Source organism: Natrix helvetica, assembly GCF_964273705.1.
Source record: "Natrix helvetica genome assembly, chromosome: Z".
NCBI lineage: Eukaryota > Metazoa > Chordata > Lepidosauria > Squamata > Natricidae > Natrix > Natrix helvetica.
Window position 1 is genome coordinate 40,481,922 of NC_138554.1, and position 112,423 is coordinate 40,594,344.

Below are 112,423 nucleotides of genomic sequence, written 5' to 3' on the forward strand. Positions count from 1 at the left end.
CAGAGCTTCAGCCCCTCCCTCCTTTGTTTCTTGTGTAACATCCCCCATGTCACCTAAGAGAGCACTGTGTTTTTTAGTGAAAGCCTCTGCTTCCACAACTGTGTTGATTCTAATTCTACTGCCCTCCCAAAAAATCAACATGCCTTCTGGTAACAGCCACCTAAACCAGACCCCATTATTGTATAATTTGTTTGCTAAGAAGGAATATTTCCTTCTCTTATCTCTTACTTTCTTTGGGATCTGTTTAAGAATAGTTATTTCTTTATCCTTATATTTTAATGGTCCTCCCCTTTGAGCTCCTAGAACCTAATCTCTTGTGGTTTTTCTAAGAAATTTAACATGAACCTCCCTTGGAACATTGTGTGTTCTTGCATAGGCTGAATTAATCCTATAAATCAGGTCAATATCCCACCAAAGCTGTTGTTTATCTCTATTAATATATTCTGCTAATATTGTGGTCATAATCTCCTTAAGATCTTCATTCTCAACTTCTGGCAGGTTTTGGAACCTAAGGAAAAAAGACATCCTTTCAAATTCCATTTTTATCACATGATTCTCAAATTCTACATTCCCCCTTTGGATTGTCTTCAGGTCGTCTCTCATCCCAACTGCACCCTCCTCCAGTACACCTATCCTCTGTTCATTCTGTATGGTTTGTTGTTTTGTCTCTCTGAGCTGATCATTTAAGTCCTGCAGTTGTTTTTTCATTTCGTCCTGTCCCTTTAAGAAGGATTGAAGCATCTGATGAATGGACAAATCCTTTGAACTCTCTTCAGGGGCTTTAGGTTGTAAAAAAGATCCCAGTTGTGACTGGTGAGCAATAGGGCTGGACGTAGAAGATGTCGGGGCCTATGAGGCCTTTCCAGGCAGTAACTTCTTTGGACCCATCATAAAGCTCAGAGATAGTTATTGTTCTGTACAAAGAAATTGTGTCTGTGGGAAAGCACAGCCAGTAGGGATCACCAGGCAAACAAGTCCAAAGGAGAATAAATCGTCTAATACAAAACTAGAGCAGATAGGTGGATCAAAATATTCTAAATCCAGGGGAAAAACATATTTGAAGAGGCTCCTGGAGGTCTCTGGGGTGGAAATTAGTTCAAAGCCATAAAGTTTTCCAAGGGAGGAGTCTCATTCATAAAGACAAAGAAGAAGGAGGAAGTTGGCCATATTGGGTCAGCCAGTACAAGTGGTCAGGAAACAACAAAATCAAAGTTCCCATGCATAGTTTAGAGAAGAATCAGTTCAACCATCCTTTCTCTTGCAGTTGTGGTCAAAAGAGAAAAAAAATTTCCCCCATTATTTAAGGGAAGTGAAAGTAAATTTTAAACTTTCTCTCTCTCCCATACAAGGGAGAGATTTTCCAAGTGCCGCTTTTCCAAGGGGGGTGGAAATTTTCCCCCCCTCCAATCTTAACTCCTCCAAGGGTTGAAACAAAGTCCCCCCCCCAAAAAAAACTGCAGAACAGTCAATAGAGTAAAGACAGTAAAAGACCTGGGGAGACCCCCCACCTCACCGCACTTCAGCTGTTTCATTCAAATTGATCATTTCCTTCCAGGCTGCATTTGGCGAAGCGTGCAGTGGCCTTCTGCGCGCTCCCTATGCTTTCCGGCTCCTGGGGCAAAGCTGGAGACCACCCCCCACAGCTGCCGCCACCCCAGGGGGTCCCAGCAAGCCGCCCCTATGGCAGGGCGCCCCTCCAAGGCACCCTGTGCTCCCCCTAGGATTCAGGGGAGCCCACCAAAACAGCGAGAAGGTGGATGCACGCGACCGTCGCCTTCGGCTGCCAGAAGTCATCCGCAAGCTAATTTCTTGCTGACCTGAAACTTTGAGTTCAAGATGATATCACAAAGATACATTCTATAAAAATAGTTAGTAAGGAAATAGTTGGCAGGAAAAGGAATTGAGTTCTTACAGGTAGTCCTTGATTTACAACCAGAATTGGGACTAGAACTTCCATTGCTAAACTATGTAGTCATTAAGGGAGTTGTGCTTCATTTTACAATCTTTTTTTGCCATGGTCATTAAGCGAATCACCATGGTTGTTAAATAAATCTGGCTTTCCCCATTGACCTTGCTTGTTGGAAGCCCCCTAGGAAGATCATTAATGTTAATGTGACCCAGGATGCTGCAACTGTCATAAATGCATTCCAAGGGCCCAAATTGTGATCATATAATCCAGAAACACTGCAACAGTCATAAGTGTGAGGACCAGTTGTAAGTTATTTTTTCAGCATCACAATCACTTCAAACAGTTGTTAAACAAAAGGTCATAAGTCAAGGACTACCTGCATTGCTAGAGTGGAAACAGGGACAAGAGCTCTTTCACTGCATCTTCCTATTTGCTTGAAAGGCAATATTAATTGCCAGGTTAGATATGACAAAACTAGGATCTTTGCACTGAACACGCAGGTTTTTAAAAATTAAAATAGCAACTTGATGGTCTGTATAATTTATAGAGACAGAGTATAATTTGAGAGTAAAGGAAATACTTTTTGCCTTTGTCTTACAGATTTTATGGCCAGAGCAATTGATCTAACTTTTAGATTTTAAAATCTCAATATTAATTCCCTGATTTTTGCCTAACCTGAATTTTTTCTTAAAAAATACAACACTGCTCATAGTTATAAACTATTACTAATTATTTTATTTATTATTATTTTATTATTAAACATATACCTTGACTTCCGGTTTATCTTTATATAGTCAATTATTCTAGTTCATATTCTCTCTATGCTGTCTGATTGGGTGAAAACAAAACAAAATAATTAGATGGTTAAAATAAAGTTTAAAGGAAACACACCAGGTAAAATTCTCATTTAGTTCAAAAGATTTGGCAATGAGACAATGGAATTTATTCCTTTCCCAACTGTGTTTTTGCAGATTTTTCATAGTTGTAATGTTATCAAGCTGAAGGTAGCAACTTGCTTTGAAGAACAAATACAATATAAAAGGCACAACATAAATGTTATTTTTCATTTATCTCCATCCATATATGCTTTATTCTGACATTTCATTCTTATGTATCTCTGCAAGTACTTCACACAGGGACTGTGCAATGAAGCAAGATCGAAGTAAATACTGCTTGCTTTAGGAATCCAAGATTTACTGCTGTTCCAGTTCCATAGTTGCACTATGCAGTTGTCTTGTGAAAAGAGTGTTTTGCTGATGGGCAAATCAACAATCTTCTGCAAGCAGTAAAAATCCAATCAGACCAGTATGGAATGTCTTTGTTGCATTAGTAGTAGAGCTGAAGTGGCCTCTAGTGGATCAGAAAATGCAAACAAGAGGATTTTTATAAAAGAAAATATAGTCTAATCAAGCGATGATGTGCTGGGTTAACTAAGATCATGAAATCCATAGTAATCTCTATTTCCAAGACTTGCAAGGGACAAAACAGATCCTGGGATGAATGGGTTGGCAACTTGGAATATGATCAAGTCTCCAGATTGAGTGGGACACAGGGATTTAGGGCATCCTTGAGCTAATCTTTGGATCAGGCCCTACCTGGTTTCAACTAATCAACATACTAAAAGAGAAGCTCTATTTTGACAATCAAGGATATCTGTTCTTAAAAATGTGGAAAAATTCTCTACATCATGACTTGAAGTGCCAGGCTGATTGCAGTGGTTAAGGTGATGAACTAGAAGCAGAAGATCCAGACTGAAGTCCAACCTTAGTTACTCTATCTCAAGCCTACCTCACAGGATTATTACTATGTGGGAAAATAAGAGAGAGTTTCTCATAAAGCAAAGGTGAGATTTAAATCAAATAAAACTATCATGGCCTTGAATCAGCCTGGAGGAACCATTATCAGGCAGAGAGTGCAGTACAGGAAGGGGCTTATTTTTCATCACTGCAGCAAAAGTGGTGCAATTGCTAGATTTTCAGATTTGGGTGGAGAATGAAAGTCTTTTTCATCTGGGCATGCAGCAATGAAAGCATGTGCTTCATCATACTTCAGCCTACATTTATCTCTTCTAGGGAATTGTCTGGGGCAGTCATGGATTGACATGATTCCTGCACTTTGACAATGCTTTCTGTGGACACAGCCATAATAATTTATAAATGACTTCATGTCCCATGTAAATCCAGCCATTCTGCATTATTCCCAAAAATATATTTAAGATAAATAATAGTTTAGCATATTTTGTGAGCCTAACCCATCAGCTGGAAATGGAATTTAAAGATAAAATGTCTGGAATGTATCAGGCTGCCTACATCTGATATTTTAGAAAATCTTTTCTGTCCATAAACATGATCTACAATTTAAATTTATTTTTAAAATGGCATTAGAGTTTCCGGCCAGTACCTTTCCCAAGCACTAACAAATTTTCTTTCTAGCCCTCCATTGCCTGCATTCCAAGTCTAGGTTATTGGGACTCTTAACCTTACCTTTCACTTCAGCCATCCCCAATGGATTTCTAACTCTTTTGGCTCTAATTCCCCAGTGCTGGTCGAATAATTTCCATTTCTCTACATCTCACAGCTTGGATTAACTGCTGGTGGTATCCAGAGCAATCTTTTGACATTCTCTTGGCTTCTGTTTAAGAAATTCAGCGACCTTAACTGGATCGATCCTTCCAGGATCGATAAACCCAAAGTCTTTTAATAAGGAGTTAACAAGATGTCCTCTATATGCCAACTTTCGAATGTGGAGTTACTATACTCTGCAGACAAAGAAAATTGTAAGGAGAGGCCAGAGATACTACGTATATTACACAAAGACTCTACATGGGATTGGTAATATCCACCAAATGAACTTGGTTTGAGGGTTTTATTTTGTCTCAGCTTGCTTGTCTCAAAAACAGCTGATTAGCAGTCTTGCAGCTCTACTGAAAAAACCTCCCTTTGCACTCGAGACAGATTCACTAGGAAGATATCTGCTATCCTCTAACACTCCACTTATTTGGCGTAATACCTACCATATGTTCTAGCAAAGCCCCATCAAGTCTGACCAGCTCAGTGCTAAACAAGTGTCGTTTTGAAGTGCCAACCACAAACACAGTTGGTCATGCAAAGCAAGGGGATTATGCACTTTCAATAAATCTTGGATCTCCAGCCAAGTAGCCCTCCAGCCTCTCCTGGGGAACTTTAAAAAGAAATGCTTCAATCATATGAGGATGTTTGTCCTGCATGAAATGACATCACATTGATATGCATTATCCAAAATTAATGTCTTCTCAGTCTGCTGTCTGCATGGATTATAAAAAATACAATTTTGCTTTTCATTTGCTGATTATATTTAAAGTGGGAATACAAAAAACATAAATGTCATATTCAAGCCCAAATGACTACCCATGCAATCTCTGCCCTTCCAAAAAAAAACATTTTTTGTAACTCCCCAAACCCCATATAATAGGGTCATACAAGTTATAGGATATGACTACCCCAAAAAACACCATTAACATGACATTCTATTTCTTTAACATAGGGAATATGTAAAAATTGCAACAATGTCCAAAAATAAGCTCAAAGCACTTTTTTAAAAATTAAGAGTTTTGGAAAAAGCAATGATTCTTCCCCACCATCTGTATGCTGTGACTCTGCTCTATTATAAGTCCACTCAAAATAATATTTGCATGTCATACAATATTAAATCTAATCCCCAAACACACACACACATACACACTATGCACTGACAGTTGCATAGTACCTCCTCCAATGGAAGAGATGTTTCAAACAACTGTTGCCATGTAAGAAAAAGGAAGTCGGGTAAATAATGGGGCATGACTCATTCAGTCTGTCAAATCCAATGATTCAGCCTCATTCTGGCATATCAGATCAAGATCCTATAGCAATGGTCCATCCATAGTAGACTGCCCTATCCAGATGGACAACTCTATTGAAAGTGAATGCTGTAGCCAAACTATAGGAAATCCGCCAATATGGGAACCCAATGACAGTGCAAGACATTTTAAAAACCTATGCTCAACTAAAATCAGAAAAAGGCCCAGGCAAAGACTTAATCCTTCTAGGGGTCATTAAAAACAATTGAACTTCAAGTTCCCTACTCTGGCTTCACTCTTTACCTATATCAATCTATTAACACCTCATTATCCCTATATATTAAAAAAATGGGGAAAAGAAGATCCTGCTAATTATAGACTGATCAATCTCCTCAAGACAATTAGCAAACTCTACACAACTGCACCTGCAATGGAAATTCCAGAAATATCTGGAACAAGAAAATACATTTGCACAGAAACTGGCTTTATGGAAGGCTGATCTACTATTCATCAGTGTCTAATTCTCCATCAACTCATTAAAAATGCTCCACACACAAAAACATCTTCTCTTTGTGCCACTTTCACATATCCTGAGCTAAATTGTGGGAAAAGCTGGAGGACTGCTTTGACTGACCAATTATTTCATTTAATACATATGCTACATAAAGGGACCTCCCCAGACCCTGGGGAGGGGCAGTGTTAAGAATGCGGTACTGCAGGACTAACTCACTGCTCATTCCAGGAGTTCAATCTTGAGTGGTGCAGCCTTCCATCCTTCTGAAGTTGGTAAAATCTAAAGCATGTGCATGTGTGCTATTGCGCACACTTGTGTGCCCACTCCCATAATTTAATGCACACCCACGCTGTGCCCCTGCACATGTGTGCATGACCTCCCCCTCGCTGCCCCGTACACAGCTTTCTTGAAGCTTGGGGAGGGCAAAAACGGCCTCCCCTGCCCCCCCAGGCCAGAAATGGTCCGTTTTCCGACTTCTGGTGAGCCCACTAGGTCCATTTTTCACCCTCCCCAGGTTCCAGAGGCTTTCTAAGAGCCTGGGGAGGGCAAAAACCAAACCAAACCAACCAAAAGTTCAGTTGCCCGTTGGCCCCTTTTTCTCCGTTCAGAGGCTTCAGGAGACTTCCCTGTATTTCTGGTTTACACGCTGAGTGATTTTTGCCCTCCAGAGGCTTCAGGAGGCTTCCCTGAAGCCTCAGGAGGGCAAAAAACTATGAAAACTGGAAGTCCATTCACGAACTTCCAGTTTGCGCATTGGCCAGTTTTTCACTCTTGAAAAACTGTCCAATGCTCACGAAAAATGGCCGAAAATCAAGGCCGAAAATCAGCTGGCCAATGCACTGGAGCTGACAGAACAACACCTTGTGTGACCCAGAAACGGCTGCACCATAGGTTCACCATCATGGATCTAGATTGTTGGGAGTGATATGCCGACGATGTAAACCTCTTAGAGAAGGCTGTAAAGCACTATGAAGTGGTATATAAGTCTATGTGCTATTCAGTGGTGGGTTTCAAATTTCTTGAGAACCTCTTCTGTAGGTGTGGACTGCTTTGTGGGAGTGGCTTGCCAGCCATGTGACAGGGTGGGAGTGGCTTGCCAGCCATGTGACCGAGTGGGAGTGGCTTGGCAGTCATGTGATTGGGTGGGCGTGGCCAACTTGTAAAATGTGGTGAAACTCACTTAACAATGCTCTTGCTTAGCAACCAAAATGTTGGCTCAGAAACTCTGGCATTTGAAGCACGCAAGTCTTAAAGCTGTCAAGTTGCAAGACCCTCGCACCCCTAACCCTTTAGAAAAAAAACCCCAGGGGTGTTCAAACTTGACAGCTTTAAGATTTGTGGACTTCAACTCCCAGAATTCCTCCTCCAGTCATGTTGGCTCAGGAACTCTGGCATTGAAGTGTGCAAATCTTAAAGCTGTCAAGTTACAAGACCCTTGCACCTCTAACCCCTTAGAAAAAAACCCCAGGGGTGTTCAAACTTAACAGCTTTAAGACTTTAAGATTTAGATAGGACTCTTAGAGGTGGGGGGGTGATTGGTGAGCCAGCCAATCAGTGAGCAGTGGGAGGGGCAAGCGTGGTGTGGACGGGCAGGGGAGGGAGCTGGAACCAGTTCTAAACGGCACAGTAGATTTGTGAACCTCTTCTATAGAAGAGGTTAGAACTGGCAGGAACCCACCCCTGGTGCTATTGCTATTTCTATCTCCCCATCCCCATTGGATGGCATCAAGCAGGGCTGAATATTTGCCTCACTCTTATTGAATTTCTATATCAACACCATGGTGGGCCACCTGCTCAATACAAACTTTCACCTGCCCCCCCTCCCAAAAATATTGCTGAAAGCAATATATTTGTTCTGCTTTATGGAGACAATGCAGCAATACTTTCAACAGCACTGACAGCACTAAGTCAGTAATAAAAGGAAGACCAGCTAAAACTCAATTATCAGAAAACGAAAATCATGGCAATTGCCAAAAGGCTCAAGAACCACTGGAGGTTGGATGGCCACAAGATTGAACAGATGTCCTGTTTCCTTTATCTTCTGTCAATAGGAAAGCTCATGGGGACTATATTGCTGAAAACACACAGAGGAGTTCATCTGCCCTTCTTAGATTTCTTAAGACAAAAGGTGTCTATTCCTGCAGCACTTAAATTATTCAAAGCCAAGCCAATAGTACAGCTTCTTTATAGAGCCCAATCGGGCCCCTTCTCCAATTTTACACTATTACAACGTGTCCAAATTTCTAAGATTGGCACTCTAAATTTCAAAATGTGTCTCTAATGCCTTCCTGAGCCTTAGCCTCCGCTTTCACAAGACAGGCCTCGTTAAAGTAGAGACTAGAATGTAGGTCATCATACTCAATTATTGGCTCAGATTAACTGTATTTCCCTATGGCCTAATTAACTATGAGTGATAACTTTCAGTCCACCTGGAAGCAGGCAATGGAAACTAAAATCTTATCTTTGGGCTTCTCTCCAGGTCTTCTACTCAGCATAGAATAAAATCAGGCCAAAGCACTCATTAAACAATATGTAGGAGACATACAGGGCTAATCGGATCCAGCCAAGTCCTCAACCTTTAATGCTAATGAATCCATCAGATACTGTGCCTCCCTATGGCACGTTTATCTAATCTTAAAGTATCCAGCCATCTGAGAGCCTTTACTCTGGCACAATGCCATATCCTCCCCTCAGCTGCCCTTGAAGGCCAATAGAGAAAGATTTCTTGCAGACAATGCCCCTTTAACTCTGAACATACAATAACAACAGATTGTGTGCTTCTCCATTGCCCATATTACAGAGACATCCATATTAGTCTCATTTCACTACTACTGCAGAGGGCAATTTTACACTGCTTTCAGATATCAACCCTGCCACTGCATATTATGCTGCCAGGTTCTATGCAGCAGCGCTTAAATCAGATCATGACTTATGCCATAAAGTAGACTAAATGAGCATCTAGTTCACCATACTTGAGTACTCTGTAATTTGATATAGTCTGCCATAGTACTAACTTTTATGTTCCCTTACAACCATCTAATACTCTTATTCCTTTTAGATTATTTTTTAGATTATTTACTTTTGTTTTTATACTCTGTTTTATATTTTATAACTCTTTAAAAATGTTTATTTTAAATTTCGATGTACCTTTTATACTTTTTAATTGACTCCACCCCACTCTCTTTGTGTTGTTCCATGACCATAATAAAGGTTTGATTGACTGAAGTACATAAAAACATCTGGGGACAATTTGAAGAACTCTGAGCATGCATCAAAAGGTAACCTGGTACAGACATATCTTTAGGCAGTATCCCACCAACAAGATTTTCTGCAAACTGCTGTTATTTGGAGGAGAAACAGTCCACTCCACATCCTGTAATTTGTCACCAAGCTCTCATTCATTTAAAAAAAACACTAATATATTTAATGTATCAGGGTATTTTGTACCTTGATAAGTGAGGCAAAAGATTTTGAATAAGAGTTATGTATCATACTTTACAATGGAGAATATTCAATTGAAGGATTCTTTGCTTGTTTAGTAAATTTGTAGGGCCACCTACCTTATAAATGGGTGATTCTGGATGGTATACAACCATTAAAAAATTATTTTAAAAACTATTATTAAAAACAGTCATTTAAAGGTTTCTCTTATACTTGAAGGTATCATGTATTTCACAGATGGGTAAGTTATATTCCTTGGACCATATATGGCTTTTCAGTTAATGTTGTGACTTCCAGCTTGTTCAGAGTTTTGCTACCTACCATTTCCTGGAATTTCCACCTTGAAAGGAAGAAAAGAGGAAATCTAAAAAGATGATCATCAGAAAGGGTGAAATTGTCCCACCCATTTTTTTTTACCCCAACTTCATTTAGGACTTATTTCAGCCTTCATCTCCAAAATAGTTTATGAGATATCATGAGCCTCAGTAGAAAAGGATTGCCTGCTGTTCCCCCAGTCTATTTTTGTAATTGAAAAATAACTATCAGAAGATAGAATTGGGGCTTTGAAGTCTTCCATTTTCGTATCATCTCCTGAACCTATTGAAATGTTTCTCACTATAGAAAAATGTACTGTATCTCTTCACTTATTTGAACTAGCATATATTCAAGTACGTACAATTTTTACACAAATCTAACATTCTTTCTTCCCCTTTTGTATTATTCCTTTCCTCATAATTTCCCAAAATGTCTAGGAGGCAGAAGAAATAAATGATTGATAGGCATTTCTAAAAACATAAAGAACACATAAAATCTGAAGCCACAAATAGCATGTAAAAATAGGTACAACAACATTTTTCAGATATGAAGGAATGCCAATCCTCAGTTTAAGTATTTTACTGAGAACATTGTCTTGTAATCCCATGCTTGACCACAATACATGCTGTCGGCATTCTCGAGTCAATCCATCACATATTAAAGCTTATCACCCACAGGAATCCATTAAAAGGGGAGTGGGCATTATTAAAATAAAAGAATATTCTAGAGATCACAGTTAGAACAGTTCCTGTCCAAGGGCTCAGCTTTTCCTCCTCCTTTTCATAGTCCTCAAAACCCAAGTCTCCCCAGGTTTACATATTCCCAAACCACCGTGGCCTCCTCACATGAAGACAGGGTGCTTATTAACTGCTGGGGGATATCACAGCGGCAGAACTAAATTGCAGCTTTTGAGGTAATGGCAGTCTGTCATTTACTTTCTTCGGGCAGAGCAGAGTGCAGCTCAGACGTGACTTCACAAACCTTTTCCCAGTCAGCTCTTCCTACAAAATTTGACCAAGCAACGTTTAAGTTGACTCCAAGATGCTAGACACCCCTGAACTTAAGCTTTCAAAGGTCACTGATGGAGATGAGACGGTGTATTTGCAATATGGGATAACCATAAAAAGCATCCAAATAATACCAGCTCCCAGATCAACCCTGACTGTTCTTTAGAGGGCCAAATCCTGAAGATGAAACTCAAATACTTTGGCCACCTAATGAGAAGGAAGGACTCACTGGAGAAGAGCCTCATGCTGGGAAAGACTGAGGGCAAAAGATGAAAGGGCAACACAGAATGAGGTGGATGGATGGAGTCACTGAAGCAGTAGGCATGAACTTAAATCGACTCCAGATGACGCTAGAGGACAGGAAGGCCTGCAGGAACGTTGTCCATGGGGTTGCGATGGGTCAGACATGACTTCGCAGCTAATAACAACAACAAAAGTGAAAAAGCAAGAATCTAGCAGCAATTTTTCTATTTATTAATAGGCAATAGGTTTTCTCAATTTTTTTAGAGAAGCTAAAAATTCTAAAAAATGTGATAACATGAACCACAACTCATGAAAAGTTATGACTTTTTATAAAATGTGTTAATCAGAAAAAGTGCTAGCTAAGACCTCCGCCTGGTTTTTGACTACAATGTACCCTTTCAGATGCTTTGGACACCTTCATCAGCCCAGCAAGCATGACTGGTCACATGATGGAATTTGTTGGCCAATAAAATGGTGGGCACCAGTTCTTTGCTGCTAGGTCAGTGGTGGCGAACCTTTTTCTTATGCATGCCAAAATCATGTGTGCATGTGCTATCGTGCACACACGAGTGCCCACACCAATTCAATCCTCCCTGCCCACCTGTGCATGCACAAACATACACCCAGTTGGTCCATTGGGCCTGTTTTTTACCCTCTCCAGTCTTTAGAGGCTTTCCTGAAGCTTGGGGAGGGTAAAAACAGCCTTTGGCAGCCCTTCGGGAGGCTGAAAATCAGCTGGCAGATGCGCATGCAGGCTGGAGCTGACAACTGGCATGCCAGCAATATATGGCTCTGCATGCCCCTTGTGGCATGTGTGCCATAGGTTCACCATCAAGGTCCTAAGTTATATCTTAATTTTTCCTCAGAGAGCTTCAAGTTCTGCTGTTGACTGTCTCTGATCTCTGGTTTGTGGAATAAGTGCCTCAAGATTATCTCACTCCAGCGCTGCAGATATGGCTACATATTGAATGATGACTTCCCTCACTGATGCCTTCTTGATTAATGTTCACACATGATCTGTATGGAACATCGTGACCAGTGGCAGTTCTAAGATAAACTGTTGAATTATTAATGCCTCTGCTACAAATTTATTAGGTATATGGATATTCATTTGCATGACAGAGCAAATGGCCACTATATCAACTAATTATGCTTCATATAAATGGTTGCCTGTTGGGCCCTACTGATAAGATGAAAATTATTATCAACAACATGGCACATCTGTTCATATCAAATACCCCCTAAAATCTATTGCTATACATTTTTAAAGCATCTTACATGGTTGCATACAACTTTGAAATCTCACATGAGAAAGGATAGTATAGACATATCTTGCATTAAGTAATTACCCAATCAATAACAAAAACATATTTAGTTTCCGATATAGCAATATAAATAATAGTAAATGTATGGTCAGAGTGCTATTAAATATTAGTGCAATTAATATAGCGCAAAGCCCTTCAAAATTAAAAATATTAATGTCTTATTGGACAAATGAGAGCAGGTCAATATGTAAAGTTCCCCAGGAAAAGATCAGTGCTCCACTATTCCCACCATAATAAGAGAGGTGGGTTGCTCCCGGTTTGGCCGAACTGGTAGCGGCAACGGGAGGCTCTACCCACCTACTCAGATGCTTCTGCTCATGCGCATATGTGGCATGCGTGGGGGGGGGAGCACACATGAAGCGGTATTTTAAAATTGGCAATCCACTACTGCATAAATTCAATGCCCTTCTTGGAGTTTCTGATTTATTATTTCAAATTCAGAGATATGGAGCAAGATTCATTCATTCATTCATTCATGCTGCACACCACTCAACACCCACCAATTCTGGACAGTTCACAAATATAAAGACAGAAACAATAAAATAATGCAATAATAAAAGAAGGGAACCCAAGAGGGCAAAAACCAGATAAGAACAAGAAGCAAACATGGGGCTTCAATCACCCCCAAAAAAGTCTGGGCAAAGAGCCAAATCTTAAAGTCTCTCCCAACACCAGCAAACTGAGGGCTACTGGGATGTGACTTTGTCCCAAGAGGAACAGAGATGACTTAGAATTTTATGCTTTAAAAGTAAGATTCAGAACTTGTTTCTCAATGGCCATGAAAGGCTATCTTCCCAAGCAGAGGCAGTCAGCCTTTTTTAGTGAATATTCTTTTCTTTGCCAATATTTCTAATACAAAAACTCAAGTCAGAGCATGTCACACAGGATCAACACCACAACCATGCTGACAAGTTTGAGCTGACCTGTTTCTGAGCATGGTGAGAAAAGAAATGCAAAGAAACACACAAGCAAGGACAGGAAGCAGGACAGATGATTTTGGAGCTCATTGCTTGCCTTGGGTACATCTACAATAAGGCTTGCAACAAACCACTCAGAGTCACTTTGTAGGAAATATAGGCAGCATTAAAATTAAACAAACAAACAAGCAAACTGATTTCCAGGATGACATTATAGAGACCCTGAAATAAATTGTGATGCCATAGTCAGTATTGTATGGCCTGGCAATTCAATTACATCTGTTCCACATTGTCCAAATAGTGAATCAATTCAACAAGAGTTTTCTTGCTTCTATCATCACCTCCACCTCCTTCCATCCATGGTTACATCTTAAAGCCATGTTGAATGTTTCTTCTCTACTGTTGTTAGATCTCATTATTTTGTTACTGTGCACCATTTTATATTTATATCCCCCACCCAAGGTTTAGCAATATTCTTATTCTTTCAAGTAAAGGATTAACAACATTCACACTTTATTATTTGATAATTTCAGGTGGAACAATCAAAATTTTACCCAAAGGTCTATTCTTAACTTTGTCATATTTGATATTGTTTCATTTTGGATACATTATTTAAAAAATGAAGCTATATTTTAATGGAATCATTTTTTTTAATAATATTATGTAAGCCCTTTAAAATTAATGTAGAATACAGTAGAATATTTTAAAAAATAATAATGTGGAAGATTTCCGTTCTTTGCCACAAAACTAAAAGAACTGGAGAAAGCATTCACACTTCATAAAAATATTCCCAGATGTGAATAAGCTATGACTGAAGTCAACAGATACATAAGGATGGTAAGTATATACTGCACATAGTATCAAGGATTCGACTTACCAAATGTACGGTATATTGGAAAAAGTGAAAATAGGCTGTCTGCCATTCCAATATTGAAATCCTGTACAATAAGTATGAATATATTTCAGGGGTTTCTATCTTGGATAGGAAACTCTTCCCAGGATTATGCTTAATATTTTTGGGGAGAACAAAGGTGTGGTAGATGAAGCTATGATGCAAATAGGCAGGGCTGTGCCAAGCATTTGGTTAAGACTAAGATTATCTCTATTTTCTTGAGTTCAGGAGGGAGAATTTGAAATTGGATTGTTTTAGTTATGTTAAGTGGAATGTAGGATATGCACTGTGCATTTCCTCCTTGAAAATCCTTTTTATCTCTTCAATCTTCAACTACCATTGCTGAAGGGCGGGTTACAAAGATTGGATTGGATCCAAGGTTGCATGTCATTTTAGGGTCTCCAATGGCTCACCCTTAGTGATGAGTGATGTGGTGGTTTATACACATCATGAATCTGACAATAGTTTGGTTACCATCGCAATCTAATATCAATTTAGGAAACTAAATTGACTGGAAGGCTGTTTTCCCCATTGTGGAGAAAAGGATTTTAAGTATATATATATATATATATATATATATATATATATATATATATATGTATGTATGTATGTATGTATGTATGTATGTATGTATGTATGTATGTATGTATGTATGTATGTATGTATGTATGTATGTATGTATGTATACATACATACATACATACATACATACATACATATATATATATATATATATATATATATTTAAGTAAATGTATGTAAAGTATTTCTAAATATAGGAAAGATTCCCAACATCTCTGGCTATATAGTTAACAAAGGAAATAATCCAGGAGGCAATTTTCATACATAAGCGATTCAGAAATAAGCACGGCATTATTTTGATCTACCTCTTATTCATTTCATTGTGCATGTCCTCATTTCAATGCATTTCTTGAATGGATTGTCATCATGTTACCTCACAGTGGAGTTTTTGTCTGTCAGATTCCAGCTTCCCAAATCATATGCTTAAAAATAACTCTCTGTGTTGAAAGCATATTCATGCATTACTCCCTTACTTATCTTTCTTCTTTTCCACATTTTTCTTCCCAGCTTGTCTTTCTTCAAATTCTTCCTTTTTTTTCTTTCCTCTCCCCCCCCCCTCACTCCCCGCTTCTCTCTCACACATACACCCAGAGCTGGACTGCAGCCATGTGGGCCCGTCTGAGGCCTAGCAGGAGACAGAACAGGGCGAGACCCATCTTGAAGCTGCTCCTCTTCACAGACCTGCAGGCACCTTATGCAAACCACAAAACGGTAACCAAATAAACAACCAACCAACCCGGGTGCCTTCGACTCACTCCACCCCCACATAGCATTCTTCCTCCCGCCCCTTGCTGTCCTTTCCCCCGGCTCTTGGCAATCTGCCATAGAGCCGCCAAGCTGCTGATGGAGCGTTCTGGTGCCAGGCCTTGGAAATGATGGAAGCTGAGTCTCTGGAGGCCTGCGAGCAAGGGAAGAAGCAGGCTGGCTGGCTGGCTGGCTGGCTGGCAGGCTGTTGGATCCTGCCCTCCTCGGAGCCGTGCTTTTAGGCTTCTGGGCATGTTCTTCAAAGCTGCAAAGATCAGACAGGCAGGAGTTTCCATTCTGCACCCCTAGCTGCCCCCAAAGGCACCCCTGGCTTTAACATCAAGGTAAGGGCAGGCAACAGTTTAACAGCTGTTCTTTTTCCCCTCTGCCTCCCTATCCCTTGCAGAGGCTGCAGGACTTCTGAGGGAGATGCAACTGTTGAAGGTGTCAGGCCTAAAAGGAGAAAATAAGAGGCATGATTTGGCCTCCCAGTTGTTTCTCACATCTATTGCATAGCTTTCCTGTGGTATTGCTACATAAATTGAAAGAAGCATGTTACAAAAAAATTGTCACACACAAAAAGCTAGTCAGACAGCAATTCTCTGTTGCATTGGCTCGCCTTGAGTCTCCGGATATGTGATTAGACTTATTGAGTAGTGAGGAAAAAGTTCTCTGTACATGCCCAGAACCATCTTAATGACTGCCAGCTAGAAAATAAACCACACTAAATGCAGCATAACAACATGCACAATGCAGTTTTATATGTAGTCAATAAAGCTGCAATTTTATGCACGTTTACCTGGAATTAAGCCTTCCTGAATAAAATTATATATAGAAGATTAGTTCTGGAAAGAACCTCTGGAGAACATATCATGCAAACCTGGATGTGCAATTACACCAGGTATAGTAATACCCTCCAGATTTTTGGACCACCACAGCAGATGTTATTCCCTGTCATCATTTTGCTGGGATTAATAGTCATTGGCAGTCTTCCTTCGTTCTGAAATTTAACTGAGTCCATCCAGGCTTTATCATTTCTATTCATTATTATACTTGAATAAGAACTGCAAAGCTTTTTCCCATGGCAAACATTGCCAGGTATCTAAACTATGGACTGGCAAAAAGTTGCTTGTTTGTTTATCTAATTATAGAACTGTCATCTCACAAGCAAGTGTCTCCAAGCAATATATAAGTAGTTCAGAATCTATTTGGTAAAAATGGTAAGTGAGCACCTGTCTACCCTAGACGAGTTCAAATCACCAGGACCGGATGGATTACACCCCAGGGTTCTGAAGGAACTAGCAGATGAGATCTCAGAACCACTGAATTATATCTTTCAGAGATCCTGGAACACCGGGGAACTACCAGAGGACTGGAAAAGAGCTGATGTGGTTCCCATCTTCAAAAAAGGGAAAAAATTAGATCCAGGAAACTACAGACCTATCAGCCTGACCTCAATACCAGGAAAGATTCTGGAAAAAATAATCAAGCAACGAATTTGCGAACACCTAGAAGCAAACAAAGTAATAAGCAAAAGCCAACATGGATTTGTCAAAAACAGATCATGCCAGACTAATCTTATTGCATTCTTTGATAATGTGACAAAATTAGTGGACCAGAGGAATGCCGTCGATATAGTTTACTTGGACTTCAGTAAGGCTTTTGATAAGGTAGACCATAACCTACTACTAGATAAAGTAGAAGAATGTGGGTTAGACAGCATTACCACCAGATGGATTCGTAACTGGCTGACCAACCGCACTCAATGTGTAGTCCTCAATGGAACTGTATCTACATGGAGGGAAGTATGCAGTGGAGTACCCCAAGGCTCTGTTTTTGGCCCAGTACTCTTCAACATCTTCATCAATGATTTGGATGAGGAATAAATGGGGAACTCATCAAATTTGCAGATGACACCAAGCTGGCAGGAATAGCCAACACTCCAGAAGATAGGCTTAAGATACAGAAGGATCTTGACAAACTTGAACATTGGGCACTATCTAATAAAATGAAATTCAATGGTGAAAAGAGTAAGGTTCTACATTTAGGCAACAAAAATGGAATGCACAGGTACAGTATAGGTGGTACCTTGCTCAGTAGTAGTAACTGTGAAAGGGATCTTGGAGTCCTAGTGGACAACCATTTAAATATGAGCCAGCAGTGTGCAGCAGCTGCCAAAAAAGCCAACACAGTCCTAGGCTGCATCAACAGAGGGATAGAATCAAGATCACGTGAAGTGTTAATACCACTTTATAATGCCTTGGTAAGGCCACACTTGGAATACTGCATTCAGTTTTGGTCGCCACGATGTAAAAAAGATGTGGAGATTCTAGAAAGAGTGCAGAGAAGAGCAACAAAGATGATTAGGGGACTGGAGACTAAAACATATGAAGAACGGTTGCAGGAACTGGGTATGTTTAGCTTAAGAGAAAGAAGGACCAGGGGAGACATGATAGCATTGTTCCAATATCTCAGGGGTTGCCACAAAAAAGAGGGAGTCAAACTATTCTCCAAGGCACCTGAGGGTAGAACAAGAAGCAATGGGTGGAAACTAATCAAGGAGAGAAGCAACTTAGAACTGAGGAGAAATTTCCGGACAGTTAGAACAATTAATCAGTGGAACTGCTTGCCTACAGAAGTTGTGAATGCCCCAACACTGGAAGTCTTTAAGAAGATTTTGGATAGCCATTTGTCTGAAATGGTATAGGGTTTCCTGCCTAGGCAGGGGGTTGGACTAGAAGACCTTCAAGGTCCCTTCCAACTCTACTATTGTATTGTATTGTATTTGGAGATTTCTGAATGTTTATTATACAACTTTAAAACCAATTCTCCCTGTGATAAGTTGATGAAAAAGAAGGGTAGGGAGGCTATGAATAAATGTTAAAGAAAGGTTTGAAAATAACTCAGTACAATCACAAATTCTGAATTAATTAAATTCTTATCTACTTATACCCTTTTTCCTCTGGTTCAGATTTCAGGAATCTAGCAACAATTTTTAAAAGTTTCCACAAGCCTGAATGTTTCCTTAATATTGCGCTGAAAAATGCAGCAACTTAACTGCTAATATTGCATTGAATATCTGTTTTACTTTTGTCAATAATTTTAATTGTTTTCAACAATTAAAGTGGCCATTTCAGAAATCTCAAGAAAAAAAAGATCTATTCCAGGAATACAAAGTTTCTGCTGTTTGATACAGCATTTGCTAATTGAAAATGAAAGCTGTTATATTAATACTGCACATCTTATATTCTGCCTTTCCAATCTTACTATCAGACCCAAAGATAGTATTAGAATAGGTTCCCTGTTTGGACTTAACACTTAATCTCAAAAGCTGCAAATCAAATGGAAAAGGCCTTTTTTATGTCAGCAAGACATACCAGTAGGTACAGAAAATATTCTTCAGATAAGAAATGAGTTGTGGGGAATATGAAAACAAACCCACGGTTCATCTTGCTTCTTCACCTCCCTTCTCGACTCCTACCTTCCCATCATCCATCCCTCAGGGCAGACTGCACTCTATGGTATGTGTGTGGCTACTGGCGACAGTGCTGGGTGGTAAGAGAACATCAAAGGGACTGGGGAGTACCAGGGAGCTAAAAAGGGTGTAATTAAAAAGCCTGGGTTGTACTATTTTGTGCAGATGTTTGAAGTAGCTCAGAGCAGAGAAGCATCAAAGCCTTGAGAGCGAACTGGAAGTGTGTATGTGGAGGGGGGGGGGACTAGAGACAGAAAACCAGGAGTCTCATCATAGTGGAACAAATTGGCTCAGGACCTGCACCTGCTGATGCAGAGAACCTTTGATGATCACAGACTGGAAAGAGAGCTGAAAGGGCAAATAGATCTGGTAGTCCAGTTCCCTCATTCAGGTAGCAGAGTATAACACTGAAGTCACATATTTGCAAGATAGGCCAGAAGCTGAGTTTGGACCAAAAAAAGTAGAAGAGGGGGGGGGGGGCATCCTTTCCCTGAAATTCTAACTTCAAGACAGATTTCTAGGATTGATCACTTCCAGCTTTTATAGGATATGACAGAGATGTTTTTACTCTGGAGAAATTTGAGGTGACTGATAAAATTGCAACATATGACTCTATATATTTTCTCCCCCAACCCTTATACTTTTGCCTTCACATTATACTGATTGCTGGATATTCTTCAATTTCATCTCCATGCTTTTTTGTGGCCCTTTATAGATTAGAAAGTCCTCATAATCTTTTTTTTTAAATAAAAAGAACAGTTAGCAATGATTCACACAAACTATGCAAAACAAAAACCAAATGGCCTTACTCACATACAGCAGAGGATATCTCCCCAAATTTCTCAATCTTCTCCAATAAGGGGTAAGATTTATTTTCATAATTATACAGTATGTAGGATGAAAATTGTAAATCCTCAGTGTGAGTTAAATACAGTCATGAAGACTTCTCATAAGAGATTCTGGTCAGTTTATTTCTAAACCAGCTACAATATAGATCCTTTTAAAAACTCAAATGCCTTGCTTGAATCAGAGCAAGACATTCACTGCATTTATATCTTATTTCCACATTAGTTAACCAGATTTCAATAGATAGTGTACATGTATGATAAAACTCCAATAATCACTCTTTGTTTTATTTCAAAACATTAGGCCAATTAAATAAAGATTAAATAATTCTTCAAAATTGTGGTTCATTTTAATATAGTAAGAGAGGTAATGTACCCTGCCCCAGCAATTCTGCTTGGGTCCTCCTATGTATTGGTAAATTAATAAATTAAGTAATCTCAGCTAATTTATTATTGTTATAATCAAAGAGAGATTTCTGGATTGTTGTTTATAACAAGCAGAATTTAAATTTGGGATCTATCTTTTGAGCAGTATGTGATCAAAATATATAATCATAACACTTGATTAAAGAATCAAAACTATCCATTTCTGTAGTTGAAATCCAATCAAATGTTCTAAAAGAGTTTGACCAAAGCTAATTGTCAAAATGCTTCAGAAAGAACATGATCATCTACTGTATACGTAATAGAATAGAATAGAATTCTTTATTGGCCAAGTGTGATTGGAAACACAAAGAAATTGTCTAGGTGCACATGCTCTCAGTGTACATAAAAAAGACAAGATACATTCATCAAGAATCATAAGGTACAACACTTAATGATAGTCCTAGGATACAAATAAGCAATTGGGAAACAATCAATATCAATATAAATCGTAAGGGAGTTCCGGTTCCGGCGGCGGCGGCGACGGGCAGCTCTTTGCCCGCTCCGGCTCCCCGGTGGGCTTCCCCACTCCTTGGGGGGCACAGGACACCCCGCAGAGGGGTCCTGCCGGAGGGGCGGCATCGCGGAGGTCTCCTGCAGCGGCGGCAGCCGGCGGGGGCTCTCTCGCGCGCCCAAGGCACCGGGGAGCAAGCTCGGAGGGCGCATCGCGTTTCCACGCCTCGCGCCTCGCTACAAGCCGACTGGAGAATGCTACAATTGAAGGAAGCAGCTGCGGTGCGGTGAGGTTGCCTCTCTCTTCATCCCTTACTTTGCATGAAGATTTGATTCAGCTTTTAAAACTTTAAAACAACTTTCGGAGCATTTTGGAGGTGCGGCTGGAGGGAGGGGGGTTTCCCCCCCCCCCTTGGACAAGCGGCAAGAAACAATTTTGCTCTCAGCCCCCGGGGAAGGAGGAGGGGGGAGAGCCAACGAATGAAGCCTCACTTAGGCTGAGATGATTTTCTTTTCAATTTAATTTTACATATTACAATGATTTGAGGACTTTTGGAACTTTCTAAAACTTTGTTACGCCTCTGTGCCCAAAACTGGCAGGGCAAGATGGCACACTTCCGTTGTCTTTATGAACTCTGAAACCTGACTCCACCTTTAAAATTCAGGCTTCCGGTCTTTGTCTCCGTGTCTCCCAGAGGAACCTCTTGTGGATTGGTATTTTTTTAACCTTCTAGGGGAAATTTTCTATCTATTGCCAGACTTATTGGAGAGATTCTCTTCTGCCTGGTTATTCTGCTCCCGGATTCACCTGGCTACCCTTCTTTTCTAATTGCTTACTTCATATTTGGACTGAACTTTTAACGTTATAAAGGATGGCATCTAAAAGACCCCCTCCTGGAAAACCTGGCTTTGCCACTTCTGCTCCAACATCCGCAACATCCAGTCCAGCCACACAGTCAAAGATAACAGAACTGATGCACCATAAGACTACAGAGATGGACTTTCAACAAATGCTTCAACAAATTCTACAGGGCCAGGAGGAAATCAAGAAACAGTTAAGGGAAATGAAAGATGAAATTAAAGAAAATCAAGCCCAAATATATAAGAACTCACAAAGACTGAATCTTGTGGAAGGGGGGGTGGAGGAGGTGAGGGGGGGGGTGGAAGCCGTGCAGAAAGGGAACAAAGATCTTGACATCCAACAGATGAAATTAGAATTTGAGAGAATGTCCTATTATCTTAGATTTCAAAATGTTATAGAAGAAGATGGGGAAAATATAAGGGACATCATGACAAACATTCTGGCTGACTATACACACAAAGAAAAACAACAGATGGGGTGGGATATAGATCTGGTTTATAGAGTGAACTCAGCTTATGCTAGAACATACAATTTACCCAGGGAGGTTCACATTAAATTCCTTAGAAAAACCACAAGAGATGAAATTCTGGGTGTACAAAGGGGGCAAGCATTGACATATCATGATATGGAGATAACCATTCTGAAGCAGATCCCTAAGAAGATTAGAGAAAAAAGAAAAAATTATTCGCAATTAGCGAATAAATTATACCAGAAAGGGGTGTGGTTTAGATGGTTGATGCCTGAAGGTATGCTGATATTCTGGGAGGAGACAAGAATCAGAATTAATTCACCCATAGAGGCGCAGGCCTTTATGGAAAAAAATAAAACACTCCTAGAGAAACCACCAGACACTACAACGGACACGCAGGACACGGGAGGGGCCAGAGCTCTGCCAGTGGAGGGAGATGGGGCAATAGCAAGAAGACTCAGATCACAGAAATAAATATGAAAATCATATTATTATAAATTGACCGAAAGTGAAAATGGAATTATATTTGGATTTTATATTGTAATGTTTAATTTGATTGAATTTAATAATAGAACTAATATGCTGATTATAATCAATTATATACTAATGCATTATATATAAATGTACGCTATGGGTATGGAGGGAGGGGGGCCTCACACACTTTGCAACTGCCAAAATTTGTATACCTGTCCATTTACCCTTTTCCCTATAAATTTTGAAAAACCAATAAAATTTTATTACAAAAAAAAAAAAATATAAATCGTAAGGATACAAGCAACAAAGCTGCAGTCCTGCAGTCATAAGCAGGAGGAGATGGGTGATAGGAACGATGAGAAGACTAATAGTAATAGTAATGCAGCCTTAGTGAATTGTTTGACAGTGGTGGTGAGATTATTTGTTTAACAGAGTGATGGTGTTCAGGAAAAAATGTTTTTGTGTCTAGTTGTCTTGGTGTGCAGTGCTCTTTAGCATCGTTTTGAGGGTAGGAGTTGAAACAATTTATGACCAGGATGCGAGGCGTCTGTAAATATTTTCACGGCCCTCTTTTTGACTCGTACAGTGTGCAGGTCCTCAATAGAAGGCAGTCGTTTTTTCTGTAGTTCTAATTATCTCTGAAGTCTGTGTCTGTCTTGTTGGGTTGCAGAACCAAACCAGACAGTTATAGAGGTGTAGATAACAGACTCAATAATTCCCCTGTAGAACTATAGTAGCAGCTCCTTGGGCAGTTTGAACTTCCTGAGTTGGTGCAGAAAGAGCATTCTTTTTTGTGCTTTTTTGATGACGTTTTTGATGTTAGGTGTCCATTTTAGGTCTTGAGATATGATAGAACCTAGAAATTTGAAGATCTCTACTGTTGATACTGTGTTGTCTAGTATTATAAGAGGTGGTAGTATGGGAGGGTTTCTCCTAAAGTCTATCACCATTTCTACGATTTTGAGTGTTCAGTTCCAGGTTGTTCCAGTCGCACCACGAGGCCAGTTGTTCAATCTCCCGTTTGTATGTGGTTTCATTGTTGTATCAAATGAGACCAATCACTGTTGTATCAAATGCAAACTTCAGTAGTTTAACAGATGGATCATTTGAGATGCAGTCATTAGTATAGAGAGGGAAGAGAAGTGGAGAGAGCACACAGCCCTGGGGGGCTCTTGTGCTAATTGTACAAGTATCTGATGTGATTTTGCCTACCTTCACCTGCTGCTTCCTGTCCGTTAGGAAGCTTATGATCCACTTACAAGTGTGTTCAGGTACCGCTAGTTGATTTAGTTTAGAGCAAATTGATCCAGCTCTAATACCACAAGAATAGAATGACATAAAAATACATTACTTGATCATTTCTGCCTGAGGTTTAGTTCACTTGTTTGAATTTTCTATTCTGTAAAATTATGATTTGGTCCAGACAATATTACCCATAGTATAAGCTGTATGAAATACAGCTGGAAAGCTTAATGTAAGGCTGGGAAGTAAATTGCATGTTCTTATTAGAAGAAGGTAAAAATCTGGGTCCAATAAGTTTATCTCAATCTTTGTTTCCAACCTGATGTGCTTCGTATAATTTGGATAATTGTTTTCAACAGCAAATCCTATGCTAGAGTTTCTTATATATTTTCAAGTGCTATAAGTCTTTTGATATAAGCAATGTGGCATGCCAGCAAGCTAGGAATCCCAGCAAGCTATCCCATAACGAGGTACCTGGCATCTACTTATTGCCACAAGCCCTTATTCTCTTCCATTCTATTAGACCTTTCCAAATCTAGCTGTCTGGACATTGATGATCCATTTTTCTCTCTCTCTTGGAAAGCCTGTTCATCTGGTGCCTCCTAACAGCAGCATTCATAGAAGTGGGAAAATTCCCAGGTTGTAAACAGCGTCATGATTGCAATCTGCTTGACTCAGGGAGAAAAGTCAAATTGTCCAGGACTGTATTTAAGAAATGTTAGACTCTGGATTTAATGATTTAGTGGTGGTAGGGACAGCTCTTGTAAAAATATGGTATATTTGATACCCTATCTGAAAGAGCACTAAACTTCTGGTCCACAGTTCTCCCATTATGAGGGAAACGACTACGACATAATAAATATCAATGCTTCTTGCAGGAAGAAACAGTACTTTTGCAACTGGGTGTTTTGCCATATATTGTATTCTGGCTTTCCCTAGGTGTTAACATTTTCCCATTAGTACAGATTAATCAGTGTAAATCTTACATATACTTTGCCATCTTCTGTATCAAACCACAGGATAGGTGTGTATTCACAGATCATGCTTCAGTCTGAAAATTGAAGCAATTTTGGAACGATGCATATTAGTCGTCTTGCAAATGCATCTCTCTTTGTTTTTCTTTGTGGTTGCTTTTCCAATAAACGAGTCACACTGATTGCTAAATAAAGTAGGGGGTATGTACTTCACCCATAAATATGACTAAGTGAAACCCAAAGACATCATTCATCAGTGACATCATCACTGGGGAAAATAAGCAAGGCAGATTGCAGCAACAGTACAAACGCTTTTCAAATAACTTGTTAGTAAAATTAGACAGTACAGTTACAATTTAAAGACTCAACTGGTAGATAGAAATATAAAATAAATGCAATATTTCTTTAAAAAATAAAAGTGGGTGATTGTGTAGAGGAATGGAAATATTAAGAAATTGGATGAAAGACTTCATATTCAAGCATGAAGAATTTTTGGTCATTATTTCACTTAGGAATGCATTACTGAGCTCATAACCAGGTCCCTGCAGTCCAGGATCCTCAAAAGACCAGCAATGTCTGGAGCATTTATATTTCTTTTTCAACAACAGAAAATTGAATTCACTTTAGCAATGACTAACTTGTCTTGTTGCTATCAGTAGGTTTAAATTAAATATACTAACTGACTTTGTCCAGGCTACTTTGATTAGTGTGTTGGAAGCCATACTCCAAAAATGTATAAAAATAATAAAGATGAGATTTTAAAAAGTATTGTACAAAGCTAGCACGAAAATATATATAATACATTTATATTTAATTAAAATGAAATGCACTTACTAAAATTATTTTATAGCCATGTATTTATTAATGGTCTCTTTTTGCATATAAGATTTCAATTTGTTAACAACTTTTGAAGTTTGATAATAACCTAGCCCAACATTAAGAATTAAGTACAGATAGTCCTTGACTTATTACTACAATTGGGAGCAGAATTTCCATTGATAAGGAAGGTGGTTGTTAAATGAATCAAGCCCAATTTTATTATCTTTTTTGCCATCATTGTTTAGTAAATCACTGCAATTGTTAAGTGAATCATATGGCTGTAAAACAAATCCGGTTTCTCCCATGCACTTTGCTTTTCAGAAGCTGGCTGGAAAGATCATAGATGGCAGTCAAATTACTGTGGGACAGTACAACGACTGTAAATATTTGTCATTGCTAAACAACCAAATTTTGATCACATGGTTAAGGAGATGCTATTATGGATATAAGTACAAGAACCAATCATAAATTACTTTTTCAGTGCCATTGTAACTTTGAACAGCCATTAAACCAGTAGTAAGTTGTGAAGTAATCTTAGATATGAACTTTTATAACAGAGATGAAATACATGTCTTCTAAATGTTGCTGAGCTATAGTCCAGCAACTGCTCCAACTAGCAGAGAAAAATCAGTTTTAAGAAGCACTGAAAATTATAGCTGAATAATATTAGTAGGGTCACTTTTACCCATTCAAGGTAATTTTTGCTTAGGGACAGGGGCAGAGATTCCACACAAATACATCTAAAGTGTCCTTCAAGGAAAACTTGACGTATTGTGCCAAAATCATGGATATATCCATAAAGGTTTCTTGAAATATAGAGGTGTGCCATACTTTCTTCAGGGATTTTTTTTAAAATTCCCAATCAAGTTTATGGCCCTAATATTTCTAGTGATCTTTCATCCATATGCTAATCAGGTAAGTTCAGCTGCTAGTTATGATAATAAATGTATCACTTATTGCTGCTGTGCCCTTTCAAAGAACAAATAATTGATTTTGCTATATATTGTCTAAATCAAACTGTTGTATCCGGAGATTAACCCATCCTCAATCAGATTCCATGAACAATCAGCCAAACCAGGCTAATATTTGTCCTAGAAGCAAATTTAGTGGACTGCGTTCAGGAGAGGTCCCAATGGAATTACATGCCCCGTTGTTTAGAAGTAATTGTTTAGTTATATGTCCCTGTGCAGGAATAAATCTATCAAACACATTTTCTGATGTAGTTGCTTGTTAAAGGAGTTCCTTCTGAGGAGGGTATAACTTGCGATGTTGTTTCTGAGTAAGCACCTCTATATATTACAAGAGCACCCTGGACTGGAAAAAGAAATAATATTCTCCCTACTGCAACAAGCAATGCACACTCCCAGGGTCAGCAAAGAGTAGAAAACAAAGAGGCAAGAAAAGGAGCCAAATAAAATATATTTTATCACCATTTGGCCTTCAACAGCAAATCAGAAATGCAATTCCATTTGCCCATATACTGTAGCAAGGTTCCATTTTAGATTATGCTATGCTCATGAAATATGGAATTATTGAGCAATGACAAAATACTGGTAGTATTTCTGTAAATGCATATGGATATTTGGAACACACACAGTGATGAATCTACAAAAATCACAGGTTTTAAGTACAATAAAGCTCTAAGTAGTAAATTTATTCCTGGAAATAATTTACCCATGTTTATTCTTTCTAGTGGTTAGAAAGGCTTTTCAAGCCTTTCTTTTTTTTTTTTAATTGTCCTTTGAAAGCTACAGAGGACACCATTTAATAAACTGGACCCCTGAGTGGGCAAAATATTTTTAAAATGTATGTTATGACTAAGTACAACTTGACTGATTGATTGTGTGCCTTGTGTGTCAATAAGTATCAGCTCTAGAAATAGTTTTTTTTTTTCAGAAAAGAAAAATTATTGTTAAAACAATTGAATTGTGACCTGTGGTACTAACCATCACTGACTAGATCAATTAATTCATAGAGTAGAATCATTTAGATTTAAAAAACCAACCTGAACCCAGGATTTAAATTAGTTGTGATTAACTCAGACCTTGACTCATTTTAATTGATCTGCTCTGGATATGAAAAATCTGAGTCAAAGTGAACAATTAGTAACACCTATAAAGTCTTGAAGTTCCCAAATTCTATCATATTATAATTTCTATTTCTCTACAAACATGGCTTATTCTCAGGAAGAAGTCCTGAAAATCAAAAGGATTGCAAAATTGGATCATATCAAAACTTGGACCAGATCCCATAAAGGAACGATCCTCCAATATATGAATGGCTATTAGGAAATATGCTTACGAGGTTAGATAAAACTGATACCAAAACAGACAGGAAATTTGTGCTGAATTCAGATTGGTTTTCTAAGATATTTCTAGAAAGCAGAGTTCAGTATGGCCTAAATTAGAAAAAAAGTCCTACCTAAGTGTCAACAATTTTTGTAGTAAATTTGGGGGAGGGAGAGCTCTCCAAGGTCCTGCAATATTTGGCTGCCATAAATAAGTTCTCCTATTGATCCTTATAGATACAGATTAACAGAGTTGGAAGGGACCTTGTAGGTCATCTAGTCCAACCCCCACCCAAGCAGATCCTATACCATTTCTGAAAGATGGCAGGCCAGTCTCTTCTTGAAAGCTTCCAGTGATGAAGCTCCCACAACTTCTGAAGGCAATTGGTTGATTGCTCTCACTGTCAGAAAATTTCTCCTTATTTCTGAGTTGAATCTCTCCTTGATCAGTTTCCATTCATTACTCTTTGTCTGGCCTTTAGATGCTTTGGAAAATAGCTTGACTTCCTCATTTCTATGGCAGCCCCTCAAGTATTGGAACACAGCTATCATGTGGCCCTGGTCCTTCTCTTCACTAGACTATGTACAGTTCCTGCAACCATTCATTGTATGTTTTAGCCTCCAGTCCCCTAATCATCTTGGTTGTTCTTCTTTACACTCTTTCTAGAGTCTCAATATCTTTTTTATAGTGTGGTGACCAAAATTGGATGCAGTATTCTAGGTGTGGCCTTACTAAGGCTTTATAGAGTGGTATTAGTACCTCACTTGACTTTGATTGTATCCCTCTGTTAACACAACTAGGATTGCATTGGCTTTTTTTGCTGCTACCACACACTGTTGGCTCATATTTAATTGGTTGTCCACTAAGACTCCAAGTTCCCTCTCACAGTTACTGCTATTAAGCCTGATTTCATCCAGTCTATATGTGTACATTTGGTTTTTCTTGCCTAAGTGTAAGACTTTACTTTTCTCTACATTGAATTTCATTTTGTTAGATAAGGCCCAGTGTTGTAAATTCTCATTCTTCATTAGAACAAGATAATAAATTCCTCACCAAAATATCAGAACTTATCTTGTTCTCAGAGGTATTTCTTAAGAATGAGGCACTTGAACTTCAAATATTTTATGCCACTTTAATTATTCACATATGTATATTAATTGTTCATTGTTATGAATCACTGATATCATATCATTATTATGATCATAATTTTCAAGTATAACAAAGTAATCCTAACAATGAAGGTTGGGTGGGAACTTTATAGAGGTAGAGGAGCTTTTCCCATGTGCCAAGAAAGTCATCAGTACCTAATTAATTCCAAAATAAGCAAGAAGCATAATTTTGGCTCATAACTAATGGTCAAGATTACACACAACATTACAATGTGAAGGTTTTTTTAAAAAAGTATAAATATTGAAAACAATATTTTAATTATAATGCCAGGAAACTTTGAAGAGAAAATGGATCGTTTCCTCTCTTGGGCAATAATTGTCCAAATTTTACCATTGTACCAAATAATCCCTGTTGGATCATCTGCCCCAAGTCCTCAAGTATCTCAGCAGAAAACTGTTTCAGCAAAGTCATCCCCATAAAAACAGAACACTCCTAAAAATAAAGGTATCTCCAATTCAACAACAAAAGACTTTTTTTCCTCAGCAGATCCTAACTTATGAGCCTCCAGATACATTGAGACTTCAGCTCCCAGGAGGCCAAGCAGGATGAGAATTTGAAATACCTTCATATTTTGAGAAACCCAGATTGAGGAAGGCTGCTCTATTTTACCCTTGCATAATGAAGATAAGTTTGAAAGTGTGTTGTATTTCAAAATGTACTTATTCCATTGACAAAACCTCTCTGGCTCCATGAAACCTCAAAGGTTCTAGTAAAGGAAAATTAACCCAGATTAAACACACAAAAATAACAGAAGACAAAGAATGAAGACACATCTATAAGGCCAGATGGATATTTTGTGTTTAAATTGTCCCCTGAAGATACATTGCAGAACAACTATGCTCTGAATATTTTGCCTAATAATTCTCCTTCCGAGTCAAATTAATGGCCAGTTGTACCAGACCAGCCTAAGTTGTACCAGACCAGCCTAAGCCTGAAAGCAACAAAGACCCTCACCAAATCTCATGATCTCTAGGAAAGGCAAAGGAAAATATCCCTAGGGAGATCTGCTGGCATATTTTTTCCCTTTACCTCATACACTTCATCTTGAACATTTCTACTGCTGGGCGGTAGAGATGCCACAACATGCCTGTGCCTGAAAACCCTGGAAAAAGAAGAGAAGGGGAGACTGTGGTGAGCCGGCTGTGTTGCCTTCCGCCCACCCACTGGCTCCATACAGACAGAACTTCGGTCCTTCTTTGGGCTTTGCTAAATCCCCTTCTCTCCAAACCACAAGATACTACCTAGCAGAGAGAGATAACAGAGGGTTATGTGCTTAGAAGAGGCTGAGGTGGACGTTTGTGTGTGGGGGGGTTGTTCTCTGGTAAGACACCCTACACAAACATCATCCCCTCAACAAAAGACAGACAGGGAACCTGCAATTTGTGGGGACAGAGACTCCAAGATGGGGGGGGGGGCGTATAGAGTACTTCCACCCTCTTCCTCCAATGTCTGCTGCCAAAGCCTCAGGGCTACTTTCTTGGGAGGTCTTCCGACCAACACTGATGATGATCTGATGAGATGTCAAAATATGAACACTTGCAAAGGCCGAAAAGTTAGTGAAATAAATGTTAGTGAAATAAATATGACCTAAGGGCAATTTTCTAGATCTATACTTGGGTTTCCAATTCGTGCTATACATTTTCTCTATTACCTTGGACAACGTGATAAGCTATTCCATTTGTAACATGGGAATAAAGGACTGGAATAAGATCAACATTGGGGGAGGTATATTTCTTCTGAAAGTGCTGTAGAAATAATCAGTACCATCACTTTTAATAAATGACTTGCTCTGCATACTTAAGTATGAGTTTATATCATAAAAATTTTGTAAATACATGATATACACATGCACACGTACACACATACTTTTGTCCATTTATGTATGTTTTGTTACTTTTCTAGAACACTAGAAGAAGGCACAGCATACAAGAATCACGTGGAAGTGAAGTAGGTCTTTATCTCGATTGGCTATCTTGAAATGTATAGCATGAACTTCCTTAATGCTGTCAGATTCCAGATAATGTCAATGGAAGGCACCAAGCTGGGAAATTTGTATAGTTAATCCTTGATGAGATAATGGGCTTGGAAGTCCATGATCACCACCCTCTGTTCCATTGTAGAAGAATATAATTAATATATAAATAGAGCATTTAACTAAACATTGCAATATGTAGTGCTCCCATTCTATTTAGCCCAGTTCAATTTTTATGCAACATTCACTCAATATTTTAAAATCATTGAACATTCTTAATCTTTTATGGATTGTTTTTTAAATGCATTAAATGTAGTGAGTATCATTAATTCAGGATCTTCAAATCAATATCAACAGCAAATTATTGTACTCTTAGACATACTGGTGACAACATATGACCACAACTGAGCCCAATATATCCATTGCTAACCAACACGGTTATTAAGTGAGTTTTGCTCCATTTTATGACTTTTCCTGCCACAGTTGTTAAATGAATCATTGCAATTAGTAACATGGTTGTTAAATAAATCTGGCTTCCGCATTGTCAGAAGGTAATCACATGATCCAGAAACACTGCAACCATTGTAAATACATGCCAGTTGCCAAGCATCCAGATTTTGAATATTTGACCATGGGGAGCATGCAACAGTTTTAAGTGTGAAAAATGATCAAAAGCCACTTTTTTCAAACAGACACTAAACAAATGGTTGTAAGTCAAGGACTACCTGTATTTGTTTATATAACTTTATATGAAGCTAGATAGAATTATTTGAATTGTACGTTCATCCCATCTTTAAATTCCAAATTGGAGAAATGCTTATGTGAGAAATGTCTACTCTCAATTTGAATCTATACATATGTAGCTTTGTATGCTTTTTAGAAGCCAGTCATCATAACAAAATTATCAGAAGTCACTGCAAAAGTGACTAGCCCCAGGATTTAGCATTGGATCATAGACAAGTTTATAGTTTACTGTAACTCGAGAATAAACCTGTACAGGAGCCAGAGAAATAGAAGAGGTATACCATGGGCAGAGCTGGTATTGTATTCTAGGTAACAGTATTTTTTTCTACCTTCTTTATAAGAATGCTAAGCTTCTTAGGACTTCTCTATAGTTTTTCTGTATTTTTTTACCTCAAAATGGCAGGAAATTGAAATACCAATGATTGGCAATTAACCTGTTTAAGTTGGGGATACAATACAAAAAGAAAAGAAAACGATGGCAGCCATATTCCAAAGATTGAATAAGCAAACCCAATTTAGGATTTCTTCCAGTTGCTTACATAGATACAAAGCTTTGCTAATTCACAGTTGTCCTATATAAAATACTTTAGTATAAAAATGCAGCGTAGCATCCTTTCCTGCTGGCACATTTCCTAAAGTTATTATTGACCATAAAAAACAAGTGTTTAAAAGCAACTTGACATAAAGAAATACAGCCGATAAAGTTCTTGCCACCACCATATCTGAAAATGTATCACATATTTGGGGAGTGGGGTGGGGGTAATGTCAAGTTGCTATTTTAAATGACACTGGGGCTGGGCCCCAAAGAAAAGAAGGCGACCCTGTAATTGTCTTGATCGTGCTGCAAGATAACAGAAGACATGTCTCCATCCAGTGCCTACTTGCTTGATGAAAAGGGCCAGAGCAGCCACTTCCTCCCACCCCCTCCACAGCCTACTTTGGCAGCTGCTCCCCTGAAGCTCCATCAAGGCCAAACTTGTGGGTCAGGCTGCATGCCAGCAATTGGAGGCCTCCCACTTCATGCTTGGAGGCCTAGTTTGTACTGCCTTCCCTTCCCACCGCAGGTTCAGCTCAGTGCTTCTTCAGCCTTATACTGAAGAGGCTGCAGGGCTTTAAATAGAAAAGGGAAGAGATGCCTAAAAATAAAGTTTAATTACAGAGGAAGAGGGTGACAGGGGTTCAAAGTACTCAGAGAAGCCGGAGGAAAGGGGACACAGGATTCTCTTCCCTTCTTGCCGATCCAACTGCTTGAATGGATTCCACCTACATATAATCACTAGCTCTCTTTCTGGCCCTGCTGTTTTGATCCTGCTACACTCCTGTGGCAGGAGTTTATTACACTAATGCAACACTATTTTCTAATTAAATTTTCTGTTTCTCTCCAAAACTGAATTATGTTGGAAATTCAGCATTCAGGAAATATCAGACTGTAGCTCTGCTCTGTTCAAACATATCAGCAAAATATTGGATTATTTATAACAACAACAACAACAACAACAACAACAACAAACAACAGGTTTTTACAATAGAAAACCATGGCTTGTTTAGCAGTCAAAATAACCAGGGGATGTTATCAGATATCATTTTAGTGACAAGTTAGAAAAGGCAAGGGATTGACAGATGTGTTAGTGATATATGATATGGAAAGATTTATACGATCTGAAGAGAAAGCAGAGTATGTGGAAGAAGTTAATGGAATGCTTTACTGAGACCAGTGTTGTCCAATCTAGGCGGCTTTAAGATGTTCAGACTTCAATTCCCAGAATTCTCCAGACAGTCTTAAACTGGGCACTTCTGATTTGAAGAGAAAGAAAAGCTTTAATTCGGATTGAGATTCTTCTTTTCTGCATCAGGCTTAATTGTTCACTTTTAATGGTTGATACACTTACAGAGAAGGCACCCCATCTCACCCCTTCGAACCCTTGTTTATTAGCAGTTTTGTTTTTTGTAATTTCAATCCATTTTATATTTATAATTGTTGTATGTTTGTTTTATCTTGATGTAAGTTGCTCAGAGTCAGCTTAATCATGGATGGGCAGCAAATAAATTTGATAAATAAATAAAATGAACTGCACATTCTTCGAGCAGTGAACAAGTACATTAGCCAGAAAAGGAGAAGAAATTTGCAACCTCTCTCCCCAAATACATGTTGCTAAAGATGCTAAATATAAACCTGAGTGAATAGAACAGAATTTCTTATTTATATAATATGCTAGCTCCAAAATAATTACTAGTATCACAATATTATGTGGTGCTTTATAGGATGATCTGGTACACAAACATGTTTAACCAATGGCTGAGTTCCCACATCATGCTGAACCATAAGATATCCAATCACAAGCTAGCATGTTGTACAAACCAAATCCATCTGAAGAAAAACCCATGTTATACTTTAGATCATCTAGCTCCCTTACCCTTGAAAATATCAACGGTTTAATTTTAACTATGAATAATATAGTTGTTTTACCTTGGGAACCATGTAGTGAAAGTGTTTGACAGAAGACTCAGGCAGATTGGGTCTTTTGCAAACTCTGCATATTTAAAGAATAAAATCCTCTGATAACAGAGGAAGTCATAGTCCAAAACATGGGTTAGACTCATTCCAGAAGGATTACACTGTCAATTTCCATGTTCGAAGAATATCATGGGATGACCATATTATTCATTTATATATATAAAAGGCAAATACCATTCACTCATCACAAAATCTCCAGAACTGTAAAGTCTTCAAACTTGAAATTTGGCATGTATGTTCCCCTTAGCTTCTAGGTGCTCGATAAGAAAGGATTTTTTAAAATGACCATCAGATCATTAGTATTTCTTATACAGTAATTAACATGCTCTGATGCTAAGGAGTTCTACTCCCCCTCCCCATCTGAAAAAAATTCTGTTTCAACTGCCAGTTGTCTCACATTCCGTTACCTCAGTTCAAACTGGCAGACGTTCCACTCCTTTACTCAGGAGCAGTCTAGAGCTCCTTACAGTACTAAATGCTGGTATCTCAACAAGATATCTACACCTTCCACATATGGAATTGCTTCAGGACTCAAGGCGGCAGGAGCAATATTCCCTTAAGTATTTCAATCACCGACTGCCACTGAGCCAACAGTTTGAACCCGAATGAACCGGATTTCTCCTGAATTGCCCGATCACATAGTTTCGTGGCGAAGCACAGGTATCCAGCTAGGAAAACATATAACAGACTGTGGCCCATCTTCCTGTTGCTACTTTGCACAAATAGCACTACAGGTAGTCCTCAACTTACAACCATTTGTTCAGTGAACTTTCAAAGTTATAATGGCAATGAATGAATTGCACTTATTGCACTTACGACTGTTGCAGCATCCTTACCACTACATGATCAAAATTCAGGCACTTGGCAAATAGCATGTATTTATGATGGTGGCAGCATCCCAATGCCATGTGATCACTGTCAGCAACCTTTCTTGCCAGCTTCTGACAAATAAAGCCAATGGGGGAAGGCAGAGTCGCTTAACAATGGCAGTGATTTCCTTAACAACGATAGCAAAAAGGTAATAAATTTGGACATAACTCACTTAACAACCACTTTACTCAGCAATGGAAATTCTCATTCCAATTGTGGTTGTAAATCAAAGAGTACCCGTAGTCTTTTTTAGATTATGATTTTGCATTGCCAAGTAAAATATATTGTAAACCTGCTGTTTTTAGTGATATTGGTAGGAGAGATTTCAACTTTCTAGAAAATTTTAATTTGGAGAAATCAAGAATGGGGATTTTTCAAGATTGAAGGTGAATATACATGTCCCAGGATACTATTCCAGGGTCCAATTTGGGTTGGTCACCAATGATGTAATATGGGTTTTCTATAGCATTGTGAAAGTGATTTGCAAGAATGATGACATTTAATTAGAACTGCATAACTACAGATAATATTTGATTTACAACCATAATTGAGCCCAAAATTTGTTGCTAGCAAAGCAGTTGTTAAGTTTTGCTCCACATTTTTTATTTGCCATAGTAGTGAATCACTACAGTTGTTAAACAAATCATGCAGTCATTAAATGAATCTGGCTTCCTCTATTGACTTTGCTGATTGGAAGCCTGCTGGGAAGTTAAAAATGGTGATCATGTGACCCCAGGATGTAAAATACATGCCAGTTGCCAAGCACCCAAATTTTCATCCCATTACTTTGTGGATGTTACAATGGTCTTAAATGTGAAAAACAGTCATAAGTCACTTTTTTTCAGTGCCATTGTAACTTTGAATAGTCACTTAAAAAAATGGTTTTAACACAGATTTGCATCTTCAAAGAAAACAAAAGAAATTACAAGCACAACAAAAATTAGCATCATTATTATGAATTGTAAAAAGCATAATATATAATTTTGCTAACACTTCCAATTTGTCCTGCACTTACACTATGTACCTGGTGTTTGGTTTATGCTCATATTTTAAACAAACACATTACTGTGCTAGAATAGCTGATTGTGTTAACAAATTTTATTCTAATGGTTAATTTTGCTTGTTTTAGGCATTGTATTTTTTATTGTTTTAAGAGACCAGAAATGATGGAATAAACAGAAAGGTGGGCTATACATAAATACATCTGGAGCAGCCATTCATATATCAAACATGATTGGCATGCAGACTTGACAGTTTATATATCTCCCGACATCCAAGAACTACTTAATCTATTATTTCTTATCTGTCAAAAGGAAGAGGGGGAATTATAGGCCACTTGAAAGTTAATCAGGATGGGTAAAACATTGGAAATTTTCCTTCTTTGCCCAACATGAATTTTCTGTTCTACATACCTTTAAAATGATCCTCCAATGGCCTGCATTCAAATAAATTTAATTGGCAACTCAGTAGTAAATATAAGTTTAATTGCTATTATTTAATTATAAATAGCTGCTGTTATTATGTCTGTCACAGCTTTTGAAGTTATTTTGCCAACTATTTCTTTCCATATTTGTTGGGATTACATCTCCCATCATCATATGCAGTACCATGTAGCATAAATCTGATGGGAGTCAATCTGGAAGCTGCTAGAATTGGGTCCAGAAAATATTTTTTTTCTCTTCAACATCATAATCTGCAGCAGTTGTCTTGTTCACAAGCATCCTCCATTTTAAGAAAGACATGACTCCCCCTTTATTGTTCAGATCAAATATGGGAACCCAAGTAAAAGATGTCCATCTGGATGAAAGGCTCCTTTCAACCCATTTAAGGTGAAATAGAAACAAGCTCTCAGTCCTCAGTCTGATTGGATCCCAAACTGTTCACTGGGCAGAAATGTACATGTCAATCTCACACGGATCAGGCATGTATGTGGCAGCTTACCAAATCCCAAAAATGTAGAGCCCAGCAAATTCACTTGTAAAAATAGTTTGGAATTCATAATAGATATCCTGTTCTAAGCATGTGAGGCAAAAGTGAAGTTGTAGAACTCTGGCTTCCCAGTAGAAATATCATATTTAGTTTGCTTCTGTGCTAAGATTTTTTTCATGCCACTAACAACTTTGTGGCAATATCATTTGGGGAAAGTCAGTATATATATATGAACTGAGGAGGAGCTTCCGAGGCAGATGGCGGCTGCCGTGTGAGCTCCGCAAAATTGCGGAGGGGTTTTCCATCTGGGAGAGGTGCTGCCGACCCCTAATGCCACTCTGAGGGTTGTGCTTTGTCGACGACCACCCCCCGACTCTGCCCTGGCCAGGAGGGGTCGGGCAGGGCGTTTGGGGCGGTCAGTTGGCTAGCGGGAAGCTGAAACACCGAAGGACGCCGAGGACGCCGAGCGCGGATTAAACATGATTGCGGTGAACGTTGAACGCCGTTTACCTCTTGCCAGGCGCTTGGGCGGAGAATGGAGCGGAGAAGGACTGTGGAATTGTCTGTTTGGCTGTGGCTTCCCATCTGGCTAGTGAGAGCGCCAGATGTGGAGCGCGGAGCTGAGTGTGGAGTGTGGAGCTGAGCTGAGCGCCAGGCGGCTAGAGAAGAACGGAGAAGAACGGAGACACGAAGTGGGTGCTCGTTTGGCTGTGGTTGCCCGTCTGGCTGGTGAGAGCGTCAGACATGGAGTGAGCCCGTCTGGCTGGTGAGAGCATCAGACGTGGAGCGTGGAACGGATCATCTGGCACCAAACAGAGAAATGAGTGTGAGAGGCGAGAGGCGAGAGGCGCGGAGAGGTTGGAGAGACAGGAAGATGACAAGGAAAATGGCAAGCATGTTGGTTTGTTGGCGTGCTGGCGTGCTGGCGTGTGGGTGTGCTAGCCGGGGCGTTGGTCAGAAACCTGGAGGATTGCCTCGTTGTGTGAGAAGCGAGAAGTGAGAAGTGGGAAGATCTGAACGAAGCAGCTAAAGGAGGGGTGAGCCGGTTAAAGTATCTCAGAGCAGAGCAGACACAATTGAATGGCAAACCTAGAACCTAGGTTTGAACCCTTGATGCTATTATCGCATCTCTGACTTTGACTTTGTCGCTTGCTTTTAAACATTTTTTTAAACATCTTTTTAAATATCTGCTTTTTAAACACCTTTTTAACATCTGCTTTGCCGGCTCCTACACCATTTTGAAACCCGGTTAGGCGACTAGCCCATTAACTCACCCTTTCATCTTGGGTCAGGAAAACTTTCTCGACAAACAATGATTTTACATCTATTTCTCCAGCACCTGTTACCAACCAATTTCACCCCATGATTCCATTTCTATGTACACGAAGCCGGAATTACTGCGGCTGCGGGAATCCCCTTTCTCGCAGGTTTGGCCTCCAGCCCTTTCGAGGGCCCACCTTGAGGACGGGTTTATTAACCCTGAGAGGTGGAGGAAGCGCAAATTGAGGGGTTTTTTAGTAAAATATTTTTTAAGAATTTGTAGGGATTCTGGGGTTGGGGGGTGGGAGGAGGTCAGGAGTGATGACAAAGCCAGGTCACTAGGTGTGGTCGCGAGCGGAAGGAGTGGTAGGGAGGAGGAGGGGGAGGACACCGTTCCTATACAGGGCTCTTTGATTCCAACGGTCGTAGGGAGGGGCAGATGCGAGGACAGAAGAACATGCAGTCAGTTGGGAGACCGTGGGTGCTGGTTACACCCGGTCGCTTGTACCAACCCCCGCGTTCTAGGTGGTCAGGAGCTGCAGACCCAGGGCCTGAGGCTGTTGTTATGCAATGCGAGGTCCGCTGTTAATAAGGCCCCCCTCATTCACGACCTAATTTTGGAGGGGGAGCCGGACCTCGCGGGAATAACGGAGACCTGGTTGGGCCACGAGGGAGGTGTACCCCTTGTGGAAATGTGCCCACCAGGCTACCGAGCATTTCACCAGCCTAGGGCCCAGGGAAGGGGCGGTGGGGTGGCAGCAATTATTCGGGAGGACTTAGAGCCGAGGGAGTCTACTGTGCCACAGACGTCCGGATGTGAATCCCTTGTTGTGAAATGGGGCCCTGGGAGACAGTTGGGCCTGCTGATAGTATACCTGGCTCCTCGCTATACATCAGCGGCCCTGCCTGAACTCCTCGAGCTGATCGCATCGGTGGCGGTTGAGACCCCCAAACTTTTAGTTGTGGGGGATTTTAACCTGCCATCGATGGGAGAAGCATCAGAGGGGGTTCGGGAGTTCATGGCTTCCATGACAGCCATGGACCTGACTCAATTGATTCAGGGCCCGACACACGAGGGAGGTCACACCCTGCACCTCGTTTTTGTCTCTGGCCAGTGGTTGAGTGATCTGGGAGGAGGGGATTTAACCATCACTCCCCTGTCATGGTCAGATCACTCACTCCTTCGTCTTGACTTCCCTGGTGCTACCTCCCGCTGCGGGGAGGCGGAACCGGAAAGCATTAGATGGTTCCGCCCCAGGCGCCTGATGGAACCGGATAGGTTCCAGATGGAGCTTGGGCCACCACCTGTAACCCTGACCCGCCCCCGGGTAGAGGACCTGGTGGTCGCGTGGAATAATGCGACTACCGGGGCCTTGAACCGGGTGGCGCCTTTGCGGCCTCTCCGGCGGCAACGATCCACCCTGGCCCCTTGGTTTACCGAGGAGCTAAGGGTAATGAAATGCCGCAAGAGACGCCTAGAGAGTCGTTGGAGATCCTCCCGTTCCGAATTTGATCGAACACAGGCACGAGCCCATTTAAGGACGTACCTTGTGGCATTGAGAGTGGCCAAACGCCAATACTGTGCCACTCTCATTGCATCCGCAGAGAACCGCCCTGCTGCCCTGTTTCGGGTGTCCCGCTCCCTCTTGTTTCAGAGGCCGCGGGAGGCCCCTCTACAGGGCAGAGCAGAGGAATTTGGGAAATATCTGCAGGATAAAATTGCTCAAATCCGGAGGGATTGGGTCCCTGTCAGTGGTCCAACGGAGACGTCCGTGGCGAGTCTTGAGGATTCGACCTCGGAGGAGTTTGACTTGGTTGCCATCGAGGATTTGGACAGAATGCGTGGACGACTGCGACCCACCACATGTTTATTGGACCCGTGCCCCTCCTGGCTTGTACTGGCATCCTGGGAGGTTACACGAGACTGGCTCCTGGGCCTAGTGAACGCTTCGTTGAGCGAGGGGTCTCTCCCGGCCACCTTGAAAGAGGCGGTGGTGAGACCCTTGCTCAAGAAGCCTTCCCTGGACCCTTTGGAGCTGGCCAATTATTGTCCTGTCTCCAACCTTCCCTTTCTGGCGAAGGTTGTAGAGAGTGTGGTGGCTTACCAGTTTCCACGACATCTGGAGGAAAATGATTATCTAGACCCGCGCCAGTCTGGCTTCCGCCCCGGTCACAGCACGGAGACGGCCTTGGTCGCGTTGGTGGATGATCTCTGGAGGGCCAGAGATAGAGGTTGCTCCTCTATCCTGGTCCTATTAGACCTCTCGGCGGCTTTTGATACCATCGACCATGGTATCCTGCTGCGCCGGCTGGAGGGGTTAGGGGTCCGGGGCACCGTTCTGCGGTGGTTCGGCTCCTACCTTTCTGGCCGGATGCAGCGTGTGTTGGCAGGGGAGGAGAGGTCGACCCTACGCCCCCTTACCTGTGGGGTGCCACAGGGGTCGGTCCTCTCGCCACTCCTGTTCAACACATATATGAAGCCGCTGGGTGAGATCATCCGTGGTTTCGGGGTGGGATATCATCTGTACGCTGATGATACTCAGCTGTACTTTTCCACCCTGAACCACCCCAACGAGGCCGTCGAAGTGATGTCCCGGTGTGTGGAAGCCGTACGGGTCTGGATGGATGACAACCGACTCAAACTCAACCCCTCCAAGATGGAGTGGCTGTGGGTACCGGCTCCCCGGTTCAGCCAATTAATTCCATCATTGGCCATCGGGGGCATTCAACTCGCCCCCGTGGAGCGGGCGCGCAATTTGGGCATCCTCCTGGATGCCCGGCTGTCCATGGATGACCATGTGACAGCCGTGGCAAGCCGTTCCACCAGGTTCGCCTGGTGCGCCAATTGCGCCCCCTACTCGACCGGGACGCCTTACGCACGGTCACTCATGCACTGGTGACGTCTAGCTTGGACTACTGTAACGCTCTCTACATGGGGCTTCCCTTGAAATGCACCCGGAGGCTACAGTTGGTCCAGAACGCAGCCGCGCGGGTAATTATGGGGAGTACTAGGTACTCCCATGTGACACCGTTCCTGCGCGAGCTGCACTGGCTTCCTGTGGTCTATCAGGTGCGTTTCAAGGTTTTGATAACGATCTTCAAAGCGCTCCATGGCTCAGGACCTAGTTACCTGCGGGATCGTATTCTGCCCCATACATCCCTGCGACTAATCCGCTCGCACAGAGAGGGTCTCCTCCAGGTGCCGTCCACCAGGCAGTGCCGGGGGGCAGCGCCTAGGAGTAGAGCCTTCTCTGTGGCGGGCCCAGCCCTGTGGAATGACCTCCCCCCGGATATTAGGAATACCTCTGACCTCCGCTCCTTTCGTGTAAAGCTCAAGACCCACCTATTTCAAGTTGCTGGCCTGGCTCAACTTTGATCCAATTATATCGCTCCTGACGGGTTTTTTATCTGGGATATTTTAATTGCATCCAATTTACTTAGGGGTTTTTAAACATTGTGTTTTTACTTGTTTTTATCTACCAGTTCACCTCCTCCTAGTATGTTTTGTATATGTCTTGGTATATGTTTTTGTTATATGTATGTTTGTCTATATATTTATTTCCTATGTTTTGTTGTACGCCGCCCCGAGTCCTTCGGGAGAGGGTGCGGCTAAGAAATAAATAATAATAATAATAATAATAATAATAATAATAATAATAATAATAATAATAATTATTATTATTATTATTATTATTATTATTATTATTATTATTATTATTATTATTATTATTATTATTATTATTATTATTATATGCAGTTAGATCATTGGCAAGACATTGTTCAATCGTTAAGCATATAGATATTGGCACAGAATCAGAACAGTGAATTTCGGAACCATATCTCTACAGAGACTGCAGTTTGAAGGAGAAATTGGCAAACCGGTTACAGATAGTCCCCCATTTATAACAACAATTGAGCCCAACATTTCTGTTGCTAAAAAAGACAGTAGTTAAGAAGCTTTGCTCATTTTAGAACATTTTTTTGCCATAGTTGTTAAATGAATCACTGCAATTGATGCAGTAACATGGTTATTAAGTGAGTCTAGCTTTTCCATTGACCTTGCTTGTCACAAAAGGGGATCATATGACCCTAGAATATTGCAACCATCATAAATACATGCAGGTTCAGATTTTGATCACATGACCATGGGGATGCTCCAATGGTCATAAATGTGAGGACCATCTGTACCTAAATTCAAGGTACCACTGTTTGTTTTCCAACCCAAACTATTGGTGGCCATATAAACTTACTAGTGAGGAAATATGGTGCGTGTTTTTTCCTATTTCCAAAAGACTACCTATTATTCACAAACTCTACTAGTTCATTTCTCCCCAGTATTTTTGTTTAACAAAAACAACTCAGAATTTCATTAAATTTTGCTCCTGTGTACATATATCATACTATGTTTAATTTTGTAAGGATCTGCGTTTTCAGAACAAATTTAATGTTACTAGATATGAATGAAATATTAATTTCAATAATACACATGAACTTGATATATGAAGATCACCTTCCCTATAAATCAAGCATCAATCATATGCAATTTGCAGTTTGGATTCAGGGATGAAATTATTAAAATGGTAGGAGGATCAATAATATCCCTGAGGCAGAGAAAATTGGAAAATCCTAGAATTTGGGGACATCCAATAGAATAGATTCTGCAGTGATTTGGGATTATCAAAAATACAGATAATCCTTAAATAACAACCTTCCATTTAGCGACCATTCAATGTTATTATGGCACTGAAAAGGCGAGTTATAACCATTTTTCATACTCATGACTGTTGCAGCATCCCCATAGTCATAGGATCAAAATTTGGATGCTTGGCAGCTGGCATGTATTTATGACAGTTGCAATGTCCCAAGGTCATATTTCATCACCTTTTGATACCTTCTGATAAGGAAAGTCAATGGAGAAGCCAGATTCACTTAACAACCGTATTACTAACTTAAAAACTGCAGTGATTCCCTTAACAACTGTCTCTAGAAAGACCATAAAATGTGGCAAAACCCATTTAACTATCACCTCCCTGAATAGCAGAAATTTTGGGCTCAATTGTGGTTATAAGTTGAGGACTACCTTAGTCCTTCTTTCTGCAATGCATATTGAACTTCTTGAAGTTACTGCCACTGAATTGGATAACAATCATAAAATTTTCCAACGTTACAAAAGGATTCCACAAATTCTGCTAGGATAAGTCTACCAGTGCTTTGGATTTTACTTCCATTGAACCTGTAACATGCATCAGTTTCATAGTTTATGACGGAGTTTCTCTCATATTTACAAGAATTAAATGATAGAATGGGTCCAATTAAACCAGAGGTTTCACTTTCACTTTCTGTGCAAAGGCAATTCCAATGACCAAAAGCAGCCTCACTAGCAGATAAATCAAAGGTGCTTCCTTTCCTGGAAGGATGCCTTACAGCCTTCTACACTGTAGGATAAATCACTACTAGATGTTGTAAAAACGATAGGATATTATAACATACTTTAGGTTTTTCTTGGGTAAGTAAAATCTTAAATCTAGGGTTTTTTTAAAATTCTCTCTTAAAATAATAGAATCCAATCCAGACTCATTAATGTAGCTGAACAGTATAAGATTCAGAAGAGAGGACAAGAAAGACTTCTTCATGTGGCGTGTAATTAAACACTGGAATTAACTCCCATAGTGTGGTGGTTGTCATCAACTTAGGTGGTTTCAATAAAGTTATAAAGGGCTGCAAGGCATGTTGGCTTTAAGTACTACCACCAATATGCTCTGCAATACTATTTTTAGAGGATTGTACGTATGAAGGTGCTCTTGTAAGAATGTTTTTGTGTCTGGACTTTTCAGATGGACTTCTCAAAGGTCAACTATTAACACTTTGAGGTTGCCTCAGATAAATAAAAATAGAAGGTCTCAGGGGCAGAAAATGCAATCATCCCAATTCCTTCTTTCACTTTATTAACAGATAGAGAATTGTATGCCAAATGGTCAGTTCTGTAGCCCTAAGCTAGCCTGCTACCTTCACAAATTACAAACAACATTGTTCTTTTACCTGTGTTGAAGTCTTCCTTGGTTATATCAGTGTCAAAAAATCTAAAACCTGACATTTATTATAGGATTGTGACTCCCACCTTCTCATGGCTAAAGATCAGAAGAGTTATGATTCATCATTGCCCATCTCTGGGTCATTTAGATAAAATGCTAATGTTGGTGGGTTCCCATATTTTCCTTCACCTCAAGATTCAAAATATTTAGGGCCAACTTGACTGAATGATAAAAAGAAACTTAAATCTTTGCGTAGGTTTCAGAGTTAAACCAGAGAAATATCTTTTATGTTTTCATGTGAATGCCAGCAGATCTGAATATGTCTACCCATTCAATACCAGTCTTTTTCCTCTCTACTAGGTCTGAAGCACTCTGGCCTCCAGGCAAGGCAGCAGCAGAAAAAGCTACCCGTGCCCCAGCAGCTGGTTTTAGTTAAGTCTTAAGACACATGAAAGCAAGCATTGGTTTATATTTAGCAATGTTGGTTTCAGAGGAAAGTCTTTTATCCTGGAGGCTGGTCATCTATCATAGCCTTTGGGGTGGGACCATGTCTCCAAATAGCTCCCACGGACACACAACAACAGTAAAACCACACTCCCTCCCTCGGACAGTTTGTGCAAAACGGCGCCTGTGGTGGCCAGTTCCTCCAATGGCAGGCTGCTAAAGTGAGCCAGGACTCACCAAATTTTGACCCTTATGGAGTATGTTCAGAACATTCAGCCCAGAGACTTGTGTCACAGTAGGAAACATGAGTGAGTATATACAGGCTGAGTTTGCATATTTGGCCAGGCTAGGGTAAAATGAGTACTTGATATTCAAAATGTTGTGTGAACCCAGCCATTTTCTTGGCATGTTGAGTGGTCTTGGCCATTGTATTAAGATGTCATTGTTTGGGAATCCATGCTATGGGAACACAGCATTATGTTTGATTAACCTAAGTTTGGGGTTTAGCCAGAATACCCTCTTTCCACTGAATAACAAAAACATTCATATTTGAGTTTCAGGAGTTCAAATCTTTGCTTGTTGTTTATATATGGATACAATCTATATGCTGGTCAACTCCAAACCTCTCTGGGCTGCTCACTATTAATAAGTAAAAAAAATGACAAAAGACACAAAGAAATCACAAGTGGCCAGAAAGGCATCATCTAACCCAAAATCCCACCCAGCAGTGTATAGGCAAAATCTGGGAAATAATTCTGTAATAGCTTTCTGAATGTCATCAAGGTAGGAGCCTGGTATGCCATTCCGGAGAACAGGCACCATGACAGAAAAGGTCCATTTCTGGATCCCCATTAGATGATGGCCTTTAATTGAAGGGACGCACAATGCCCCCTCTTTGCCTAATCTCACCAGATGAGCAAAAATAATTGGTGATAGGCAGCCTTTCAAATAACCAGGCCCTAGGCTAAAGGGCCTGATAGGCAATAATCAGCACCTTCAATCATACTGTATAAATCACTATATTTTTAAGTCTGAAATTAAGAGACTATCTGAAGACAATCTTTAGAGTAATCTCTGTAAGTATGAAAAATAGGTAAACCTTCTTCCATTCCCGTTTCCTTTCTAGTAATTGAAGCCATCACTTATATTTCAACATTGAATGAGTTAAATAAGTATTTTACCTGCCTTTTGTTACTTCTCTCATTTTGAACAGTAAGCTTTCCAGGGCAGGGACCCATCTTCTTCACTTCATAAAGTATTTTGCTAAGGGATAGCTATAAGGGATAATATATAATTAAGTATGTAGGAAGTGCCCCTTGCTGCATACAGTGCTTTGGCTTAAGGTTCCAGACACTTAATTTTACATGTTTTCTCCCAAATCTTTAGCCAGCATTTTGTGATCATCAAGAATGCTCAACTCTCCCAAAACTCGTTGCCTATTTCCTCCCAAAGGATTTTTTTTCTTGAACCAAACCCAGAAGTTACTCAGAGCCTGTTGAACCACCCCTCTGTCTTGTGCACATATCTTGTTCTGGTTTTGAAGGATCTGCTCTTGAAAAGCAGAGATGAGGATTCCTGTGCAGGTTATCAATACAGTTCAACTCAATTATTGTTAATTGATTACAGTTAACTGATCATCTTTGTTCATCTGCCAAGTTATGGTTTATCAACCATAATTTCTTGACTTGACCACAATTCATTGGTTTTACCCAACCAAGCAAAGATGTTGAGTGACCAGAATCTATTTCTTAAGTTTATGTCTTTGTTTAAAAAAACCTTTTGTCTGGAATAACCAACCCTGTTATACAAGAAGGTGGCTTGTTTCCCCAAAGTGTTTCTGTTTCATAGAAGACAGATTAAGTTAAATTAGTGTTTAGAGCAACTTCCTGCAATCTGGCACTCTCTAGACATGTCGAACTACAACCCTCATTATCTCCAGCCAGGATGTTTAATACTTTTCAAGGTGGGTGACAGAGGATGTGTAGCCCCAATGATCTGCAAAGCAAAGAAAAATATAGCCGGTGTTATCTATTAACAGGATCAACAATGTGGAACTTGGTTTACTGTCTCCCTCTCTAGTCCAACAGCTGGACCTGCATAAGTGGGGTTGTAATTGTTTTAAATTCCAACCATCAGTTACTCATGAGTGGAACAAGATGATAGAATCAGAATATTCTGAAGAGCTTTGAATAAATGCACTTTTTCAAGTTTATAAATGATTTTTGGGGCTGAGGAAACAATCGTGTTCACTTTTTTGAATTGTGAGGATTCAAAACCTCAATTTAAACTCATGGCAACTAGCACTTAGCCTAGACTACTGCTGTTAATTGGTTTACTTCTTTTCATTCATATTTTTACTCATCTTCAAAACACCTTGCAGCAGCTTAGTTTTCCATCAAGGGTGATTTTCTATCTAGCAGCTTCAAAACTGATCCACTTGGTGCAATAGTTATGGAATCTTGTCTGGTTGTTAGTTGTGTTTTAACATTTCTGCTCTTTGTTATCCTTTAAATTGCTCTGTGCAGACAAAATGCAGGCTAAATAAAAAGCTGTGCTTTTGATAGCTCTTTGGACCATTGGGGTGCATTTTTGTATATCCTGTTACTAATATATATAGGCCAGGCATTGTCTGTTCCCCACCAAGTGTTGCTGAACCACAGTTTCCAAAATCTCTCAGGCTACTGGAATTTAAAGTTCTTCTCTAGTATCCCAGAAAGTTTCCATTCCAGCTTAGGCAATTGTAACTGGAAATTATGGGAGTGGCCATCCAAAAAAATATGGAATATTCTAGTTAGGGAAGATTGTTTTGAGATGACATCAAACATTTGGAAGAATCTCTAGTATTTTAGCAGCAATCTATAATATGCATTTAAAGAAGGCAGTTCACTAAAATTCACGCCATAGCAAATGTACCAATTTTTAGGATGATTTAGTTTTATGTGTGGTGTGAGGATGGATGTAAATAACAGTGACAGGCAGTTGTGCAAAATGGTGCAGGTTTTTTTTTAATGAAAGAAGAATCTGGGCCTAATAAGTCTGCTCTGCTCAACCTGGGCATTCTTCTGATGTGTAGGTCTTGTACCCAAAATGCTCAGCAAAAACCATACTGGCTATGGAGTCATGTGGAAGCAATTATTTAATCACACCGTTGGAACCACCATCTTGACTTTTTGGGTACACTGGTGGACAGATTTTATTTTCCTCTTTCCTTTGGATTCCCCATCCTGTTCCTTTTACTTTCCATGGCCTCTCATGGACATGTGACAAATTATAGCACTTTAAGGAGAGAGAATCAAGCTGGTTAATGGCAATTTTTCTTGATTCCTAAATGACAGGCAAGATATCTTAGATACTAAGTGCTAGGAAATACAGGTAGCAATTATGCTATCAACAGTACGGTTGATCTTTCCATGCTTATTGGGTGCCGCTAGATGACATATAAATAGATGAATGTCCTTATCCATTCACATTTTTAACCATTTCACTCTGAACTTGGATTACATTGGGAGAAAGGATTTTATGAATGGAAATTTTTCCCAACCTTTGTAAATTTAGAACACTTGAATCCTACATGTTTGGGGTTCTAATGCTCAAGAAATGAAAGCTTTTGTTGTTTCCATGTTTCTGCTAGGAAGTCTTTCCAGAACAAATCTTCTCCCATTCGAGTCTTGGAGAAGTATTCTTTCTACCAGAGTGGCATCTTCTGAACCAGTGAAGCCTGAGGGGCCAGTATGATTTCAATTAGCAGGAGGGCCCCAAATGCATCAGGGCCAGCATAACATATAAACCTTTTTTTTTAAAAAAGCAACTCCTCACCCTTCCATGAAACCACTAAACCCAATGCTTAAAATAAGTTGACAGCACCATCGATCTTCAAGTCCAGAAAGATTTGCCTAAGGATTAAATTTGGCTAAAATTGTTTTGGTTTTTTTTTGAAAAATGGCAAATAAAATAGTCTGAATTGTTCTAGGCTGGTTTAGAAAGCACTCCAAAAACTTTGCTTATTATACCTCCTGGCAGATATATTTTAACTGGGTAATTTTAATTGGGTATTTTTTAGGATTGTTTATATACTGTTTTTATCTGCTTTACTTTGTACAGTGTCGTATTGCCTCCTCTTCCATGTTTTTATGTTTGTATGTTTGTATTCCATTTTATCTGTTTTATTTGACTGTACACCGCCCCGAGTCCCTTTGGGGAGAGGGGGCGGTATAAAAATCGAAATAAAGGTAAAGGTAAAGCTTTGCTTTACACCCTCAGAATGCTCACTCAGTCTCAATACCGCAGCAAACCTACCAGGGTCTCAAAAAACCAGGGTGGCTATTTGAGGAGACCCTGATGAACTCTAGTTCTTGCTAATGGGGGTAACAAGTTAGGGTTCAAACAAGAGTTATCTATTAATGCCGAGTGATCATAGAAATGCGTTTTGGCATTCTGGGACTAACCATTATTTTTATTTTCTACAATGCCCCATCACGTTCCTGTCACGAAATGCCCTTTGTGTCACTGACCGATTTGTCTGCCTGGTGCTAGTCAGAGTTGTACCAGAAAACAAAACTAAACCTAAGGCATGAGCCAAATGGGAAAAGAAGATCAGAGATGTGAGCCCTATTTCTGTTGGTCTCCCTCAATCTTTCCATTTCTAGCCTGTATCTTCCAAGTCTCTCTTATCATTCTTTTTTTTTCCTTCACTTTCTGAACAACAATAGCAATTAAATATGACTGCCAGAATGCATTTCTCTTTTAAAAGGAATGGAAGTAAAAACAAATTGAACAGAATTATCTCCAACAAAGCCTTCTAGCTGTGTAAAAACCAAGTTATCAAGTTAGGAAAGTTGACATGGGTGATGAAACTATACTTCAGATTCCTTTATTATTATTTTTTTAAAAAGAGCTCCCAATAGTAGGCATCTGCTGCCACCTACTGCTACATCCTGTCAAAAAAATTTTACCAGAGGCTTGCCTGAAAAGTTCTTCCACAGAACTTTTTTTTTTCTAAAATGTGTACACACTTAGATTGGCCACCTTTTTTGACTATAGCTGGGATAGAATTGTAATAGCTTGGCAGGAGAAACCTAAGCGTGCAAAACTGTGATATCAGTTGGCATCTCAACAATCCTAATCAGAGGTGGGTTTCACATGTTTACCACCGGTTCACTGCACACTGAAAATGTGAGTGTGCGCATGCATTCGCTTTGCGAGCACACGTGCCCTCCTCCGCACATGCACTTTGCTCATGCGCACAGCTTGCACACATGCACTTTGCTTGCCCATGCGGCTTGCATGCATGCACACGGGTTAGAAAATGTGGCTAAATAGGACAGCATAGAACCATGGGGGGGGGCAGGCCGACCCCAGGTCACCACTACCAGTTTGCCCAAACCAGTCCGAACCGGCTGAATACCACCACTGGTCCTAATTGTTTAATGGTGCTTAATCTTTCACTTGATCTACGGTAGCTTTCTACCTGAATGATCAAAAAAAATTCCTTAAATAAAAAGTTCATTGAACTACATAAAAGCAGCTGTCTCAAGGAGCTTTGTGCCACTATGGTCAATGCTGTTGCAGACAGGATACAGTGGTGGGCAGATGCTGGCTGACGAATTCTGGGAGTTGAAGTGCTCACCTGTTAATGCTGCCGAAGCTGAGAAACATTGCTGGGTAGGATTTCTTCAGTTCTTCAAGTCAGAAGCACTCCTTGTGTTGTTAGCAGCAGCGATTGTAATATTAACAACAAAGTCCTGTACACTGTGTGCACAATTATTAGGTAAGTATTTTGACATCATTTTAATGCATATTTTCCATATTTATGCATATTTTATACAAGCTGTATAAACTTCAGTATTTAGTGGCTATAAGCATATCAGGTGATGTGTACTTGTGTAATTAGAGAGGGTGTGGCCTAAGGTGTGCATAATTGTATCATGGTGTGCATAATTATTAGGCAAAATGGGCCAAAAGAGTTTTAACTGATAATGAAAAGTTTTTTTAAAAAAAGTCTTTCAGACGGATGCAGCACTCTTGAAATTGCTGAGATATTTGATCACAGAACCATCAAAATATTTTGTTGCAAATAGTTAACAGGGTCTCAAGAAACATGTCGAGAAAAAGACACACGTTAAGTGCCATAGATTTGAGAAGAATCAAACGTGAAGCTACTAGGAATCCATTATCCTCCAGTGCTGCCATATTCCAGAACTGCAACCTACCTGGAGTGCCCAGAAGTACAAGATGTTTAGTGCTCAGAGACATAGTCAAGGTAAGAAAGGCTGAAACCTGACCACCATTGAACAAAACACATAAGTTGAAATGGTAAGACGAGGCCAAGAAATAAGATATATTTTTCAAAGGTTTTATGGACTGATGAGAGTGACTCTTGATGGATGGGGTCGTGGCTGGATCAGTAATGGGCATATAGCTTCGACTCAAGACACCAGAAAGGTGGAGGTGGAGTACTGGTATGAGCTGATATTATTAAAGATGAGTTAGTGGAATCAATTCGGGTTGAAGATGGACTCAAAATCAACTCCCAAACCTACTGTCAATTTTTAGAAGACACTTTCTTCAAGCAATGGTACACGAAAGTCTGCATCTTACAAGACCATGAAGTTTATGCAGGACAATGTCCATCACATGCATCGAAGTACTCCACTATGTGGCTAGCCAGTAAAGGTCTTAAAGATGAAAGAATAATGACATGGCCCCCTTCCTCACTTGACCTCCACCCTATTGAGAACTTGTGGGCCCATCTTAAATGGGAGATTTACAGTAAAGGAAAACAATACAACTCTCTGAACAGTGTCTAGGAGGCTGTGGTTGCTGCTGAACAAAAAGTTGATCATCAATAGATCAAGAAACTGACAAGACTTCATGAATGGAAGACCTATGACTGTTATTGAAAAGAAGGATGGCTGTATTGATTACTGGTTTTTTTGGGAGGGAAATGTCAGAAATGTTCATTTGTACATTTTGAGTTGTTTATTATTCTCACTTTAACAGATGCAAATAAACGAGTGAGACGGTCAATTTTTCATTTAGTTGCATAATAATTCTGCACACTAATAGTTGCCCAATAATTGTGCACACATTTCCTCCTAAGAAAGCCATAACCTCACTTTTACTTTCTTAAATATTCAGATTTGAGGTTTATTAACATTTTGGATTGACCGAGAGCACTGTAGTTGTTCAATAATAAAATTAATCCTCCAAAATACAACTTGCCTAATAAGTGTATGCACCCTGTCTCAAAGGCTTCTCTCAAGCTTTGTTCACTATTCATTAGTCAATGTACCATATTATTTATATACCAGTACGTGTACAATTTCTATTTTGTCTTCCCTTGTTTGATAACAATTATTACCAAAGTGTAATAGCCAAAGTCTTGTCAGCTGGGTCCTCCATGGAAGATCAACCTCTCAGAATTGCATTTTCCATATCTAGTTATGATAGTGCCTTCTACCACTGCTCAACTGACTCAGTTCAAACACACTTCTTTTAAAAAAAATTGACTCTAATTCCATTGGAACTCATAACCCGAGTACTCAAAGTTCATGATCAAATATATTGCACCCTTTTTTTCTTTTGTAATATAATTTTGAGAAATGGTTGCAGATTAAAAGCAAAAATAGTTTAATTCTAAAAAAAAAGCAGCAGTGCAAAAGTAACTTTAACATGAAAAAAAAAAGAACACTTCAGGAATTTTTTTAAATGTTTATTTTTTTAGAAAATCTAGAATGAAAAGGCAAACAAATAAAATCCTTTCCTGAACACCGAAAGGTCTTAAGAGTCGATTCAAGGAACATTTTTCTAAGGCATGTTTAAAATTACTTCATATCAGAAGATAGCAGGCTTGGGGCACTGGGAAAAACCCTATAAGCGTAATATTAATATTAAAACTTAAGACTTTTAGCATTTTAAAACTTGAAACAGTGAAGTATGCTTGAATTGGGATCAGTAGCCAATGTCAATAGCAAAGTCCTTGCTCAAGCAGGAGACTATACTATTTCAGACAAATAGCTGTCCATTCTCTTCTTAAACGCCTCCAGTGATGGAGCACCCACATTTCCTGCCTAGGTGGGGCGTTGGACTAGAAGACCTTCAAGTTCCCTTCCAACTCTGTTATTCTAGTCTATTCTATAACAGTTAACCCCTTCCTCTTCGTAGCAGCCCTTCAAATATTGGAACAGTCATCATGTTATGCCTAGTCCTCCTTTTCACTAAACTAGACATACTTAATTCCTGCAATTCTTTATATGTTGTAGCCTCCAACCCCTTACATATTTGCAGATCTTCTCTGCACTCTTTCCAGACTCTCATCTTTTTTATATTGTGGTGACCAAAACTGGATGCAGTATTCCAAGTTTGGTCTTACCAAGGCCTTATAAAACAGTAGTAACACTTCATACGATCTTGATTCTATCCCTTGGAGGAGATTCTCCAGCAAAATACTGCAGATCTGAGGATATTTTGCTTAAAAACTCAGCATCTTCTTGGTGCCCAATATTTTTTTTTAAAAAAAAAATTCATCAGAAGCTCCAGGTCTCCATCCAAAGGCATATTTCTGAACAGTGAAGGCAGCTGTCTCTTTAAGTCTGATTCCTTTAATTACATTGGACATACTAAGGTGTACTTAAATTACAAGTCTTTTATTTATTATAAAACATTAAATAATTTAAATATTATTTTTAAAATATTAAAATATTCTTATTCTCTAGCCTGTGTTTTCCAAAATCTCATTTCCTTAATTTTTTTGGAGGCTTCCAGTTGCCTTGGCTGATTTTTCACAACCTTTCCGCCAATCAGATATACTATCTTTAATTAAAGAGATATTTTCCAAATCAAAGCTGGAATTTCATCCTCCTCAAGCACAATCTGGTGTGAAACCAATTTCCTTCTGGTCCACCTGCTATTGGAGTAATAAGTCATGAACAGCATCTGACACAATCCTCCTATGAATGAGAAAGATCATAAGTGTTTTGGAATTTCTTCTTTACTGATAAAACACACATTTAGCTTGGTTAGATAACATTGCAGTATGTTGTAAATTAATGATTTTGCCAGAACCCTTCACATTTAGCACATCAGTGGATCTTTGATCTTTTAATTAATAAATAGTCTGCTGCAGGACCAATTATGTGCCCATGAAGCAACCTAGGCATTTGCCTGGGGCAGCACAAAAGGGTAAAAGTTGGTAGAAATGGGGCTGCAGACTAATGCAGTATAAATCCTCAGGTTATAATGACTAGAGCAAGCACTAGATGATCTGAAAAGTCCCTGGAAAAAAACCAACCCTCTGCTGCTATCTAGTGGACATCCAGATTTTTTGCAGTCCAGAACAGTAAGCCTTGCTTCTTATTGAGGCACACTCCAACCATAAAGATATCACTCCCCCAAGTCCCTTTTCCTGCACTTCCTTCCTAAGAGTTGCTTGTGTTTGCAAACTAGGGCACCAAAACAGGTCTTCTCCCTTGTATATAATCATTAGGTCTTTAACAGATGACTATTATCAGAATGGTATGTCTCCTCTGAGTAATTTATTTTGGAGTCCAAACAGCTCTGCTCACATCTCTGCATAGCATCCTCTTCCAAAAAGGATCAGAAGCACGATTTCTTGTTATTTCATCCAAATTCTGCAAGACTTTATTCATAATAAGTTTTTGATTCTGTAATCCTTCCAGAAATGCAATAAGACAATTTTCAATTTGGGAGGTTCTGAGAACTGAGATCCAGGGAAATGAAGAAAGCCTACTTTGGAAGACTGGATTTATCTGTCTTAAACTACAATAAGCAGGATGAAATACCAGAACTCCAGAAATATCAATCTCTATTGAGATTCTATTATATACATGTCTGTGTTCATATTTACCCAATATAAATCTAAGGTAATACTTCCTGAACCAACCCTTGAATCCACTTGCAACCGTTTCTGCCCTTCCTGAAGGCTACTTCCAAGATAAAATCAGTCCTCAAAATAGGAAGACTGTCCCGGATCCAGTAACCCCTTTTTCTTAGTGCTTCATTTCTTTAAACAAAGAATGTGCCTAGGCATTACCAAACCACATCCGTGTCTCAAGGTGACTTTTCATTCAATGATGTATCAAACAGATACCATTGAAATCAATTAGAAACACTTCTGAAATCACTTGTCAGAAAACTTGGTCAGTTGGAATTTTCCTCCCTGGGAGGTACTCATATCCTCCACATCTAGAAAATTCTATTTCGTAAGGTCTGACATTTTATCGACTAGTGCCACTAGGAAACATAAGATGGCATTATTGCAATAAACTTTTGTTTAATATAAATTATTACTTAAAGAAAATGTTTATTTGTGAGCAAATATTTTAAAACCAGGTGCATCCTGGCAAACTTCTAATGTATCAGATTTAGCTGCAGCAATGCAAATAGATCAATGGGGTGTTAATTTTGAGCAATGCCAACGAGGCGGATTGAAAAAGCAAGAGGTTAAGAAAACAGGAAGGAAAAAAACCCTCTAACATTTAAAAAAGTAATAAAGAACAAAATGTTCTTCCAGAATAACTGCTCCTTGCAGGAACTATTTTTAACTTCCTTGGAGGCAACTTCCCAAACCAAAGGCTGCTCAAAGCTCCTGCTTTTTACCTCCTACACAAAGATATTACATACACAGAGGGAAGCAAAAAAAAAAAAAAAGCACAAACCAATAGATGAGTTCACTTATTATGATAAACAAAGATGGTTTGCTGGGGGAAAAACATGATTGAATGTACACATTAGACAAAACCATGTGTTTTTTTATTTTTGATATATTGTGTGATGTGATATCAAACATATAGCTTGTAAATATAGTTATATTTTAGTTTCTTGTAGATATTGAGTACACTAAATTCAATAAATCATAAATAAACCATGACATGGTAGATGCATCACTGATGCAACATTAAATCATGCTTTACCAATCAGTGGTTGAATTTACATAGCACAGAAGCCAAACTAAAAAAATCTAATTATAGTATAGAAAAATGCATGGAGCAAATATGTATTCCTTTTCAAATTATTCACCAATCACAAATAACCTGACTTTGCTTGTCCCCTAAAATAGGAGGGATGTGTAATGAACATGTTCATTGCCTTGAGTTATTTGTAAAAATAACAAAGGCAAGATAAAAATTAAATAAATATTTATGGAGTAGTTGTCTACACAAATAGCTTAAGCAACCTAGCTTGTTTTTTTAAGGAGTTGATAGAAGAGGTTACTTGGGCATTCCTGTTTGCTTGAACATATTCTTATCCTTTACAAATCTGCACAGCTTTGATGCTTATTTCAGAGTTTATAGTTCAATTTTCATGAGCATCATTCCTCAATATGGCAGGAACTATGTAGTCAATTTTCAGCAACTATGGACATATAGCACTTCAAGCAGAAATGGCCATCATGTGGATTGCAGGTAAAAAACAGGTCAAGTCTCAATACCATCATCTTGTTTTGACAGTAGCCTCTAGATATGCTTGGCTCCAAGGATGAAGAAAAGGAAGCCATTTGTGGTCTCAAACTGCAAGCTACCTATCTGTTCAGTGAAAATGGTGATTCCCCCAGCCCACCAGATGTTGTAGAAATAAAACTCCTAACAATCTGAATACTGGCTATGTTTTTTTCCAAGCCTGTAGTCTTTGTGGATATGATGTGAAAGAATCCTGTTGTTTCTGACTGAAAATAAACCACTATTTCAATGGCTTGCAAAGCCCACACTTTTTCATTGGCTCTGAAGGTATTCCACTTAAGAGAATACCAAGAATGATTTTTTTAAAAAAATTAGGCCTCTGATCTGTATTTGAATGAAATATTTGATTTCATTTTGTTAGCTTTTAATTTGTAGATGGTGTTTGCATAATGTTTTAATTATAAAAATATGGTTTACATTCATCATTTTCATATGTAAATATTTGTGCTGTTTGCTTATATATCATTAGTATGTCTATTACAAATATAATTGATATGTTATTAGATCACATGCATTCATTCGACATTCAGTTAACATTTTTGTAATTACTGCATGAAGTTGAAGATGGCTTTCTCTTTATTTATGCAACAAATCGGTCGGCCAACACTAAGTTAATCCTGACTTCTGGTTTTATTCTTCCCCTTCCCTCCCCAACTCAAGCCCAGCAACCAGCTACTTGTTATGAACATCTTTTTAAAGAGGAATCCTTATACAACACTTTCTCAATGTATATTCTGGTGTCTGTTTCTGTTTATTGACTATTTGCTATATAGCATATTGGATGCTCTACAGTTAATGTCCCCCCTTCCTTTGTAAAGCAACAGGATAAAACATATTTGCCAATAATTGGACCTGTCTTTATTTCTTTCTTCAGCAAATAACGAAAAGGAAAGGGGAACTGGGAAAATAATACTAAAATGATGTATGGTACAGGTAGTCCTCAACTTATAGCCGTTTGTTTAGTGATTGTTCATTACAACAGCAGAGGAAAAAAATGACTTATGACCTTTCTTCATCCTTACCATTGCAGCATCCGTGGGTCACATGATCAAAAATTGGTTGGTTGGCAATTGTTTCATATTTATGATGGCAGTACTCTGGAGTCATGTCATCACCTTTGTGATCTTCTGACGAGCAAAGTTGCTGGAGAAGCCAGATTCATTTAACAACTCTTGTTACTAATTTAACTATTTGAACAACTGCACTGATTCACTTAACAACTGCAGCAAGAAAGTTTGTAAAATGGAGCAAAACTCTTAACTGTTTCACTTAGAAAAAGAAATTTTGGGTTCAGTTATGGTTGTAAGTCGGGCACTGCCTATACCAGCGATGGGGAACCTTTTTTGGTTCGCGTGCCACAAGTGGGGGAAGCGCAGGGGGTCGTGTGTGGGCGTGCCGCACCCATAATGCAATGTGCGACCCCCAGTGCGCATGCGCGAACAATGCGCAACCCCATTTTTACATGCTTTTTCCGCCCTCCCCAGGCTCCAGAGGCTTTATAGGAGCCTGGGGAGGGCGAAAAGAGCCCCCCACCCCCCCAGAGGCTTCAGGGACCGTCCGGAGGCTTCCCTGAAGCCTTCGGAGCGCTCAAAAGGATCCTCTGAGACTTCCGGGTTGCTCGGAGGGTCGTTTTAAGCGCTCCGAAGGCATCAGGGAAGCCTCAGGATGGTCCCTGAAGCTTTCGGAACGCTTAAAATGAACCTCCGAGCAAACTGGAAGTCACTTCCGGTTTGCTCGGAGGGTTGTTTTAAGCGTTCCGAAGGCTTCAGGGAAGCCTCCGGACGGTCCCTGAAGCCTCCGGAGACCCTCTGGGAGGGTGGGGGAGGCTCTTTTCACCCTCCCCAGGCTCCTATAAAGCCTCTGGAGCCTGGGGAGGGCGAAAAATGGCTTTTAAAAAGGTGAACTCAGCGCCTCGCATGCCCTGACAAATGGCTCTGCGTGCCATCTGTGGCACGCGTGCCATAGGTTTGCCATCACTGGCCTATACAGAAAACCAATTGACTCTGGGCAGTATATAATCAAAAAGCAATTTAATCTTGATTTCATCCCGAACCCATGTCAACCTCTGTTTTGCTTGCTACGCTTACTTGCTATTGGCTGCCATACAAAGGGGGGGGCGGGGATTGCATAGTATTGGGGAAGGGAATTATATTGTACTGGAGGAATCTTGTTATCTTGTTCTCACCATGTTCTGCGCATGCTGGTGGCTGATGTTTGGACTTGGTCAAGGCCAATCGTTTCGCATACCAACTTGATGAGGCTGTTTGAAGATGCACCCCACATGACACCTTAGGGAGTTGCAGATTGGACAATGGGTTGGGGAATTGGGGGGAAGGTGCTGGGTAAATTTTTGATATGTATATGTTCCTGCCTTGCTGGTTCAGATCTTGCTTTCCTTTTGCTGTTTTCACTTCATATCTAGTAAAAGTACTTTATCTCTATTAAAATGGAGTTGAGGTTTTCCTTTCTTGGATATTGAAGGAGGCAATGCCTGACACCATTCCTGATTCATCATAGGACAATTCATATTCTTTAACTTTAAAAGGAGTAGACACACCTTCCATCTGTCTGTCTACAGAGTTATTGTTGGCCATCAGTGGAGAAGAGATGCAATACAAATTGCATTGTCTAGTAGTTAACAATTGATCCATTCAGCGAACTACTAATATGGATTTTCTTATTTATTTCCTCAACTTTCCAACCGAAGTTTTAAGGAGTTTGCATGCCAAGACTTCGTATGGAAACTCTGTGCTTGAAAACCAGCAATGAATCTTCCCAAATGGTTTTTCTGTTGGTTCCTTGCGTGCAATGTAGAATATTCAACAGAAGCAGAACAAATTAAAGAGATGTCTTAATCCACCCATTACATTGGTTCAAATGGCAAGTCGTGGTCTAGAAAATCTTGCTTAGAGGTCAATTCCCCCCAAGTAATCCTTTCAGAATAATACTTGAGAAGAAAATGAGAGCAGAGAACATGCTTTATTGAGAAGTTGATACACTGATAAAATATCCAGGAAAAGAGTTTTGCTTCTGTACAAGAACAACAAGCCTCCCTTTGTCACAAAAAGAGCATTACACCCCATTTTTTTTGCAATAATCTAGAAGCTGAGAACAATTGCCAGACAATGTTCAGAAACAGAAATCCTACAGACTGAGGATGGCAATAAAAAGTCAGAACCAAACACAAGAACCAACAAGTAGGAGCTCTTATCTAAAAATCCTTGGTGGTTGATTGAACAAGTCTATTTATTTTTTTCTCAAGATGGGAGACAAAAGGACAATTCTTAAATAAATATTCAGTTGAAAACAGATGGTATGTCATGCAGGTGTCTACTATTGAAAATTGCATGCTAGGCAGGAGTGAAAGGCATAGCTGAATGGATAACTGTATCTTCAGGATTTTTCATATCTGTCACCTAGCCTTACCATTAAAAGCCACACTCCTACTTTTGTGGAAATTGCAATTAGAGTGCAGAACACACAAGCCCATTTTTCTGCAGTCCTCAAACAAATAAAACATGCTGTTTCTTTGCATAGTCCAGGAAGAAAAACAAATCACTGCCTCAGTACAGGAAGCATTCTCAAGATGAAACCCAGGATGTAAATGTCTCCATACTTCAAGCTGCCTGAGCACAATCATCCGCTAATCTCCACTGCGGCTACTTTGATCTCCTGCATGTAAGTGTATTCCCAGTGCCGGGTTACTCTGTGTCTCATTGGAAAAAGGTTCCCATCTCAAATACTGGGATATTACTGCATAATATCATGCACATCTATGGCCAAAAGATCAGCCAGTAGAGCAATCCAATACAGCATAGAGATGGCAGAAACACAGCCAGCAGCTGAGACGGAACTTCACACCAATACAGGCAAAAAGGAAAGAAGGCTTATAAAGACTATTGGTAGGCCAATTTTTTATGAATACATTGCCACCTATACATAACTGGAACTGGCAGATAATAGTGTAGCAGACTAGCCAGAGTTTTCCCCTTTTTCCTTTTGTAATATAGGAAGATCAGGATTTTAGAAATGGGCAAATTAAAATACTTGTAGCACCTGACTTACAATGGTCAAGATTTTTACTCTTAAAAATTTATAAATTTCTATTCGTTGGGCAAAATGCTCTGACTCTTCCATCGTTCCCAGCCATTATAAGTAGTTATTACCTATTACTGGGAGAGGATTCCCTTGAATCAAAGACTTTATTTAAAAGGTGAACACATTCTTATTCAAAATGGGCATGCTTACTATGGAACTGATGCTGGAGGTCTATTTTTAATTTGTTACAATTTCAATTAAAACTGACAATTTTAATTTGTCATAATAATATGGAGTCATATTATGATAAACCTCCAGATATCAAACCTTAAAATGAGATTAAAATTTATCTTTGGATAACCTTGTATAATAGACTTTATTTTCCATTTGTAAAATAATAAAAATTATTTTTAAAATACCCATAACTATCCACCTACTCTCAGTGGCTTCTGAGCTAACTCTCAACATTCATTTATGGGGCAGCATAGCTGAAGCTGTCATTCTCCTTACAGAATGCTTGAAAAAAGGATAAGAAAATTATCAGACCAAAGCAGTCTCATTGGCAGGGAAAATCGGCAAATTGAAAAGGTAGGCCCCCAAAATACAAGCCATCATAAAGACTACATTCAGTCAGCTGCAGCGAATTGCCCTGAGGCCTGGTATTAGCATATCCAGCAGCTTCACAAATTGAATAATAAATCACAAAACTGCCAAATGTATATAGCGATGTACTGCAAAGGAATAATTTGGCAAAAAGAGCAGTGTTCCTCCACCAGCTGATGAAATGTGTTTCTATGCATATTCCTTGGGCTTCAAGCATAGGAGCCTTGAAGTAACTAATTCAAAATGATGAGCCATGCCAAATTAGAGAGACGATGCTATGCCAAGGCTCAAATGTTGATCTTGCAATTTTCCCTACAAAGTTAATTTAATTGACTCTTGAAATATATTGGCAGACAGGGTCTATTCAAAAACTGCCATGAGGGTCACTTGTCCAAAATTACAGATTGAGTGATGGCATCTTGTCTTTCCATTCAGGCATGCAATCAAGACCAGGTAATGTGACATCTTTCCTGCCTGATATCTCCCCCTCGGGGGATCTGACTATTCTGGCTACAAAATCCAATTCACAGAGGGCTGACTCATTGCTTCTGATACCCTGTATCCAAAATTATAAAACCATTACTATTCTCAGAAACCAAAGCCAGTTTGGAGCTTCCTTGCCAATCAACTCTTTTGGTGGACTGAAGTGGGAAAAATATTTTGATGACAATATTGGAATACACAGGTGCCAAGTTCAAGAAAGTTTTAGGTTCTGCAAATAAATGTGAGAGATTTGCATATCCAGAAGCAATTCAGGATTCCAGGAAGCACTTGATCATTTCTTACTTGTACCTTGTCAACATGTGGTTAGGAAATAGTCTTACAGACATATATCTAGACTGTATATACACATGCAGCAGAATGGCAAGGAAATGTAGGGCGAATAGGATAGATTGGAGCATTTCAGAACACAAGCATAGGATTGCTGGGGTTTTTTTTTAGTGCTCTCTTACCTATTAAAAACATGTAGATGAAAGCTAGTATAGAAATGGGACTAATGAGAATGTCTGCCCCTAGCCCCACTAGCTTTACTTTGTTTTTAACAGAGAAATTTAAAATTGATTTTTCTCTGCCCCAATTGGTAAAACGAAGCAATATGATCCTTTCCATCACATTTGCAATCCCACTATATTGCATAGGTGGACTACATCTCAGAGGGCTAAGAAGTTATAAAACTAAAAAATGTGAGAAGCAACCCTAGTTTTTGTGCTAGGAGCAAGTAACTGATGGAGGAGCAACTAAATCCTACTGCACTTTCTTGAGGTCATGATAATATTGTCCAGAACTCTCATCTTTTCAATCTTGCCTCATAGACAAGGTGTCTGGTCAAAAATGTTCTATAAAAAGTAAAACACTGCAGAAATATCTGAAAGGGAAGAGCTGGTACCAAGACCAATCACATGTCCAAGATCTGGAAGGATGTTTCTAGTGCTGGGAAAAGAAAAAGTACCCACAGTGGTGATGATGGCAGCACATGAATGGGATGTTCACACTTCTTGGAGAGACTGGTTAATTAAGTGCCTTTGGGTGGGGTCCATTTCAAACAGCTAGGATCCATTATTTTATTGCTGTTGCACCTTTTGGCCTCTTTGGCTATCCATTCATCAATAAGATCCTGAGAAGAATAAGAGAAAAAGAAAGGCAGGTTAAAGGTTTGGTGAAATTTATCTGCAGAAGACATAACTATAACTAGTAATGACAGAAATTTCAAGCTAAGAGAACTAAAATGGTTTTGCCCCTCTCCTTTGGCACAGTGCTCCACCTTAAGTCTGATCAGCACCAATCCTGCAGCTGTTTTGGAAAGCTCTGAAGAAGTAAATGTTGCTTAGTCATCTGTAATTAAAGTTGCCTATATGTACAAACAAACACATGCATGGTTTATGTCAGAAGGACAGTTATAGTGCTGCTTTCTTAAATAAAAACCTGTGCGTAGGTCCAACAAAAGTTCCCTGATTGATTAATTTTGAAAGAGTCCTACTTTCCAGTATTTTTGTTATAGGTAGAAAATTGATACCACATTATTTCAGACTTATGTTTTAGAGAGTGAAGCTGTAATAACTTAGTTGAATAAAAAAGGAAAGCTTTAGAAAACATGTTCACTTGTATTAATTTTGTCATAATTCATTTTTTCCGTTCCCATGGTCACCACAGATTTGGTGAAATGACCATTTTGTTTGTAAGTCAGAATGTCTTAGACCAGAATGACAACAGCTTTGTTTTGTCAAAACCTAAACATTATATACTTTTAAGATTTTATAACTCAAGAATTTGTTCTGAACTCTAGAACTGAATAGATCTCACAGCTTGTTCTACACACAACTTCATTTCTGGTATTTTTTCAGACTATAAGATCCACTGGAGTATAAGATGCACCTAAATTTACAGAAGGAAAACAAGAAAAAAATAGTTTTTAGCCTCCGCATGTCATATTTATGTCTTCCCAGGCCCCCAGAAGAAGTCTGCAGTGCTCCATACAACTCGTTCTCGCCCAAAACGTGTCCGTTTTTGGCCTGCAGTGCTCCGCTTCTGGGGATCAGGGACAACGCATGGAGGGCTTGAGAACCCCCAAAGGGGCTGTTTTTGGCAAAAACAGGTTGTGCGGAGCACTGCAGTGTGTTTCTGGGGGCCAGAAAACGCAACATTCGAGAGGCCCAAAACACCCTTATTCAGCCTATAAGATGCACCTAAATTTTCACCCATTTTTAAGGGGGAGGGGGAGAAGGTGCATCTTATACTCCAAAAAATACGGATACTTAATTGTTTTTTTTAAGTTCATCAGTATGATGGGGGAAGAGAAGGTACTTTGGTTGCTATTATTAGACTCTGTGACTCAGAAACCTGAGCAATTCTTCCAAATCACCCAGAGCTTGTTACAAAAATAAAACAAGATTGATCTTCTGCTCACTCTTGGTTGAGCCTATGCCAGTGATGGCAAACCTTTTTTGGCTCACGTGCCACAAGTGGGGGGAGCGCAGGGGGGTCGTGTGCGGGCGTGCCGCACCCATAATGCAACGTGCGACCCCCCCAGTGCGCATGCGCGCATAACCCGCAACCCCCCATTTTTACATGCTTTTTTCGCCCTCCCCATAGTCCAGAGGCTTTATAGGAGCCTGGGGAGGGCAAAAAAAGCCCCCCGCCCCCCGGGAGCCTTTAGGGACCGTCCGGAGGCTTCCCTGAAGCCTTCGGAGCGCTTAAAACCACCCTCCGAGGAAACCGGAAGTGACTTCCAGGTTGCTCGGAGGGTCATTTTAAGCGCTCTGAAGGCTTCAGGGAAGCCTCCGGACAGTCCCTGAAGCCTTCGGAACGCTTAAAACCACCCTCCGAGCAACCCGGAAGTCACTTCCGGTTTGCTTGGAGGGTGGTTTTAAGTGTTCCGAAGGCTTCAGGGAAGCCTCCGGACGGTCCCTGAAGCCTCCAGGGGGGCGGGGGAGGCTCTTTTCGCCCTCCCCAGGCTCCTATAAAGCCTCTGGAGCCTGGGGAAGGCGAAAAATAGCTTTTAAAAAGGTGAACTCAGCTGGCCAGCGCGCACATACGCGCTGGCCAGCTGACAGGGCAGCGACTCGCGTGCCCTGACAAATGGCTCTGCGTGCCACTTGTGGCACGCGTGCCCTAGTTCGCCATCACTGGCCTATGCAGACCAATTGATATTGCAGTCATAAATATAAACAAAAAATATTGAAAAATTAATATTAACAAACACAATGAGACTTTCTTTTAGGGTTGCTCTATACTCATAAAGCTATTAACAGGAGATAATTCCTTTTTAGGTAAGTTCCAATTTATCTTGGAATTTGGTCCCCAAATATACCACTCAAAGGTCAAAGGGAATTCCCATCTTAAGAAAGAATATACGCCCTGTTCTAAATGAAGCAGCCCAGCTTTAGTTAGTACCACCTATATTTCATTTTCTCCATTTTTAATGTTATGCCTCTCCTATTCATTGTTTTATAATATTATGTCCAAATTTGTATCTGTCTTGTTTTTTTAAGCAAACACAAGAAATGGAACCACTACCTATCACAATCATAGGGAGTGAAAACTTTAAGGTATCAAAGGATAAATAGGACACTATATAAATATTGTTTTCTTCAGCCATCCAAAAATTCTATAAATAATTCATTTTGCTTTTTATAATGTTTAGTGAAGATGGAATGGAAAGCTCTTCAGCTCTCCAGGTACTGGACTCCCAACATTATTCAGACAGCTATGGTTCCCAGGAAAACTGAAAAGAGTTCTGCAAGAGATTTCTCGATTCAGATAATGCATACAGACTCCTGTTTTCCAATGTAGCAAATCTAGGGCAGAAGAACAAGCCCGCCCACCCCCAGCAAAAAAAGAAAAAGAAAAAAAAAGAACATACAGTGAGTACCCACAAACTTCCCAAACAAAGATGCAAAACTGCAAGGCAAACTCTTACTTGTCTTTTTAGGACCAGGTGTTTGCCTTTCCAGTACTTGAGCATCTGAAGGGCTTGCAGAGTGCTAACAATGTCAACAGGATTGACAGCTGTCTCTTGGCTGATCTCTGGAATAAAGAGATACACGAGTCTATTATTAATGAAACGAATACATGGGATGATCTACCTTAAAAATGTTTTTTCCTGCCCAGTCACATAAAGACTGGAAGCCAGAAAACGAGTTCCTGTGGCTTTATAAAAGAACAGAATGTATCATTCTCAGAATTTATAATCTCAAAGGTAGACTGAAAGCATGCCCTTCAGAAGAGAGGGAAAAAGACTGAATGTGATTTTCTCCAGTCAAGGATTAACTGCTTTGCTCATCCAGATGAACCACAAAAGCAGAATCAAACGAGTTTAGCAGTTATGAAATACCATGACTTCTCTGGTACTGGAAGACAGAATAGATATGAATTTTGAGCTTCTATTGTTTGGAGGCATTTCACATTTTTTCCTCCTACAGGAAGAAAAATAGATTGAAGTAACTGGGCTGGAACTGTTTCAAAACATTTGTGTTTTGAAGCATGCATTTATTTATTCTCCATTTAGATTCCAGATTATTTTGAAATTCATAAAAAGTAAGGATAGAGAATGGGGGAGACAGCATCTAGGGTAAAGCAGCAATGAAAGATAAATGAGAGATTATCAGACTTTTTAATCTCTGGTCACCTTGATCTATTCCTCAATAGGTTCTTAAATTTTATTCATTTTAAAATATCTCCTTTTTTGCAACGTGGTAAGAAAGATATTCCCGGTAAAAGTAAATTGAGAAAAATTGCTCCATGTGCCCATAGTGAAGTGAGAGAATTTAAGGAAAGAGAGTGAAGAAAAGTAGAACCCACCTTTGATGGAGATTTCTTTGCCTTGGAAATTATGTAGATAACGGAGAAGAACCTCCTTCCAGTAACTACGGTAGCTGATAAGTCCTAAGTCTGATAGGGGCCTTTCTGGCGAGCCAACTTTCTCTTCCACTTTGGAGAGTAAATAGCCTGTTTAGAGAGCACACATACAGTTTTGCAAATTACTCTTAGATATATTTTTAGACTATTTCCATCACAGTTCCATACATGGATTTGTATACCCATTATTGAAGAGCTCAAATACTTTGTGGTGGACAAACTACTCCAAAATTCAAATTTCTTGAATTTAGTGCACAAATGAAATAAAATGCAACTGCACAAGGCAAATTTTAAACTGGTTCAAAAGGTAACATTGTCTGGGACAAGTTAGCAACTCCTATCTGAAATTCCCCCATTGTGCAAAACGCAATTTGCTGTATAGAAATTGCTATTCAATCTATCAAGATGGGAGTAAATACGGAAGTTGCACTAGAATATTCATAGTTATTATTACTATAAAGGCTTGGCAGCAAATTAGAAATTTAATGCACAATCTGCAGCACAATATGGTATTATATCCCTACTAAAAAGAGGTAAGAATTCTTCTTTGTAAATCTTTTGACACATCAAAATTTTATACTTCAAACAGCTCTGAATCTGATATGATTTGGGATTGATTCAATCTGCCTGACTAGATTTCTTTAAACCATACTTCTCATAGGACCCAAATGTATTAAGATATTGTTGCTAAAATTTCTAAGCAGTAGGTTTAGACCTCCATTACAGGTAGCATTGTATAAGTTTCTATTAGCTAAATTCCTTCTGGGTTATTTATTTATTGCTTTACAAAGTTTAGATAGTTATAGAGAATTCTTCAGTATAAAAAAGATATGACCTTTAAAATCTGAGAGCTGCCTCAGTTTGTTGTTACAGCAAATAAGTCTAGTCCAGCAATTACTTGGGAGGCTGCTGTCACATTTTCTGGTACTCACCAGGGATGTACAAAATATTTGAGTGCAGTGTGTTCTGAGCTGAAAATGGCAGGACAAAGTATTAAGTACCTATTAATTCCCATTGATGCTAATGGGGAAAAAAGTATGAACAAAAAAATCTGGGGAACCTGGTAGTACCTTTCAGATCAACAAGTTGCATTAACAGAAATAAGTATGCAACCACAGAGCAGTAGTTCATAAAAGCTTAGGGCTTTCAATGACTATTTGTTTATTAGAAAAAGTGCTACAACAGTCCTCCTAATTTTTAGCTACTATAGAGTAACACAACAGCCTCCTACAATGTCTAATGTGAGCAACTAGATACCTGTATCTATTTTGGCTCAGTAACTCAGAGCAGTTATTCAAGTAAGCAAAGATCAAGTTTCTCTGCTGAGATCTGATTCAATCTGATGTTATTTCCATTTTATCTTACATTTTTAAAAAATTCAAAAATGTCTTTCAAATCTCACTGGATTCTTAATAGCAGGAAGCATGGGCTACCGCTATTTATTCTCATGGTGTTCATAGTGAAAAACAAGGGAACAAGAAACTAGTGGCCAAAGTCCTCAAGCTATTTTGAATTCATGCAACTGTTCTGACTCAGCTTTAGAAGCAAAATACAGACTCCTTGTCACGAAAACCCCCTCTTTATTTACCTCTTATGAATTAGTGGCATTCACCCACCAAAAAGTCCAAGCAAGAGTCCTGCAAACAATTAAATGCAGGCGTTATCAGTTCCTTTCAATAATTGCAAGGCAAAGAGCTCCCAGCCGAAAAGCTGCAAATTAAGTTCTGGCAAGCAGTCTTTGATTCACGAAACATAATGAGCAAAATCTTCAGAAATACAAACCGTTGTCTCCTACAACAACCACTCCCCTTTCTTTCTATTTATTCCCCAGCCAGGGAGGGGCCATTCAGCATCCACATGTGCTTTCTTCCTGAGTCGACTCCTTTTCCTCCGTTTTCCACCTCTAACTGCTCTGCGCATACATGCATCTGGAACAGGCCCCAGCTGTTCTTCTTCCTCACTTATCTCAACCTCCAAAGGTAGCTGCCTCTCCGGTGGCTGGGAAATGTTGGAGGGCCCTGGCTCTATCTCTGCATCTGACGCAGAGCATCCATCAGTCTTCCCCAGACTCCAGAACTGGTCCAAGTTCCTCCCCAACCTCCTCATTGTCCAAGTCTGCCGTCAGTTCCACTGGCAGCTGGCAAGCCACAACAGCAACAAACATGGAAGGATCAAAGGTTTTAAGTGTAGCATTTTTATTTGGAGTTTGAAACAAAAATGGGGGAGTATGAGCAGCACTAAGTGGGTTAGGAAAGATGTATTAAGAGGAGTCATGCTCTTTGGGGTAGGTGCACAAGTGAATGGTGTGAATGCAGAGGAGATGGGGAAGTGGGGGCAAGCAGGGAAGACTTAAGCCAGCAATTTGCAGCCTTCCCTGTTGACTTTCTGGAACTCCAAGGACCACTTATAACTACCCATTCATTCAGCATTGTTATAATTTCAAATGGTTAGTGGACGAATGGTTGTAGGTCGAGGACTACCTCTATGTTTATTATTAGTTGTCACTGGCTAATATTATTATCTACAGCACTGTCAACATATATATAAAAGTAAATATACTTACTGAAATCAATAAGCATTTTGCCATAACCCTGCCTCATGTACTGAGGCATTGTCAGGATGCAAGAAACGTTATAGTTGAGAAATGAGTTCTTCTCCTAAAATTGAACAAAGTAGCATTTCAGGCTAACGTTTCATAAGAATTACATAGGCATATAGTTAATAACAGACTGGCTCAAATTTGAGCAAAATAAATAAACGAAGATATTCCCAGTGAAGCAAATTTGTTCTGAGAGCCCAAGAGCCATTAAGCCTTCACCTGCATTTTGTCTTGGTATGCTAAATAATGTTTTTTGGAATCTCGGCTTATAATGAAACTTTTCTTCGTTTGGTTTGAATAACCATTCTCCAAAATACTCTTACTTTCAGAAGGTTCAAAATTTAATCAACATATTTATTTTTGTCTAAATAAATTACTTTTCCATTTTATATAAATATACTTTCATAAGCAAACCATGTTACACATACAGATATTCCTTGATTTACAACCGTCTATCTACATTTGTAAATTCAAAGTTACAAAGCCTCAGAAAAAGTGACTTATGACCCTTCCTCAAAATTACAACCATCACACGACACACACACATACACCAGTCATGTGACTGACTGCAATTTGGGTATTTGACAATTGACTCACATTTACAACAGTCACATGATCATGGTTTGCAACTTTCCCAGCCAGCTTCCAACAAGCAGAGTCAATTGATAAAATGTAAAATGGTCATAAAGTCAGGTCCGGTGACATGATAATTCAATGACCACATCCTGAGCAATTGAAATGCTGGCCCCAATTGTAGTCATAAATCAAGGACTACCTGTAACAAAATTTATGATGTAATAAAAGTGACTCTACATTGGAAAAATTATATACTTCCCTCCCCCTTAATAGTCTGGAAATTTCAGTCCTAACTTGAGCAAAGTCCTACCTTTAGCAAAGTCCTACATTTAGCAAGTACTCTACCACTAAGCCTCCTTGGGCTAGGGCAATGTAGGCATCATAATCATCACACTGTTTTTATGCACAAAAGCCCTGCTGGTGGATTAGATCCAATGTACAGGCATTATTACTGACCTTGGAAAAATAGCCTATTAGGTGGCATCCTGTGTTATCAGCTTCTGTCATGACATAGAAAAGAAATGGTTCGACATCATAATACAAAGTCTTATGGTCCAAGAAGAGTTTTGCCAGGAGGCACAAATTTTGGCAATATATCTGGAAAAAATCAGAAAGAGAATCGTGATATTAATACAAGATTGATTAGCAGGAGGCGATCTACCCTCTCAGTAATTATCACAAGATAGTCCATAAAACTGAACAAAAAAAATCTATGGATAACCAATAGGTAGAACTTTCTTAGTGTTTCAAAGATTGTTGCAGACCAAACAATAGTAAGTCAAAATCAACCCCCCCCCCAAAAAAAATGGTTACTACTTGGTGAGCAGCAGTTTCAAATATGTTGTCCCAGGATTGTGTTAACAGTAGAGAGAAGCTGCACAGCCTTGAAAAAAGATGTATGTGATTTAAGGATTTGCTCAGGTGTTATGTGAGTGTCCCCAAAGTCACAGAAGTTCCTTTTTAGCCTTGAAACAATAAACAAAAACATGAACCCATATCTGCAATGAATTGGTACAATCCAGGACTGTCATCACCTTCTCTACATATCTAATTCTGCTCCAAGTCTTTATAAGCAGCAACATGGAGTGACTATGAAGATTCTCAATCACCGGGGTCTTGGTTGTCCCAGGTGCTTTTTCAAAAGGCAAGTGGATTTTCTTGTTTTTTGTTGAAGATCTTTCGCTTCAATTCCAAGAAGCGTCTTCATCTCTGACTAGATGGTAGGGAATGGAAAAATTTATATTCCATACAGACAAAATGACTTCAAAGAAAAACAGCTAGGTCCAGTTACCTCTTGAAAAAGCACTTTTGGGATCAGCATGAAGTGAGATGTTTCTGGGTGATTAGCAACAGTGATGAAAAATTTCTAGCAAAACCACCTGTATGATCTACAAATGGATTACATATACAAGCTCTCTTCCTTCCCGAAATCCACTCCATTAACACAGTTACCTTGTTCTTTTTCCCATCTACTTCAAATACTGAGATTGAACCTTTGCGGTAAATTTCATCCCCTGGAGGATGCTTCCAGACACATTTTGCCTATGGAGAGTGATAAACAAGCATTACTGTCATAATTGGTTTTCAAATATACCACTGAACAGGAAAAATAATTGCTTCAGATTCAGAAGCAGTATTCTATTCAGAAAACAAAATGAACCTGATGTTTGGTATAGGATATTGACCAATGAGCTCTGATTAAGAATAGGTAAACTGTTTAAAGGTATTTTATCACATGAAACTAATTAAAAGAAAGCATATATAGCTACAACTATGTAAACAATATTACATTACATGTAATAAATCTAAAAGATATATTTATATTACATATCTAATAACAATTGTAAATTGTAAATTTAAATCTTTCACTAGACAATAATCCAGCCTTTTTTAGGTTCTGTTCATTCTACAGAAGGCTTTTAATTTATATTACATGGGCCTTGTGAAAAATGTTTCCTCCCTTCCTTTTAATCAGACAAAACAGGTCTCCTAAAAAATTTCCACCACAATACTCTCAGTGCTCCACAAGAAATAAATTATATGAATTACTATGCCTGGCTCAGAATGGGCAGAATTTCATAAAGGAAATTACACAGATCTATAATATTTGGATTGTAATAATTGATCTTGAAAGACCAAGTTAGAGACAGATTGTCATGGAGAAAATCTATGTCAACACCAACTTCATTGCACATAATCAATGACTGCACCTGACTTTAAGGTGATAGTAAATAGATAGTGCTTCTAAGCTTATATAATTCAACAAGTGATTTGGCCTCCTTCTCCTTTGTCATAAGCATTACATGTTCTATCCCAGCTATGACTGACAGCCAAAGCAATCATTGCCATCTAATATTGGAAGTCAAATGTGAAGCTGTTTGGAAAAAGAAAAGCGTTCTTCGCTAAAGCAATAAGGTGGTCACAATTAAACACTGGAAAAAAAGAGGTTGAAGGCCCAAACTAGATTCTCTGCTGCTGGAGATGATTATTCAAGATGGGGTTATGGCAGCATTCTTAAAAACCGACTTCTCTGCAGCATTTCCCATTTTTTCCTCAGAAAACTGACAGGGAGATACAAACTGCATTTTTGCAAAATTAAATTTCCAAAGCAATAGAAGGCAATAGCATATTCCTTACCATATGCAAAATTATGTTTAGACAGAGAAAACATAGATTTAGAAGAAATATATAATAAACCATGATTAAAATAACACCTTCCTGAAATTAGAGCGTATCACCAGAGCAAAAAGTAGCTGTAAATGCAAGAGGAACTAGGGTTAAAGCTACCAGATTTGGGCTGCAAAAACCAATAAAACAATGCAAAAAGTATTAATGATTTTAAAACTGCGTTGCTTTTTACATTGTCTTAATCTGGGCTATCCGTGTGCTTTTCTATTTTCCCTTATTTTAGATTTTTTAAATTTTATTTTATATACTGTCCAGACTGTATTGGAGTTTGGCTGCCTATAACAAATTTGAATAAAGAAATTATTTTCCATTGTATATCCTTAAGTTAAAAACTTACCATGTGTCTGCGAAGTATTGTCTGACTCTTCATATACTTGAGGCAGAATTCACACATATAGAGTCGCCCAAGCCGGGCATACTCCTCTGGGTAGGGAGAATGGTACCACGTGTCCAGTTCATAGCGTCCAAAAGCAATGGTTTTGATCATGTTACTACCTTCAGTGATTTGGCCCTGAAGTCGCAGCTTTTCCTATTCACAGAAATAATGACTCATTTATTGAAGAGGAAAATGGAGAAAATTATTTAAGGCACTATAAAATCTTATAATATACCGTGTTTTCCTGAAAATAATAGTCTTATTTTCTTTTGATCCTCGAAATAAGGGCTTAGCCTTATTTTCAGAGAGGTCTTATTATTTTTCAGGTGCAGGAAGCAGCAAGCCCACCGGCCCCACCCTCTATGTCCCACCAGCTACTTGCCTGTGGCCACAATGACCCAAGTTCCCCTTGCACACTGGCCTACTCTTGCCCTGTTTGCTGACCGCCGAGCAGCTGACTGTGCTGCTCTGGCCTCACGGGGGGGGGGGTGTGTCTTCCTGGCAGAACGAACACACACACACACACACACACACACACACACTCCCCCTCCAAGGCAGCCACATCTCTTCACTAACTCGCTTTCCAGCTCCATTCTCCTCTCCACGTGCAGGACAAGAACAGTAGACTGTGTGACTATGGGAAAAAAAATACCAGAAAATAACTTCCAACTTCTCGCAAAATAAAAAATCTCGCGAAGTTGGAAGTAATCCCACAAACTACTTTTCTTGCCCTGCACATGGCAGTGGAGAATGGAGCAGGAAAGCAGGTTAGTGGAAGGATGTGGCTGCCTTGGAGGGGGGGGGAGGGTTAGGGATCTCTCTCTCACACACACATACACACCTTCCTTTCCTTGGGAGCTCTGCACAGATGCAGAGAAGGCTTTGGATAGAGCATTTGGGGGATGTGCATCTACGCTGAGATCCCAAGGAAAGAACGATTGCCAGGAAAAGGAGGAGGGATTTTGCCTCTTATCCTGTTCTGAGTCTGTGCTGAGCTTCAGAACAGGGTAAGAGAAAGTAAAATCTCCCCTCCCCATTTTCAAGCGGTTTGCAAAATTGCCCCACTCCAAGCCTTCAATGCTGCAATCTTGCAATATGCTGCAGGCTTGGAATGGGGCGTTTTTGCAAACCACTTGAAAACAGGAGGGAGGATTTTGTCTCTTATCCTCTTCTCAATCTGTGCTGACCTTCAGAACAGGGTGAGAGGCAGAAATATCCTCCTCCACGTTTTCAAGCAAAAATACCCCATTTTGAGCCTTCAATGTGAATATGCAGGTGAGAAGCGACCTCCTGTAGGCATGGAAATCCATACACTTGGGACATCAGAAGAAGCCCTGTGAGGAGATGCCACTGCCGAAGTGCAGGAAATCTCCCACCACCACCTGCAGATCATCCTTTCAAAGAGGAGTTTCACCTGGATGAAGAAGTGGCTGAAGGCAGCATTTGTGTCTCCTTCATCCTGGTGAAACTCCTCTTTGAAAGGACAATCTGCAGGTGGTGCTGGGGAAGTTTTCCTGCACATCAACAGCGGTGTCTCCTTGCAGGGCTTCTTCCGATATCGCACGGGTATTGATTTCCATACCTTCCTTTCCTGTTCCGTGGATGGAATTGCCTGCTGTGACTGTCACCATTAGGTAAGGAGGGCATGAGGCATATGGGTTGTGTTGCTTGGCCTCCGATTTCTTTTGCAGCTGCAATTGGTTGCAAAAGTGAACGGCAGTTGCTGGAGGCAGAGGCCTGAGCAGCACCTTGAATCAGCTGTTTTGTGAATGGAGTGGTTCAGCTGATCAAATTAAGGGGCCGAGAAGCCCTGAGGTGACCGGGGAAGGGAAGGGCTGCCTCCTGTTCTGGCTAAACCCACCCCTTCACTAGGGCTTATTTTAGGGGGAGGGTTATATTTTTGCCCACCCCAAAAATCTGTAACGGCCTTATTTTCAGGACAAGTCTTATTTTCAGGGAAACAGAGTAGATTTTAAAAGAAAAAAATTTTTTTTCAGTTCACATTGAATCCAACCTCAGAAAAGCCATAATATGATACGTTCTAAATTGCGGCTTATTTTACATTGTCAATAGTTATACAAACTTCCTGTTTACTAATCAACAGAAAAGTGAACTCAAAAGGGTTCTCCATCTGGTAAAGTATGCATTTCATCATTGCTACAATTTGCTCCAGTAAATTTCCATCTAATTGAAATTAGCAGGATTGAAGTAATACAATACTAACATACATCCCTATCAAACAAAAACAAAATTGTTCAAGTCCCATCGAATTCACTAATAATTATTTCCAAGAAAATAGGAATAAGACTATAGCCAAAATCAGATTGCCTCCAAAATGAATATTTGCAAAATTTGTATTAAAATGTCTGCTGACAGAATTATAACCCTTGTTTTCCTTCCCCATCCTATGGAAAGCTTTGCCCCTGAATCATCTGGCATGCTGCATAAATTATTTACTGAATTAATCATAACTTGCTGGTTTCACACAACATACTAAGCCTTACATTTTATCTAGGTTCCCAAACTTTGCAAAACCAAAAAGACCTAAAATATATTTGGGCTCAAAGTTACATGATTATTATTTAAGTTAACAAACTGCTTTAAGTTAAATATGGTATGCAAGTTTGCAGATCGGCACAATGTATAAGCTCACCACATGTCATATTAAACACAGAAGAAAATATTTAATTGCAAAAACAGCCACAGTAATTAAAAAACAGAGTAGCAAAATTTTAAAATGATTTCTCTATTTGGAAAAAAAAACCTTAATGGGGTCAAGTTTCTAACATTATTAATACACAATGAAAGCAGGATATTATGCCAATTTTCCTAGGCTTCACTGAAGTAGTATACTATGTGAATGATTTTGCACTATTGGGGACTCATTCGATGTAGGTTGCCTGATGTTCTTCTATGGAGTTCAAATCTTCTCATGGGCTATATACAATCTAGTAGTTTTAGGAGATATCCAGATCCTACCACTCAGTAGTTGAAGGTTCATCGTATGCCAAGTATTGTAAAACTGACAAACAAAATAGGAAATACTGCACAACTGCTTTTCGTTTCAAAGTTGTCACAATTTATCTTTCCTTATGAAGAAAATATGTTCCCAATGTACTTCCAGATAATATTGAAAAAATAGGAAGACAATGCCTCTGGTTGGCAAGGTGGCATAATACATACTCTTTCTCCTTTTCTCCAAAAGTAGGAAATAAATCAATTACAGTTAATTATGGTTTTCTACTACTACAATAGCTAACCTGAACAACTGTGCATCTCTGCAATTAGCCATTAGAAACAAGAAATCTAGAAAGTCAAAAATCTTGCTCAAGGCCTAAACAAAGAAAATGGGTGAGGCTTACGCAGTGGATTCTGTTTTTCTGATTAACAGCGGTATGAAGCCACTCTGCACATCTCTCAACACCAAAGCCTTTGTTTCCAAATGGATTGGAGTCAGTCCTTCTATCAGGCTAATAAAATGTCAAATTTAGTATTCTGATTTTGGAGACAATTCTCTTAAGAAAACTGTACATCAGAGATGCTTTTGCTGGAATCAGGGCACATTTTAAAAAAAGATACTTGTTTGCCCTTTAAAAATTATATAGGTGTAAAGAGCAGAGGGAGAAAAAAATCCATAAAAACATTTTAAACAATTCTCAAGAAAAAAAAAATGCCACATCTGAAAATAAACCAAAACTGATGGGTTTATTTCAGCTCAGAGTTGTCTTTCCCTGATGGTTTCTTTATCTATGCAAGAAAAATGAATCAATTTATATTTCAGAAAGCTAGCGGGTTTTTAAAAAATCAGTAGTAAATACAATTTGTGATCATCAAGGAGAGCAATCTTGAACTGATTACATCATAAGCACTTTTTTCAGATCAATGAATTTGATCTGTAAGTTAGATATGGAGCAAATTATAAAATGCCCTCACTGAGGAATAAACAATACAGAGTTGAATGGCTGGGCGAATAGTTCTATTTTGCTAAGGTAACTGTCCCAACATCTTATTTTACCTCAATTATTGCTTTGTACTCTTTTGTTTGCTTTATTTACTGACTATACTTTAAATTATATTTAGTTAATGTGTATATTATTAATATATTAATCTAAAAATGTCAAGCACCAGAAAATCAAGTCTGACTGGCAAAAATCAGTCATTATCTAGATAGGCGAATCATTTATTATAGCCATCAAGTCAGAAACGTTAACTGCTATATGAAGTGATTCACTGAATCACTCATCTGCTCTTAATGTTTTTTCTACTGCATTTTTAATTTGAATTAGCTATAACCTTATAAATTAAGATGATTATATATATTTTAAATAGCCAAAGAGATAAGTAGTGAAATATCCTGAGAGTAATATGAAGTTATTTAATTACATTGAATGTAGTAAAATTTAAAACACATTCTAAATTATTTAGATCCTATACTTGTCTACTTTTGGTGTGTACCCCCATATATACTAGGCCAGGACCAATCTTTAACCTTCAAAACATTATGAGCTCTGCTATGAAGTGTGCAATCAACCTTTTAGCTTTGCTTCCTTCCATCAGCTTGGTTTGATTCTATCCATTTACAGCAAATTTGCATGCATTGCAGTGAACTAAGTATAACTGGTTTTTTCATAGCTGGGACATGAAATGAAATGAGTACAACCCTACTTACAAGATCTTCAGAAGCTCTTGCTTGCGCTCGTCGGAATAGTTCTAGGTCATACTCACTGGTCAGATTCTCTAAAAGGGGCTCTCTTGTGTTGCCATAGATTTGTCTATGCTCCTGAAGCAACAACAGAAGAAATATCTCATAAACACAAAGAAAAAACATCTCCTGCATTTGGGGAAGCAACTCCTGATAGCCACCTCCTATTTGTTTAGGGGGTGGGCATGGATGGATAAACAGTCGAAGAGAAAGTCTGAAAATTCCTTTCAGTGGTATCACTATATTCCCTGTTACTTTTAGAGAACTGAAAGACTTTTATGAAAGACATTGATGTTGAAAAATATAAATTAATTCAAATGTGCTTAAAATAAAATTCAACTGCTTGGATAACGGGAAAAAATACAAGGAATATTGACACATGTGGTTAGTTGAAAAAAAGACTATTACAATCCTACTCACTCCTTTACCTGTTCTCTAGAAAGACGTGCTATAATTGCAATGCTAGAATTCACATATGGATTCCAAACAATAGGATTAACACAACTCAATGTTCCATAGATCACTATTATCCATTTCCACTACTGTTATCTATCTCATAACTTGTTTCCAATAAAATATTTCTTTTTTGCGAATCCATGGCATGAAAGCTATTGATTCAGATGCCTTATTTTTTAACTTTCATTTTCCTGTCTTAATATACATTGCTTAAGCACAGTAAAAACACATTTGGAAGACCAAACTAAAAAGGATGTCTTAACATATGGCTTATTTTCTAAGGAAAATAAATGAGGTTTCTATACCATGTATTTTTCCTTTTGCTCCTTAGTTAAGCTTGCATTCCTCTTCTTTCTCATCTCTGCAACTTTCTCCTTATATCTCAATTGTCTTTCAGTTGGTGCCTTGTAGGGAGTAGGAAATAAAATATTTGATTGGGAGACAGACAGACAGACAGATGAGTATCTCCATGGGTTGTCCAGTATTTCATGAATTTGCTTTATGCATCCCTCCCTCTGTTTAGAATCAGCTTTAGCTTTTTATAATGCACGACTGCATCAAATTATGAGCTGATTATTCATATGAGCATAGCTGTTGTATGTGCCATGTGGCAATTCATCAAAAAAAGTGAATAATTTGAATAAGTCCCTAGTGGGGTTCTTTAAGCCAGGACAGACTTGAATTATATATATAAAATTAGTAGAAATTACCTGATGCCTGGTAGCATGTCTATTGTTGTCATCCTGTCGATGAGAAAGCATCCGGTCTTCCACTTGTTTGTCTCGGCTTTGAGCTCTCACCTTGAAATCAAGAGAAATGTTATATATAAATCTCCTTCATACATCATGTAATTTAAAGAAATATGAATCTGCCACAGTATGGATTTTGAATCTAGAAATTGCTGGAACTGTTTTCATGGGACCACCAAACCTCAAGTTATGGTTAAAGTAACCCATATCTTGGTACAATGTATAAAACAGACTATCTTCCAGAAGTTGAAATTTGCAAAGATGTGTTAAAGCATGTGAATTCTTGCTCTGTTCCTGTTACAATTATAACTTTCCACCTGCTTCTCTTCATTACATACATCCTGAGAATAAGTTACCTTGCACTCATCTGCTGAAAGATTATGATACAGAGGGCATCCAGATATAGAAAAATGTCGCTCATGTTTTCCTGTCAGATGTCCTGTTGAAAGCCAAAGAAGTATAGTTTACGACTTATCAAAAAGAATATATAGGAAGCTTGAACAACGGAATATCCTAATAATTAAAATTCAGATCAGAAATCATTCCCCCGTACCTAATGAATTGCAGCCAGGAGTGGGACATTTCATGTTAAAATTATAGCTTTCGTGGAAACGTCGTCTTTTGGGACGATGGGATAAATCACTCCCTGAATCTTTCATGGACATATCCTTGGCAATACTTTCATCATGTGACATATTGGGACTAGAGATATCAATATCAGATTCTGAAGAAGGAGCATTCCCAGTTGGAGTGCGGGGTGGGGACTCATCATGGTCAGCTGCATTTTTTGTGTCTGTTGAGAAGAGAGAAAATTAGGACAGTGTACAAAGATGTTGCCAAATTAGAAAATATACAAAGAATAAATGCTTCCTGGGTCATTTCTGTGTTAGCACTACACAAAAAATGGAACATAGTGTCAGAAAAATATAGTTTCTTTCATAGCCGGTGACTGAGAATAATCTGGGGATAACCAAGAAAATCAGTCAACCAAAACTGTGGTAATCAAAAGTAACAGACACCCACACAATGGGGTGGGGTTATGGTCTCTATCCCTTTCACGCATAATGTGAGATCAAGTAATACCTAGGATGTTAAAACCATCTTAGCAAAGATATTACTTTTTAATCTAGTACTACGGAAAAATTCTACAAAGGAAGTTGAGCAAATACTAGTTTAAGAATCAATTCTCTCTCTTCCCATATGATAACATTTATTAGGTGCGTCCTCCACAACCATTCACGTGTACAAACCTCTGTCAGAAAAATCAACCACTTGCTCTGTTTCGGAACCAGATGAACGTGTTTGTCGCAGAGGATATTTCTTTGGGGTTACAGGAGTAGGTTGCTGTTGACTGCGGGTTATTCTTCGAGTAGAATAAACAGGCTCTTCTACTGCAAATGATGGTGGATTGCGAACTGGACTGGAATCTATGAAGGATCAAAAGGCATTGTTTTTTTAAAAAATATATTTTTATTATTTTTACATTTAAAACAATGCAATACCGCGGAGTCGGAGTGACCATACATTCACATTATGTACAGCTAGTTTCAACCATTAACAATTAATCTATTTAATACATTGTCTATCCTTCTGTCCAATCACAATATATACATTTGTTCCAGTCTTGTCATCTTGTCTTATACCAATCATAAAATCTGTTCCATACTTCAAAATATTCTGATTCCCTTTTATTTTTAAGTTCAAGAGTGAGCCTATCTGCTTCTGCACAGGCCAACACTTTTCTGATTGTATCAAACTCTGATGGTGTATTTTCTTTTTTCCAATACTGTGCATAGGTTATGCAGTTAGTATATGTATAATTAAATAAAGTGTATCTTTCTTAAACCCCTCCGGTATTATGCCTAGGAGAAAAGTTTCTGGTTTAAACATAATTTGTTCTCCCACCATTTGTTCTAACCATGATTGAATCATTTTCCAATATTTTTTTGCCTCACTGCACGTCCACCACATATGATAGAAAGTGCCTGGTGTTTTTTTACACTTCCAACAATTTGGGGGCAGATTTTTGAACATTTTGGAAAGCCGTGCTAGGGGGAGATGCCATCTGTAGAACATCTTATAAAGATTTTCTTTATACGCCGTAGCCAATGTTAGTTTCTGATTAAGTATCCAAAGTTTTTCCCACTTAGCCAATTCCACATTGTAACCGAAATTTTTCGCCCAGGCGACCATGGTTTCTTTGACATGTTCCTCCTCTAGTTTATATTCCAACAAGAATCTATACAGCACTTTGATCAGTCTGTTTTCTGCCTGTATCAAAAGTTTATCTAATATTGTGCAGTCTTTGGCAATATCTTCGTTCTTCCTATCCTGTGCATACCTTGATTGTATCTGTAAATAAGACCACCATTCTACTTGTACTCCTTGTGATGTCAATTCTGATCTGGTTTTGATCTCCCCCTGCCTGTTCAATAACTCTTTATATGTGACTATATTTTCCATGTTGATTAAATTTGGGTGTATGTATGCTTCCATCGTAGATAGCCAAATAGGTATTTTAGTATAGTTTAATTTTGTTCCATATTAGTAACAGAGATTGTCTAATGTAATGTCTACTAAAATATTTGTGTGCAGATCCTTTTTCATACCAGAGGAAGGCATGCCATCCTGCTTGGAGGTCATGGCCTTCCAATTTGAGTAATCTTTTATTTCTCAGCATTATCCATTCCCTTAGCCATGTTAGCATGGCCGCAGTATAATAGAGTTCCCAATCTGGTACGCCAAATCCTCCCTTTTCCTTAGAGTCTTGCATAGCCTTAAGTTTAATTCTTGGTTTTCTTCCCTGCCAAATAAATTTCAAAACCAATTGATTCAAATCCTTGAAGATACCTTTTTCTAATTTAATGGGAATATTCTGAAATAGGAAAAGAAATTTTGGTAATATATTCATTTTTATAACTGCGATCCTGCCCATCAGGGACAGTTGTAGGTTTTTCCATCTTTCTAGATCTTTCTTAGTTTTATTAATCAAATTAGTATAATTATCTTCTTTGATGGTCACACACCTCGCAGATAAATGTATACCAAGATATTTAACTTTTTTGACAATTTGGATACCCAATTTCTTCATTAACTCCTCTTTTGCTTTTGATGTCATATTTTTAGTCAGCATTTTGGTCTAGATCAAAAGGCATTGTTAAAGAAGAAATGTAGCATCTCACTTTAAGAAACATCATTGCAGAGCCCACATTACGTGTCAACCGTATTCCTTGTGGTTCTTACTCTAGTAGTTCAAAATGATTGTTCTTTTAGGAACTATAAAATGGGCAAGTTTTACACAATTTTCAGCTAATGATATCTACTTCCTTGCATTACTGCATATGTAAATTAAATTTAAAGGAAAGTGTAAATCACAAACAGTTCATAATGTAAATCTTCAGTTCATAATAGTATTGGAATACAGGAGCCTGGAGTACAGAGTATAAATGAAATACAGTTCCTTATTGTGCTATATTAGTTTGCCTAAATGCTTCTTTATCTAAATCTATATCTGTTCCAAAATACATGTATGTTCATTGTTTTCATAACCTAGATTCTCCTTTCCTAAAATGTTGATAACCAACATTAGGTTTAAATAAAGAATAAAAAATGGTGCAAAAATGGTATGATCCAGAGGATGTTCTGTTATATACTTACTTTCTTTTTCTCCCCAAGGAACAGAGTTTGAAACAATTCATATATACATTGCCACAGGATGAGTGGTAGTAAAACCAGAAGATGGTTAATTATATTTTCATCTTTATGTTCATGAAGAATAAGTTGAGATTCATTGGTATATGATACAATTCCTCCCATTTAGACAAAGCTTAGGAGAAAACTTCTAATCATTGCAAGCATCCTTTTTCCCAAAGTAGAACTTTAAGACATACAATGAAGAATTTTAAAAGATCTAGATATACCTTGAGAACTCTGGCTGAGCCTAGCAGAAGATCGTGTCACACGGGCAGACTGGCGTAATGTACCATCGCTTTCTGAACTGTCTGTATGCTCTGGGTCTGTAGAGAAATCTGAGTCTTCTGTTCCATCTGAACTGCTTCCTGCATTTCTCTGAAAAGCCAACATTTAGTTTTTAATTGGGAACCACCCATATTTGGTTGAAAGATGAATAGCTATATACATTTTTAAATAAATAAACAGCACATAAGACTTTCATCTGCATTAAAATAATACTTTAATGCAGATACGTTCCTCAATTTGGGGGGGGGGGATTATTCTGAATCAGCTTTTGACTCCTATGATTGCCTGGATCAATTCCTGCAGTATTCTTGGCAAGGTTTTTTTAGAAATGGTTTGCCATTGACTCCTTCCCAGGGAAAAAGGGATTGGCTCAAGGTCACTCAGTTGATGTTGTGCGTAAAGTGGGATCAAAATTCCCAGTCTCCTGGTTTGGAGTCTGTTGCCTTAAATATTAAACCAAATGGGGCCTTCTTCAAAAATTAGTATGTACTGTTAAATTTAAATGTAGAATATTGCTCCTGTTCCTAAGAGACATTTAGTTCTGACTAAACCTTCAGTGAATTTCAGAATTCCCTCTTCATCCTCTTGTAATAAACCATCCATTTAATTATGAAAGACTATAACGATATATCACAAAGGAAGTCCTAAGTCAATTTGTCATAGTTCCTCCTAATTTAGACTGGCAGGTCATATAAGCCATCTTATTAAGGGAAACATCAATGTACTTTTTTTAAACTAAGAAGCCCATGATTAAAATAATAATAATCGCCCATGTTCTTACAATGAAATCACAGTCAAGCATGAAATTAATGGAAAAGGGGCAACTATCAAAAGTAGTGGCCCTAAACATTTATTTATTTCACAATTTGTATGACTGTTTTGTCCTACCTTGATTACTTTATAAATAACTTAGGGCAGTGAACATACCTAAAAAAATCTTCCTCCTCTTTTGCATTTTCTCCACAATAGCTTTAATTTAAGCTCTATAGTGCCTAGTACTTTATAATGTACTAAAAAAAAAAACTAAATGAAAATAAAGCAAATGAAGGTTCAATGTAATCACCAATTTCAAACATCCAAGCCAGAATTCCCATCCGAATCTTGTAGTAGTAGAGGTATATGTGAAGCTATTCCACTTCACACCACTTGGCACCATGACAGAAAAGGCATGCTTCCTGAGATTCATCAGGAAGATATTCTGAAGGTACCAGGTGTATGCCCATTCTGTCAGATCTGGTAGGGTGGGGTACACAGAATCACTGGAGACAGACCCACAAATAACCTGATCCATGCCACCAAGAGCTTTAGATATCAACTAGCACCCTGAATTGTTTGGGAGACAATGGATCACACATAGCAGGAATGCTACATGGTGTACCATGTGTCCCAAACTGCATGTGCCGCTACATTCTAAGCAAGCTGTAGCATACCCCAATGCACTTCAAAGGGAGCCCCATTTAGAGTATATTGTTATAATCAACTTTTCCAACGGCCCAGGCCTAATTCTTTTCTTTTGCAATAATACAAAACATTCCCTGCTATAAATAAGCATTTTATTGACCAGGGCAGTTATGCAATAGCACCCTTTCCTGTATTCACAAACTGTCTTAGTGTAAAGCAAAAAACAATTATGTCATATATCACACTATGTCATACTTCATGGCTTACAACCCAGTGACTGAGTTCCTACAATACATAAAGAAAAAAACCAACATTCATTAGGTTCAGTGCAGTGTCAGGTACCATCAATATGTGCATACAGTGCATTTATTCTAATACCTAACCATAATGACAGGAAAACATGCTGAATATTTGTACCTACTACTGAGTTTTGAAAGGATCACAATATATCAGAAGGAAGAAAGGGTTACACTGATGCATCTATGGGCAGGTGTAATAGGTAATCCTATGGCCTGTGTTTTTTTAAACTTCCATAATTCTTCTCCATCAGCCTTTTGAATGATTTTTGTAAGAAATTATCATTTCCCAAATCTAGTTTTGACATAATTACCATACACACAATTCAAGTAAGCTATAGAGAATACATTACTTTTCACTCATTTGTTATTACATCGTCGCTAGATTCTAGTATATATCTAAGATCTCTATAACTATGAATTATCTCTTCAGACCTGGCAAGGCTAGCTATATTTTTACAAAAAATTAAGCCCAATAAATTTGCTAGCCTTAAATTACGGTATTATAACGTTCATTCTTGTAGGAATAACTGCCAAAATAACCCCCTATTTAATTCGCCTGCTCTTCAGTAGAAAAGAACTAGAAATAAATTTGTTACAAAAACCTTGTTTTAAAACTCATTAAAAATGTTTGGCATGTTAAAAATGCAGTTCCATTATAAACAGATTTAACTTACAAGCAGACTCAACTGAGTTCTAGCAAATACGGAAATATAATTGTAATGATTCAAAAAACAACCCATTGGCCATTTAATCCTGTCTACCATACTTGGATTCATTTGTACCATATTCCCTCGCCTGCAATCGTTACCAGTGTGAGGGTTGGACTTATGTATCACTCTCTTTCCCAATGAGAAACTGAGAAACAGTAGAGGGGTGGGATTTCAGGGACGCCGATTCAGAATCCCAGCCAATGAATGCCGCCCTCAACATCCCAAAGCACCCAGCCAAGAATGGATACAGAAGAACCGGAGGAGGCGGGGGGAGAGGAAAAACGCGCCAGTAGAAAATGATAAGGTGATCAACCAATGATGGTTCAGACGCGAGCCAATTAGGAATGAAAGGAGGTGGGCTACAACAGTCATCGAACGGGTGGAGGGAAACAAATAACCGTTGAAGGAAGAGGTTGCTCTTGACTGATGGCGAAGGTGGCCATTGAAGATGCGGCGAGAGGCAGGACAAGCCAATCGTATCGCGAGATGAAACAGGGGCTTGAAGGCCTACGTTTTTAACTGGTTTTCGAGCCCAACGGTCTTAAACAAATTAAAAAGGAAAAGGAGGTCGGTTCGGCCTACATTTGCTCACCTTTCTGCGCGACATCCTTAATGGAGGCGGCGGCGGCGGCGGCAGCGAAGGTGGCTGCGCCCCTGCCGCCGCGCTGGCTACGGATGAATCCGTGGTGACTGGCGTGTCTCCGGTTCTCCAGCGCTAAACGCGCCGTCTTATTTTCCCTTTGCTGTAAGATGTTGCCGTTCAGACGACTCCCTTCACTCTTCCGCCGGGACCCACGACGGGGATACACATACACACCCCCGTCTTGCCTGTCACGTGACGCAGGGAACTCTCACCTCACGCCAACGGCCTTCCGCCATCTTAGAATCGGGTCGAGCGCCTCGTGAATCTTCAGTCAGTAAAGTGTAATGGCCATTTTCACTGTGGGCTACAGCCCTATCTCCGAAAAGAGAAGACGGCCATTTTTAGGTTGGGCAACTGATCGTTCGCAATTGGAATCGCTGGTGCAGTGTGGCTACTGCCGTAAAGTGTTTCTCATTGACGTCTTGATCCACCATCTTTGTTTTGGAACTTGGCGGGCTTTTGTAATCAAAGAGGCGTTCTGTAAGTGAGCGAAAGAGAGAGAGAATCGCAGTGTACCGGCTTATGCCGAAAGACTACGTTATTTTCTTAATCTAATAGGAAAAATCGTTCCGTTACAGAAAAATCAAATCATTTACGAACCTTAGTTACCTTTTCACAGTATTGTAAGTCAAATCAATTAAGAACAACCTATTTCTGATTAGAAAGATAGCCTTGACTAGCTGAATAACATTAGGATTTTTTTTAAAAAAAGATAAATATTTAAATAATTGCCAGTGGCTTTTGCTTCTCTGATAGAGCATTGTTTTTAGCTTGCTTTTAAGAGATCCATCATTTGTTATGGTAGGGTCTGGAGTATATCTGAATATGGATAAAAGCAACCCACTCCCCGAAGTTTTTTGTTGTTTTGAAAGTTAATAAATGTATGGCATCTTCCAAGTATCATCTAACAATATCACCTGTACATTTGGTACTTATTAAGAAGCCAATTTAACAAAAATCTTGCTATGTTCAGTGGTATTTATTCTCAGCTAAGAAATAATCCAATGTATGCAGACTAAAGAAGACTCAGTTATACTTTTAGTATATATTTTTAACTAATACTCATGGAAGCTAACCCCAAATGAATTTGGGACTTGTATTTATTCATAGCAACACTATTAACTATAGCAGAGTGCTTTTCCATTTACATAATCAGAAAAATACTTCTTAAAATCAGGTTGCAGCTCTGCTTTTAGATCTGCAGACTTACATTGATTGAACTTATTGGATCTTACATGATCTTTCAAGTGTTTTATTTTGCATTCCTAATACTTCAGATACTCCTGCATCATTTATACTGAGCTAAAAACTAAAAAAAACAATTTGCTAAATTGTATCCTATTTTAGGCTCAAAGAATTCAGATAATCTAACTTTAAAGATCTGAAAAATATGCATTGGATTATGCTGATAAACGCCATTTATGCCACTTGTGTATATTGCATGTAATTCAAAATGTTACTCATTTAGAAACAAATCTAAACATATCTTTTCTTGGACCCACAAGTATTTCTCAGATTTCAAAAAAGATATATCCCCCCAAAAAGATAATCAGAATGATAAAAATGACAATCTTGGATTGTTAAAAACAATGTTAATTTTTTAAGAAATCCATTGCCGCAGTAACTTTTATTTTTATTAAGAAGAAGAATGTAAGCATTTGACAATTTCTTACAATATGGGGCATTCCCTCCAACACCTACAGTGAAACATCTCATGCCAACACCTACAGTGAAGAATTCAACTAACTTGAGACGTTTTATAAATCCAATGTTTATACTCTTATTGTAAGCACACATTTCAGAATGGACAGCAACCCAAGAACATTTAAACGTAATCTTGAAATGTAGTATGTTTTACTTGCACATCAAATTTAAGAAGCTTGTGACAATATTGGTGTTGGTTCATCTAATTTAATAGAAGACTTTTTAATTTTAAAATAAGGTTATCACTATTGTGTGATAACTGAGTACTTTGATATTGTCACTATCCCTGGAATGCTTCAAATCAATGGAGAAATCCTAAAGAAGGTGGACATTTTTCAGTATCTGGGATCCGACCTTAAAGGCATTGGTGACATCAATGGTGAGGTGCAAGGTAGGGTGAATGCAGCCTGGATTTGTTGGCAAGAACTCACTGGTGTGTTATGTGACAGATGAATGCCAATCCATCTTAACTCTAAGAATTACAAGACAACCATCCACCCAGTTGTACTGAATGCTGTGCAACCAAAACAGGGACCGAAAACTATATCCATGCCATGGAAATGTGAGTGCTCCATTAGATATCAGGCATCTCCCTTCTTGACCAAATCCCAAATGACACCATTTGACAACATTTTGATGCGGCACCAATTCTAGAGAAGATGAGAGAAGGCCAACTCCGCTGGTGTGGACATGTCCTGAGAACAGCACCTTCCACCGTTGCCAAGACTGCCTACTAACTAGAAATCAATGGCTGGCAACCTAGTGGGTGCCCAAAACAGATGGCAAGACACCATCAACAAAGATATGCAAGCCACTGACCTGCACCCTGGATACACAGCTGACCTTGCAAAGTGGTGCTCAGTGATCTGAAAAGCAGACCCTGCACTTGCGGGAATATGTGAAGAAGAAGAAGAAGAAGTGACTCACTGGTAAAATGCCTCACATAAATGTCTCAGCAACACAAATTTTGGGCTCAAATGCGATCGTAAGTTGACTACCTAAATACCACTATTCAAAATATAACTGACTAAGATTCAGCACCATTATATGGATTCACAGATTACTGAACCTAATTGAAATGGATCTTGGATATTTTTGTTTAGTCTCCAAATAGAATGGAATGGAATAATAAAATAGAATAGAATGAAATTGAAATAGAATAACAGAGTTGGAGGGGACCTTGGAAGTCTATTCCAACGCTCTGCTTAGGCAGGAAACCCTATGCCCTTTCAGACAAATGGTTATCCAATCTCTTCTTTAAAACTTTCAGTGTTGGAGCATTCACAACTTCTGGAGGTAAGTTCCACTGATTAATTGTTCTAACTGTCAGGAAATATACTAAATTGACTTTACTTTTCTACTGATTTCCTATAATAGCTTATGCAAAGCACTCTTTGTTTCAATAGAATAGAATAGAATTCTTTATTGGCCAAGTGTGATTGGATACACAAGGAATTTGTCTTTGGTGCATATGCTCTCACTATCTAATTATATAAAATACTGTAACAACATTTGAATTTCTAATAGCATCCTTCCATTATTACTATTCTGCACATACATTCTCAGAAGCTTTTCCTATACAGAATTTTCCAACAATGAGCACACATTATGCAGTAATTATGGCCATCAGCTGTAGCCTCAAATTCCTTTTTTTGAATATAATCTTATTAAAAGCTTTTAAAATGATATAAATTAATCCAAACTAAAATAGAATAATGAAAAAAGAAAAGAAGAAATAAACTAAAGCACAAAGGGTGGGGGAAAAGAGACTTAAAATTAGTGTGTGAGTGAGTGAGTGAGTGAGTGAGTGAGTGAGTGAGTGATATCTAATCTTTATAAAACAAATCCTAACCTTGAAATGTATGTTGTTCTTGCAGGATAGTTTATGAAATTTTGTGACAAAATTTATTGGAAAACTTTTAATCTTAAAATAAGGATTTATTTTACAAATTGTAATTGTAGATTCATTTCTTTCTATAATCTGTCCTATCTAATCATCAGAGCTAGAAATCATAAGGTAATTTTTTTTGTTTTACACAAAAATCTATAAAAGGTTCCAATCAGCAATAAAAGTAGATATTCTCTTTTCTCTAAAAAGGTCATTTTGAGAAAGATAGGGTGGACTGAAGATGTCTTTGTTAAAGACAGAGCTAATACTGAGCACAATTAAGAGTTGGCAAGTAGATGGTACTTTGTAATTCCTGTGGATAAATTGTGGACTTCAGATTCAGGGTTACTCTGGGAGAGGATGGAATAGCCATCTTGCTCAAACCATAGTTGTTATCTTCAAGGACATTGGGTTTGCATAATATTTTCCAGTGGGGGAGAGGGAGCGGTCACGTGTGGCTATTCTCAAAGCCTGATTGGTCCAAAGACTGAGAGCAAACTCTTAAATACTCCTGCCTTCCCATTCTTCCCCAGTTTCCTCTCAGTCTGTTGGTCCAATCACTGTTTGAGATAGTTTGTTGAGAGAAAGGTATTTTTAAAAATATTTTTCTTGGAAATTGGCTTGTTGATTCAGTTTAATTGGTTACTCTAAATTCTGTTAAATTCCAAATTAAACAGCTGCAGCCCAAAGGGATAGTTCTTTCTGCCTCGGATGGTTTGGGGGGGGGCAATCTTCCTCCCCTCCGCGGGCCTGGAGTTCTAGCCCGATCCCCGGGCTGCGGGGGTGCCAAGCTCCATAGGGTGGCTAGTGAGTAGCTGGGCCTCCCGGCTGTGTCTGGGGAGAGCCGGGCTTCGCTGAAACGCTGAGGCGAGCGCGAGGAGCCTGCGGAGCCGCCATTTAAGCTCCGGGCGGCTGCCGCGTTTAAATTGAAGGCTTGGAGGCACGAGGCCTCGGTGGAGGTGTGCGCCTTGCTGCGTGGGGCCCCGGGAGGCTTTAGGTGGCTGCTTGACTCAAGGCCCTCCGAGGGGGTGAGAGGCCTTTCCGCGGCGCTCCAGTATCAGAGCCAGCACGTGTTTTTGGCCGGCGGCCATTTTGGAAAGCCACGTGCGCAGGGCTAGGCCTCAGCCCGGGCGCCCATTTTGTGGAGGCTTTGCCATACAGGCCCTGGTTTACCGGCAGCTCCTTCAGGCCCCGATCTACCGACTGATCCTCCAGGGCCCGATCTACCAGCAGCCTCTTCAGGCCCAGTTTCCGGCGGGAACTACAGAGGCCTCATTTCATCGCCCAAGCTTCAGGACCAGTAAGTGGGGCGATGGAGGAGGGGTCGGAAATTCCCCAGGGTCAAATGGAGGCCCCTTTGGAGGGGAGCGGGTGTCTGGGGCTGGTTTCTGAGCCCAGGGAGCCCCCAGCCAGGCCCGTGGCCTCTAGTCGGCCTTCAAGGTCCTCTACAAGGGAGGAGGCCAGGAGGCACAGGGCCTTGGAGAAGACTTTTGCCAGGGCTGAGAGGCAAGCCAGGGCTGCTGGGCCTGTTTCCCCCAGCAGGTCCAGATCTCCACTCAGGCCTGCTTCAACTCGTTTCTCCCTCAGAGGATTCAGCCCTTCTTCTCCTTCGGCTTCCCCTTCCAGGTCACGCAGCCGTTCCAGACAAAGGGAGCGTTATTCTCCTTCGGTTTCCCCAGGTTCGGGGAGGGGTAGCTCTGATGACCCCCTGGAGGGTTCCTCTAGAGACCACTGTTATGGCCGTAGGCTGGCACCACGTGGTCCCAGGCATTCTGATAAGGACATGGATGATTTAGAGCAGTGCTCCCCAACCTTTTTATCACCGCGGACCGGTAAATGTTTGATAATTTTTCCGTGGCCCGCTTGTTTTGATTTAATAATTTTAATTTAATTGTATTTAAACATGCCTTCAAAATAAAATACAGCTACACCAAAAAATGAATATAAAGTGATTTATTTTATTTAACTCACTAGAATGCCAAATCAATGAGAACCCTGAGCTTGTTTCTTTGCAACGAGATGGTTCCATCTGGGGGTAATAGGAGACAATGACACCCGAAGTGTGTTGCTTATGTCCAGTTTATTCCGTTGTTTTGTTTTTGTTGCTATCACTGCAGAAAACCCCGCTTCACACAGATAGGTTGTCGGAAATGGCAATAGGGATTTAAGTGCTGTGGTGGCAATCTCAGGGTATTCCGCCATGACTTTAATCCAGAACACCGGCAGAGTTGTTGTCTCGAACGTAGTTGCCAGCGTGCCCCTTTCAATACAGAGATGCCAGCGTGCCCCTTTTAATACAGAGATGCCAGCGTGCCCCTTTCAACACAGAGATGGCAGCATGCCCCTTTCAATACAGAGATGCCCCAGCATTCCCCCTTTCAATACAGAGATCATCGCGCCATAGTGCTGAGTCTCCTCAATAGCAGAGAACCCCAGCCCCCCCCCTCCGTGCACTTATGCCTGAACCCTCACAAACACATTCGACCCAGGAGTTGTTGACCTAAATAAGTGCAATAGGCCTGGGTGAATGAGAGGGCATTCTAATAAAACCACTGCTGCTCCTCTTTCCGTTTGATAGTGCTGAGTCTCCCCCCCCCCCCTCTGTGCACTTATCTTACGGCAGCTTCTCTTCAGTCCCTGCATCTCCGACCTCGAGTCCTCAGTCCTCCCGTGGCGCCTCCTCCTCGGCCAATGGCGTGAGGTTTGCCTTTCGGCCAATGGCGTGAGGTTTGCCTTTTGGCCAATCAGGAAGCGGGAGGACACACTCCCTGATTGGCCAGGAGGAGCATCAGTGTAACAATAGCAAATTTTCATTCGCTATTGTCACACAATGGGCGGGCTTGGGAGGGCGCAATGCTCTGCGCCTCGGCCGCCCGCCACAGTGAAATGATTTGAAGTTCCTCGGGCGGCCCGGTGCTGATTGATCCACGGACCGGCACCGGTCCGCGGCCCGGGGGTTGGGGAACAAGGATTTAGAGAATCTGTCTGTAGGGATTCAAAAGCTCATTGCTGCTGCCATATCACGGGACATTGCCCAGCGAGATAAGGGAGCTCACTCCTCCAGGTCTAAGGGGGGATGAGCCGATCCCATTATAGGGCTCCCTCCCCCTTCCTTGTCAGTGAGGGGTCAATCTTGGGGGAGGAGAAACCCCAGGACATGGGGTTTTCGGAGGATGAGGATGCTGCGCCCCCTGATTCTCCTCGATCCTCGGGCCTTTTTCCTCCTGCCATGTTCAAACCTCTCCTGAACAAGGCTAGAAAGACTACCAAAATTGGGACTGGGGATCCCACTGTGCCACCTCCTAGGGACCCCGATATGGCCATGTTCTCCAACACGGCCACTAACGAGGAAATTCCTGCTCCCCCTTTGTTTATGGAAGTACTCACGAACCAGTGGGCACGGCCATCTAATTTCTCTAATCCGGGGAGCAGTGATCACAGGTTTTATAATGTGGAACAGGCCTTTGCGCAGGCCCTCCATTTGCCTACCATTGACACCCCTGTAGCTACCCTGGTGGCTTCCTCACCGGTGGTGTCCGGGGATGCGGCTGACAAGTTGAAGCCGGAGGATAAGCGAGCAGAGCTTACCTTGAGGAAAAATTTCAATGCCACGGCCTGGGCCATTAAGTCTGCTGTGGCAGCGTCTTACTTCAACCGCACCACGGTCATGTAGCTCCACAAACTCCAGGAGCGCATTCCGATCCAAGACGAGCGGATTCACCAGGATCTCACTAAGATCTTGGCTGCCTCACAGTTCTCCACCGATGCGACCTTGGACACGGTCAAGTTTGCGTCTAGTGCCCTGGCCACCTCAGTTACCACACGCCGCCTGTTGTGGCTTCGTAATTGGCAGATGGATAACAAGGCCAAGTGGATTTGGCGGCGGCTCGCTTCAAGGGCCCGAACCTGTTTGGGGAGGCTCTCGACCCGATTTTGGTCGAGAATAAGGATAAGAAGAAGGTCCTGCCGTCCAAGGAAAAGAAGGCCGAGTCTAGGTCTCATCCTTATCGTAGGCAGTCTTACAGAGGCTCTAACTATGACCGTGACCAGCGTTTCTCCTCTTTCAGGTCGGACAGGCAGTTCCCTAGGTCGTCCTTCCAGGACTGGAACAGGTATCAGCAGTAGTCCCGGCAGCGCTTTCGAGGCGGAGGCGGTCGTCCCATCCGCAAAGGGAAATGACTCGAACCCGAGTCGTCCCATAGGCGGCCGCCTGTCCCATTATGCGGATCAGTGGGACGCGATCACGATCCTTGGGTCAGATCCACGGTTCGCCTAGGTCTCAAGTTAGAATTTCTCTCCATCCCTCCAAATCTCTTCAGGTCATTCCCTCCGTCTCGGAGCCTGGAGCGCCGTCGCCTGATGGATCAGGCGATTCTTCACCTGCTCAACATTCGGGCAGTGGAGATCGTTCCCCCACTGGAACGGGGCCGGGGCCACTATTCCAATCAATTCATGGTCCCGAAGAGTTCGGGGGGCTGGAGAGCCATTCTAGACCTCAAGTGTCTGAATCAGTATCTGGTGTACAGGCGTTTCAAGATGTCCTCCCTCAAGTCTATCCTTCAGAGCATCAGGAAGGGGGACTTCTTAGCGTCAGTGGACCTGACGGAGGCCTACCTTCATATCCCCATTCATCCAGAGCACCGCAGGTTTCTAAGGTTTTCCCACGGGAATTGTCACTACCAGTACAGGACACTCCCCTTCGGGCTACCTTCGGCTTCCTGGACGTTCACGAAGGTCCTGGCGGCATTGGCTGCTCACCTACGGTCGGTTCCGGTGACACTCCAATGCTACCTGGACGATGTCCTGGTCCAAGCGGGCTCGCTTCCTCAGGCGGTCTCGGACCTACGACGCACCATCCAGTGCCTTCAGACCTTGGGGTTTTCGGTCAACTTCCCCAAGAGTCATCTCTTCCTCTCCAGACGCATTCTTCATCTGGGGACTCTCATAGATTCCGAGTCAGGGGTGGTCAAGCTTTCCCAAGACCGGCAGAAAAGTCTGCAACAGCTGGCAAGAAAGGTTCACGCAAGTCGGTCAGTTTCTGTCCTCACCTTGTCACAGTTACTCGGCAAGATGGTGTCTTGTATAGGGATTATTCCGTGGGCCAGGCTTCATCTTCAGCCTCTTCAATGGGAGCTCATCCCATTCCAGAGGGGACGGCTGAGCAACTCCCTTTGGCTTCTGCGTCCCTCGGTGGGGGTGCGGGCCTCCCTCAGGTGGTGGATGTCCCCGGCAGTGCAGAGGGGTTGTTCCTTCTGGGAACCGGAGAGGGTGTTGGTGACCACAGATACGAGTCTCTTCGGGTGGGGGGCCCTGGCGGGCTCCCACCTGGCCCAGGGCAGGTGGTCGGCTTCAGATCTCCGACACAACATAAATTGGTTGGAATTGAAGGCGGCACGTCTAGCCCTGCAGCATTTTCGGTCCTCAGTGGAGGGCCGCCATGTGCTCCTCCTGATGGACAATGTGGCCGCCAAGGCCCACATAAACCACCAGGGGGGGACCCATTCCCGGGCTCTCTGGTTGGAAGCCCTCCGGCTCAGGGCCTGGGCGGAGAGACACCTGGCATCCTTGATCTCGGAACACATTTCCAGCCTGGAAAATCACCAGGCGGATTGGTTGAGCCGAGCGACACTGGGCAACGGCGAGTGGCAGCTTCACCCGTCCTTGTTTCAGAGGGTCTGCCAGAGGTTCGACACTCCTCTGGTGGATCTGTTTGCCACCTCGGTGAATGCGCAGCTACCACGCTTTTTCTCCAGGTATCAAACCCGGGGGGCGGAGGCCTCGGACACCCTCCGATGCAGATGGCCAGCGGGCCTTCTCTATGCCTTCCCTCCAATCCTCCTGGTCCCGGGGACCGTCAGGAAGGTGATGGTGGAGAAGGCGCTGGTCATCATGGTGGCCCCGTATTGGCCCAGGAGACCTTGGTTCGCGGATCTCGTCCAACTCTCGGTAGCCCCGGCGTGGAGGATTCCACAGGAGGAGGTGGTTCTGTGGCAAGGGGTCCTTCTTCATCCGGAGCCTCAGTGGCTCCATCTAACCGCCTGGTTATTGAGCGGAGACTGTTACGGGTGGCTAGCCTGTCTGACAGTGTCATTCACACCATCGAGGCAGCTAGGCGCCCGTCAACCACCAGGATTTACAATTCCACCTGGGTGTCGTTCGTCAAGTGGTGCACTTCACGGGGGGTTTCCCCTGAGGAAGCGACCGTTCCACAAGTTCTAGACTTCCTGCAAGGGGGTCTAGAGAAGGGATTGGCGGTTAACACCCTTCGTCGACAGGTCGCGGCCTTGTCTTCAGTGTTGGGGGGTGGACGTTCTTCATCCTTTTCTCAAGTTCCCCTGATCAAGCGTTTTCTGAAGGGGGCGGCTAACTTACGGCCGGCACCTATTCATAGGTTCCCCTCTTGGGATTTACCCCTTGTTCTCTGTGCTCTGACGGGTTCTCCTTTCGAACCCCTTCGTTCTGTTCATCTCAGACTGCTGTCTCTTAAAGTTGTTTTTCTGGTAGCCATTACTTCGGCCAGACGCATCTCAGAGCTGGGCGCACTTTCCTCCAAGGAGGACCTTTGCCATTTTCACCAAGATAGGGTGGTACTTCGTCTTGATCCTACCTTCCTCCCGAAAGTGAACACTCCCTTTCACAGGGCGCAAGAGGTTATTTTGCCAGACTTTTGTCCGGGGCCTGCAACTGATAGGGAGAGGCTTTGGCACCGTTTGGACGTGCGTTGCACTCTGCGCATCTACCTCCATCGGACTGCGGGGATCCGCAAGTTGGAGGCGTTATTTGTCTCTTTCCAACCTCGGCCGCTGGGGGCCAGGGTGTCCTCAGCGACCATTGGCCATTGGTTGAGACAGGCCATCGTGGAGGCCTATGAAGCATCGGGTCTGCCCGTTCCCTCGGGCATAACGGCCCATTCCACGAGGAGTACAGCAACCACGGCGGCATGGGCCACTAGGGCCCCTTTCGAAGATATTTGCCGGGCGGCTACTTGGCTGTCCCCAACTCCCTTTAGCAGACATTACCGGCTGGACTCGTTTGCCTTGGCGGAGGCATCATTTGGCCGGAGGGTCCTGCAGAGGGTGGTGGCGGATCCTCCCCTTGGGCCGTAGCTGTTGGGGGTTTTTTCCCTCCCTGGGACTAAGCTTGGGTATGTCCCACACATGACCGCTCCCTCTCCCCCACTGGAAAAAGAATGTTGGTCTTACCTGAACGTGTCTTTTCTGGGGGGGAGAGGGAGCGGTCACGACCCGCCCTGTTTTTATGTGGGGTGGGCCTAGGGGAGGGCCAGGCAGTTCTTGGGCCCGGGTTGTGTTTGTGTTTGATGTTTTTCAGTTCTGGAGTTCGCCTTCGAGGAAACGGGAAGAATGGGAAGGCAGGAGTATTTAAGAGTTTGCTCTCAGTCTTTGGACCAATCAGGCTTTGAGAATACCCACACGTGACCGCTCCCTCTCCCCCCCAGAAAAGACATGTTCAGGTAAGACCAACGTTCTTTCTAATCGTTTTGGAAATTGCTTATTAATGATTTTTTAGCTATTAGGAGTCTTTGGATTGACAAATTGGAAAATACTGGGTGAGTTTCTTTCAATCCTTAGCAAAAGAAATACAAGTTTAAGGATTTTTTTTAATGAAAAGCAAAAGGGTAAGTAAATATTGATTTTAAAAAGTTACAATTGGCATAAGGGCCCTGATAGATTTGAAATGACTTTGAAATAGTTGTAAGAATCTTTTCTATGGGAAAATGCCTTTGTTTGGAATTCTTTTTTTTTTAAATAACACGATAGGATGAGATTTTGAAGGTTAGACATTAGAACCAGAAGGAACTAAAAATTATAAGTAAAGGAGGACACTCAAATTCAACTTCCAAATATAGAATGAACTAAAATATTTTAACATTGGACATACTGAATGATATTTTGAACAATAGACCCAGAAGTTAATTTTAAAAGGTGAAAAAATGGGATATGGGAAGAAAAAAATCATTTGCTTTATTTTAAGAGAAGGTAATAAATTACTACGTACTGTTTATATTTTTAATGAAGGCAGAAGATGTCTATGTATTTATTTTCTTTTTCTCTACCAAATTCTTATTTTTTCTTTGTTATTTTGTCTCCCCTTCTACATGTTCTTTATATACTGATTAGGTTGAATAGATCAGGGGTCTCCAACCCCCAATCTGTGGACCATCACCAGTCATTGACATGCCAGAAACTGGACCACACAAACAAGTGAAGCCCATCTGCAGGATGCAGGCAGCAAACAAAACTAGGCTTCCTCTAGTCTGCGGAAAAAACTCTCTCCATGGAACCGGTCCCTGGTACCCAAAAGGTTGGGGGCAATTGGAAAAGATGATTGAGCTGTCTTTTTCAGGAAGCAATCCAATGAAATGCGGCAAATAGAAATGGTTAAGTTACAAACTTAATTCACAGCTTAAAAATAAAACATCTAGTTCCACTAGCATTTATTATAGCAGATTATAAAATGCCAACTTTTGTTGAATGATGAATGCTGCCAATCGTGGTCTTTGAATAAATCCTTAATATGTATTATTGATAACTTTCTCCTAACCAAAAAAGTTAGATTTAATCCCTAGCCGACAGGGAAGATCTGTTTATGGAAACTGAAACTGTAGAAACACTGGAATATTAATTAAGTACAGGTATTCCTCAACTTATGAAAACAATTGTGCCCAAAATTTATGTTGCTGAGCAAGACATCTGTTAATTTCCCTCATTTTATTATCTTTCTTGCCACAATTGTTAAGTGAATCACTGCAGTTGCAAAATTAGTAATATGGTTGTAAAGTGACTTTCCCATTGACTTTGCTTCAAAATAAATCACCACATGACCCTAAGAAAATGCAACTTTTATAAATACATACCAGTTGCCAAGTGTTGTATATTGTATGTTGATCACAGACCACGGGGAATCTGCAACAATTGATCACAGGACCCCAAGACACTGCAACAGTCATGAATCAGTTGCCATGCATCTGAATTTTGATCATGTGACCATGGGAATTCTGCAATGATTGTAAGTATGAAAAGCAGTTATGTCACTTTTTTCAGTGCTATTGTAAATTTGAATAGTGACTAAATGAGTTGCTGTAAGTTAAGGACTACTGGTAATGCTGTACATCTTGATTGTAAATGAAGGTAAACCTGAATGTAGTTGAATATATATTGGACATTGTTAATGAGGAGAAGAAAAAAGTAATGGCTTGTGGCCAAAATAATTAAAATTCCATAGCAGAGAAGAAAATGAGAAGAAATAGTCAAATCAGTGACTATTTAGTCAAATACTAAAAAACAAAGTTCCAAAAACAACAACTAAGAGGACAGCAAGGAAAGACAATGTGCCTTAGTAAAAAGCTTACTGGATATATGAAAATAAAAGGCATGTAATGAAGGAAGAAAAGGGGCACGGTGGCTCAATGGCTAAGATGCTAATTTTGTCGATGAGAAAGATCAGCAATTCGGCAGTTCAAATCCCTAGCGCCGCATAACGGACTGAGCTCCCGTTACTTGTCCCAGTTTCTGCCAACCTAGCAGTTCGAAAGCATGTAAAAATGCAAGTAGAAAAATAGGAACCACCTTTGGTGGGAAGGTACACCTTCGGCATTTAGTCATGCCGGCCAAATGACCAGGGAGACGTCTTCGGATAGCGTTGGCTCTTCAGCTTTAAAACGGAGATGAGCACCGCCCCTAGAGTCAGGAACAACTAGCACATATGTGCAAGGGGAACCTTTATCTTTAATGAAGGAAAAAAGGCAGACATACCAAGGTATAATGTAGACAGATACCTGGAAACAATAGTGTGTCTGGAAAGCTAAAGTTCAGAATGAGCTGAGTTGGGAAGGATGATAAAACAATAAACATTTTTAAATATAACCTTATTATGCTATGTATTGTATTATGTTATATTTATACTGTACACACACACACACACACACAGGGTGCTCAATGAAAGCAGCAAAGTAAAGAATAAATATCCATAATTGGAGACAGATTAGTAGAAACCACAGGGAATATTTATTGATTTATGTAAAAAATTTAAATTTCTGGGGATGGATGAATTGCATGCTAAGTTAATGGAGAAATGTATTGATAAGTCTGCTTAGGTACAGTCCAATTAGTCTGACATCAATATCTGGGAGTAAATAACATGTGAGCATCTTGAAAACACGATTATCAGAAGTTAGAATCACTTTGACAAAAGCAAGTCTTGGCAAACAATCTTTCAGCATTCTTTTATGTGGCAACTTCCTTAGTAGATTAGGTTTAGAAATAATATATCTTAATTTAAGCAAAGCCCTAAATAATACACTGCAAGACATTCTGATTAGTAAATCAGAAAAATAGACTGACTGCCACCAGAGTATAATGAACACTGGCTCAAAAATCAAACTAAAAATGTTTATCAAAGTGGAGAGAGATAATTGAGTGGGGTGCCATAGGATTCATTCCTCAGCTCTGAGCTATTCAATGTTTTTATTAGTGATTTCAAAGAAGAGGTGGAGAAAGAACATGCCAAATATGTAGATTAAACTAAATTGGGTGAACACCACAAGGAATAAGAGAAACTGGAACAAGTTCAAAGAAGGGTAAAAAGTCCTACAAAGAGACTGAACCTTCTGGGTATGCTTAGCCTTGACATGAAATTATTAAGGGGGAGACAGCATTCTTTAAATATCTAAAAAGATGGCACATAGAAGATCAAGACCTGTTCTCAGAGAACAAAGCATAGAAAAGCAGATATACAGTAAATTACACGAAGGGGGTAATTCAACTGAATATTATATTTACAGTAATTTGACTGTAAAACTAATTATTTACATTCAAGCAGAATCCAAAATCTGGATGTTTTAATTTGGATTTCTACACAAAGGTCAGGATTAGACTCAATAACCAAAATAAACTTCCAACTCTCTCATGTTCTCTTTGCTGAAAAGAAACCAATGTGGCTTCTTTAAAAGTCAAGTCTTGTTTTATTAATATTCTAAATATTAGGCTTCTCTCAATAACACAAAATAATAATAATGAATTTCACAGGACTGAAGGCTCAGATCAGCATTTCTTGCACTTCTGTCTCCTGCCTACTTTGTAAAGTAGATGTTCTTAAACTAGAAGTAATTACACCAAGGAGGTAATTTGGGCATATCCTGGGGGCAAAATGGATCAATTTGTAATTGTTTGCTTGTGAGTTGAGAATTCAGTTTAGATCTGCAGGTGCCAAGATGCTTGCGTAAAACAACAGAAGTTGATTTTTTTTTTGTTATTGTGGAGTAATGAAATTATCCAAGACCAGGGAAATGGCTAATTGAATCAAACAGTGTAAGAAGTACTGATATACTATAAAGGTTGAGAAGCAATTATCCTTTTATCCTCCTGGCCAGGAGATATAATTTATATTGATTCCTTGTTTTGAATGGAGTGGCCTGCTCTAGTATCAAATACTTTACTTTTGATTGTGTGAAAACTAACTTGCACACCATTGCCCCCTTCAAGATTTTTCTACTGCCATGCCTAGGGGAGCTTGGTGGTTTTCTTCCTCTTCCCTTTTTGGTAGCTGACCCAGAATCTAGTGAAAATAGATGGGAAACTCCATTGCAACCTGAGATGCACAGACAGACACGGGCACAGAAAGAATGTGAATTTTAGACACCTGTTTGCTCTCTTTCACATACAACTCATCCAGAAGTCTATCCTGCAGCAGAAATCTGGGATAGATCAGATCCCTTGTAAGTACCCAATCTACAAACTATCACCCTGTAGTTCAAATCAGCATCTTCCCAATCAGAGTCCGAGTTGGCTATAGCCAGCTTGGGAGGACTGGAAAGAGGATTGAGCATGTATGGCTATTGCAAAAGGAATTGGCAAAGAAGCTGTGAATATTTTCAGCTACCCACTATTTTCAGCCTTTTCAATGAATCAGGTGTTCTAATTTGTCCCATAGACTCCATCTTGAATTCTTCTTTTCCCACGACTAAGACTAGAGGGGAGGATGGGAGCACATAAGACATGGGGGCAGCTGTTCAAGAATCAAAAGGAAATGTTGGAAAAGAGGTGGATGCTCACTGCCTTTTTCAAGCCTCTAACTGTTAGAGTCTAACAGAACATCACAGGAAGCAAGATTCTGGAAAAGTTTGTTTAATTAGGTTTAATGTAAAAAAGAAACAATAGATAAGGATACTAAACCTTGGAAACCGAATAGGCAAACTCCTGTCCTCATTTATGAATGAATTCATTAAGGCAAGGTCACTGTGAGGTCTCTGCACATCTTTTTCCCAGACTGTCCTTTCTTTAGATAAGCCTGACTCTGAAAAATCTGTGTGCTCTTTTTTAATGAAGTTTGGCATACTCCCTTTTTTTTCTCAACCTCAGCGCGTTTTATTTACAGCAGCTGCATGTTGCACACAAAGACCAACTGGGTTGATACAAGATGATACAGGAACAAACCAATAAACTTAATTTCCAGGAAGGTCTGCTTGGGGAGGATTAAGGAGAGTTTGGCAACAGGTATGAGTGGCTATGATAAGATATCTTAAAAAGTGATGTGCATGTAGAAGAATTAGCGGAGCTACTATATGCATAGGCAGTAGCTCCAGTCAGTTATTTGATTCATATAATAACAAAAACATTGTTTCACATAACAAATGTCATGTCTAAAGGTGAAATATAACATTTGAAAATTGAAGAAAAATAAAATCTCCCCGAAGCTAGAATGTGCCTTCATTCAGAATAAGATAACTGGGCGTGCAGAAAACGTTGAGGACAACCAATGTCAAGTCCAGAGGGTGCCCCTACAACATTTGAAATGAGCCATATGTAGAGAAAAGATAATTGACCACCAATACACTATCCAGACCCTTGATAGGTACCAGTAGTAGGTGCAAGGAAACTGCGTCCTAAGACCCTTTCAGCAAAAAGAAGACATGCAGCAGACTTGTTGGTTTGATAACATGGTAACGGTTGCAACAAGAAAGGATAAAGGTCTTTACACCTGTCGGATATGAAACTATCAGAAGTCTCTAAGGAGAAGGCCTGAAATGGCCACTTGGGTTGCTGTCATGGCAGAGCTTTAATAATCCCCTTTTAGGGAAGCAGTTGGTCCAAACTCCATTGTTCCCAGAAAAAGAGAGATCATGAATTGGGAGTTTTCCCTGAAGGTCATAATCTCAGCCTGCACACAAAAACCCTGTTATTACTGCATTCACATTTGGTTAGTGAACTAGGGCCCCCAGAAATTGCAAGAACAAAGCCAGGTTATAGAGAAAACAGTATTCAGCCTTACACGAAAGAGTGTAATTTTCCTTGTGAGCTTGGAATGTAGATAATGTGAAAAGGGAAATTCTTCCCATGTGATCTTGCGTGAGTTCCTATGAAGTCAGTATAAATTCCAGTTTACTATGACAAGTTTGGATTTGGATGAAATGTGAGACTTTTTCCAAGAGGTGGCACCAGTGCTGAAAAGCATATTTAATAACCAAGATGTCCCTTTTAAAAACACCATTATAGGTAACTGCTTAAAATAAGAAACACAAGACAAAAGTCATCGATCAAAGTTTTGAGCCATCTTAAATATGGATAGCTGTATTTGGGGAGGGGGATCAATGTCATCTAAGGATACAATCAAATAAGAATCTAAAGCATTACTTTTGTAAAGACTGAAGTAGCATTCATTAAATTATAGCACATTTTTCTGTCCTCACACTTGTTGAATACTGCTGTAAGTTTCTTGATCAAAAATAACATGAAGAGGGACTGAAAAATGGCCCAGAAAAAAAAGCTTACCATCAATAGTTTCTATCCTTATCAGTGGGTGAATTGTTTTACTAGGTAGATCATATTTTTGTATAGTTGCAAAGCTTTTAAAGTTGCCTTAGCTCTAGAATCTCTCAGAGCTTGAAGGTAAATTACAGAATCAACTGTAGTGAGAAGGGTAACAGACAGAATCAAATACTGATGATTAAGACCCCTGATTCATGGGGCAGCTTGAAAACAATAGAAGAAAGGGTAAAAATAACAGCTAAGAAAAGGAGCAGTCTATCAATGGTTTATCTCAGAGTGCAATTAAGCCCAGGTGGCAAGAAATGTAAGGAAGAAATTTCTTTTTAATCATTTTGAGATTTAATGAATGTATTAATGAGTGAGGGTAAGAAATTACTTTTGCAATTCTGCAACATTCTGTGTGTGTATATCCAAATACCCTCAAATATTAAAATGTCTTTACTACAGTCTGTTAATTCTTGCTTCCTTGATCTTGCAAAAAAGTAACAATGTTGCTTTTCCCCATTTATAAATAATATATCTCATTTTTGTGTCTTTCATCTATATCACACAGCGGTAGATTCTGAGGCAACTAGAGGGCCTACATAAATTTGTTAATTAGTCCCTATTTAAATAACTCAGTGAATAACACCTTGTTCTAATTCACATCTTAAGCAAAGAGCTCAAGTTAGCCATATATATTCATGCCATATGTCAATAGCTATTACCCATCTGGCTGGACCATCGAAAGCAGCTCTAGGTCTGATTATGAAATTAATATTACCTAGAACATGAGATTGTTTTCCATATCCTATCAAGAAATGATTTGTGGATGATTTCCCTTAACTCATATAAACTAGTAGCCTTAAAATTGTCAGGGTATATGAGGTAAGGAACTCAAGGAGAACAACAGAGCCACAGGAAGCAATTCCGTTTCTGATGATGGTTGTTGGACCTATCCCATCTGTTTGGTCAGTCAGTTAATGATTTTAGTCAAGTGATCTATCAGAGCTGCAACCTGATTCTGGTGCTGTATTACATGAGTCTAATACTGCAGCAAAGGGCTAGCAGCTCAGCAGTGGCTGGAGCAGCAAAAGGCTAAATTGCCAAGGATGGGGGATGTCTAGAAAAATCAAAATAAAATTTGTCTGCCATTTAGTGGAAGTAAACAGTTGTTGGAAGTAACTGTTCAATTTCTTTTAACAGGTGATGCAAAAAACCCTAGAAGAATATATTTCCAAGAACATGAAGTCTCGGATAAGCACTTTTATTGTAGGAAAATTATGATGATACTACAAAAAAAATTCTATAAGTTGCTGTGCAAGCTCTATTTATATCAGAAACTATGTTCATATTTCTTGTACCTCTTCTTCCTACATGCTGTACATAAAGAGCTAAAAGTGATTCTAAGACTAGCATTTGCCTTTTTTGTAGCAGCTGCACATTGGCCTTACATTGTCACCAAACTGCCATTAGTCCTGTATCTTTTTCCTGATCAGCCAGTGTCAATTCAATCCCTATTACTATATAAATGAAGTTTGACTTTTTTGATATCTTTTACATGTGATTTATAAAGTCATGCATATTTTGTAAATGTAAGTGAATAATCCCCTCCCCTTCTTTGTTACTTTGTTAGAACTTGGGATTCACCCACCCACTGACACTCTTGTATATAACAACTAGCCAATTAACTGAGGTATGTGCAGTGCCATTTTCCACTTCTTTCCATCCCAAAATTGTGCATGATAGGGAGGCTAAAGCCATCATTTCTAGTTAACCATAATTAATAGTTTCATTTCAAATTCTACTGGGGACTTACTGGAATTGGTGGTTTCTCCCAGATTTGTACAACACTACTAACTTTACATACAGTTATAATTTTTGTTCAAGGGCTACTCATAAAAAGGAAAGAGGAGGCACAATCCCCAAAATGATTAGTTGGACCATTTGTATTTTGCCTAATATTTTCACAAACCAGGCCTGAATGCTGGCTAGATAAGCTGGTGATCTAACCCTTCTTGCATTTTAAAATAAGAGAAGTCAGTGCAGATGGGAACATGTGCTAATATATAATTCTAGTCAATTATTTTTGATCCAATTACATGTACTTGAAAGCAACATTCTTCTCAATATTGATCTCACTATGGTTTCATTGCAAAACCATCTTGTGATACAAGATTTACTTTGGGAAGCATTTGTAGTACTATATGTAGGGACCAAGGAGAGTAATTTTCAGATCCAATTGTATATTTGTTTTTGCCCTATTCCCTGCTTTAAAAAATTTCTAGGACAATTACTCTACAGAGACTGGAACCTTGGACTTGAATTTAGGAAGAAAAGCATCTAATTGTAGTTTATCTCCTCTTCTTTATTCATAATATTTTATTTACTAAACTTATATGTCACCCATCTCATTTAGTGGTGACTCTAGGGGGCTGGAACCAATAAAAGAAACAAGATAAATATTTAAATAATGAAGTTATAAATTATTACAAAAGTAATAATGGAAATTTTAAAAAAAGGATTGGGCAGCCATTTGTCTGAAATGATATAGAGTCTCAGGCTTAAACAACGGATTGGACTAGAAGACCTCCAAAGTCCCTTCCAACTCTGTTATCCTGTTATTCAGTTAAATATTAAGTCTAAAGTTGACCTAAAAGCTAACAATGATGTCAAGGAAGGGAGCAAGATGCACATGAGGAGGTAGTGGAGTTTTACCTCAGTCTATTAACCAAACTATTGGAAAGTTGAGCCCTGTGCAGTTGCCAGATGCCTATCACCAGGTGATAAGTGCAACTTTCATTGCCAATACTCACTCACTCTCTCCCCCATGCAGAAACTTAAAACAAAACAAAACAGGAGGGCTATGTTATGGCCAGATTATAGCAGTTTTGCACTGTTCTGATTTAGTTGCTATTTAATCAAAGCATTGCTTCCCTACTTGCCTTAAGTTGTGTAACATTCTTCCTTTCAGCTGACATTTCTTTGCAAGTGAAGGGTTGATTTAAGTATTACATTGTTGATATCGCTTCACAGTTGGAAGGTTGATTAATGTTCTTTAGGACAGTTACAGCAATATGCCAAAGACAACATTTGAGCTTTCAGTGTGATTTGCTTGATGGAGAGGATAATTATAAATCTGAAATAAGGGCAATTATGGAGATTTGTTCTCTTTGACACTTATGGCATGGGAGGAACTATTGCTTCCGCTAGTTTGTGGTAGTACATGATAGACATTAATGGTAGGAAGTGTATAGGTGGCAGGGTTGAAAGAATTAGTTTGGGTTGGAATATAGCCCTACCTATTAAATTGTCATTCTTAGTGGAGTTTTTCTTCATAAATGGTTTTAGTGAATTACAATATAGATGGTAAACCCAATTTACACAACTGGCATTCAGTGATTAGGGAAAAATAACGAGCCACCTCTGCTATTAGTTTGTTATTTTATTTATTTATGCATTAAATTTACAGGCTGTTTACCTCACTAAAATTGACTCCAGGCAGTTTCCAATCAATAAAAACAGCAAGACAAAACATATAAATAATAAATAGTAACACTAAAATAGACTGAGATGGCAAACAAATAAGCAAGAAGCACACGTGAAAAAGGTGGGGTCTTAACTTACTCCACCTCCAGAATGACATGCCTCCATCAGGGCCCAGACCAATCAACAGAGCCAAGTCTCCAGGGCCGTTTCGGAGGGCCAAAAGGTATGGGTCTCAATTTGGGGGGATGAGCATAATGTTCTAGAGCAGGGGTGTCGTGGGCTAGATCCGGTGCACAATGTTTTCAGATCCGGAGGGCATCCTGGTTTACCCAGTGTGAAAAGGAAATATTGGGCTAGCATAGCTTTGGCCTCGTCTACCCAATGCGAAGAGGAAGCATGCCAGCAATTTGGAGAGTGGTGTCAAGCTGGCCACATCCACACAGTTGGCCATGCCCACCCAGCCCCTGAGGTCAACCAAAGCCCTAATGCGGCCCTCAATGAAATTGAGTTTGACACCCCTATTCTAGAGCGTAGGGGCCATTGCAGAAAATGTTCTTTTTCTGGACCCCATCATCCAGAATTCCTTGACTGTCAGAGTCTGCACTATGGCCCTTTGGGTGCAAATGGGAGAGAAAATCCCACTGGGGGGCGAAATCAGAGGTCGTATTTAGCAAGTTCTGACCAGTTCTGAGAACCAGTAGTGGAAATTTTGAGTAGTTCGGAGAACCGGTAAATACCACCTCTGAATTGCCCCACCCCCATCTATTCTCTGCCTCTCGAGTCCTGGATGATTGGGAAGAAATTGAGATTTTACAGTATCCTTCCCCTGCACATCTACCAAGCCATGTCCATAGAACCAGTAGTAAAACAATTTGAATCCCACCACTGGGTGAAATAATTCCTCAAATAACCTGGACAAATGCCATGAAGGGCTTTAAAGGTAAGAACCAACACCTTGCATTGGGCGGGAAGCGAACTGGCAACTAATGGTACTCATATTGCAATATATGATATAATAAAACTATAAAGTACAATAATATCTATCTAAATAAGATGCTAAGACTCTAAGATTATGTTCACCTACCTAGGTGAAGATATTAATGTGTGTGCTGTGATTTTACATACCCAATTAGATATATGTTGGAAGCTAAAAACTTGCTTTTTTCCATATATGGAGGAAAATAAATGTAAATACAGGAATTAAGATATGTATAACAGCAGTAAATAATTGCAGGCAGTGTACAAAGTCAAATTTGTTTCACTAGTTTATTGAATAAATTATGATTAGTTATATTCATATAATATACTTAACCTGTATACTTTTGACAAACTCATGGTTGATTTTACACAACACATTAAATTAAAACTAAGAAAACCATGTTTGAAGCCTTTCAGTACTGCTAAATTGAATTACTAATCAATAATAATTGGCAGAAAACACTACTTGCATGCTTTATCCTACTTCTATTGCAGCTTCAGCAGTCAGAAAAGGCAACAAGACTCCTTTAATAACAGGCAGTTCTGGATGATATAAACCTGTCTCACTGATATCCTGGAGATAGGATGAAGGTAAATGTTCTAGAAATATAGGAGGGGAAGAGGGATATACTATAATATAAATATCATATAGAAATAATCAATGAAAAGAATAACACTCATAGCAAGAACAAATCAGAAACCAACAACAGACTACCACAACCACACAGAATTAGTGTAGCATACAAGCCAATTAAAGCCCTTCATAACATTCTAAGTAAACAAAAAGAGCCAATGGCCCCAGAGAAAAAAAACAGGAGTCATCTACAATATTCTGGATAATGATTGCAACAGCCACGATGTAGGATAAACAGGTGGAAAACTGACAGAAAACATCCATAAACACCAAGTATAGTCAGAAGTTATGATGAAATCTCTTTAATTTCACAACATATGAACAGGCTTAACCATAGTTTCAACTGAAAAATTGTGACCATCTGAGACCAAGCCAAGTTCAAAACTGCTAGAGAATTTCTAGAAGCCCGGCACTCGGACATATTAACCATCAATAGAGACATAATATTTATACACTATGCAAGAGACAATCAACAAGCCAAAGAGGGAGCAAAAAGACCAACACACCTTCACACCAGTAATCAGCACCTAGATGAGAATAGATTAACGCTTAGATTAACATCAGACCAACAGTCAAGTAAACCCCAATCAAGGAATTGCCAAATAAGCCAACAGTAAACAGCCCTACCACTCTAAGATTACCTCATCAGCATTGACAGGGCAAGTTACTAGAATATAAACTAAGAGCAAACCCCACTCCTTACTACCACTGATGATGTTACCTAGTTTGGGTAATGAAATGTCTGTAAGAAATCAACCAAGCTCAGAGAGCACCACGGACCACTCATAACCAGGGCTATTTTTTTTATTTTTGTCTCATGATTAAGTACAAGTAGGGAAAGACTCTGGTTTAAAGTAGGGATTTGAACAATCTATGAGCATGCAGGACTGAATTTAGTTGTGGACCAATATTTATTGCCTGGCTTTTTAAAAACTTCAAATTAAATTAGGGAATAAAATTGAGAGTTTTTCTTTGCTGTGTTATGTGAGGGCTCTTTTTTTCTTTCTCCAGATAATCTGGTGCTCTCTTCTCCCCTCTTTTATCTTTTTAAGGTATTCAGAGAATCTGCCGTAACTTTTGTAGTAGATATGTTCACCACACCCATTTGTTGGCAGATGTACCAGACGGTGAAAGATAGACTTGAGAGTGAAGCAAAATTGACATTCTCTTTGTGAATTGGTCATTAACCCAGATTGTAGTACAATTCTAGTACAATATTCAGTCCTTTTATTTGCTTCAGAAATTCTTTTTGAAATTCTAGAGGATTTTTTTAAGTTAGACCAACCTTTTCCTATATAAATATATAAAGTTTATATTCTACTTATCATTCAGGAGTTCAAAGTGGCATGTATAGTGCATTTTCCTATTTTTTCCTACAACAACAATCCTATGAGGTTGGCTGATCTGGGAAATAATGACTAGCCCAATATCATCCAAAAGCTTCTATTGCTGAGGATGGATTAAAACTCAAGTCTCCCTACTTCTGCTCCAACAGTTTAACTCAGAGATGAGCAACTATGGCACCTTTACAACCTGTGAATTTCAATTCCCAGAATACCTGAATGGCTCAGGAATTCTGGGAACTGAAGCCCACAGGTTTTTAAAGGGCTGTAGTTGCTCATCCCTATCTTAACCATTACCCCACTTCATCCTTGCCAATTTACTAAGTCAAGAAAAAGTTGATTTAAGATAAGAAATTGCAGGGACAAATCGCACCACTCAGAGCAACATTATTGCTTCATCATTATTTATAAATGAAAAGGAAGTTCAAATGTTTAAGCAAGACAAGGAAATTCCAGCTCAATATTCATATTGCTCCTCAGGCTTTTGGCTAAGATCAAGTGGGTATACCTTTGTACTCATATGCCGAACTTCAAGAATTCTAGGTCTCTCTCTTACTTAAAAGTCCAATATAGTTTTCCTCCTATCTAAAAAACATAGGCATTGCATTATGTCTTGCACCTATACAAATCAATCATTCTGTTATGTACATTTGCCATACTGTCTTTATGTAGCTTTAGTCTTGATTTTTTTTCTGTTGCTTTTGGTAGTTTATACTGGACAAATGCAGGAAATAGATTTATTCAATAGCTACATAATTTGGACACTACGCTGAAATTTATTAACAGTGTCACATGTTGCACTGGGCCATTTGTATGAGGCTAATCATTATGGATTTTAAAATATGGCTGATGGCATACAAAATGTATAAATCCAGCCAATTGTGATTTTCTGAATAAGCTATGGTTAATCAAACTATGGATTACTTTGTTGTCTGAACTTAATCTTCCAACTGTTCTTTAGTTATGTAGAATTAGGTAAATAACGAACAATTTATAATTGCTTATTTGAGGATTGAGGATCCAGTTTGGGACTACCACTTACGTAAAACAACGTATTTTTTGTATATGGAGGCAGCAATATTATTCAGGACCAGGACAGGTACTTAGATAAAACAATTTAAGGACCACTATCTGCCTCCAGAAGTTGTGAATGCCCCAACACTGGAAGCCTTTAAGAAGATGTTGGATAACCATTTGTCTGAAATGGTATAGGGTTTCCTGCCTAGGCAGTGGGTTGGACTAGAAGACCTCCAAGGTCCCTTCCAACTCTGCTATTGTGTTGTATTGTATCTGGGTTACAGGCCAGAATTGAGTTCTAGATCAAAGAATAAAGCCCTTTAAGGCAGACAAACTCAGGAAAAAAGAATGGATTTCTTGAGAGATCTTTATTACTAGTAGAAAGCTTCCCAAAGTAATCCTCTAACTCAATTTATATCTAGAGCAATTAAGGTGGAGTTAGTTTGAGTCTCTTTCTCACATTTTCCTCTCACCTGCTCTCAGAAATTTCTTCTCTAATGTTGAACTCTCAAGGTCCATTAGACATTCCATCACATGTAACCCTTTCAATTGAATTTTGTTAGGAACACAATATATCAGTAGTATAGTACCATATACTGTCTGCAATCAGTCCAGTGACAACTTAGATGGGAGCAAAGCCAACATAACCAGCGTTATGCTTTTATCTAGTGATCACTGAGATTTTTGCAGCCCTCTGTTGGAGATATCTAAAAGAAGAATAGTGCATGCTTGTGTATATTCTTTGCTGTTCTGCAGGTCAGCACTTTTATTTTTATAAGTGGTTAGGAGCTGGAGATTTGTCTCGATACCTCTATTGCTAAGGGGGGCATTTTTATCCTCCTTTCGCTCATGAGTAGTAATTTTTGTTGTTGTTATTTATTAGTCTGGATTTCTAGATTTTTTTTGTTTTATATTTGCCGCTTTATTTATTGTTTTGCACTATCCAGAATCACCTTTCAGAAAATGGGTGTCTATATGAATTTGATAGATAAATAAATATTTGAGTCCATAGTCGTCCAACTGTGCAAGAATGGAGCATAATCTTTGCAATGGAAATACTACTGCAGATTCTTGGATGTCTCTACACGTAATGTTGCTTCCATCCCATGGTAGGGAATCTGGTGTTTTCAGATGTTTTGAACTGCAATTTCCATTTGCTGCAGATAACATTGCCAGGGGTCATAAATAATAGAGGCTGACTGCAGATTATCTGGGGGTACTATGTTTGTCTGATGCTCATCTAAGTCCTTGAAATGAACATGCCGTTGCTCCCATGAAATTGCTTACATTGAATATTCATTGCTCACTGATTTGGGAGTAATTTCTCTTGAATGCAGAAGAAATGTAATTAAATTCCTGAGCAAACATGCTTTATACTGGGCACTATTTCCCCAAAAGAAAGGGTAGAAGATGGGAGGGATAAAATCCAATTTTCCCTCATTATACTATTGGCAGTAAATCTCAGATAAGCCTTCTATTTTAAAGATAAATTATTATTTTTTTGGGGGGGAGCTAGCTTTTCTTCTAAGTAAATATAATTCAGTATTTTTAGCATTAAAAATAAATATTCAATAAATAAATAAATATAATTCAGCAGTTTTGTGTTCATCCATAACCAAACTAGTTGCCTTTATCTGTAGATCAAACACTCATTGAAGTAACTCAGTTCTGCAAAGCTATATATTAATATTTTTCTTCCAGAGATTTCAGGGCTAGATCTGACTGAAAATACAACAATGAAGAGGAACTATGATTTATTTCTGTACTGAAAAGCATTTGAAATTTGGTAACTAGCAGAGGAAATTTTGCTTCTGGTTCCAATTCTAGCTACATCTGAATTCAACCTTTTATTCTGCTGCCCTGTTAAAGGAAATGGTGATGCATATTGTGGTTTAGTACTGCTGCACAAACATAAGTTGTACTCTTTTCATTTATGCCATTTGAGTAATCATATTGTTGAGTACCTTTAGTCTACCAATGTTCAATTTTTG

At 39.7% G+C, this 112,423-nt stretch overlaps 1 protein-coding gene and 1 long non-coding RNA gene across 4 annotated transcripts; one reads left to right on the top strand and one right to left on the bottom strand.

Annotated features, from left to right (window-relative positions):
* Positions 1-59,403: 59,403 nt before the first annotated feature.
* Positions 59,404-86,082, bottom strand: KAT7 (lysine acetyltransferase 7). Of its 3 annotated transcripts, none has more exons than XM_081933267.1 (15): positions 85,566-86,082; positions 82,506-82,653; positions 79,836-80,012; positions 79,139-79,378; positions 78,942-79,024; positions 78,547-78,636; positions 78,142-78,240; positions 77,348-77,458; positions 72,640-72,831; positions 71,067-71,156; positions 70,071-70,211; positions 69,003-69,096; positions 66,383-66,529; positions 65,502-65,608; positions 59,404-62,699 (listed from the first exon to the last, which is right to left on the bottom strand). In XM_081933267.1, exons 1-15 carry the CDS (start codon positions 85,578-85,580, stop codon positions 62,598-62,600), a joined length of 1,836 nt encoding a protein of 611 aa, XP_081789393.1. In that variant the 5' UTR covers positions 85,581-86,082; the 3' UTR covers positions 59,404-62,597. The 3 variants fall into 3 exon arrangements, with proteins under 3 accessions (XP_081789393.1, XP_081789392.1, XP_081789394.1); XM_081933266.1 differs by lacking the exon at positions 85,566-86,082 and adding an exon at positions 84,938-85,064; XM_081933268.1 differs by lacking the exons at positions 65,502-65,608; positions 85,566-86,082 and adding an exon at positions 84,938-85,064.
* An 11,273-nt stretch (positions 86,083-97,355) lies between these two features.
* On the top strand, positions 97,356-104,307 carry LOC309381693. Its single transcript, XR_014173579.1, has 5 exons — positions 97,356-97,606; positions 98,121-98,235; positions 100,771-100,942; positions 101,602-101,720; positions 104,178-104,307. It is a non-coding gene; the product is annotated as an uncharacterized lncRNA (long non-coding RNA).
* The last annotated feature ends 8,116 nt before the right edge of the window (positions 104,308-112,423 follow it).

Coding starts and splice junctions, on each gene's coding strand:
- KAT7 (XM_081933266.1), bottom strand. CDS start 85,048: ATGGTACAAATGAATCCAAGTATGGTAGACAGGATTAAATGGCCAATG. Junction 80,013..82,505: donor GCTCAGCCAGAGTTCTCAAG/GTATATCTAGAT, acceptor GATCCTTCATAG/ATTCCAGTCCAGTTCGCAAT. Junction 79,379..79,835: donor GGTTGATTTTTCTGACAGAG/GTTTGTACACGT, acceptor TCTTCTCAACAG/ACACAAAAAATGCAGCTGAC.